Source organism: Gobius niger (assembly GCF_951799975.1).
Source record: "Gobius niger genome assembly, chromosome: 12".
Classification (NCBI taxonomy): Eukaryota; Metazoa; Chordata; class Actinopteri; order Gobiiformes; family Gobiidae; genus Gobius; species Gobius niger.
The window spans coordinates 1,000,051-1,136,489 of record NC_136863.1 but is presented as its reverse complement, the minus strand read 5'-3'; the positions used below and the strand labels follow the sequence as shown (position 1 = coordinate 1,136,489).

General features: G+C 42.7%; 1 protein-coding gene across 2 annotated transcripts; it reads left to right on the top strand.

The window, feature by feature from the left end:
- Positions 1-19,819: 19,819 nt before the first annotated feature.
- On the top strand, positions 19,820-76,802 carry ikzf1 (IKAROS family zinc finger 1 (Ikaros); the record flags this gene model as incomplete). Of its 2 annotated transcripts, XM_079567420.1 has the most annotated exons (8): positions 19,820-20,052; positions 32,467-32,520; positions 38,422-38,535; positions 58,523-58,780; positions 70,642-70,809; positions 72,583-72,708; positions 72,794-72,931; positions 76,141-76,802. In XM_079567420.1, exons 1-8 carry the CDS (start codon positions 19,902-19,904, stop codon positions 76,800-76,802), a joined length of 1,671 nt encoding a protein of 556 aa, XP_079423546.1. In that variant the 5' UTR covers positions 19,820-19,901. The 2 variants fall into 2 exon arrangements, with proteins under 2 accessions (XP_079423546.1, XP_079423547.1); XM_079567421.1 differs by lacking the exon at positions 58,523-58,780.
- Positions 76,803-136,439: the final 59,637 nt, after the last annotated feature.

Here is a 136,439-nt window from a genome sequence, read left to right as displayed (position 1 = left end):
GAGAGGAGGGAGGCCAGAGGGAGGCGAGAGGGAGGCGAGAGGGAGGAGAGGAGGGAGGCCAGAGGGAGGAGAGGAGGGAGGCCAGAGGGAGGCGAGAGAGAGGCCAGAGGGAGGAGAGGAGGGAGGCCAGAGGGAGGCGAGAGGGAGGCGAGAGGGAGGAGAGGAGGGAGGCCAGAGGGAGGCGAGAGGGAGGCGAGAGGGAGGAGAGGAGGGAGGCCAGAGGGAGGCGAGAGGGAGGCGAGAGGGAGGAGAGGAGGGAGGCCAGAGGGAGGAGAGGAGGGAGGCCAGAGGGAGGCGAGAGAGAGGCCAGAGGGAGGCGAGAGGGAGGCCAGAGAGAGGCCAGAGGGAGGCGAGAGAGAGGCCAGAGGGAGGCGAGAGAGGAGGCCAGAGGGAGGCGAGAGGGAGGCGAGAGAGAGGCCAGAGGGAGGCGAGAGGGAGGCGAGAGGGAGGCCAGAGGGAGGAGAGGAGGGAGGCCAGAGGGAGGCGAGAGAGAGGCCAGAGGGAGGCGAGAGGGAGGCGAGAGAGAGGCCAGAGGGAGGCCAGAGGAGGCGAGAGAGAGGCCAGAGGGAGGAGAGGAGGGAGGCCAGAGGGAGGCGAGAGGGAGGCGAGAGGGAGGAGAGGAGGGAGGCCAGAGGGAGGAGAGGAGGGAGGCCAGAGGGAGGCGAGAGAGAGGCCAGAGGGAGGCGAGAGGGAGGCCAGAGAGAGGCCAGAGGGAGGCGAGAGAGAGGCCAGAGGGAGGCGAGAGAGAGGCCAGAGGGAGGCGAGAGGGAGGCGAGAGAGAGGCCAGAGGGAGGCGAGAGGGAGGCGAGAGAGAGGCCAGAGGGAGGCGAGAGGGAGGCGAGAGAGAGGCCAGAGGGAGGCGAGAGGGAGGCCAGAGGGAGGCGAGAGGGAGGCCAGAGGGAGGAGAGGAGGGAGGCCAGAGGGAGGCGAGAGAGAGGCCAGAGGGAGGCGAGAGGGAGGCCAGAGAGAGGCCAGAGGGAGGCCAGAGGGAGGCCAGAGGGAGGCGAGAGGGAGGCGAGAGGGAGGCGAGAGAGAGGCCAGAGAGAGGCCAGAGGGAGGAGAGGAGGGAGGCCAGAGGGAGGCGAGAGAGAGGCCAGAGGGAGGCGAGAGAGAGGCGAGAGGGAGGCCAGAGGGAGGAGAGGAGGGAGGCCAGAGGGAGGCGAGAGAGAGGCCAGAGGGAGGAGAGAGAGAGGCGAGAGAGAGAGGCCAGAGAGAGGCCAGAGGGAGGCGAGAGAGAGGCCAGAGGGAGGCGAGAGAGAGGCCAGAGGGAGGCCAGAGGGAGGAGAGGAGGGAGGCCAGAGGGAGGCGAGAGAGAGGCCAGAGGGAGGCCAGAGGGAGGAGAGGAGGGAGGCCAGAGGGAGGCGAGAGGGAGGCCAGAGGGAGGCCAGAGGGAGGAGAGGAGGGAGGCCAGAGGGAGGCGAGAGGGAGGCGAGAGAGAGGCCAGAGAGAGGCCAGAGGGAGGCGAGAGGGAGGCGAGAGGGAGGAGAGGAGGGAGGCCAGAGAGAGGCGAGAGAGAGGCCAGAGAGAGGCCAGAGGGAGGCCAAAGAGAGGCCAGAGAGAGGCCAGAGGGAGGCCAGAGGGAGGAGAGGAGGGAGGCCAGAGGGAGGCGAGAGGGAGGCGAGAGGGAGGCCAGAGAGAGGCCAGAGGGAGGCCAGAGGGAGGCGAGAGAGAGGCCAGAGGGAGGTTTGTCCTGAGGGAGAGTGTGAGCGCTGTGCAGAGCCCTCTCCAGCACAGCGCTCACACGTTCGAGAGGTCGACCAGTGTGGGTTTTTCTAAGGTGATAATAAACAAATAAACTGACGAGGCGAGAGGTTCAGCTCAAGAAAAGGTTTGTCTTAAGGCGAGACACTTTTTCTGACTCGTTTCGATACATTTCGTCCTTATTTCAGGTCATTTTCTTTGCCAATGGGGAAAGAAACTTGGTCTTATCCAGAGCCGTGGGAAGATGTTTTAGTTTAGGGGGCGCAGAGGGACAACATTTACCCCCAAAATACTTTCTCTGTGCATAAATCATATATGTTAACCTCTTAACTCCCGCCTGAACCGAGAGCATTTTCTCCAGTTCAGCTTTACCCAAATCCAGTAGGCCAGTGTAACGCCTCATTTGAAAGACCTACAAAACTGAATGGATCTTTTCCCTCACGTCAGATTTTTTTTCATCACTTTTTTTGTCAAATTCTTATCACTTTTCCATCCTTTTTTTCCTCAGTTTTTCGTCAATTTTTTCTAAATTTTTCGTCAAAATTTTCTAAATTTTTCGTCAAAATTTTCTAAATTTTTCGTCAAAATTTTCTCACTTCTTAGTCAATTTTTTGTACATTTTTGTCATTTTTGTCTTTTTTTGTTGTCACTTTTTCATCAAGTTATTCAATTTTTTTTGTCAAATTCTTGTCACTTTTTCGTCAATTTTTTCCTCACTTTTTTGTCACATTTTCCGTCACTGTTTTCGCCTCAGTTTTGTTGCTATTTTCTCACCTTTTTTCCAGAAGCTTTTGGATTGGGGTAAAGCCAAACTGGAGAAAACGTGCTCAGTTCAGGTGGGAGTTAAGGGGTTGATATTGCCTGCAGTTCACAAACCATCCACCAGGGGGTGCTGCAGCGCCCTCAGCACCCTGGGTTCCCACGGCCTCGGTCTTATCTCATTGGCAATTTTACTTTCTTATTTCAAGCGAGATTTACCCGAGAACTGAAATGTCCTCAAACAAGCAAAGTAAACTCTGATCAGGAAAAGTGTCTGAATGAGGGAAAACCGACAAAAACAAGAAACATTTCCTCAATTCAAGTCATTTAGGACATATTTTAACCTCTTACCCCCCGCCTAAACCAAATGCCTTCTGTCCTCTTTGGCCATTATATAGGCCTGTGGAGCACCTCATTTGAAAGCTAAGACCCACAAAACTGACCTTTTTCCTCGCATTGTTGCTGTGTTGAGTCACCTTTGTATGTTTTTTTTCTTTTCTTTTTTGTTGAATTTTTGTCACTTTTTTGTTGAATTTTTGTCACATTTTTGTCACATTTTAGTTGAATTTTTGTCACATTTTTGTCACATTTTAGTTGAATTTTTGTCACATTTTTGTCACATTTTTGTTGAATTTTTGTTACATTTTTGTCACATTTTTGTTGAATTTTTGTCACATTTTTGTTGAATTTTTGTCACATTTTTGTTGAATTTTTGTTGAATTTTTGTCACATTTTTGTTGAATTTTTGTCACATTTTTGTTGAATTTTTGTTGAATTTTTGTCACATTTTTATTGAATTTTTGTCACATTTTTGTCACATTTTTGTTGAATTTTTGTCACATTTTTGTCACATTTTTGTCACATTTTTGTCACATTTTTGTTGAATTTTTGTCACATTTTTGTCACATCTTTGAATTTTTAACTATTTTTTCTATCATTTTTTGTTGTGTTTTTTGTCCGTGTTTTTCTCATGTTTTCATCCTCTTTTTCTCGCTATTTTGATGCTTTTCTTTTTAGCTTTTAGATTTGGGTAAAGCTCGGTTAAGGCGGGACCAGTGGCCCCTCTGTGCTCTTCCAGAATGAACATAAGGCCAGTCCAGCCCCTGAGTAATATAATATCAAGCATCGTCTTAAGTGACTTGAATTGAGGAAATGTTTCGGTTTTCACTCATTTCGACACTTTTCCTGATCAGAGTTTCCTTTGCTCGTTTGAGGACATTTCAGACCAGTTCTCGGGTAAATCTTGCTTGAAATAAGAAAGTAAAATTGCCAATGAGATAAGACCAAGGCCGTGGGAACCCAGGGTGCTGAGGGCGCTGCAGCACCCCCTAGTGGATAGTTTGTGAACTGCAGGCAATATTAACCCCTTAACTCCCACCTGAACCGAGCACATTCTCTCCAGCTTTACCCCAATCCAAAAGCTTCTGGAAAAAGGTGTGAAAATAGCAACAAAACTGAGATGAAAACATTGACGGAAATGTGACAAAAAAGGGACGAAAAATTTACAAAAAAGTGAGAAAAAATTGATGAAAAAGTGACAAAAAAATTTACAAAAACTTACAAAAATGGACAAAAAAGTGAGAACATTTTGACGAAAAATTGAGAAAAAAAGAACGAAAAAATGATAAGAATTTTACAAAAAAAATCGAATAATTGAGAAAAAAAAAAATGAGAAAAAATTACAAAAATTGGACGAAAAAATGAGAAAAAATGGACAACAAAATAAAAAAAAAAGTGACGAAAAAGTGACAAAAAAGTCATGAAAATTTGACAAAAATGAGTCGACTGCCCGACAAAAAAAGTGATGAAAAAAAATGTGACGTGAGGAAAAAGATCCATTTAGTTTTGTAGGTCTTTCAGATGAGGCGTTACACTGGCCTACAGGATTTGGGTAAAGCTGAACTGGAGAAAATGCTCTCTGTTCAGGCGGGAGTTAAGAGGTTAATAAATAGGATTTATGCACAGAAAAAGTTTTTTGGTGGTACATTTTGTCCCTCAGCGCCCCCTAACTAAAACATCTTCCCACGGCTCTGGGTCAGACCAAGTTTCTTTCCCCATTGACAAAGAAAATGACCTGAAATAAGAATGAAATGTATCGAAACGAGTCAGAAACGTCTCAGAACAAGTGAAATAATCCAGGACAAATGAACAAGAACTTCTTAGTCAAAACAACAAACATTAGGATTATTCTGCTCAAATTGATCTAGTTAAATACTTTTTGCAGTGTGGGGAGACGTATACTCTGGAAACACAGTATTTATGTAGTTTTATGTCAGAAACTCATTCCTAGCTTCCCTAATGCCTCTTAGTGTGTGCAGGCTGTGGGTGAGGCTGCAGCGTCACTGGGAGTGGGACAGTCCTATCTGTATCTGGGACACACTGGCTCTGCCTGATAACGACAAACCACCTCCATCCAACTGCTCCTCAACGTCCCGCGCCTCCCACGCCTCCCGCGCCTCCCGCGCCTCCTGCTCACAGTGACCGGGCCCGACAGGGATCACGTATGACACACGCGTGATGTAGAAGCGTCCACACACAGGGACTCACACGATCAGGCCAACGAGTCACAGTTTTAGTTTGTTCTTGGCCTGGATTCTGCAGAAAGATCAGAATATTATGTTTTCATTCATGACCAGGGGTTCCCAAAGTGCGGCCCGGGGGCCCAGTGCGGCCCTCAGACCCTTCGCCCTCAGGCTCTGACTGAACGGCCGCCCGGCTCATCAGTAACGAACATCAGATCAGCCTCTGAACTCAAAAACATGAAGAAAAAAAGAGATGAAACACGACAAAAACACTTCACTTTTTGTGCCTGAGCTTTCGAACGAGGCTCTGCAGTCCAGAAACCTTTAGATTTGGGTAAAGCCGAACTGGAGACAATGCACTGCAAAAAGTGGATTCTGAGCAAGTAAAAAACGTCTCACTTTAAGAAATAAGTTCTTATTTTTTTCCCTAAAAAGTAATAATGTTTCACTGAGCAAAGTTTTCTTTACTCTTCACTTCACTCTCTTGTTTTAGGAAATAAAATCCAGCCATTTCTTGTTCAGATAAATTTGCTAAAAACATGATCATTTTTCTTGTAACAAGAAAGAAAAACTTTTTGAATCTTCTTCAGTTTTAGACAAAGAATATTTTTTCTTCCTTAAGTGGAGACACTACAGGCAAAACTCAATTTTTTTCAGGTTTTGGGCCAAATCTGTCTCTGAACATATAAACTTTCACTCGGAAACAGAAAATATCCCTAATCTTCACAATAAATATTGCGCTGATTCAATGTTCCCCCATAGACTTATATGGGAGAACACAATTTCAAGGCCTTTTTCTCCAAACACATGTTTCTGTCATTGTGGCGACACTATGTCCACGTCAGTCGGACCTAAAGACTTCACATTTTCCAGCCTCGGACTGAACAAGATTTGGAAGATTTTTTCAGAGGGATTTTTTATTATTTAATCCCTTAAGCCCCATTTATTGAGTTTTGAATGTCAAAAAATAAGGCGAAAATTACATTTTTACAGATTTTTACACTGAAAAACAGCTTATTTTAAAACTAAACAAGAAATCCTGAATCCCCTCTGAGAAAGTCTTGGCAACTCATTCATCAATAACATAAAACCATAAGTTTGAATGTAGCTCTGTCCATTATTCAGATTTCGTCGCCGAAAAGATGGGAAATTTGGGGCATTTTTAGGCATAAAACACCTTGTTCTTATATGAAAAGATAAAATGACAGAAAACCAGTGATCGACAGCAACAGTTTCAAATTGAAATCTGTAAATATACGTTTTTTCCCCTGTTCACCTGCAGCGTCTGGCCTTATTAAAACAACTCTTAATGTAAGAACTGATTCTCACAGAGAGATAAAACATTCCATTCTTTAAAGTGGCGGCTCGGTGGCACAGCGGTTAGAGCCTCAGCTTCACAGCTCGAAGGTCCTGGGTTCGATTCCCACCAGGACGGGGCCTTTCTGTGTGGAGCATGTTCTCCCCGTGTCTACCACTAAAAACATGTACAATAGGTGAATCCTCCAGCAGGTGATTCTGACCATCAGCCTGGCTCCACATCATGGAGGCGGGTCTCCGGGCAATACTTTCCTTAAATATTAGTATTTATTAACAACATTTTGCTCAAAAATGTGAGTAATTTAGAACATTTTACTTAAATCAAGCAACATTTAAGTAAAATATCCACAATGTTTCACTAAATAAGAATGTTTTCTTTAAATTATTCCATTTTCTGAGGACATTTTGCTTAATTCTAGTTATTTATTTGCTTAAATTTAGTGTTTCTTTCTTGTTTTATGATGAGAAATATTCTAGAAAAATGAGCTGACCCCATTGGCAGAATTTTTTCCTTAAAACAAAACAAAACGTCTTATTTTAAGCTTTTCTTCCTTGTTTTTAGTCTTTCACGTTTTGCAGTGTGGCCGTGGTTCAGAGACAGAGCCGCCTTTAAGCCTCCAGGCCTTTTGTCTCCGTCTGCAGGACCTGCCACAACATCAGAGAACTCCTACTGTTCAATATTTACTGAAGATCTGACTGAAAACACTGGAGGAAGAACTTTCCCTTTGAATCTGACTCTGCCTTTACTCAAATCTAAAAGCTTCTTGTAAATAACGACAAAAACGAGCATGAAAGTTCAACAAAAACCCGACAAAGGCCATAAAAAAGCAACAAGAACCGGGTCTTAGCTTTCAAATGAGGCTCGAAACGTGTGGGTGAAACAGAGCTGGAGGAATGAGCTCAGGGGGTTTGAGTTCATGGGTTTATTTGTCGTTGTAATGTTTGTTTTACATCATTTTACTTCAGTTTGAGTCACGTTTGGTCAAATCTAAAGTGAATATTTATATATATATTTACATTTATACTGATGACTTTATCGGATTCCCCACAGTCCGTCCTGATCTGCTCTGCTGCCTTTTATTTCGGCCACATTAGTCCAGTGCTCTGGCCCTCGACATGATTCTGAGAAATTATTATTACGTTATTACATAAATCAGAGAGAACTTTTAATGTTATTAGAGCTAAATGTGAGAAAACAAGGTAGAAACACTGACAATGCACTAAGTTAGGTCATGTATTATGGACAACACTGACATTTGAAAGAACTGGAAAAAGAATAATCCTTTAAAGGAACAGGCCGGTGTTTTTCCACACTGAGATATGTTCTTACCTGAGCTGTGACGAGTTCTTTAGGACCTGTCTGATCTTCAGTCACGTAAACACAGCGCAGGCGTAATAATACCAGGAGTAGTTTGCAGATTTCGAACTTGTGTTTTTTGTCATTTTTTTGTCATTTTTTGTCATTTTTTTGTCATTTTTTAATCATTTTTTGTCATTTTTTTGTCGTTTTTTAGTCATTTTTGTCATTTTTTTGTCCATTTTTTTAGTCATTTTTTAGTCATTTTTTTGTCAAATTTTTGGTCAATTTCTTTAAAGAAACAGGCCAGTGTTTCTCCACACTGAGATATGTTCTTACCTGAGCTGTGACGAGTTCTTTAGGACCTGTCTGATCTTCAGTCACGTAAACACAGCGCAGACGGCGTTAGCATTTAGCCTCTCCCTCTCTCCTCTATAGCTCCAAAACAGGTCAAGATAGAAGCTACCAAGCTCTTCCACGTTTTCCCTATTTAAATATGGTTACGTGAAGTGTTCCACTACAAAGTATAATTACACACAATTAAACAATGTGGATTTTCTAAGCGGATAAAAGGGGGACTATATTGTAAGGCGTAATAATACCAGGAGTAGTTTGCGGATTTCGAACTTGTGTTTTTTGTCATTTTTTGTCATTTTTTGTCATTTTTTTTGTCAATTTTTTATCATTTTTTGTCGTTTTTTTGTCGTTTTTTTTGTCGTTTTTTGTCGTTTTTTTGTCATTTTTTGTCATTTTTTTGTCGTTTTTTTTGTCATTTTTTGTCATTTTTTGTCATTTTTTTGTCGTTTTTTTGTCGTTTTTTTTGTCATTTTTTGTCATTTTTTGTCATTTTTTGTCATTTTTTGTCATTTTTTGGTCATTTTTTTGTCAATTTTTTGTCATTTTTTGTCATTTTTTGTCCATTTTTTTGTCCATTTTTGTCAATTTTTATAATTTTTTGTCATTTTTTGTCATTTTTTTGTCCATTTTTGTCATTTTTTGTAAATTTTTTGTCATTTTTTAGTCATTTTTTTGTCATTTTTTTGTCATTTTTTTGTTAAATTTTTGGTCAATTTTTTTTATCATTTTTTGTCATTTTTTGTCATTTTTTTGTCATTTTTTTGTCAATTTTTGTCATTTTTTGTAATTTTTTGTCATTTTTTTGTCGTTTTTTTGTCATTTTTGTGTCATTTTTTGTCATTTTATGTCATTTTTTGTCATTTTTTGTCATTATTTGTCATTTTTTTTGTCAATTTTTTATCATTTTTTGTCATTTTTTTGTCATTTTTTTGTCATTTTTTTGTCATTTTTTGTCATTTTTTTGTCATTTTTTTGTCATTATTTGTCATTTTTTTGTCATTTTTTTATCATTTTTTGTCGTTTTTTTGTCATTTTTTGTCATTTTTTTGTCATTTTTTTGTCAATTTTTTATCATTTTTTGTCATTTTTTTGTCATTTTTTTGTCATTTTTTTGTCATTTTTTTGTCAATTTTTTATCATTTTTTGTCATTTTTTTGTCATTTTTTTGTCATTTTTTGTCATTTTTTTGTCATTTTTTTGTCAATTTTTGTCAATTTTTGAATCATTTTTTTAATCATTTTTTGTCATTTTTTTGTCGTTTTTTAGTCATTTTTGTCATTTTTTTGTCCATTTTTTTAGTCATTTTTTAGTCATTTTTTTGTCAAATTTTTTGTCAATTTCTTTAAAGAAACAGGCCAGTGTTTCTCCACACTGAGATATGTTCTTACCTGAGCTGTGACGAGTTCTTTAGGACCTGTCTGATCTCCAGTCACGTAAACACAGCGCAGACGGCGTTAGCATTTAGCCTCTCCCTCTCTCCTCTATAGCGTTAGCATTTAGCCTCTCCCCCTCTCCTCTATAGCTCCAAAACAGGTCAAGATAGAAGCTACCGAGCTCTTCCACGTTTCCCCTATTTAAATATGGTTACGTGAAGTGTTCCACTACAAAGTATAATTACACACAATTAAACAATGTGGATTTTCTAAGCGGATAAAAGGGGGACTATATTGTAAGGCGTAATAATACCAGGAGTAGTTTGCGGATTTCGAACTTGTGTTTTTTGTCATTTTTTGTCATTTTTTGTCATTTTTTTGTCGTTTTTTGTCATTTTTTTGTCATTTTTTGTCATTTTTTTGTCATTTTTTGTAATTTTTTGTCATTTTTTTGTTGTTTTTTTGTCATTTTTGTGTCATTTTTTGTCATTTTATGTCATTTTTTGTCATTTTTTGTCATTTTTTTGTCATTTTTTTTGTCAATTTTTTATCATTTTTTGTCATTTTTTTGTCATTTTTTTGTCATTTTTTGTCATTTTTTTGTCATTTTTTTGTCATTTTTTTATCATTTTTTGTCGTTTTTTGGTCATTTTTTGTCATTTTTTTGTCAATTTTTTGTCAATTTTTTATCATTTTTTGTCATTTTTTTGTCATTTTTTTGTCATTTTTTTGTCATTTTTTTGTCAATTTTTTATCATTTTTAGTCATTTTTTTGTCATTTTTTTGTCATTTTTTTGTCAATTTTTGTCAATTTTTTAATCATTTTTTTAATCATTTTTTGTCATTTTTTTGTCGTTTTTTAGTCATTTTTGTCATTTTTTTGTCCATTTTTTTAGTCATTTTTTAGTCATTTTTTTGTCAAATTTTTGGTCAATTTCTTTAAAGAAACAGGCCAGTGTTTCTCCACACTGAGATATGTTCTTACCTGAGCTGTGACGAGTTCTTTAGGACCTGTCTGATCTTCAGTCACGTAAACACAGCGCAGACGGCGTTAGCATTTAGCCTCTCCCTCTCTCCTCTATAGCTCCAAAACAGGTCAAGATAGAAGCTACCAAGCTCTTCCACGTTTTCCCTATTTAAATATGGTTACGTGAAGTGTTCCACTACAAAGTATAATTACACACAATTAAACAATGTGGATTTTCTAAGCGGATAAAAGGGGGACTATATTGTAAGGCGTAATAATACCAGGAGTAGTTTGCGGATTTCGAACTTGTGTTTTTTGTCATTTTTTGTCATTTTTTGTCATTTTTTGTCATTTTTTTGTCGTTTTTTGTCATTTTTTTGTCATTTTTTGTCATTTTTTGTCATTTTTTGTAATTTTTTGTCATTTTTGACATTTTTTTGTCATTTTTTGTCATTTTTTGTCATTTTTTTGTCATTTTTTGTCATTTTTTGTCATTTTTTTGTCATTTTTTGTCATTTTTTGTCATTTTTTGTCATTTTTTGTCATTTTTTGTCATTTTTTTGTCCATTTTTGTCAATTTTTTGTCATTTTTTGTCATTTTTTTGTCGTTTTTTAGTCATTTTTTTGTCATTTTTTTGTTAAATTTTTGGTCAATTTTTTATCATTTTTTGTCATTTTTTGTCATTTTTTTGTCATTTTTTGTCATTTTTTTGTCATTTTTTTTAATCATTTTTTGTCATTTTTTGTTAATTTTTTATCATTTTTTGTCATTTTTTTGTCATTTTTTTGTCTTTTTTTTATCATTTTTGTCATTTTTTGTCATTTTTTTGTCATTTTTTGTTAATTTTTTATCATTTTTTGTCATTTTTTAGTCATTTTTTTTTAATCATTTTTTATCATTTTTTGTCATTTTTTGTCCATTTTTTTAGTCATTTTTTTGTCAAATTTTTGGTCAATTTCTTTAAAGAAACAGGCCAGTGTTTCTCCACACTGAGATATGTTCTTACCTGAGCTGTGACGAGTTCTTTAGGACCTGTCTGATCTTCAGTCACGTAAACACAGCGCAGACGGCGTTAGCATTTAGCCTCTCCCTCTCTCCTCTATAGCTCCAAAACAGGTCAAGATAGAAGCTACCAAGCTCTTCCACGTTTTCCCTATTTAAATATGGTTACGTGAAGTGTTCCACTACAAAGTATAATTACACACAATTAAACAATGTGGATTTTCTAAGCGGATAAAAGGGGGAACTATATTGTAAGGCGTAATAATACCAGGAGTAGTTTGCGGATTTCGAACTTGTGTTTTTTGTCATTTTTTGTCATTTTTTGTCATTTTTTTTGTCAATTTTTTATCATTTTTTGTCGTTTTTTTGTCGTTTTTTTGTCGTTTTTTGTCATTTTTTTGTCATTTTTTGTCATTTTTTTGTCGTTTTTTTTGTCATTTTTTGTCATTTTTTGTCATTTTTTTGTCGTTTTTTTGTCGTTTTTTTTGTCATTTTTTGTCATTTTTTGTCATTTTTTGTCATTTTTTGGTAATTTTTTTGTCAATTTTTTGTCATTTTTTGTCCATTTTTTTGTCCATTTTTGTCAATTTTTTATAATTTTTTGTCATTTTTTGTCATTTTTTTGTCCATTTTTGTCATTTTTTGTAAATTTTTTGTCATTTTTTGTCATTTTTTTGTCATTTTTTAGTCATTTTTTTGTCATTTTTTTGTCATTTTTTTGTTAAATTTTTGGTCAATTTTTTTATCATTTTTTGTCATTTTTTTGTCATTTTTTTGTCAATTTTTGTCATTTTGTGTAATTTTTTGTCATTTTTTTGTCGTTTTTTTGTCATTTTTGTGTCATTTTTTGTCATTTTATGTCATTTTTTGTCATTTTTTGTCATTTTTTTGTCATTTTTTTTGTCAATTTTTTATCATTTTTTGTCATTTTTTTGTCATTTTTTTGTCATTTTTTTGTCAATTTTTTATCATTTTTTGTCATTTTTTTGTCATTTTTTGTCATTTTTTTGTCATTTTTTTGTCAATTTTTGTCAATTTTTTAATCATTTTTTTAATCATTTTTTGTCATTTTTTTGTCGTTTTTTAGTCATTTTTGTCATTTTTTTGTCCATTTTTTTAGTCATTTTTTAGTCATTTTTTTGTCAAATTTTTGGTCAATTTCTTTAAAGAAACAGGCCAGTGTTTCTCCACACTGAGATATGTTCTTACCTGAGCTGTGACGAGTTCTTTAGGACCTGTCTGATCTTCAGTCACGTAAACACAGCGCAGACGGCGTTAGCATTTAGCCTCTCCCTCTCTCCTCTATAGCTCCAAAACAGGTCAAGATAGAAGCTACCAAGCTCTTCCACGTTTCCCCTATTTAAATATGGTTACGTGAAGTGTTCCACTACAAAGTATAATTACACACAATTAAACAATGTGGATTTTCTAAGCGGATAAAAGGGGGAACTATATTGTAAGGCGTAATAATACCAGGAGTAGTTTGCGGATTTCGAACTTGTGTTTTTTGTCATTTTTTGTCATTTTTTGTCATTTTTTTGTCGTTTTTTGTCATTTTTTTGTCATTTTTTGTCATTTTTTTGTCATTTTTTGTAATTTTTTGTCATTTTTTTGTAGTTTTTTTGTCATTTTTGTGTCATTTTTTGTCATTTTATGTCATTTTTTGTCATTTTTTGTCATTTTTTGTCATTTTTTTGTCATTTTTTGTCATTTTTTGTCATTTTTTTGTCATTTTTTGTCATTTTTTGTCATTTTTTGTCATTTTTTGTCATTTTTTTGTCATTTTTTTTGTCAATTTTTTATCATTTTTTGTCATTTTTTTGTCATTTTTTTGTCATTTTTTGTCATTTTTTTGTCATTTTTTGTCATTTTTTGTCATTTTTTTGTCATTTTTTGTCATTTTTTGTCATTTTTTGTCATTTTTTGTCATTTTTTTGTCATTTTTTTTGTCAATTTTTTATCATTTTTTGTCATTTTTTTGTCATTTTTTTGTCATTTTTTTGTCATTTTTTTTGTCATTTTTTTATCATTTTTTGTCGTTTTTTGGTCATTTTTGGTCATTTTTTTGTCATTTTTTTGTCAATTTTTTATCATTTTTTGTCATTTTTTTGTCATTTTTTTGTCATTTTTTTGTCATTTTTTTGTCAATTTTTTATCATTTTTTGTCATTTTTTTGTCATTTTTTTGTCATTTTTTGTCATTTTTTTGTCATTTTTTTGTCAATTTTTGTCAATTTTTTAATCATTTTTTTAATCATTTTTTGTCATTTTTTTGTCGTTTTTTAGTCATTTTTGTCATTTTTTTGTCCATTTTTTTAGTCATTTTTTAGTCATTTTTTTGTCAAATTTTTGGTCAATTTCTTTAAAGAAACAGGCCAGTGTTTCTCCACACTGAGATATGTTCTTACCTGAGCTGTGACGAGTTCTTTAGGACCTGTCTGATCTTCAGTCACGTAAACACAGCGCAGACGGCGTTAGCATTTAGCCTCTCCCTCTCTCCTCTATAGCTCCAAAACAGGTCAAGATAGAAGCTACCAAGCTCTTCCACGTTTTCCCTATTTAAATATGGTTACGTGAAGTGTTCCACTACAAAGTATAATTACACACAATTAAACAATGTGGATTTTCTAAGCGGATAAAAGGGGGGACTATATTGTAAGGCGTAATAATACCAGGAGTAGTTTGCGGATTTCGAACTTGTGTTTTTTGTCATTTTTTGTCATTTTTTGTCATTTTTTGTCATTTTTTTGTCGTTTTTTGTCATTTTTTTGTCATTTTTTGTCATTTTTTGTCATTTTTTGTAATTTTTTGTCATTTTTGACATTTTTTTGTCATTTTTTGTCATTTTTTGTCATTTTTTGTCATTTTTTGTCATTTTTTGTCATTTTTTGTCATTTTTTTGTCCATTTTTGTCAATTTTTTGTCATTTTTTGTCATTTTTTTGTCGTTTTTTAGTCATTTTTTTGTCATTTTTTTGTTAAATTTTTGGTCAATTTTTTATCATTTTTTGTCATTTTTTGTCATTTTTTTGTCCATTTTTGTCAATTTTTTATCATTTTTTTGTCTTTTTTTGTCATTTTTTTGTCATTTTTTTTAATCATTTTTTGTCATTTTTTGTTAATTTTTTATCATTTTTTGTCATTTTTTTGTCATTTTTTTTTATCATTTTTTATCATTTTTTGTCATTTTTTGTCCATTTTTTTGTCCATTTTTTTAGTCATTTTTTTGTCAAATTTTTGGTCAATTTCTTTAAAGAAACAGGCCAGCGTTTTTGCATACTGAGATATGTTCTTACCTGAGCTGTGACGAGTTCTTTAGGACCTGTCTGATCTTCAGTCACGTAAACACAGCGCAGACGGCGTTAGCATTTAGCCTCTCCCTCTCTCCTCTATAGCTCCAAAACAGGTCAAGATAGAAGCTACCGAGCTCTTCCACGTTTTCCCTATTTAAATATGGTTACGTGAAGTGTTCCACTACAAAGTATAATTACACACAATTAAACAATGTGGATTTTCTAAGCGGATAAAAGGGGAACTATATTGTAAGGCGTAATAATACCAGGAGTAGTTTGCGGATTTCGAACTTGTGTTTTTTGTCATTTTTTGTCATTTTTTGTCATTTTTTGTCATTTTTTTGTCGTTTTTTGTCATTTTTTGTCATTTTTTGTCATTTTTTGTCATTTTTTGTCATTTTTTTGTCATTTTTTGTCATTTTTTGTCATTTTTTGTCATTTTTTGTCATTTTTGACATTTTTTTGTCATTTTTTGTCATTTTTTGTCATTTTTTTTGTCATTTTTTGTCATTTTTTGTCATTTTTTTGTCATTTTTTGTCATTTTTTGTCATTTTTTTGTCATTTTTTGTCATTTTTTGTCATTTTTTTGTCATTTTTTTGTCGGTTTTTTTGTCATTTTTTGTCATTTTTTTGTCATTTTTTTGTCATTTTTTTGTCATTTTTTGTCATTTTTTTGTCATTTTTTGTCATTTTTTGTCAATTTTTTGTCATTTTTTGTCATTTTTTGTCATTTTTTTGTCCATTTTTGTCAATTTTTTGTCATTTTTTGTCATTTTTTTGTCGTTTTTTAGTTAAATTTTTGGTCAATTTTTTATCATTTTTTGTCATTTTTTGTCATTTTTTTGTCATTTTTTGTCATTTTTTTGTCATTTTTTTTAATCATTTTTTGTCATTTTTTGTTAATTTTTTATCATTTTTGTCAATTTTTTATCATTTTTTTGTCTTTTTTTGTCTTTTTTTGTCATTTTTTGTCATTTTTTTGTCATTTTTTTAAATCATTTTTTGTCATTTTTTGTTAATTTTTAATCATTTTTTGTCATTTTTTTGTCATTTTTTTGTCTTTTTTTTATCATTTTTGTCATTTTTTTGTCATTTTTTGTTAATTTTTTATCATTTTTTGTCATTTTTTTGTCATTTTTTTTTTATCATTTTTTATCATTTTTTGTCATTTTTTGTCCATTTTTTTGTCCATTTTTTTAGTCATTTTTTTGTCAAATTTTTGGTCAATTTCTTTAAAGAAACAGGCCAGCGTTTTTGCACACTGAGATATGTTCTTACCTGAGCTGTGACGAGTTCTTTAGGACCTGTCTGATCTTCAGTCACGTAAACACAGCGCAGACGGCGTTAGCATTTAGCCTCTCCCTCTCTCCTCTATAGCTCCAAAACAGGTCAAGTTAGAAGCTACCAAGCTCTTCCACGTTTCCCCTATTTAAATATGGTTACGTGAAGTGTTCCACTACAAAGTATAATTACACACAATTAAACAATGTGGATTTTCTAAGCGGATAAAAGGGGGAACTATATTGTAAGGCGTAATAATACCAGGAGTAGTTTGCGGATTTCGAACTTGTGTTTTTTGTCATTTTTTGTCATTTTTTTGGTCAATTTTTTATCATTTTTTGTCATTTTTTGTCATTTTTTTGTCATTTTTTGTCATTTTTTGTCATTTTTTGTCATTTTTTGTCATTTTTTTGTCATTTTTTTGTCGTTTTTTTTGTCATTTTTTGTCATTTTTTTGTCATTTTTTTGTCATTTTTTTGTCATTTTTTGTCATTTTTTTGTCGTTTTTTGTCATTTTTTGTCAATTTTTTGTCATTTTTTGTCATTTTTTGTCATTTTTTTGTCGTTTTTTCGTCATTTTTTAGTCATTTTTTTGTTAAATTTTTGTTAAATTTTTTATCATTTTTTGTCATTTTTTGTCATTTTTTTGTCGTTTTTTAGTCATTTTTGTCATTTTTTTAGTCATTTTTTATCATTTTTTGTCATTTTTTGTCCATTTTTTTGTCAAATTTTTGGTCAATTTCTTTAAAGGAACAGGCCGGTGTTTTTCCATACTGAGATATGTTCTTACCTGAGCTGTGACGAGTTCTTTAGGACCTGTCTGATCTTCAGTCACGTAAACAGACGGCGTTAGCATTTAGCCTCTCCCTCTCTCCTCTATAGCTCCAAAACAGGTCAAGATAGAAGCTACCAAGCTCTTCCACGTTTTCCCTATTTAAATATGGTTACGTGAAGTGTTCCACTACAAAGTATAATTACACACAATTAAACAATGTGGATTTTCTAAGCGGATAAAAGGGGGAACTATATTGTAAGGCGGAATAATACCAGGAGGAGTTTGCGGATTTCGAACTTGTGTTTTTTGTCATTTTTTGTCATTTTTTATCATTTTTTTGGTCAATTTTTTATCATTTTTTATCATTTTTTGTCATTTTTTGTCATTTTTTGTCATTTTTAGTCATTTTTTGTCATTTTTGACATTTTTTTGTCATTTTTTGTCATTTTTTGTCTTTTTTGTCATTTTTTGTCATTTTTTTGTCATTTTTTTGTCGTTTTTTTGTCATTTTTTGTCATTTTTTTGTCATTTTTTTGTCATTTTTTTGTCATTTTTTGTCATTTTTTTGTCATTTTTTGTCATTTTTTTGTCATTTTTTTGTCAATTTTTTGTCATTTTTTGTCATTTTTTGTCATTTTTTAGTCCATTTTTGTCAATTTTTTGTCATTTTTTGTCATTTTTTTGTCGTTTTTTAGTCATTTTTTTGTCATTTTTTTGTTAAATTTTTGGTCAATTTTTTATCATTTTTTGTCATTTTTTGTCGTTTTTTTGTCATTTTTTGTCATTTTTTTTGTCGTTTTTTTTGTCATTTTTTTGTCATTTTTTGTCATTTTTTGTCATTTTTTTGTCAAATTTTTGGTCAATTTCTTTAAAGGAACAGGCCAGTGTTTTTCCACACTGAGATATGTTCTTACCTGAGCTGTGACGAGTTCTTTAGGACCTGTCTGATCTTCAGTCACGTAAACACAGCGCAGACGGCGTTAGCATTTAGCCTCTCCCTCTCTCCTCTATAGCTCCAAAACAGGTCAAGATAGAAGCTACCAAGCTCTTCCACGTTTTCCCTATTTAAATATGGTTACGTGAAGTGTTCCACTACAAAGTATAATTACACACAATTAAACAATGTGGATTTTCTAAGCGGATAAAAGGGGGGACTATATTGTAAGGCGTAATAATACCAGGAGTACAATACACTTGACCTTCACCTCTTATTTCCTTATTGTTATAGCTCCGCCCTTTAAGATTTGTGCAATAAGACTGTGAAGTAACATGTGCAATAATCTCTGTATCAGCTGCACTTTATTAACAGCACCAGCATCACTTACTGACATCCTTCACACCCCGATATGTTACTTATATGACCTGCTCTAGTTTTGATCCTATTTTTACAGTTGTTGCTCACCCAGGGCCGTAGCACCTAATTCTGGGCCCTGGGTGTAAACGATCTTGGTGGACCCAGATCATATTTGATGTTCTTTAACCACATAACAGTGACAATTTTACAGTGCAGTTCATTTAGTTTCTATTATAACATAATTATATATAGCCTAACTAGGTGAAAAAAATGGTTTTTATTCTTTTTTTCTTTGTCACATTTGGGTTGAGTTTTTTGTCACTTTTTGTTGAATTCTTGACATTTTTTTGTTGAATTTTTGTTGAATTTTTATCACATTTTTGTTGAATTTTTGTTGAATTTTTGTTGTATTTTTGTTGAATTTTTATTTATATTTTTGTCATTTTTTTGTTGAATTTTTGTTGAATTTTTGTTGAATTTTTGTTGAATTTTTGTCACATTTTTGTTGAATTTGTGAAAATGTGACAAAAAAAGTGAGAAAATATTGACAAAAAAGTGACGAAAAATTTATGAAAAATTGACGAAAAATTGACGAAAAATTGACGAAAAATGGACGAAAAATTGACGAAAAATTGACGAAAAAATGTAAAAAATTTGACAATTTGTGACAAAAAAATTACAAAAAATTGATTAAAAATTGACGAAAAAATGGACAAAAAAAGTGACAAAAAATGATTAAAAATTGACGAAAAAATGTAAAAAAATTTGACAATTTGTGACAAAAAAATGACAAAAATGTGACAAAAAAGTGACAAAAAATGGATTAAAAATGGACGAAAAAATGACAAAAATGTGACAAAAAAAGTGACAAAAAATTGACGAAAAATTGACGAAAAATTGACGAAAAATTGACGAAAAAATGTAAAAAATGTGACAATTTGTGACAAAAAAATTACAAAAATGTGACAAAAAAAGTGACAAAAAATTGATTAAAAATGGACAAAAAAATGGACGAAAAAATGACAAAAATGTGATAAAAAATTGCAAAAAAGTTACAAAAATGACACCCAACACCCAACAAGAAAATGTTAGAAAAAAAATCGACGTGAGGAAAAAGCTCCTCTCGGTTCAGGCGGGAGTTAAGAGGTTAAACCATTTCCCTGGCCCTAACCTTCATTTGTGTCACGATATCTCACGTTTTCACAGCAGAACATCCAGCACTGACCTTTCTCCTTTGTGAGATCAATAAACGATTCTCTTATTTCAAACACAGACACAGTTGGATTTACTTTGGAGGATGATGTTTTTAAAGATTTTGTTCAGGCTTAACTGTGTGAATAAACAGGTTTGAGTCTCATAGTCGTGCTCGTCCCTCAGGGGAAACTGGAACCTGGGCTCACAGTGGCCTCCAGGTTTCTAAGCTCTGTGTCTTTGTCCACGTGGAGCCTGTAGAGTCTGATGCAGCGACTGAAGGTCAGATGTTCTTTGTCCTGATCCTCACATATCGTTCCCGTCAAATGTAATTCAATGGAAACATCACCGTCTGCTTTTCAGTTTTTGAAAATTCCCTCAAAGTTCCCATGAATTGAAAGTTTCGGGGCATTTTGCGGCGCCTGTTCCGCCCTGTGCGCCCCTAATCACGAGCAGGTTGAGCTTCTTGGACCCCGGGGCCAAAGCCATGAATAAACAATGGGGTCCTGCACGCGCGCCTCGTCCCATCTCACGCGTTGACGCTTCTCTGCCTCAGCGCGGCGGCGGCGGCGGCGGCTTTGGCACGGCCCGGCTCGTGTGCGCGCGCGCTCGTGAGTGTGCGTGTGTGTGCGTGAGTGAGTGTGTGTGTGTGTGTGTGTGCGTGTGTGTGTGCGTCTCTGTCTCCATCCATGCGTCCAGCAGCGCGCGCCGCCGCAGGCCCCGCGGATAAAAAGCCGCGCCGGCCCCGCGCCGCGCCGCACACGGAGGAGCGATGCTGGGCTGGAACGAGGAAGTGCAGTGGAGAGGAGGAGGAGGAGGGGAGGGACCCAGGGCTCCGCTCCCAGGGGCCGCCTTCAGACCCGCGGCGTATGGAGCCGGGGACAGCTGGAAGAGCTTCATCCTCCAGACTCAGGGGATCGCAGGTAAAACTCACACAAACGCGGGGGAAAAACACGAGGCAAACACACGCGCAGGAAAAGTGAAAGACGTGGCCGGGACGCGGGGCCGAGGCGCGCGCGCGGGCAGAGTTTGGGAAGAGAGAGAGAAAAGAGAGACGCGTTTCCTTGACTTTCCGGAGCAGGTGCAGCGGCGTCAGCGCGTCAGCCTCCGCGGAAAGTTTCTCATCACAACTGTCTCCAACTTTAGCTCCGCGGGATTCGCAACTTCATCCAAACTACTTTTCCTTTTCCTTTTCCTTTCCTTTCCTCCACCTTGGAAACGTTTAAACCCCGCGTTCCTCTGAACCACCGCCTCTTCCTGATCTCACCCTCCGACCTAAACCCTGACGCGCTTTTAACGCAACACGAGTCTGTGATTGTTCGCGCGTTTTATTCGCTTTTATTCGGGGTTTGGGAACTTTTACGCAGCGCTTTGGCACCTGTTGCTGCCGCGGCGCGCGCGCTCTCCGCCCGCCCCAAAAGCCTCCGCCGCGTCAAAACTCTAAAGCAAAACCCGCTGAAACTAGAGTCACCTCCGGGGTTTCATCTGAAGTGGCCCCGAAGCGAGAGCGCGCGGAGGTGGAAGTGCCAGAGCCGCGCGTAAAGGCAGGAAGCGGCGCGCGCGCGGGGGGTTCGGGTTTTGGTTTGTTTGTTTTGCGCTTTGGTGAAACTGTTCCGTTATTTCCCGCGGACGCCGCTCGGGACCCGCGCGCAGAGAAACGGGCTGAGCTGGAGAGACTTTGACAGAGTGTGAAAGTTGTTAAACTACGCCCTGAAATAACGGCGCGCGCGGAGAGGAACTGCGCTGTAACCACTTCCTCTTCTGCATCTGCGGGAAGTCGAACCCAGACTCCGCCGCGCCGACGCACGACGCCAAAGAATAATAAGAATGATTATTATTATTATTATTATTCTAATGATGAGGATGATGATGATGAGGAGAAGTGTGGCTGATTCTAAAGGAGGAGTTTGTGCAGGAACCAGGAGAATCAAACAGGCCGTAACGTCTGTGATCCGGGATTTGTGACGTTTATGCAGAAATGACATGTTTTTTTAAAGCCTTTAAAACCTCTTAACCCCCGCCTGAACCGAGCACATTTACCGCAGTTTGACTTTACCTAAATCTAAAAGGTTCTTGGGGGGAAAAGCTTCAGAAAAGCGACAGAAACACGATTAAAAAGCAACAAAAAAACATGAATCTGATGAACTTTCTCTTAAACCAAACCGAAACTAATAAAGTAAAGAATTTATATTTTTATTATGGATTTTGAGTCTAAAGCTTTTATTGGAGACTTTTTAACACGACCGAGTTCAGACGGAAACATTTACTTTACTGAAGGACAAGAGTCACCGTTCAGACGTGTGTGTGTGTGTATATATGTATAATATATATATATGTAATATATGTGTATATATACATATATACATAATATACATATATATATATTATACATATACATATGTATATTATGTATATATGTATATATGTATGTATATGCATATATATATATATATATACATATACACTATGTATATATACACATATATACATATATATACATATATATATATATACACATTATGTATATATATATATATGTATATATATATGTATATATGTGTGTATATATGTGTGTATATAAACTCTTCTTATTTCAGTTTTCCCTCTTTGTTGTTTTATGAAAATGAAAATTAATACAAAATATTTTGGAAAAAAAAACGGTGAAAACAAGACGTGACTAAAGATGAAAAAGCAGCAAAAACAGAATTAAAAAGTGATTAAAAAAATGACAAAAAAGCGTCAAATAAAGCTTTAAAAATGAGATAAAAATGCGGCGACAAAAGCCATGATCAGAGCTGTCGGTCTTAGCTTTCAAATAAACTCCAGCCTGTTTATTACCAAACTGTTAATGTTAATGTTTCTGAACCTGTGATGAAGGAACCGAGTCTTCATATGTGTGTATATATATATATATGTATATATATATATATATATATATATATATATGTATATATATACTATATATATATATATATATATATATATATATGTGTATATAGTATATATATAGTATATAGTATATAGTATATATATATATATATATATATATGTATATATATATACATATATATATATATATATATACACATTTTTCACAAACATAAAAATAAATCATTTGATCCAAACTCTGAGTTTCTGAATTAAAGCCGCTCCGGTTTTTATTCCACAGGTTTAAAGTCGCTCTTTGTAATAAAAGCGTCGCCTCCTCCTCGTGTTTCCTCCTTTTTCTGTTTCCTCCTTTTTCACCTGCGGCGCCGACGCTGCAGCAAACGGAAACTTCAGCATGAATATAACGAACACCTTTATTCAGGAAAAACAAACTAAATATAACAGAAACTTCAGCATAAATATAACAAAAACCTTTATTCAGGAAAACAAACTAAACAAACTCTTTTCAGGACGATTTCCTTCACAAACAGCGCAGATCAGACGACACGGCTCACGTTTAAACTATGAGGATTTAACTTTAATAACCCGGGCAATAAATGTTCCTTTATTTTATGTTCCTGCACAATCTGAAACATTTACTGCAATTAAAGGGAATCCATTTGAAAGAGAAAGAGCAGAGGAGTGTATGTGTGTGTGTGTGTGTGTGTGTGTGTGTTATAGTGTGTGTGTTTGTGTGTGTGCGTGCATGCGTGCGTGCGTGCGTGCGTGTGTGTTAGACCTTTATTGCAAAACACTTTTTCAATAAAGTTAGATTCAAAGAGAACGAGGAGCTCATTTTGTAGCTCTTAAACACCGATACCGTGATCTCTGTGTTATCACCACAGAGTCACTTCTTTCATCACTTCCTGCACTTTGTCCGGTTTGTTTTCCTGTCATTTGAAAGCTAAGACCGACGAGCTGTTTTTGTCACTTGTTTGTCGCTTTATTGTCGTGTTTTCATCACACTTTTGTTGCTCTTTTATTGTGTTTTTGTCCCTTTTTTTGTTGCTTTTTCCAGGAAAAAGAAAAGTTTAAACAGATAAAAAAAAAGCTCAAACTTTAGGATTTTTTTTTCACTTTTGTCTCGACTCGTTTAAATGTAGAAACTTTGTGACCGACAGAAACATGAGGGAAACGTGTCTTAACCCTCGGCTTTACCCAAACCTAAAAGCTTCTCCACTGCAGTGACTGGATTTGAAAGCTAAGACCCACCTTTTCCCTCAGGTCGTCCTTTATTCCTCCTTTTCTTTTGCCGCTTTTGAATTGTTTCTCTGTCGAAGAGTTTACTCAGTTTTATCAGTTTATTAGTTTCAGGGCGACGTCTCATTTGAAAGCTAAGACCCACAAACCCATCTCTGTCCTCGTGTTATTGCCGGGTTGTTTTCACTTTTTTCAAGATTTTTTTTCCGTCAAATTTATTTCACATTTTTTGTAAATTTTGTTCATTTTTTTTTAAATTTTATTTTTACATTTTTCTCACATTTTTCTCACATTTTCTCACATTTTTCACACATTTTTGTAACATTTTCTCACATTTTTCTCACATTTTTCTCACTTTTTTGTCACATTTTTCTCACATTTTCTCACATTTTTCTCACATTTTTGTCTCTTTTTGTCACATTTTTGTCTCTTTTTCTCACATTTTTCTCACATTTTTGTCTCTTTTTCTCACATTTTTCTCACTTTTTTCTCACATTTTTCTCACTTTTTTCTCACATTTTTCTCACATTTTTGTCTCTTTTTGTCACATTTTTGTCTCTTTTTCTCACATTTTTCTCACTTTTTTGTCACATTTTTCTCACATTTTTGTCTCTTTTTGTCACATTTTTGTCTCTTTTTCTCACATTTTTCTCACTTTTTTGTCACATTTTTCTCACTTTTTTGTCTCTTTTTAGTCTCTTTGCTCTGGTCGACTGTCTGGCTCAGGGCTGAGACCAAAGAAAATCCCTCGTTTGTCACATTTTTGTCACTTATTTGTTGTTTTTGTCACTTTTTGCTGCGTTTTGATCCTGTTTTGCTGCTGTTTTAGATTTGGGTAAAGCCCTCGTGCTCGGCTCAGGAGCTTAAAACGACAAAAACGATCAAAACGAAAAGATTCTCAAAGGAAAAATCCCCGAGGTCTGAAACAAAATGGCGCCGCTGGACAGAGCTTTTTTTTAAAATTTAAAACAGGTTCAGAAAAACTTTATTGAAAACACAGAACGTTCACAGACACGTCCGAGTCAGGACACAATCACTTCTGCAGGTCTTAGCTTTCAAATGAGGCGCTCACTGTTGCTCTTCCAGAAGCTTTTAGATTTGGGTAAAGCTAAACTGGGGAAAACAGACGGGTTCGACCAATCAGAGCAAGGCTGGACGTGTCACAGGAACAAGAGGCGGGAAACAGAGGATCAGCTGCCGCCATCTTTAACCTCTGACCTCCGCCTGGACCTGGCTTTTAGGTTCAGCTTTACCCAAATCTAAACACCTCTCGACTGCAGTGAAAACTAAGACCTTCAAAACTGATCGTAACGTTTCTGTCATGTTTTTGTCGCTCTTTTGTGGCTTTTTGATTCTTTTTTTTAAGAAGCTTTTAGATTGAGGTAAAGCCAGACTGGAGAAAATGTGTGTGTGTGTGTGTGTGTGTTTTCCTGTACTTACGTCATTGTGAGGACCAGTTTGAGTTTTTTTACAGTGTGAAGACATGGGTGGTCCTCACTTATTTGGGTTAAGGTTAGAGTTCAGGGTCAGGGTTCAGGGTCAGGGTCTGGGTAATACATTATGTCTATGAGTGTCCTCACTAAGATAGAAGTACAAACGTGTGTGTGTGTGTTTGTGTGTTCTTGTACTTACGACATTGTGAGGACCAGTTTGAGTTTTTTACAGTGTGAAGACATGGGTGGTCCTCACTTATTTGAAGGACTGTGGTTTTAGGGTCAGAGGTCAGGGTTCAAGGTCAGGGTCTGAGTAATACACTATGTCTATGAGTGTCCTCACTAAGATAGCAGTACAAACGTGTGTGTGTGTGTTTGTGTGTTCTTGTACTTACGACATTGTGAGGACCAGTTTGAGTTTTTTACAGTGTGAGGACATGAGTGGTCCTCACTTATTTGAAGGACTGTGGTTTTAGGGTCAGGGGTCAGGGTCTGAGTAAAACACTATGTCTATGAGTGTCCTCACTAAGATAGCATTACAAACGTGCGTGTGTGTGTGCGTGTGCGTGTGCGTGTGTGTGTGTGTGTGTGTGTGTGTGCGTGTGTGTGTGCGTGTGTGTGTGTGTGTGTGTGTGTGTGTGTGTGTGTGTGCGTGCGTGTGAGCGGCTCAGGGCAGGTCCCGCGGTATCAGTAACGGCCTCGGCTCCGCCCTGAGGCTCCGCCCCCCCGGGGGCCGCTCACAGAATCACGAACCTCACACGATTATCGACGCCTCCACAGCCTCAGAAACAACAAACTGAACTCAGACGGGATAAAAACAGATTCACTAAACGTTTAACCCCTTAACTCCCGCCTGAACCCAGCACGTTCTCTCCAGTTTGGCTTTACCCCAATCCAAAAGCTTCTGGAAAAAAGGTGAGAAAATAGCAACAGAACTGAGACGAAAACAATGATGGAAATGTGACAAAAAAGTGAGAAAACATTGACAAAAAAATGACAAAAAATGACAAAAAAATGACAAAAAATGGACAAAAAATTAATCAAAAAAATTGATCCAAAAAATTGATCAAAAAAATGACAAAAAATGACAAAAAAATGACAAAAAATGACAAAAAAATTACTAAAAATGGCCAAAAAAAATGATCAAAAAAATGACAAAATTGTGACGAAAAAATTAGAAAAAAAAATGAATAAGAAATTACAAAAATGTGACAAACACTTGATAAAAAATTGACAAAAAAATGAAAAAAAAATGAAAAAAATGACAAAATTTGGACAAAAAAAAGACCAAAAAAGTTACACAAATGAGTTGAATACCCAACAAAAAAATGATGTAAAAAATGTGCTGACGTGAGGAAGAAGATCCTCTCGGTTCAGGCGGGAGTTAAGAGGTTAAACATGAATCTGACTCGATCCTGAAAACATTTGATTCTAATGAAACTTTCTTTAAAAACACCACGAGCTTCAGCCTGAATCTGTCTGAATATTTAATCTGAAGAGTTTTTTAGATCCGTCGAGTCAACATCGATGAATGGATTAATTAGTTTTTCATGTTTTTTATATAGTGATTTATCGTAGATTATTATAATTGTAATAATTTGAGTTTTCACCAGGGACTAAATCTGATACAAAACACCTGCTCTTTTAACGTCTTAACTCCCGCCTGAACCGAGAGGAGCTTTTCCCTCACGTCATCACATTTGTTTCCATCATTTTTTTGTGGGGATTCAACTCATTTTTGTAACTTTTCTGTCACTTTTTTTGCCTCTTTTTCATCAATTTTTCGTCACTTTTTTGTCACATTTCCATCATTGTTTTTGTCTCAGTTTTGTTGCTATTTTCACAGCTTTTTTCCAGAAGCTTTTGGATTGGGGTAAAGCCAAACTGGAGAGAATGTGCTCGGTTCAGGTGGGAGTTAAGGGGTTAAAGGTTTTGTACATTGTCTCTGTTTCAATAAACTATAAACTAAACTAAACTAAACTAAACTAAACCGTTCACAAATGTAATAAACTCGCTCACACCGGCCTCTCGTCACCAACAAAAGGAAATATATATATTTTTTTTTATTAATTGACATTAGATTTATTCTATATTTAAGACAAACTTTGTGGACTTTGCATTTATAATATTGATAATGATCATCTTTAATCAGTTTCTGCTTCATGTTTCGCTCGATAGAAGTTTGGATGATTTTCATTTTTATTTAGTCTGATTTTAGTCTAAAATATCTGGACATTTTACTCATAGTTTTTGTCTCATGAAAAACTTTTCGTTAAAGACGAGCTTTAACCTCTTTAACCCCTTAACTCCCGCCTGAACCGAGCACATTCTCTCCAGTTTGGCTTTACCCCAATCCAAAAGCTTCTGGAAAAAAGGTGAGAAAATAGTGACAAAACTGAGACGAAAACATTGACCAAAAAATGACCAAAAAAATGACAAAAATTTGACAAAAAAATGACAAAAAAATGACAAAAAAATGACAAAAAAATTACAAAAAAATGACCAAAAAAGACAAAAAAATTACAAAAATTTGACTAAAAAATGACAAAAAAATGACAAAAAAAAATGACTAAAAAATGACAAAAAAATGACAAAAAAATGACAAAAAAAATGACAAAAAAATGACAAAAAAATGACAAAAAAATGACAAAAACTGTGACCAAAAAAATGACAAAAATTTGACAAAAAATGACAAAAAAAAATGACTAAAAAAAGACCAAATTGTTCCAAAAATGAGTTGAATCCCCAACAAAGAAATGATGGGAAAAAAATGTGCTGACGTGAGGAAAAAGATCCTCTCGGTTCAGGTGGGGGTTAAGAGGTTAAACATGAATCTGATTTTCTCCAGTTCAGCTTTATCCAAATCTAAAAGTTGACAGTAGAAGCCAGACCTTATTTGAAAGCTAAGACCTGCTAAACCATCTACATTTAAACGGCTCATTTTCCTCGCGTTGTTGCTGCGTTTGTCTTTGTCATCAGTTCTGTGGGTTTTAGATTTGGGTAAAGCCGTAGACGCTGCTGTTAAAGCGGGGGCTCCTCATGTTGTAAAGAGAGTTTCCCGGTGAAAGTTTGCGCCTTGTCCTCAGACCTGTGAGCGACAGAGTTTCTCCGTGATTCCGTGCGCCTCCTTCGCCGCCGCCATCTGTCCGCGCTCGTCTCGGGGGCGCGCGGTTATTTCGGGGGCCGTCCCCCCCCCCGTCCCCCCCCCGCTCCCCCCTCGGACGGGCCGGGCCCCCGGGAGCCCCTGAAGAGGCTGTTTTTCGGGGCAGAGGAGCCGCTCCATCTGCTGGAGGCTCCGCTGGATCCATTATTAATGCGGCTCCAGAGGAACTGTGGCCTATTTCAGAGGCACTACAGTGATGTCACCCCCCCATTCACAAACGCCGCCCGCGCACGCCAAATATGGGCATTTCCACAATAAACAAAGCAACAAATACAATTAAACTGTTTGGAAAATTTGGGAAAATTGAGAAATTACTTTGAACAGTTTGGATTTTTTTCTTTTTAATTTGAGTTTGAATTTTACTTTAAAGGATCTGTATCTGCTATTTTAGCCATTCCAAAGTTAAGTATAGGCATGTATATGATATATTGTACCTCTACCATTATGGAGCCTCATTTTTGTGATAAATATAAGTGTTTTCTGGAGGTATTTTTCGAACCCGGAAGACACAACGCTTCGATTCAGTTAACTCCGCCCCCTCTCTCAGTTAACTCCGCCCCCTCTCTCCGCGCATACTTTACCGTAATATAAATAAACAGCAATAAGTGAAGATACTTCATGATGCAGTTATACGGAGTTGACATCTGCAACACAGCTTCATAAATGGCTAACACACAAGCTAATATGCTAACACACATGCTAATATGCTAACACACAAGCTAATATGCTAACACACGCTAATATGCTAACACACATGCTAACTCTGCTCCATCGCTGTTTACATTATGGGACTCGCGTTGGTTATAAAAGTTAATCCACTTTGGTTCTGGTGAAGGTTCACCAAACATCCATCAGAGACAGTCACAGAAAAACAATATTTTGGTGAAAGTCGCTGAATCCCGGAGAAAAAAAACAGCTTCTGACGGGAGTGGCCTCTTCTTTAGGAAGGTTGAATAAACTCCTCGTCCTCGTAGGCAAGCGCGCTTCTTTTTCTCTGTGACATGATCGTTAGTTAAGAATAAAGAACAGGTGTGTCCAGTTATAACGAGCTCCATCTTCAGCTGCAGCACAAACATGACTGATCTGTTCAGACGCTCAGGGTTTGTTTTGGCCTCAGCTGAGCTGGAAGCACCTCGGGCACATCCTTTTTTTTTTTTTTTTCCTTTTTTTTTTCTATTTGTTTCTCTCTTACGACAGAAATAATGAAAAAGCTGTTCTACAAATTAAAATCAGGCTGTAAGACATTGCTTTACAGACGTCGAGCACTTCCGTTCCGCTGTGACGACACAACTGAACACTCAGTCGTTCACCAGGAGAGGGAGGAGCCTCAGAGAGCAGGAGGGCGGAGCCTCAGAGAGCAGGAGGGCGGAGCCTCAGAGAGCAGGATTCAGGAGGATTACTGAGAGCTGCGTGAATGAAGCCACAAACCACTCTGGGGGTGTTTTTGATAAGGAAATAGCAGAACAACATGGCTAAAAGCAACAAAAAGTCGATTTTGCATGATATAGGACCTTTAAAAATATGCACAGATTTTGGAATGAGGAAATTAAAAAAAATACAAACTGTAATTTTCCAAACTTTTCCATTTCCCCCAAAATGTTACAATTTTTACCAATTTGTTTCCACATTAAAAAAAGATTAAAACAATTCACAACTTTCAATTTTGTTTTAAATTCCAAACTTAAAAATGAAACTCCAAAATTCTAAAATTCCCAAATTTAATTTTTAAGTTTGGAACTGAAAATTGAAAACGTGCATCTGCAGATGTGAAATGAAATTTTTTCCAAACTTTTCCATTTCCTCACAAAATATTGTATATATTGTGCACCTGTATGTGAAGCACTTTGGGCACTGAGTGTTGTTGTAAACGTGCTATACCAATAAAGTGGACATTGACAAAATGTTCAAATTTTTACCAATTTTTTTCCAAATAAAAAAAAAAGACTTAAAAAAATTCAGAACTTCCAATTTTAAAAAATAAACTCCAAATTTACAAAATTACAAACTTTCATTTTTAAGTTTGGAATTAAAAAAAAGAACAAAATTGGAAGTTCGGAATTTCTAAAAATCTTTTTTTCAATTTGGAAAAAAAAATTGTTAAAAATCAGAACATTTTGGGGGAAATGGAAAAGTTTGGAACATTTTGAAACAGTTTGAATTTTTGTATTTATTTATTTTTAAACAATTCGGAATTTAAAATATACATTTGGAAATTTTGTTTGTTTGTAAAATGTCCAACATTTCCCACGATTATTCATTCACAAACAGCGAGACCACATTTGGAAGATTTTTACACAAATATTTTTACAGATCTGAACCCAAACACTTTGTAACAATGCGTATCTAAAAGCGGACGACATATATTCTACTAAAGTAACGTCTGAGCCCATATTTATTTATTCATGAGCTCCGTGTGCGGCCATTTTGTTTATCCGGGCTCGTGGAGAAACAATCTTTCTCCAGCGTGTCCTGGGCCTCCTCCTGTAGGACAAGCCTGGAACATCTCCTCAGGGAGGCGACCAAGAGGCGACCAGGAGCCTCCTGAGCTCCAGCAGCAGTGGCATGTGTGCATCCTCACTAACCACTAAGCTGAAGGCTCCACACACACGTCTCTGCTTTGTGAAGGTTCTCCTGCCACAGAAGCTCACGGGCCACACGGGACTGAACCTCAGAACTTCACTCTTTAGTTTCTGTGTTTCCTGTTGAGCCCAGGACACGTTAACTGTGAAGCAGCTCAGAAACATCAGAGTGTTTTTATTCTGAGATCATGAAAACGGCCTAAAAATGCAAACTTATAAAGCACTTTATTAACTTCTGTAGGCCCAGACTCCTGCTTTAAACCCGGCTCCGTCAAAACTTCTGCTTTAAACCCGGCTCCGTCTGGTATTTAGATTTCTGAAACACTGACTGTTTTTACGTGTAATAAACTTAAAATGATAAACTGACAGAAACTCGCAGCACGTTTCCCTCATGTTTAGTCCGTGATCTGCAGCGGCGTTTCTCTCTGAGTCTCCAAGTTTCTCTCTCGTCGTCTGTAACTCCTCGCTCCTCTCGCCTCTCTCCTCTCTCTCCTCTCTCTCCTCTCTCTCTTCTCCCTCTCTTCTCCCCTCTCTCCCCTCTCTCTTTTCCTCTCTCTTTTCCCCTCTCTTCTCCCCTCTCTTCTCCCTCTCCTCGCGCTCCTCTCTCTCCTCTCTCTCCTCTCTCTCCTCTCTCTCCTCTCTCCTCTCTCTCCTCTCTCTCCTCGCGCTCCTCTCTCTCCTCTCTCTCCTCGCGCTCCTCTCGCTCCTCTCTCCTCTCTCTCCTCTCTCTCCTCTCTCTCCTCTCCTCTCTCGCCTCTCTCCTCTCCTCTCTCTCCTCTCTCTCCCCTCGCCTCTCGCGCTCCTCTCTCTCCTCTCCTCTCTCTCCTCTCCTCTCTCTCCTCTCTCTCCTCGCGCTCCTCTCGCTCCTCTCTCCTCTCTCTCCTCTCTCTCCTCTCCCTCCTCTCTCTCCTCTCTCTCCTCTCTCTCCTCTCTCTCCTCTCTCTCCTCTCTCTCCTCTCTCTCCTCTCTCCTCTCTCTCCTCTCTCACCTCTCTCTCCTCTCTCTCCTCGCGCTCCTCTCGCTCCTCTCTCCTCTCTCTCCTCTCTCTCCTCTCCCTCCTCTCTCTCCTCTCTCTCCTCTCTCCTCTCTCTCCTCTCTCTCCTCTCTCTCCTCTCTCTCCTCTCTCTCCTCTCTCCTCTCTCTCCTCTCTCACCTCTCTCTCCTCTCTCTCCTCTCTCTCCTCTCTCTCCTCTCTCCTCTCTCTCCTCTCTCTCCTCTCTCTCCTCTCTCTCCTCGCGCTCCTCTCGCTCCTCTCTCCTCTCTCTCCTCTCTCTCCTCTCCCTCCTCTCTCTCCTCTCTCTCCTCTCTCCTCTCTCTCCTCTCTCACCTCTCTCTCCTCTCTCTCCTCTCTCTCCTCTCTCCTCTCTCTCCTCTTGCCTCTCCCTCCTCTCCTCTCTCCTCTCTCTCCTCTCTCTCTCTCCCCTCTACTCTCTCTCCTCTCTCTCCTCTCTCTCCTCTCTCTCCCCTCTCTCCTCTCTCTCCTCTCTCCTCTCTCTCTCCCTCCTCTCCCTCCTCTCCCTCCTCTCTCCTCTTCCTCTCCCTCCTCTCTCCTCTCTCCTCTCTCTCCTCGCGCTCCTCTCACCTCTCGCTCCTCTCTCTCTCCTCTCTCTCCTCTCTCTCCTCGCGCTCCTCTCACCTCTCGCTCCTCTCTCTCTCCTCTCTCTCCTCGCGCTCCTCTCGCCTCTCGCTCCTCGCGCTCCTCTCTGGGACCCAGCCATGCATGCTCAGCAAATTAGTCCCAACACGGGCTCCAATCACGGGGCGGCCCCTCGGAGCCGCCTCGGCGCGACCTCCGGGGCCAGGCTTCATTTTCCACTTAATTTTGCCGCAGTCACTTTGCATTTTGGGATGATCAGGCGGCGCGGGGAAATTAACAATAAATAACAAATGTGGCGTCGGCGATCCCGGCGGTGTCAGGCCTGTAATGAAGTGTCTGCGGCGGCGGCGGCGGCGGCGGCGGATCCGCGCTGACACGGCCGGGGTCGCCGGGGCCGTGTTTCTCTAAGCCGTCATTAAACCCGTGTCTCGTTGCAGAATACTTGCACCGCATGGAGAGCGAGGAGGCGCCGGAGATGGCCCCGCTGCCAGGTGAGGCGCAGGCGCGATGTGAGGAGGTCACGTCCATCCTGTATTAACCTGAAGGTTCTTCACACTGTCACAGAGAAGATCACATCCATACTGTATTAACCTGAAGGTTCTTCACACTGTGGAGCTACAGCTTCACCTGTCACAGAGAAGATCACGTCCATCCTGTATTAACCTGAAGGTTCTTCACACTGTCACAGAGAAGATCACGTCCATACTGTATTAACCTGAAGGTTCTTCACACTGTGGAGCTACAGCTTCACCTGTCACAGAGAAGATCACGTCCATACTGTATTAACCTGAAGGTTCTTCACACTGTGGAGCTACAGCTTCACCTGTCACAGAGAAGATCACGCCCATACTGTATTAACCTGAAGGTTCTTCACACTGTCACAGAGAAGATCACGTCCATACTGTATTAACCTGAAGGTTCTTCACACTGTGGAGCTTCATCTGTCACAGAGAAGATCACGCCCATACTGTATTAACCTGAAGGTTCTTCACACTGTGGAGCTACAGCTTCACCTGTCACAGAGAAGATCACGCCCATACTGTATTAACCTGAAGGTTCTTCACACTGTCACAGAGAAGATCACGTCCATACTGTATTAACCTGAAGGTTCTTCACACTGTGGAGCTTCATCTGTCACAGAGAAGATCACGCCCATACTGTATTAACCTGAAGGTTCTTCCCACTGTGGAGCTACAGCTTCACCTGTCACAGAGAAGATCACGCCCATACTGTATTAACCTGAAGGTTCTTCCCACTGTGGAGCTACAGCTTCACCTGTCACAGAGAAGATCACATCCATACTGTATTAACCTGAAGGTTCTTCACTGGAGCCTGAACATTTCAGCCTCAGTTTATTTACAGAGAAATGTTGAAGCTCAACCAGTTATTTATTCAAACTTTCAAGAAACTCCAGATGATTCAAAGCTACAGTTGTGTGGAAATGTTCACAAACTGATGGGGTTTTTGGTCATTTCTCAAAGAACATGAATGAAAACACACACTTTCCCTTTAACATCAGAGAAGCTCTGAGTCTTTATGGAGAAGGTTCTGTTTATAATCTGATGGTAAAGCAGCTCATTCTTCTTAAAGCCTCTAGCTCCAAGTATCGTTAAAGTCCAGGTGTTGTTAAAGTCCTGTATCGTTAAAGTCCAGTATCGTTAAAGTCCTGGTATCGTTAAAGTCCAGGTGTCGTTAAAGTCCTGGTATCGTTAAAGTCCAGGTGTCGTTAAAGTCCAGGTGTTGTTAAAGTCCAGGTATCGTTAAAGTCCAGGTGTTGTTAAAGTCCAGGTGTCGTTAAAGTCCAGGTATCGTTAAAGTCCAGGTGTCGTTAAAGTCCAGTATCGTTAAAGTATCGTTAAAGTATCGTTAAAGTATCGTTAAAGTATCGTTAAAGTATCGTTAAAGTCCAGTATCGTTAAAGTCCAGTATCGTTAAAGTCCTGGTATCGTTAAAGTCCAGTATCGTTAAAGTCCAGTATCGTTAAAGTCCAGGTGTCGTTAAAGTCCAAGTATCGTTAAAGTATCGTTAAAGTATCGTTAAAGTCCAGTATCGTTAAAGTCCAGGTGTCGTTAAAGTCCAGTATCGTTAAAGTCCAGGTGTCGTTAAAGTCCAGGTATCGTTAAAGTCCAGTATCGTTAAAGTCCAAGTATCGTTAAAGTCCAGGTGTCGTTAAAGTCCAGGTATCGTTAAAGTCCTGTATCGTTAAAGTCCAGTATCGTTAAAGTCCTGGTATCGTTAAAGTCCAGGAATCGTTAAAGTCCAGTATCGTTAAAGTCCAGTATCGTTAAAGTCCAGGTGTTGTTAAAGTCCTGTATCGTTAAAGTCCAGTATCGTTAAAGTCCTGGTATCGTTAAAGTCCAGGAATCGTTAAAGTCCAGTATCGTTAAAGTCCAGTATCGTTAAAGTCCAGGAATCGTTAAAGTCCAGTATCGTTAAAGTCCAGGTATCGTTAAAGTCCAGGTGTTGTTAAAGTCCTGTATCGTTAAAGTCCAGGTGTTGTTAAAGTCCTGTATCGTTAAAGTCCAGTATCGTTAAAGTCCTGGTATCGTTAAAGTCCAGGAATCGTTAAAGTCCTGTATCGTTAAAGTCCAGTATCGTTAAAGTCCTGGTATCGTTAAAGTCCAGGAATCGTTAAAGTCCAGTATCGTTAAAGTCCAGGTATCGTTAAAGTCCAGGTGTTGTTAAAGTCCTGTATCGTTAAAGTCCAGTATCGTTAAAGTCCTGGTATCGTTAAAGTCCAGGAATCGTTAAAGTCCAGTATCGTTAAAGTCCAGTATCGTTAAAGTCCAGTATCGTTAAAGTCCAGGTGTCGTTAAAGTCCAAGTATCGTTAAAGTCCAGGTATCGTTAAAGTATCGTTAAAGTCCAGGTGTCGTTAAAGTCCAGGTATCGTTAAAGTCCAGAATCGTTAAAGTCCTGTATCGTTAAAGTCCAGGTGTCGTTAAAGTCCAGGTATCGTTAAAGTCCTGGTATCGTTAAAGTCCAGTATCATTAAAATCCAGGTATCGTTAAAGTCCAGGTGTCGTTAAAGTCCAGGAATCGTTAAAGTCCAGGTATCGTTAAAGTCCAGTATCGTTAAAGTCCAGTATCGTTAAAGTCCTGGTATCGTTAAAGTCCAGGTATCGTTAAAGTCCAGGTATCGTTAAAGTCCAGGTATCGTTAAAGTCCAGGTGTCGTTAAAGTCCAGGTATCGTTAAAGTCCAGGTATCGTTAAAGTCCAGTATCGTTAAAGTCCAGGTATCGTTAAAGTCAGGTATCGTTAAAGTCCTGGTATCGTTAAAGTCCAGGTATCGTTAAAGTCCAGGTATCGTTAAATTCCAGTATCGTTAAAGTCCAGGTATCGTTAAAGTCCAGGTATCGTTAAAGTCCTGGTATCGTTAAATTCCAGTATCATTAAAATCCAGGTATCGTTAAAGTCCAGGTGTCGTTAAAGTCCAGGAATCGTTAAAGTCCAGGTATCGTTAAAGTCCAGTATCGTTAAAGTCCTGGTATCGTTAAAGTCCAGTATCGTTAAAGTCCTGGTATCGTTAAAGTCCAGGTATCGTTAAAGTCCAGTATCGTTAAAGTCCAGGTATCGTTAAAGTCCAGGTATCGTTAAAGTCCAGGTATCGTTAAAGTCCTGGTGTCGTTAAAGTCCAGGTGTCGTTAAAGTCCAGGTATCGTTAAAGTCCAGTATCGTTAAAGTCCAGGTATCGTTAAAGTCCAGGTATCGTTAAAGTCCTGGTATCGTTAAAGTCCAGGTATCGTTAAAGTCCAGGTGTCGTTAAAGTCCAGGTGTCGTTAAAGTCCAGGTATCGTTAAAGTCCAGGTATCGTTAAAGTCCTGGTATCGTTAAAGTCCAGGTATCGTTAAAGTCCAGGTATCGTTAAAGTCCAGGTATCGTTAAAGTCCAGGTATCGTTAAAGTCCAGGTGTCGTTAAAGTCCAGGTATCGTTAAAGTCCAGGTATCGTTAAAGTCCAGGTATCGTTAAAGTCCAGGTGTCGTTAAAGTCCAGGTGTCGTTAAAGTCCAGGTATCGTTAAAGTCCAGTATCGTTAAAGTCCAGGTATCGTTAAAGTCCAGGTATCGTTAAAGTCCAGGAATCGTTAAAGTCCAGGTATCGTTAAAGTCCAGGTATCGTTAAAGTCCAGGTAACGTTAAAGTCCAGGTATCGTTAAAGTCCAGTATCGTTAAAGTCCAGGAATCGTTAAAGTCCAGTATCGTTAAAGTCCAGGTATCGTTAAAGTCCAGGTGTCGTTAAAGTCCAGTATCGTTAAAGTCCAGTATCGTTAAAGTCCAGTATCGTTAAAGTCCAGGTATCGTTAAAGTCCAGGTATCGTTAAAGTCCAGGTATCGTTAAAGTCCAGGTATCGTTAAAGTCCAGGAATCGTTAAAGTCCAGGTAACGTTAAAGTCCAGGTGTCGTTAAAGTCCAGGTGTCGTTAAAGTCCAGGTATCGTTAAAGTCCAGGTATCGTTAAAGTCCAGGTGTCGTTAAAGTCCAGGTATCGTTAAAGTCCAGGTGTCGTTAAAGTCCAGGTATCGTTAAAGTCCAGGTATCGTTAAAGTCCAGTATCGTTAAAGTCCAGTATCGTTAAAGTCCAGTATCGTTAAAGTCCAGTATCGTTAAAGTCCGGTATCGTTAAAGTCCTGGTATCGTTAAAGTCCTGTATCGTTAAAGTATCGTTAAAGTCCAGGTATCGTTAAAGTCCAGTATCGTTAAAGTCCAGTATCGTTAAAGTCCAGGTATCGTTAAAGTCCAGTATCGTTAAAGTCCAGGTATCGTTAAAGTCCAGTATCGTTAAAGTCCAGGTGTCGTTAAAGTATCGTTAAAGTCCAGGTATCATTAAAGTCCAGTATCGTTAAAGTCCAGTATCGTTAAAGTCCAGGTATCGTTAAAGTCCAGTATCGTTAAAGTCCAGGTGTCGTTAAAGTATCGTTAAAGTCCAGGTATCGTTAAAGTCCAGGTATCGTTAAAGTATCGTTAAAGTCCAGGTATCGTTAAAGTCCAGTATCGTTAAAGTCCAGGTATCGTTAAAGTATCGTTAAAGTCCAGGTATCGTTAAAGTCCTGGTATCGTTAAAGTCCAGGTGTCGTTAAAGTATCGTTAAAGTCCAGGTATCGTTAAAGTCCTGGTATCGTTAAAGTCCAGGTATCGTTAAAGTATCGTTAAAGTCCAGGTATCGTTAAAGTATCGTTAAAGTCCAGTATCGTTAAAGTCCTGGTATCGTTAAAGTCCAGGTGTCGTTAAAGTATCGTTAAAGTCCAGGTATCGTTAAAGTCCAGGTGTCGTTAAAGTATCGTTAAAGTCCAGGTATCGTTAAAGTCCAGGTGTCGTTAAAGTATCGTTAAAGTCCAGGTGTCGTTAAAGTATCGTTAAAGTCCAGGTATCGTTAAAGTCCAGTATCGTTAAAGTCCAGTATCGTTAAAGTCCAGTATCGTTAAAGTCCAGGTGTCGTTAAAGTATCGTTAAAGTCCAGGTATCGTTAAAGTCCAGTATCGTTAAAGTCCTGGTATCGTTAAAGTCCAGGTGTCGTTAAAGTATCGTTAAAGTCCTGGTATCGTTAAAGTCCAGGTGTCGTTAAAGTATCGTTAAAGTCCAGGTATCGTTAAAGTCCAGGTGTCGTTAAAGTATCGTTAAAGTCCTGGTATCGTTAAAGTCCAGGTGTCGTTAAAGTATCGTTAAAGTCCTGGTATCGTTAAAGTCCAGGTATCGTTAAAGTATCGTTAAAGTCCAGGAATCGTTAAAGTCCTGGTATCGTTAAAGTCCAGGTGTCGTTAAAGTCAAGTATCGTTAAAGTCCAGGAATCGTTAAAGTCCAGGTATCGTTAAAGTATCGTTAAAGTCCAGGAATCGTTAAAGTCCAGGTATCGTTAAAGTATCGTTAAAGTCCAGGAATCGTTAAAGTCCAGGTATCGTTAAAGTATCGTTAAAGTCCAGGAATCGTTAAAGTCCTGGTATCGTTAAAGTCCTGGTATCGTTAAAGTATCGTTAAAGTCCAGGAATCGTTAAAGTCCAGGTGTCGTTAAAGTCCAGTATCGTTAAAGTCCAGGTATCGTTAAAGTCCAGGTGTCGTTAAAGTCCAGTATCGTTAAAGTCCAGTATCGGTATCGTTAAAGTCCAGTATCGGTATCGTTAAAGTCCAGTATCGGTATCGTTAAAGTCCAGTATCGGTATCGGTAAATTCCTGGTATCGGTATCGTTAAAGTCCAGTATCGGTATCGTTAAAGTCCAGTATCGGTATCGCTAAAGTCCAGTATCGGTATCGTTAAAGTCCAGTATCGGTATCGTTAAAGTCCAGTATCGGTATCGTTAAAGTCCAGTATCGGTATCGTTAAAGTCCTGAAGTTGTTCCTCATGTTTGTGATGGTTTTAAACTTTGTCTGAACCTTTGACCTTTGACCTTTGACCTCCAGGCCGCGAGACTCCGCCCCCGAACGAAGCATCGGAGGATCAGGACGAGCCGATGGCGGTGCCCGAAGACCTGTCCTCAAGCTCCGCCCACCAGCAAAACGCCAGCAACGGCAAAGGTACGAACCAATCACAGCTCAGCGTTGCAGATGTGATCAGGAAGCAGCGAGAATCATTCGGAGGATTCCTTTCGGAAATGGAAACCGTTTCATTTCTTTTCGAAACCACTGCTTTAACGAGACTTGTTTCCGATACCGATACCTGAGCGATACTTTTCCCGATACCGACATTATAATATGTGTGCCTTATATTATATGAACCAGAGAACAGAATCTCAGCTTCATCTGCAACGACATGTGGGAAAATATGGACAATATTAATCATTTAAAAATGAGCACAAATGAGGAAAAAAGAACTGGGAAAACCACAAACATTAGAAAAAAATTGGGAAAAAAATCCTTAGTTAAAGTCAACAACCTTTGCAATAAAACAGTTTCCTTCACTTAACCTCTTAACTCCCGCCTGAACCGAGAGGATCTTTTACCTCACGTCAGCAGAGTTTTTTTCCATCATTTTTTGTTGGCTATTCAACTCATTTATGTAACTTTTTTGTCACATTTTTGTCTTTTTTTTGTCTTTTTTTTGTCTTTTTTTTGTCACATTTTTGACATTTTTTCGTCAATTTTGTATCAATTTTTTGTCACTATTTTGTCATTTTTTCGTCCATTTTTCATATTTTTTTTGTCATTTTTTTTGATCAATTTTTGATCAATTTTTTGTCACTATTTTGTCGGGTTTTTTGTCATTTTTTTGTCACATTTAAAAAAAAAATTCCATCACATTTTTGTCACTTTTTTGTCGTTTTTTGTCATATTTTTGTCATTTGTTCATCAATTTTTTGTCAATTTCTGGTGACATTTTTTCCACTTTTACCCCAGCTTTTGGATTGGGGTAAAGCCAAACTGGAGAAAATGTGCTCGGTTCAGGTGGGAGTTAAAGGGTGAAACAGCGCCCCCAATTCGACGCTATTAAATTAGAAAAAAAATTGAAAAAATTTGGGGAAAATGGGAAATAAAATACATACAAATTGGGCAAAAATGGGGAGAAAAAAGTCCTTTATTTGAGCTGAAACAAACTCGTCACTTCCTGTGATCCTGTCCCTGGACCAACAGCAGCAACAGCTGGACTGATGTTTCTCTCATTGTTCTGATCCGGGCTGGTGTTGTTTAACTCAGTGGTTCTCAACCTGGGGGTTGCGAAACAAATTTGAGGGGTCGCCAGATCATGTAGATAAAATAAACATACTTTTTTAACGTATATTATAATATTTTATTGTTGCATGTTGCACAATTTTACCAGAGTGCCATTATGTGTTCGTAATTTGATGAATTTTATTTTAGCCATTTGTTTTTTTCTTTGTTTTTTAAGAATTATGTCGGATAATGTTCCGATTTCTCCCGGTGTGACCAGAGCGGGGGGTCACGAACACCTTTACCTGTTATAATGGTTTAACTCACTGGCTCCTCATTGGCTAAAAGGTGATAAAGTGCTTTATATCATGAGACGTGTTCATCAGCTGCCCCCCGAGCAGGACCTCCTGTCGCTGAGGAGCCGCCTCTGATTGGCTCGGTCTGAGGAGGGGCGTGTTCTAATTCCCTCCAGCCGAGCCGTGATTGGCTGCTGTGTTTGTTTACGCAGATGAATTTATACAGAACTTTATCATAAAAAACTGCCTCATATTGAACATTTAGGAGGTTTTATTTCTGAACCGACTCATTATTTATATCAGACTTTATGTGAGGGGAGAGAGAGTGCGTTTACGGGCCTGTGAGGGGCGAGTGTCTGTGGATCGATCCCACTTCGCGCTGGAGTTTCTGGGTTTTTCCTCCGAGGCTCGAGGGTAAAAATACTCCCGCGGATCCAACGGGAGGCGCTGCTTTCAGGGACGCGGTGCTTTCAGGGACGCGGTGCTTTCAGGGACGCGGTGCATTCAGGTCACTGGCAGGAGTCCGTAAACCGTGTCGCTCTTAAGGAATAACTAATGCGACGCTTGATCTGCGGCTCCGGGGAAACGCTGAGAGGGACCAACATCTGTCGAGGAAACCGGAGACTTTACGTCCAAACTAAACGTGTTTCTGACGAGGAAAACGGGCCGGGATTAACACGCTTTAGCTGAACACAGAGTCAGAGTCAGAGTCTCAGAGTCTCAGAGTCTCAGAGTCTCAGAGTCACAGAGTCTCAGAGTCACAGAGTCTCAGAGTCAGAGAGTCACAGAGTCAGAGTCACAGAGTCTCAGAGTCACAGAGTCTCAGAGTCTCAGAGTCTCAGAGTCTCAGAGTCTCAGAGTCACAGAGTCTCAGAGTCACAGAGTCTCAGAGTCAGAGAGTCACAGAGTCAGAGTCACAGAGTCTCAGAGTCACAGAGTCTCAGAGTCTCAGAGTCTCAGAGTCTCAGAGTCTCAGAGTCACAGAGTCTCAGAGTCACAGAGTCTCAGAGTCACAGAGTCACAGAGTCACAGAGTCTCAGAGTCTCAGAGTCTCAGAGTCTCAGAGTCTCAGAGTCACAGAGTCTCAGAGTCACAGAGTCTCAGAGTCTCAGAGTCTCAGAGTCTCAGAGTCTCAGAGTCACAGAGTCTCAGAGTCACAGAGTCTCAGAGTCTCAGAGTCTCAGAGTCTCAGAGTCTCAGAGTCACAGAGTCTCAGAGTCACAGAGTCTCAGAGTCACAGAGTCTCAGAGTCTCAGAGTCTCAGAGTCACAGAGTCACAGAGTCACAGAGTCACAGAGTCACAGAGTCTCAGAGTCTCAGAGTCACAGAGTCTCAGAGTCACAGAGTCACAGAGTCTCAGAGTCACAGAGTCTCAGAGTCTCAGAGTCACAGAGTCTCAGAGTCTCAGAGTCACAGAGTCACAGAGTCTCAGAGTCTCAGAGTCTCAGAGTCTCAGAGTCTCAGAGTCACAGAGTCTCAGAGTCACAGAGTCTCAGAGTCTCAGAGTCTCAGAGTCACAGAGTCTCAGAGTCTCAGAGTCTCAGAGTCTCAGAGTCACAGAGTCTCAGAGTCACAGAGTCTCAGAGTCTCAGAGTCTCAGAGTCACAGAGTCACAGAGTCTCAGAGTCACAGAGTCTCAGAGTCACAGAGTCACAGAGTCTCAGAGTCACAGAGTCTCAGAGTCACAGAGTCTCAGAGTCTCAGAGTCACAGAGTCTCAGAGTCTCAGAGTCTCAGAGTCTCAGAGTCTCAGAGTCACAGAGTCTCAGAGTCTCAGAGTCACAGAGTCTCAGAGTCACAGAGTCACAGAGTCACAGAGTCACAGAGTCTCAGAGTCTCAGAGTCACAGAGTCTCAGAGTCACAGAGTCTCAGAGTCACAGAGTCACAGAGTCTCAGAGTCTCAGAGTCTCAGAGTCACAGAGTCTCAGAGTCTCAGAGTCACAGAGTCACAGAGTCTCAGAGTCTCAGAGTCTCAGAGTCACAGAGTCACAGAGTCACAGAGTCACAGAGTCACAGAGTCTCAGAGTCTCAGAGTCTCAGAGTCTCAGAGTCTCAGAGTCACAGAGTCTCAGAGTCACAGAGTCTCAGAGTCACAGAGTCTCAGAGTCACAGAGTCACAGAGTCTCAGAGTCTCAGAGTCTCAGAGTCACAGAGTCTCAGAGTCTCAGAGTCACAGAGTCACAGAGTCTCAGAGTCTCAGAGTCTCAGAGTCACAGAGTCACAGAGTCACAGAGTCACAGAGTCACAGAGTCTCAGAGTCTCAGAGTCTCAGAGTCTCAGAGTCTCAGAGTCTCAGAGTCACAGAGTCTCAGAGTCTCAGAGTCTCAGAGTCACAGAGTCTCAGAGTCTCAGAGTCTCAGAGTCTCAGAGTCTCAGAGTCACAGAGTCTCAGAGTCACAGAGTCTCAGAGTCTCAGAGTCTCAGAGTCACAGAGTCACAGAGTCTCAGAGTCACAGAGTCTCAGAGTCACAGAGTCTCAGAGTCTCAGAGTCACAGAGTCACAGAGTCTCAGAGTCACAGAGTCTCAGAGTCTCAGAGTCTCAGAGTCTCAGAGTCTCAGAGTCTCAGAGTCACAGAGTCTCAGAGTCTCAGAGTCTCAGAGTCTCAGAGTCTCAGAGTCACAGAGTCTCAGAGTCTCAGAGTCTCAGAGTCTCAGAGTCTCAGAGTCACAGAGTCACAGAGTCACAGAGTCTCAGAGTCTCAGAGTCACAGAGTCTCAGAGTCTCAGAGTCACAGAGTCTCAGAGTCTCAGAGTCTCAGAGTCTCAGAGTCACAGAGTCTCAGAGTCTCAGAGTCACAGAGTCACAGAGTCTCAGAGTCTCAGAGTCACAGAGTCAGAGTCACAGAGTCACAGAGTCACAGAGTCTCAGAGTCTCAGAGTCACAGAGTCACAGAGTCACAGAGTCAGAGTCACAGAGTCACAGAGTCACAGAGTCTCAGAGTCTCAGAGTCACAGAGTCACAGAGTCACAGAGTCAGAGTCACAGAGTCACAGAGTCACAGAGTCACAGAGTCACAGAGTCACAGAGTCACAGAGTCTCAGAGTCTCAGAGTCTCAGAGTCTCAGAGTCACAGAGTCTCAGAGTCACAGAGTCACAGAGTCACAGAGTCACAGAGTCACAGAGTCTCAGAGTCACAGAGTCTCAGAGTCACAGAGTCACAGAGTCACAGAGTCAGAGTCACAGAGTCACAGAGTCACAGAGTCACAGAGTCAGAGTCACAGAGTCACAGAGTCACAGAGTCACAGAGTCTCAGAGTCACAGAGTCACAGAGTCACAGAGTCAGAGTCACAGAGTCACAGAGTCACAGAGTCTCAGAGTCTCAGAGTCACAGAGTCACAGAGTCACAGAGTCAGAGTCACAGAGTCACAGAGTCTCAGAGTCTCAGAGTCTTTGTTTGTTAACTTTATTGTCCCCGTAGGGAAATTTGTTCTCTGCATTTAACCCATCCTTCGATGCCGCTGGGGCAACTCGTAAGGAGCAGTGGTCGACGGCAGTGCCGCGCCCGGGGACCCATCTCCATGTTGTGGAGCCAGGCTGATGGTCAGAATCACCTGGTTGGAGGATTCACCTATTGCACATGTTTTTAGTGGTAGGGGAACCGGAGTACCCGGAGGAAACCTACGCAGACACGGGGAGAACATGCAAACTCCACACAGAAAGGCCCCGTCCTTGGTGGGAGTCGAACCCGGAACCTTCTAGCTGTGAAGCAGAGGCGCTAACCGCTGCGCTACCGTGCCGCCTCACAGTCTCAGAGTCCATCCGCCCATCCCCCCCCCACCCTCTCTCACCCCCGCCCGAGACCTGGAGAGCTCGAGTCCGTCTGAACTGAAACATCTCCAGTGGAACACGTGTCTTTGCGCTGAGATAAAGAACCCCCTGAGCTGAGCCCGAGTGAAGAAAGTGAAGAAAGTGAAGAAAGTGAAGCAGGACGTGAGAGTTTCCTTCACGGTTCAGGAGATAAAAGTCGTGGAGCCTCGAGCACCGTTGGCACCTGCAGGAAACGGAGACGCCAACGCTTCCAACATCCTGCTTTTCACAGCTCACCGCAGCTTCTGTTTGGATCAGACTTTATTTCACTCTTTTCTAATCGCCAATCAGAGCAAGGCTGGATACGTCGCAGTAACAGCGACAGGAAGTCTTTCAAAAACGTCCTTTTGTAGGAGGAACTCTCCCAGCGCTGTTTCTGGCTCCACCTGGGTGTTTTGGACACGTGGTGGAGGTGGAGGTGGCGGGTGGTTCTGATCGGACCGATGTGGGTCAAAGTTCATGTTGTGCTGATTTAGATGCTGTTGGTCCAGGGACAGGATCACAGGAAGTCACTCATTCTGCTCAAATAAACTACTTTTTTTACCCAATTTTTTATCATTCTACCATTTTTTCCCGCTCATTTTTGTTACTAATATTTCCCCCCAATATTTGCCCCATTTTTCCCAATTCTTTTCCATTTTTTTTGCCCCTATTTCCCCCCATTTTCTCAATCCCCGCCCCTTATTTTTATTACTAATATTTTCCCATCTCCCCACATTTTTTTTCAGATTTTTTTTCCAATTCAATAAAAAAAAATCCCTACAATTTCTCCCATTTTTGCCCACTTTCTTCCCCATTCCCCCAGGATGACCCTGATGTTGTAAACCTGCAGATCTTCCTCACTTTATTCTGTTTTCTGGTTTTACACGACACTTATTTTCACACCGGCATCAGGAACACCCCCCCCACGTGCACACGCGTGTTCAGAGAAGTGGGAGGAGGGGGATTTAGGGGAAAAGCTGCTGTTGGAGGCGGTTCCTGTCACCGCGGCTGTGGTTTTCACACTCGCTCCGACGCTAAACTCGGAACAGGAACCAGCGCAGAGCAAAGCACGAGAGCTCAGTCAGAAACACAGACGAGGAGGTCGAGAGTCAGAAACACAGACGAGGAGGTCGAGAGTCAGAGACACAGACGAGGAGGTCGAGAGTCAGAGACACAGACGAGGAGGTCGAGAGTCAGAGACACAGACGAGGAGGTCGAGAGTCAGAGACACAGACGAGGAGGTCGAGAGTCAGAAAAACAGACGAGGAGGTCGAGAGTCAGAGACACAGACGAGGAGGTCGAGAGTCAGAGACACAGACGAGGAGGTCGAGAGTCAGAGACACAGACGAGGAGGTCGAGAGTCAGAAACACAGACGAGGAGGTCGAGAGTCAGAGACACAGACGAGGAGGTCGAGAGTCAGAGACACAGACGAGGAGGTCGAGAGCTCGTCCTCGTCACATCGTCACTCTGCAGGTCAAAGGCAGACACAGGATCGTTCATTTCACTCTAATTAAATATCATCAGTTTGAAAGAGTCAGTTCAGCATCGATCCCTTTTTTAACTCGTTCCTTTGTTAAAGTCAACGACCTTTGCAGTAAAAGAGTTTCCTTCACTTAACCTCTGAACTCCCGCCTGAACCGAGAGGAGCTTTTTCCTCACAATGTCAGATTTTTTCCCCATCATTTTTTTGTTGGGTTTTCAACTCACTTTAGTAACTTTACTGTCATTTTTTAGTCATTTTGTATAAATTTTTTTTGTCATTTTTTGTCGTTTTTTATTCACTTTTTTGTCATTTTTTTGTGTTTTTTTTGTCACTTTTTTGTCATTTTTTTGTGTTTTTTTGGTCATTTTTTGGTCGTATTTTTGTCATTTTTTTGTCGTTTTTTTGTCATTTTTTTGTCACATTTTTGTCATTTTTTTGTCGTTTTTTTGTCATTTTTTGTCACATTTTTGTCGTTTTTTTGTCATTTTTTTGTCACATTTTTGTCATTTTTTTGTGTTTTTTTGTCATTTTTTTTGTCATTTTTTTGTCGTTTTTTTGTCATTTTTTTGTCATTTTTTAAATCAATTTTTTGTCTTTTTTGGTCTTTTTTGTCATTTTGTGTCAATTTTTTGGTCAATTATTGTCACTTTTTTGTCACTTTTTTTGGTCATTTTTTTTTTATCATTTTTTTTGTCAATTTCTTGTGACATTTAAAAAAAAAAATCCGCTTTTTGTCACATTTTTGTCATTTTTTTAAATCATTTTTTTGTCTTTTTTTTGGGCATTTTTTGTCATTTTTTGTCAATTTCTTGTGGCATTTTTAACATTTTTCATCAATTTTTCGTCACGTTTTTGTCTCATTTCCATCCTTGTTTTCGTCTCAGTTTTGTTGCTATTTTCTCACCTTTTTTCCAGAAGCTTTTGGATTGGGGTAAAGCCAAACTGGAGAAAACATGCTCGGTTCAGGTGGGAGTCAAGGGGTTAAACAGCGCCCCCAGTTTGACGCTAGTGGCCAAAAAGTGTACTGCATCCACACTGTACGGGCCTTACCTTCCAGAATAAAAGGGAGAAGTGAAGTTGGCATTAACCACACCCTAAAGCAGGTCACCCTCTGGCCCCGCTTTGAGAACCCCTGCTGGTTTGTGATGTTTTAGTCTTTTTACACCTCGCCGTTTCGGTCGTAACCCGAGGCTTGTTCCCAAAAGCGAATCAGGATGTGATAAAGTGTGACAAAGCCGGCGCCCGGTTCCTTCTCCCGATTTAGTCTCAACTTCCCCAAATCCATGAGAAGTGCAGCTTCCCCTAAAACGCCGCTCTGAGCCACGGCTTTGCTACTTTCTTTTCATTCTAAAACTCTCTCTTTACCAGGTTTATTCTCTTTTATCCAGGAAGTGACTCTTTCCCATGTTTATTCATTCACTAACACTGACTTGTGTGAAGTTCTCCCCCCATAGTGTCTGATCTGCTTCAAAATGGTGTCGTTTGTGCTTCGTTTGTGCACTTTGTTTTTGAGGTATTGCTGGACTGTGAATCCTTCCCCAGGCAATCATTGGTTTTCATGTCGGGTCCAGCTTTCCAGGGTCCAAACTAGTGTTAGTTTTGTCGACTAAAAAATATTGAGTCTTAATTTTAGTCAAAGTGATTATAAAAATACCTTTAATTTGTAAAGCACTTTACATGGAAATCTCAAAGTGCTACAGCACAAGTAAAAACTGACAATAATAAAAGCACACACACAAAAAAGTGATATTTTTGCCGACTAAAATAGGACTAAAACTAAATTAAAACTTTATCAGTGTCTGCGCACATTGGTGTATGAATGAGAGCGTGAATGGGTGAGTGGATCCTTGCTGTAAAGTGCTTTGAGTGCCTAATGTAGGTGGAAAAGCGCTATATAAGTTGAGACCATTTACCATGAGACTAAAACTGTGACTAAAATGTCCAGATATTTTAGTCGACTAAAATCAGACTAAATAAAAATGAAAAGGAGAGACTAAAATCATCCAAACTTCTATTGACCAGCCTCAGATCATGTAAATTCTCTGCTAAATGAACAGGTTTTTGCTTTATTCATGTGGAGCTCCATTAAGTCGAGGACCTGGATTAAATATAATAATAATAGTAATTTATACTGTATTAATCTTTGTAGAGATATCGCTGTAGAGAAATGAGTTCTCTGCATTTGTCCCGTCCTCAGTATCCTCAGTATCCGTCCTGTAGGAGCCGTGAGCTCCAGCCTGGGCCGGCGCTCGGGAACCCACCTCCATGATGTGGAGCCAGGCTGGGGGTCAGAAACACCTGGCTGGAGGATTCACGTATTACACATGTTTTTTATAACCGACCACTAACCTACGCAGACACGGGGAGAACATGCAAACTCCACACAGAAAGGCCCCGCCCAGGTGGGAATCGAACTCGGGACCTTCGACTTTCGAGCTGTGAGGCACGAACACTAACCGCTGCGCCACCGTGCCCCAATATGAATATTATAAATGCAAAGTCGACTAAATTAGTCTTAATTTTAGTCGACTAAATCTCAAAAGACTAAGACTAAAACTAAAATAAAACATGTTGTCAAAATGAACAGTGGTCCAGACCAAGACCCGAACTGAGACTAGACAAAGACCAGTTCTTTTGTGCTACAAAAGAACTTCCCACTCAGAACACTGATGTGGCTTTATCACAGCGTTTATGGCAGATTTATGGGTAAACGACACTTATTATGAATCCTTTTTTTTATCAAGCAATTGTTTTTAGCTAAAGTATCTGACTTATGTGAAGTTACCCCCCCATAGTGTCCGATTTGCTTCAAAATGGTGTCATTCGTTTGTGCCAGACCAAGACTAGACCAGACCAAGACCTGAACAAAGATCAAGACCAAGACCTGAACAAAGATCAAGACCAAGACCTGAACAAAGATCAAGACCAAGACCTGAACAAAGATCAAGACCAAGACCTGAACAAAGATCAAGACCAAGACCTGAACAAAGATCAAGACCAAGACCTGAACAAAGATCAAGACCAAGACCTGAACAAAGATCAAGACCAAGACCTGAACAAAGATCAAGACCAAGACCTGAACAAAGATCAAGACCAAGACCTGAACAAAGATCAAGACCAAGACCTGAACAAAGATCAAGACCAAGACCTGAACAAAGATCAAGACCAAGACCTGAACAAAGATCAAGACCAAGACCTGAACAAAGATCAAGACCAAGACCTGAACAAAGATCAAGACCAAGACCTGAACAAAGATCAAGACCAAGACCTGAACAAAGATCAAGACCAAGACCTGAACAAAGATCAAGACCAAGACCTGAACAAAGATCAAGACCAAGACCTGAACAAAGATCAAGACCAAGACCTGAACAAAGATCAGACCAGGACCAAGACCCGAGCCAATTACCAATCACCGATCAACTAATACTGACATGTTTAGTATCCATGTGTAGCATGAAGGCCTGTCATCCAAATATGGTCATTTCCTTCGTGGGCGACGGCGGCGGCTAAACTTCGGTCGCTCCGTAAGACTCCACAGTCACCGGTTTATTCAGAATCTCAAACGTGGGCCTGCGTTAAACCACATCAGTCCAGATCGGAAAAAACAGTTTAGTTTCCACTGGAATCGACAAAAACGAAAGTGTCGAAGCAGGAACTGAAAACAATCCTCTCTCTGTGGCTCCAGGTGTTGGATTTACAGGAAGTCACTCGTTTCAGCTCAAACGCAGGATTTTAACCCCCAACATTTCCCACATTTATTTTCTTTTTTACTATTTTTTACATTTTTTTTCCACCAATTTACACATAATTTTGTTCCTATTTAAAAAAAATACACTCTCTTTCTTTCATTGTTTCTCTCATTTTTGCCCATTTCTTATTACTAAAATGTTCTACTTTTTTTTTTTTTTTTCAAATTTTCCCCCAAATTATTCCTATTTTTCCCATATTTCTTGGCATCAATACAAATGATGATACTAATAATGCAAAGACGCTCACAGTTGCTTTACATTTGCTTCATTCATTCACTCTAGACCTGGCCTATTGTACATGTTTTAGTGGTACAAACAGAACAGAACATGCAAACTCCACAGAAAGGCCCCGCCCAGGTGGGAATCGAACCCGGGACCTTCTAGCTGTGAAGCACGAGCGCAAACCGCTGCGCCACCGTGCCACGAGTCTCAAAGGTCGCCAGAGGAACGCCTCATTTGAAAGCTAAGGTCTTTTCCCTCGCGGTGTCTCCGTCGCTTTCATCACGTCTTCCACATTTTCATCACTTTGTTTTTGGACTTTTACTTCCTGGTTTTTGTCTCTGTCTCACGAAGCTTTTGGATTTGGGTAAAATGTGCTCGGGGGGTCAGAGGTCAAACTATATCGTCCTGGCTTTTGTCTTTATGTCGTTGTTTCATCCGGAGCCTGAGGGAAAGTCACAGTTCTGGAGTCTCTGAACTCCACAGACCTCCACAGTTCTCCTCTGGCCTCCTCTGGTTTGGATCAGAGCTGGTGTCTGTGGAGGACCTCGTGACTGCAGGATAAAGTCACAGTTCTCCTCCGGCCTCCACAGACCTCCTGGTGGTGTTTGTGGAGGACCTCGTGACTGCAGGATAAAGTCCGTTATGAAAGCGGCTCCTCGTCTTTCCCGAGCTTCCCTTTCTGCTTCCCTTTCTGTCACTTCTCCATAACTCTTTATTTCACTTCAGCTGCAGCCGCTTCCCCTTCTCCCTCGGCTGCTCCTCCAGCGCCTCAGAGCTTCCTCTTCTCCCTCTGCTGCTCCTGCAGAGGCTCAGAGCTTCCTCTTCTCCCTCTGCTGCTCCTCCAGCGCCTCAGAGCTTCCTCTTCTCCCTCGGCTGCTCCTGCAGAGGCTCAGAGCTTCCTCTTCTCCCTCTGCTGCTCCTCCTGCGCCTCAGAGCTTCCCCTTCTCCCTCGGCTCCTCCAGCGCCTCAGAGCTTCCTCTTCTCCCTCTGCTCCTCCTCAGAGCTTCCTCTTCTGCTCGGGCCAAACAAACGGAGGAACAGATCCTCAGCTTTCACAGGCTAAAGGAGAAGAGCGTCTCCACAGTAAAGACTCGGTTTGATCATGTGACCGTCCCAGTCGTCCACATGACCTGCTTTTATCTGTTATGGATTCGTCTGTAGTCGTTTACATGGACCAGCTCAGGTCACACATATGGAGTGGGCGGGGCCTGTCGAGCACCGGGACAATAAGCTGAATGCCCATCTCGGGTCGCCCGTTGCATTATGGGTAATGGAATTTGACTACCAAACAATATCGGTAGCTCGCGTAAAGCTACAAAGAAAGCTCAGATTTGGAGCGTTTCACTTTTTGATGATTTAAAGCCTTTTTGTCGTCGCCGTGGAGCTCGTTACGATATTAGCATAAAGTCTGTTTTTACACCAGGGCTGTGGACGGAGAGACAGAAACTAAAGAACTGAATGACCTATGAAGAGCTGCTTCAAAAGTGACGACCAGGCCAGGCCTTGTTCACATAGTTTGAAGAACTATGTGAGAAAAACGTTGGTGACCCTTGAAGGCGACTGTGGGACAAAGTGCAGGGTCTGGATGAGAAGTAAAAACATAGAATCCTTGTTTTGTTTTGTCAATAACGAGGTGGACAGTAAATGAAATCTTAGTTTTTAATCGTGACAGATCCACGCACACATACAGGCTCTGCCAAATGTACTTTATTTGTATATTATTTTACGATTGATCTGATGGGACAACATGGCTAATCCATCGCTAATGTGACAGACAGAAATGTACCCACGATATTTAACATCAACGCCGTTTTAAACTTTCCCCTGTGATTCCAAGACAAATTTAAATGACACGGGGCCCGACAGTCCCGCGGTTATTCGACGAAGAGCGAATCCTTTTACGTCAAAAACTGTTCCATTCAGGCCCCGCCCCCCTGTGTGAGAACTAACCACTAAGCCACTGTGGGACTATAGTCTGTTTCCCCTGCATGATTCTCTCTTTGGGAAGCGCTGATTTAAACTGGCCCCGCTCGTTTTAGACTCTGCTCATTCACAGAAACAGTTTATGATGTCGTGGACTCAGCGCAGACACGGCACGAAAGATTTACCAAAAACTGAAACAAAGGGAAACTTCTGAGACTGAGACTGTGAATCGGACGGGAAGCTCCAGCTTTCAGCGAAGCGGGAAACTCTGACCAAACTCAGGCCCAAAATAACGTGACTTCACCACAGACTCTGCTGCTGCGGGAAAAAGAGGGAACAAACGGCGCTGATCTGATCCAGCCAAGAGGAAGCTCCGAGTCTGTGTCACTAATGTGGCATTTGTTCATTACGAGAAGAGCTGCACCGATCCTGGAGGACTGAGGATCGGCCGATATCCTGGAGGACTGAGGATCGGCCGATATCCTGGAGGACTGAGGACCGGCCGATATCCTGGAGGACTGAGGATCGGCCGATATCCTGGAGGACTGAGGATTGGCCGATATCCTGGAGGACTGAGGATCGGCCGATATCCTGGAGGACTGAGGATTGGCCGATATCCTGGAGGACTGAGGATCGGCCGATATCCTGGAGGACTGAGGATCGGCCGATATCCTGGAGGACTGAGGATTGGCCGATATCCTGGAGGACTGAGGATCGGCCGATATCCTGGAGGACTGAGGATCGGCCGATATCCTGGAGGACTGAGGACCGGCCGATATCCTGGAGGACTGAGGATCGGCCGATATCCTGGAGGACTGAGGATTGGCCGATATCCTGGAGGACTGAGGATCGGCCGATATCCTGGAGGACTGAGGATTGGCCGATATCCTGGAGGACTGAGGATCGGCCGATATCCTGGAGGACTGAGGATCGGCCGATATCCTGGAGGACTGAGGATTGGCCGATATCCTGGAGGACTGAGGATCGGCCGATATCCTGGAGGACTGAGGATCGGCCGATATCCTGGAGGACTGAGGATCGGCCGATATCCTGGAGGACTGAGGATCGGCCGATATCCTGGAGGACTGAGGATTGGCCGATATCCTGGAGGACTGAGGATTGGCCGATATCCTGGAGGACTGAGGATTGGCCGATATCCTGGAGGACTGAGGATTGGCCGATATCCTGGAGGACTGAGGATTGGCCGATATCCTGGAGGACTGAGGATTGGCCGATATCCTGGAGGACTGAGGATTGGCCGATATCCTGGAGGACTGAGGATCGGCCGATATCCTGGAGGACTGAGGATCGGCCGATATCCTGGAGGACTGAGGATCGGCCGATGTCCTGCCCTCACTCGCCTGAGCCGCCGAGTCTCTGAGTCTCTCTGTCTCTGTCTCTGTCTCTGTCTCTGTCTCTGCCTGAGTTTAGTTTCTCTGCTCCTGGATCTGTATTGGTGGATCTTTACCTGACAGTAAACGCCCCTGATGTGAGGGCGTGACCTCTGACCCCTTCACCTTCTTCCGCCCCGCCCACTTTTGCCACTTTTTGCGTTGTCTCGGCGCCTCGTTGTCCAGACACGTCCGGTCGAGCGCGAAGCCCGTTCATTTAAACGGAGAACGAGGGGAAATATTCTCCGCTCAAATCTGATGTTTAGTCGACTGATTTGTGTAAAATGGCCGACATGTCGACGCTGCAGTTTCTCTGTCGGCCTGAAAACGGCTTTGTTTTCCTGTAGAGACTGATTTTATGTGGATTCTCCAGCCCCAGGTTAACACATAGGAGAAAAGGGGCGGGACCAATTCATGGCGACGCCCACGCGAGGCTCCGGAATAAGGAGAATATGATTCTATGGTCTGCGCTCACAGTAACAGGGGCCCTGGCTCCGCCCCCTGGCTCCGCTTCTGTTTTGTAGATCATACAACTATTTAAAATAATAATAATAATAATTTTCTTCTTCCCCAGAGTCTCTTTGGTTAAACTGATGTCAATGTAAAAGAAAAGTTTGATAATGGTGTAAAAAATATATAGTTTTAAGCAACTTTTGGGAAAATACTCACCCATTCACCCATACCAGGACGAGAGGCTACAGATACATCTATTATTATTCATTATTGTTATTTATAATGAATAAACTCATGGACAAACACATCAATCTCTGGACTTTTCGCCTGATTCTGCAAAAAAATTAAACGTTTTCAAACATTTTCAAAACTGACAAAATGTTCCTACAAAAAATTAAAAAAAACAAATCTAAACATTTCCAAACTCACTGTTACAAAACTGTTACAAATTTTCCCCAAATTTTCCAAACTGTCTCCCACAAAGGAAATGCCCATATTTGGATCACAGCCTTTCGTGCTACACGTGGATACCGAACGTGTCCGTGTTTGTGAATGAATGGGCGTCAGAAAGAGCTCGATGTCACTTCAGGATCTCAGAGAAAAAACATCGTGAAGAGAAACTTTTAGTCCAAAACTGCAGCTCCGGATCATCAGGTTTGTTCTTTACACAGGCCGTGAACTCCTCTTGGTCCAGGTTTAGTTTTGGTCCAGGTTTAGTCTTGGTTTGGTTTGGTTTTGGTCCAGGTTTAGTTTTGGTCCAGGGTTAGTTTTGGTCCAGGTTTAGTTTTGGTCCAGGTTTAGTTTTGGTCCAGGTTTAGTTTTGGTCCAGGTTTAGTTTTGGTCCAGGTTTAGTTTTGGTCCAGGTTTAGTTTTGGTCCAGGTTTAGTTTTGGTCCAGGTTTAGTTTTGGTTCAGGTTTAGTTTTGGTCCACGTTTAGTTTTGGTCCACGTTTAGTTTTGGTTTGGTTTTGGTCCAGGTTTAGTTTAGTCTCGGTTTGGTTTGGTTTTGGTTTGGTTTAGTTTTGGTCCAGGTTTAGTTTTGGTCCAGGTTTAGTTTTGGTCCAGGTTTAGTTTTGGTCCAGGTTTAGTTTTGGTCCAGGTTTAGTTTTGGTCCAGGTTTAGTTTTGGTCCAGGTTTAGTTTTGGTTTGGTTTAGTCTTGGTTTGGTTTAGTTTTGGTCCAGGTTTCGTCTTGGTTTGGTTTTGGTCCAGGTTTAGTTTTGGTCCAGGTTTAGTCTCGGTTTGGTTTAGTTTTGGTCCAGGTTTAGTTTTGGTTTGGTTTTGGTTTGGTTTCCTGAACGCGCTGTCGTTTCTCGGAGCCACTTCCTGTCGCTCACTTCCTGTTTGTCGACGTGTGATAAAGACACAGTGTTTCATCATCTCTTCACGGGGGGGGGGGCGGTGGTGCAGGGGGCGGAGCCGGTCATGGGTTCCAATCCCAGCTCACACACACTGTCGCCGTGTCCTTGAGCAAGACACTTTCCCTCCTGTTTATACAGCTCTCACTAAGATCAACCCACACTGTGTTTCATAAACATGAGGCCGCTTTAAAGGGCCGGGCCGATCCGATACACATCCCGATACTCAGGGGCCGATACGATACACATCCCGATACTCAGGGGCCGATACGATACACATCCCGATACTCAGGGGCCGATCCGATACACATCCCGATACTCAGGGGCCGATCTGATACACATCCCGATACTCAGGGGCCGATACGATACACATCCTGATACTCAGGGGCCGATACGATACACGTCCCGATACTCAGGGGCCGATACGATACACGTCCCGATACTCAGGGGCCGATACGATACACGTCCCGATACTCAGGGGCCGATACGATACACGTCCCGATACTCAGGGGCCGATCTGATACACATCCCGATACTCAGGGGCCAATCCGATACACATCCCGATACTCAGGGGCCGATCTGATACACATCCCGATACTCAGGGGCCGATCTGATACACATCCCGATACTCAGGGGCCAATCCGATACACATCCCGATACTCAGGGGCCGATCTGATACACATCCCGATACTCAGGGGCCGATACGATACACATCCCGATACTCAGGGGCCGATACGATACACATCCCGATACTCAGGGGCCAATCCGATACACATCCCGATACTCAGGGGCCGATCTGATACACATCCCGATACTCAGGGGCCAATCCGATACACATCCCGATACTCAGGGGCCGATACGATACACATCCCGATACTCAGGGGCCGATACGATACACATCCCGATACTCAGGGGCCGATCTGATACACATCCCGATACTCAGGGGCCAATCCGATACACATCCCGATACTCAGGGGCCGATACGATACACATCCTGATACTCAGGGGCCGATACGATACACGTCCCGATACTCAGGGGCCGATCTGATACACATCCCGATACTCAGGGGCCGATCCGATACACATCCCGATACTCAGGGGCCGATACGATACACGTCCCGATACTCAGGGGCCGATACGATACACATCCTGATACTCAGGGGCCGATACGATACACGTCCCGATACTCAGGGGCCGATACGATACACATCCCGATACTCAGGGGCCGATCTGATACACGTCCCGATACTCAGGGGCCGATCCGATACACATCCCGATACTCAGGGGCCGATACGATACGGCTGTGATACAGTAAGTAATTATACTTAAACTTATTTACTGTAAAATGTGTAGAACCGTTTCTAAACCAAACTCCGTCAGACTTTTAGTGTAAGATTAAAAGTAACACTGAATGTATCAAAGTGCTGGAAACAAAGGAGCGATGATAAAGTATTGAAAGTATTGCGATACTCGGTAAAGTATCGATACTCGGTAAAGTATCGATACTCGGTAAAGTATCGATACTCGGTTTTGCAGCAGAAAGGATTGTGTTCTTCCAGTCACAGTTTCTGACCCGGCCTTTATTAGCTGTCAGCATTAGCGTTGGCATTAGCATTAGCATTAGTGTTAGCATTAGCGTTAGCATTAGCGTTAGCATTAGCGTTAGCATTAGCGTTAGCATTAGCGTTAGCATGCTGTTGCTAGCCGCTGTCCGGAGGTTAAAACGAACTCAGCGACTGATTCTCCAGTTTTTAAAACAGTCAGAGCCAAAACTGGTATCGGTTCAGTATCGGATATTTGTAGCCGATATCCGATATTGTATGTTTTTTGAGTATCGGCTCCGATATCGGTGCGTCCCGACTTCTGCAGACTCCAAACTTTACAGACTCGGACTCAACATTTGTAAGGTTTTTCACACGAGGATTTTTACAGATTTATTGAGCTTTGAACCAAAAGCACTTTAGGGCCTTAAAGGGACTTTATCTACGGGGACAATAAAGTAAACAAACAAACTTTACCTACGGAACCTTTGTCCAAATGTGACATAATGAGTAAGGCAAGGCAAGAGCACAATTCATACACAAGGCAGTTCAAAGTGCTTCACAGCTTCATAAATACAAGAAAACAAATAGAATCAATAAAAACATCAACATAGAATTAATCAATAGGTAGCGTTCACGATTTAGAATGTGATGATGTCATAATGTCAGATAGAGGGCGGGGCCAATGCAACTCTATGGGAGAAATGCAGTTTTTGTTAGAAATCTCCAAAACAAAATTGACAAATGTTTTTCCTCGTCAGTGTCTGATCGTGATTGGATTCACAAACCTGTGATATTATTTTTTTGTCTGAAAGTCCTTTCTATTGGACAACATCATGGTCATGTTTTCGCATATTGTCACCACTTTTTGACATTTTTTAGAGATAATAATTGTACATTAGTTCATATGAGCCGACAGAGGAGACGATGAACTTTGTGACAGTTTGTGTTTCATGTGGATTCCTCCAGTAATGACTGAGACATGAGCCAGAAAACAAAGACAAAAATATGCATTTTGTCAGTTACCACCGTTACCATAGTTACCGTCAGTTGATCCACCTCAATGTTAAACTATGGCTCTTTAGAAAGTTGTGATGTCACGTGAACGCTGCCTATTACAGTAAAAGGCGAGAGTGCAGATAAAATACTTTCAGTTATATTCACGGGTAAAAAGAACTGTTTTCAGCCTGGATTTGAACATTGTCAGAGTCGAGGCCTGTCTCACATCCTCGTGAAGACTGTTCCAGATTTTAGCTTTAGCCTCAGTGTGTTTAGTCCTGACTCTGGAACCACCAGGAGGCCCCTCCCCTCCCTGAGATGGTTCATACGGCTCTAACATGTCAGAGATGGATTTTGTAAAGACTTGTAACGAGCAGAGCTGTTTTAAAGTCTATTCTCTGAGTGACAGGAAGCCAGTGCAGAGACCGGAGCACTGGACTAATATGGTCGTGTTTCCTGGTTCTTGTCAGGACTCGAGCAGCAGCGTTCTGGATGTTCTGTAGCTCTGACAGCTTGTTTAGAGAGGCCAGTGAGCAGCCGTTACAGTATCTAGCCTGCTGGAGACAAACACATGGATAAGTCTCTCTAAGTCTGGTTTTGACACTATTCCTCTGATCTTAGCAATGTTTTTCAGATGGTAAAAAGCTGCTGATGTTATTGCTTTGATGTGGCTGTTTAAGTTCAGGTCTGAGTCCATGATCACTCCTAGATTTCTAACCTGATTTTTTGGTTTTAGAGAGAGAGACTCAAGGTGACTGATAACACTTTGTCTTTGTGCCTGTGGGCCAAAAACAATGATCTCAGTTTTGTCTGAGTTTAGTTGGAGAAAGTTGTTTTGCATCCACAAACTGATCTGTTGGATGCAGTGACAGAGTGTATCTACAGGCCCATGTTCACCAGCCGCCAGATTCCCACCCAGTTTTCTAGCCTGTGAAGTAAGATCCCGTGGTCCACTGTGTCAAAGGCAGCGCTCAGGTCCAGCAGAACTAAAACTGAGACCTTACCTGCGTTGGTGTTCATACGGATATCATTTGTCACCTTGATCAGAGCTGTCTCAGTGCTGTGGTGGGGCCTAAACCCTGCCTGAAAGTATCAAACACATTGTTAGACAGGAGAAAGTAAGTGAGCTGCTGATATACTACTTTCTCTAGGACTTTTCCTAAGAATGGCAGGTTTAATATGGGCCGGTAGTTGTTCATCACCTTGGCATCAAGTCTTAATGACTGCAGTTTTCAAGGCCTTTGGAAATGCTCTGGAGTGAGATGTTAACTAACTGAGCAAGTTGTGGTAACAAGCTGGTCAGCACAGACTTCAGAAATCTAGTGGGTAATTCATCAAGGCAGCTTGTACATGAACTCAGACCGGAGATAACCTCTTCCATTGTTCTGTCAGTAACAGGTGTATTTCTCCTGACATGTCCTTCAGAGTCAGTGAGATAAAAACCCTTCAGTCTCAGAGACTCTGGTCAAACTTCAGGTTCTTTCACCAGTGACGTCTTTTACAAAACACTTTTGGGGCAAAAAGAATTTTACCCTCCACAAAGAAACAATGTTCAATGTTTCCGGTAGATTCGATGATTGCGTGTCCTGTTCTCCCGCAGCGCCTCAAACATGCTAAAACATGCTAAGAACATGCTAAAGCACGTGACACGTGTGTAGCTGGTGCATGCGTGACCCGTCTCCGCCGCTCACGCTCCTCTCTGGTGTTTTGCAGCCGGTGGCCTAAAGGTTGAGAATGGCACACATGCAGAGGGAGGAGCGCTGCAGGAGGACGAGGAGTGCGCCGAGGACTTGCGCGTGGTCGATCCGTCGTCGTCGCCGCCGTCGTCCAAACCCGCTCCGGCTCCGCCCCCCCAGGCCTTCACCGCGGCCGGAGGCATCAGGCTGCCCAACGGAAAACTCAAGTGCGATATCTGCGGGATAGTCTGTATCGGCCCCAATGTTCTGATGGTGCACAAGAGGAGCCACACGGGTAAGAGCCGCCATCGCTAACGCTAACGCTAACGGCGTCGCTAGCGCTAACGGCGTCGCCCAGAGCGCTCAGGATGGGACAGTCAGGGTTAGGAGAAAACGTTCCCCTCAGAAAAACCTGCGTGGTTCTCGGAGCCGTGACAGACGATACTGTTATATCGATGCGATACCGATACCGATCGTTTTGTCGATACCGATATCGGTCGTTTTGTCGATACCGATATCGGTCGTTTCATTTGGGTGAATGTGTTTCAGTCAAGATAGAGCTGATTATTTTACATATTATTAACATGTAAATGATTATTAATGAAACGGAACAATAAGCCCCGCCTCCTTTTGTTTTTCGGATAAATGTGATTCACGTTTGTCTCGATCTGATACGTCTGTGATGCAGTAACTTTATAATAACTTTATTTACCGTAGAATGTGTAAAAGTCACGTATCTCTGGAGTCGCCCATATATGGTCAAGTTTGAAAACAGTTTAGGGGGAAAACAATTTGGAGAAAAAATCTAAACTTTCTCTAATTATTCAAAAACGACTTTAAAGAGGGGGTGTTCTGCTTTAAAGAGGGGGTGTTCTGCTTTTGTCAGTCCCATAGCACCAGTCTATATCACACTACAATGATGACAAACCTTCTGTTGGTCTGTAAATGCAGTAAATTAGAATAACTGCCTTGTATAAAATGTCTCTCTCAAAATGGCTGTAGTGAATGTCTTGAAATAGGCCTCTGTCTCTTTAAGAACCTCTGAGCCTTTAGACACGCCCCCTCCACACGCTGTCTGTGGCATCAGTGGGGAGGGGGTTCTGCTGAGGAGCAGTGGTCGGTTACTCGGCTGGTGACCAAAGCTCGGAGGCGTCTCCAGGAGGTGGGGGCGTTCCTAGGAGGACTCAGGCAAACCTATCCCTAAAATGGCCGCCATCAGAGTTTTTACAGATTACTCAGAAATACGTGAATGTGCCAAGGCAACACTTCAGCCATGTTTTTAATGAGGGAGTGACAGAATAACATGATGGAAGCTTGGAAAAGTCCATTTTGTATAACACCCCCCTTTAACAAACGCTGAATTATGAATATAGTTTCTACTAAATAAAGATACAAAGACATGGGGAGGAGCAAAGTGGTTCAACAGCCCATAAATACATAAATAACGGAGCTAACGGTTAGCTAGCGCTAGCTATAACTGCAGTTTTTTCGCTTCTACTGAACAATCTGCTGTGAGAAAATGTCCACATGGGCCAGATTTACACTTGACTTTATTTATGTGATAAATAAGTTCATATTCCACCAGAAAACGGTTAAAAGCAGTGAAAAATTGTGTTCTATTTTCCCCCTCGGCAAAGCCACGCCCCCTTCTGTGACCGTCTGTATCTATGAACCAAAGTGCATTAACACTAAATAACAAATAACTGTTACTGAAACAAACGCAAGTACTGACAGTATTGCAATACTTCATGAAGTATCCATAAAGTATCAACTGCGATATTCTGTTCCAGCCCTACAGATTAATATCGATACTTTTTAAACCCAGTATCGATATTAAAGAGACTAGATGTAAGCTGGTCATTTTATACTCACTACCGGCACCTCGGGTCATACGTGTAACTGCAGCTTCTTATATTCTTCTTATATTAACCCCTTAACTCCCACCTGAACCGAGCACATTCTCTCCAGTTTGGCTTTACCCCAATCCAAAAGCTTTTGGAAAAAAGGTGTGAAAATAGCAACAAAACTGAGACGAAAACAAGGATGAAAATTTGACAAAAAAGTGAGAAAAATGTCACAAGAAATTGCCAAAAAATTGACGAAAAAACGGACAAAAATGTGACAAAAATGTGACAAAAATGACAAAAATGTGACAAAAAAATTGACAAAAAATTGACAAAAAATTGACAAAAAAATGACAAAAATGTGACAAAAATGTGACAAAAATTTGATTAAAAAATGACAAAAAATTACTAAAATGTGACAAAAAATTGATAAAAAAAGGACTAAAAATTACTAAAATGTGACAAAAAATTGACAAAAATGTGACAAAAATTTGATAAAAAAAATTGACAAAAATGTGACAAAAAAATGACAAAAATGTGACAACAATGTGACAAAAAAATGACCAAAAAGTTACAAAAATGAGTTGAATACCCAACAAAAAAAATGATGGAAAAAACTCTGACGACGTGAGGAAAAAGATCCTCTCGGTTCAGGCGGGAGTTCAGAGGTAAAGCTCGTGCTGACGGAGCTTCAGACCCGCAGTGACAGGCCTGAGCTCAAACACATGAGGACATGGAGGAAATTTGACAAAAAATGGACAAAAAATTGATTAAAAAATTTACAAAAAATTTACAAAAAAAAAAAAAAAGAAAAATAAATTGACAAAAATATGAAAAAAAAATTAACAAACAAATTTACAAAAAAATGATGAAAAAACGATGAAAAAATGATGAACATGTGACAAAAAGTGACAAAAAATTCACTATTTGACAAAAAAAATACAAAAATGAGTTGCCCAAAATAACGGCAATTTTGGCCATTTTAATGCTCAAAATGCCTTATTTTTATGTGAAAACATAAAATGACAGAAAAAATGCAACACATTTTTCCTTCATATTTATATCCGTGATGTTCAGCAAAAGTTTCAAATTGACATCCATCCATTTATCTTTTTCCCCTTATTCACCTGCAGAGTCTCGCCTTAACCTCAGCCACTTCCAGCTTTCTCTGATTGGTTCACGCACCTGTCAATCACAGACTTTGTGAAGAGACGCCCGGCCTCAGTTACTGACAGCTCTGACTCCACGTCAATCACCCCCCCTTCACCTGACACAGATCCTCCTCTTCATCACTTTAATGACCCCCCCCTCACCTGCCACAGATCCTCCTCTTCATCACTGTAACGCCGCCGCTCTCCTCCGCCGCGCGCGCGAAACCGCCTCGCGTTTTTTGTTTATCTCAAATTACCGGCGAAAGAACTCCCCGCAAATGAGTCTAAAAAAGAAACAGAAGAAGAAAAGTTTCTGTGGGGGGAGGGGGGGGGGGAGGGAGGAGGAGGAGGAGGAGGAGGAGGAGGAGGAGGAGGAGGAGGAGGAGGAGGAGGAGGACATATATCTCAAATTACCGGCGGATCTTTTCGCCACAATTACCCGTCCATTAAAAGTTTCTCTCGAATCAAAAATTGATATTCTTTTGTTGCCGGAGCCGCGAACCCAGTGGTGCTGAAAGAGGCACTTAACTGTCGGGCGGCGGAAACTAATGAAAAATCAAAACGGCAGAAAAGGATCGCGGGGACGTAAATGCCGGAGACACGACAATAAGAGATATAATGAAGTGCGGCGCGTTTTAAATAGAGGCAGAAGAAGAAGAGAAGATTCAGCCGCCCGATCTTCTCTCTCAACCACCCCCCCCGCCCCCCCCCCCCGTCCGCTCCCGAAATGCATTTTTAATGAATTTCCCCTTTCATATAGTTTTGCTGCTTCACTGGCGACCGTTACAGCGCGCACCGGAGGCGGCGGCGGAGGCGGCATTACGCGCGGCGGCATTACGCGCGGCGCGGGGGGAGAGAGAGCGGGGCCGGAGTTATGGGTTTATTCCACGGGCGCTGATCAGGAAGACTGCCTCTCAACAACTGCCTCCCCCCCCCCCCCGTCCACCCCCCCCCACCCCCCCCCCACCCCCCCCACCCCGCGCGCGCTCCGCTTTATTCAAATCAACCCCCCGCATTTGCATTGTGATGTGAGGCTCTTATTTTACACAGAAAGGGAGGAAGAGGAGGAGGAGGAGGAGGAGGGAAAAGATGAGATTCGCGAAACCAAATTGACCCAGGCAATGGTGCATTACGGAGCGGAGAGGGAGGGGGGGGCAGGGAGACTGGGGGGGGGGGGGGGCAGGGGGAGCTGTCAGACCGGGCGGAGATGTTCCGGGGATCGGGACGCTTGTTGGGGCCGCTGACCCCGTGTTGGAGGAGAAGGAGCCCATTTCCATACAATACATGACACGGATGTAATTAAAAAGACTTTAGGGGCGAGAGGCGGGGGAGGGAGGGGAGGGGGGGGGGAGAGAACACCCAATCCCCCCCCCTCTTTGGGTTCTTTATGTTTATACGATTTCCTCATTTACGACCTACACGTTCAGATACAGAGACAAAGGTTTGGAGGATCTTCTTCATCTTCTTTAATCCTGAACAGAGTCTGAGCCAAAGTGATGTTTCTGTGACTGAAACTACATTAAAAGTTTCTCAGGAGTTAAAGCTGTGAGTGAAATAGATATTTATATAGATATAGATATAGATATTTCCAGCGACTGAAATGAGACTAAATAAAAATGAAAAGAAAAAAACTAAAATCCTCCAAACCTCAGATCTTTTAAATCCTCAGATCAGCTCTGAGTTTTGTTCATGAAGACGAAGAGCTTCATGTTTACCTCATTATATTTACCTCATCATATTTACCTCATCATATTTACCTCATCATATTTACCTCATCATATTTACCTCATCATATTTACCTCATCATATTTACCTCATTATATTTACCTCATTATATTTACCTCATTATATTTACCTCATCATATTTACCTCATCATATTTACCTCATCATATTTACCTCATTATATTTACCTCATCATATTTACCTCATCATATTTACCTCATCATATTTACCTCATCATATTTACCTCATCATATTTACCTCATCATATTTACCTCATTATATTTACCTCATCATATTTACCTCGTCATATTTACCTCATTATATTTACCTCATCATATTTACCTCGTCATATTTACCTCATTATATTTACCTCATTATATTTACCTCATCATATTTACCTCATCATATTTATCATATTTATCATTATATTTATCATTTATCCTAAACAAAATGTCCAAAATCCCCTCTGAGAAAACCTTACTCACTAATATGTCAATAAAATAAAACCATTTAATCTGGATCAGTTCATTATTTTGATTTCGTCGCCCAAAATATCGGCAGTTTTGGCCATCAACATAAAATGACGGAAAAAATGCAACACATTTTTTCCTCATATTTATATCTGTGATGTTCAGCAGAAGCTTCAAATTGACGTCTCTACATTTATCTTTTTTCCCCTTATTCACCTGCAGAGTCTCGCCTTAACCTCAGCCACTTCCAGCCTTCCTCTGATTGGTTCACGCACCTGTCAATCACAGACTTTGTGAAGAAAAGCCCGGCCTCAGTTACTGACAGCTCTGACTCCATGATCGCCCAAAACATTATATTTATCACATTTATCATATTTATCAACATATTGATCAGTATATTTCCTCATCATATTTTCCTCATCATGGCGGTGCGGTGTTTTGCTCTCGTGCTTCACAGCGAGAAGGTCCCGGGTTCAATTCCCACCTGGACAGGGCCTCTCTGTGGAGTTTGTTCTCCCCGTGTCTGTGTACGTTTCCTCCGGGTACTCCGGTTCCTCCTGCCACTAAAAACATGTACAGGGTTAGATACTCAATGGTACTATGTAGGTTAGGTTAGGTTAGGTTAGGTTAGGTTAGGTTAGGTTAGGTTAGGTTAGGTTAGGTTAGGTTAGGTTAGGTTAGGTTAGGTTAGGTTAGGTTAGGTTAGGTTAGGTTAGGTTAGGTTAGGTTATTTGTACCCGTGGGTAAATTGGTAAATTCTAAGAACTAGTCTTTACATTAAAACACATTATACAAAGATAAAACATCACATATTTAAATATAAAACTTCTCCAGATACTAACAGGATGAGCCTTTGGTGCAGAAACAACTGAAGTTTAACCCCTTAACTCCCGCCTGAACCGAGCACTTTTTCTAAAGCTTTACCCCAATCCAAAAGCTTCTGGACAAAAGGTGTGAAAATAGCAACAAAACTGAGACGAAAACAAGGAGGAAAATGTGACAAAAAGTGCCAAAAAATTTACAAAAAATTTACAAAAAAATGACAAAAATGGACAAAAACTTGACAAAAAAAATGCAAATAATTTGACGAAAAAATTAACGAAAAATGTAGAAAAAATGGACAAAAAAGTGATAAGAAAAAATGTAGTAAACACAACTCTAAAGGTCTCCTGTTACATTATAAACCTACAAAGTACTAATACATGTTATTGTATCTAAGCCACAGGTGCGACGAGTCTTTACCCACAAAACGTCTTTGAAAACATGAAACACGTTGTTTTTCTTTAACAAAAGGACAGATCCGGCGCTCGGGCACAGACGAGGATCTAGACAAATGTAGAAAATGAAAGATTCAAACCGGTTAAATCTAAACGTTTTCCTTGGAGACGAGACAAAGACACTGGTTTATTTTTACCGCAGACGTTTGTCACAGAAACGATGATCAGATCCAGCTCCAGCTCGTCGTGTCCGATATCTTTGAATAGAAACATTTCCTCTTTTTCACTGAACTTTTACAAACCTTATTCAGTCAAACATGCAGAGATTTGTGGCATAAAAATACAGTTTTTACAGGAGTGAAAAGGAGGAACTAATACATGACTCATTACAGAGAGACACATGTTTAAGCTCGGTTTGTTTTGATGATTATGCCTCAGTTTGTAAAACCTCATATTAAAAATGTGAATATTTTAATCCAGAATCATCAGCTTTATAACAAAGGCTCGTGTCACTTTGTAATGAGTCTATATCACGTGTTAGTTTCACATTTTGAATTAAACTGGCATTAAAAGGCCTCACACTGAGTTGCTCTAATAAAGCTCTAATAATGAGGGAAACAGAAAAGTAGATATTTGTTATTCCCGGCAGAACATTAGGTCAGATTTTTTATTTATTTCTTTTTTATTTACAATTCCATGTACAAAACAAGGAGGGCACTATTAATGATCTGTTCAGATTACAATGTTCACAAGCAGTAAAGGAACAAAAGAACTAAATAATATAGTAATATAGTTAGAGGTGAATGTACTTCCGAGGGGTTCTGCAGTTGTGGGTGTTACTCAGTTCATAAACGGATCCATAAATATATTCGTTATTATCGGTGCTTTTATATTTGAGGGATTTTAAATAACTGTCAAAGTCCACAATGAATGAATGAAGTTTATTCGGTTACAAAACATAAAACAAAAAGTCTGTTCTGCAAATTCATCACAGACGAGGCGGGAAACGGAAAAGGTGGAGCTGAAGCCGTGGCTTATTTTTCCTGCACTATTTACAAAACAACAAAACAACATCTACCATCAAAGACGTTACAAAAAAATAAATGTATACAATATATTATATATATATACATTCACACATATACAGTACACATATTTTCTTCTTTACTAAAATAATAATATGGTAATTTCTTAAGCATTTCTTGTACATTTCTCAAAAATTAAGGTTTTAAACTGTTTTGAAATAATGAATGGAATTGCTCCTTTTAAGATCATGGTTGAGATCGTTCCACAAGTCGACCCTTTGACCGAAATGGTTCATTTTAAAGTTTGTTTGGACCATTTGTTTTTTAAACATGTTTTCTCTCAGGTTATATTTCTGGTCCCTGTTAGCAAACAGACAAAGTATTTTTTCAGTTTTTTCCTGTGGACTTTGTACATAAACACAGCGGTTCAGACTGACTCCATCACAGAATTTAAGTGCTTTAAATTTGCAGAATATTGCGTTTGTTGGTTCATTATGCGGTGAGTGAGTGACTTTCCTTATGGCTTTTTTTTGTAAAATAAAAATGGGTTTTGTGTTTGTAGCGTAGGCCCCATATTACAACACAATAGGTCATGTGTGGAACAATAAGAGCCATACAGAATATACAGAAAGGGTGTATTTAGAAAATATTTGGCTTTATGTAATAAAGCTGTTGTTTTGGACAGTTTGGATTGAACATGAGCGATGTGTGGTTTCCAGGATCACTTATGATCTAATAATATACCAAGAAACTTATTTTCATTCACCCTTTCTAGAACCACATCATCAATCTTTAGGCTCATGCTGGTTTTAATTTGTCGATTACTGAATATAATATATTTGGTTTTACTTAGATTAAAAGATAGTTTATTTTGATCAAACCATTGCTTGATTCTAGACAGTTCTCTGGTCACATCAGTAATTAGTTGGTGAAGATTGTCCCCACAAGAAACCGTGTAAAGTTTGGGGATGATTTAAGTATTTTTTGTTTATGTATAAAGACTTTTCCGAGACAGAGAAACTACATTATAAGACAGCTCATTGTTCCTGTTCTGAAGAAGAGTCCCAAAAGTGATGTTGTCTCTTGGGTTTGGGATTTCAGTTTGCCGTTGTGTCTGGTCCTGTATGTTCTTCCAAAACACTCGAGTCTTGGTACGTTAAAAAAAAAGATCCGTTGTCTCCACATTGTTCTCACAGAAAGTAAGTGTATTATCATCAATATCAAAACGCTTTTTTAGCAGTTCTTTCGAGGGATAAACAGCATTCATCCTTTTACAGTGTGTCTCTTTGGCTTTTGGTTGAAGAGGACGTTTAAAGCACAGTGTCCTTAGTTTATTAATGGATTTTTTATTATAAATTATGTTGTTTTTGTTGATTTTAGAAGAGTAGATTTTTGATAAAGTCTCTGTAAGTCATTGTCTGATGAATTGATCAGAGCATTTCTTCTCCGTGAGCGATACTGGTCCCAGCTGTGGATTCATAGGTCGGTTTTCCATTATGTTTCGGGTTTGAAATATAAATTCTTTTGGCGGCGCCTTCAGCAGCTTTGTAAATTCAGATTCAGGAGGATTGAACTTGTATTTGATACGTCTTCATAATTCAGTAATTTGTTTTCATCACGTGCATAACAGACCATATATTCCTATTTTCCTTATGTCTTTATTGAAGGATCCCCATCAGGCAGAGACGGCTCTTCCTGGGTCCGTTCTCATTATACATTATACAGTCAAAGGGTCATTTATACAACACACATCGACAACACAGAGTTCCTCATTCAAATAAGTAAGAAAAAAACAAAATAAGGTGTGTTACGAAACCCAAAGCAACATGAAGTCAGGTTATTTATTTGTATTTGACTGATGTTTCTTTAGATTTATTTGAAAAGAAAGATGATTTTTTAGTTAATTTCCTGAGGCAGCATGTTGCAGTGTGAGACGGCTCGGTTTATAAATGTACTTTTTAGTGCATTAGATTTTGGCCGAGGCAAAGTAAAGTCAGAGGCTCGTCTTGTGCTAAAGCCACGTCTGTTACAGGATTCAACCATATTCAACCATTCTTCATAAAACAGTGACTTATTTCTATGTCGTATGTACCTGTTATTCCACAGTATCATATAATGTGTTTATGTGCGTTTAGTTTCCACATCTTTAAACCTAAACAACTGTGAATTATTACTATGACGATGTAAAGCGAGGCCACAGATGTAACGTTATTTATTAATCACAGATAAAAGCTTGTTCCCCTTTTCATCATTTACTGCATTAATTTACTGCATTACAAACAGACACAATCACAGCGGTGACGGCGGGAAACAAACTGCAGATCAGGATGAATGAAGTGTATACGAAACACAAAACCAAAAGTCTGTTCTGCAAATTCATCACAGACGAGGCAGGAAACGGAAGAGGTGGAGCTGAAGCCGTGGCTTATTATGCCCTATTTACAAAACAACAAAACAACAACATCTACCATCAAAACAAAACACTAATATATAAAGTATATATACAGTGGGGAAAAAAAAGTATTTGGCCAAAATCCAATAGAATGTCTATGTGAAACTGACCAAATACTTTCCCCCCTCACTGTATATATACATACTTATACATACACACATATACAGTACACATATTTTGTCTTCTTTTCTAGAATAAAAACCTGGTAATTTGTAAATATCGTTAGCCACATAGCACAATTGCTCATTTTTGTTTTGATTTTGGAAAACATGTAAAAAGACGTTTTATAGGAAACGCATTGTTTTTCTCTTATTGCCATTTTAACAACACAAAATGACTTAGGCAGTTACGCTATGTGGCTAATGATACGCTTGTTTGTTTCTCTGTTCCAACAGTAATGCATGAGCTTAACTTAACCACATTTTCTTAAGCATTTTTTGTACATTTCTCAAGGATTAAGGTTTTAAACTGTTTTTTGAAATAATGAATGGAATTGCTCCTCTTAAGATCGTCGTTGAATTTGTTCCCTTTGACCGAAATAGTGTCATTTTAAAGTTTGTTTGGACCATTTGTTTCAGGTTGTATTTCTGCTCCCTGTTTACAAACAAAGTATATTTTCAGGCAGTATTTTCCTGTGGGCTTCGTACATAAACACAGCGGTTCAGACTGACTCCATCACAGAATTTAAGTGCTTTAAATCTGCAGAATCTTGCGTTTGTTGGTTCATTATGCGGTGAGTGAGTGACTTTCCTTATGGCTTTGTTTTGTTAAATAAAAATAGGGTTTGTGTTTGTAGCGTGGGTCCCCATATTTCAACACAACAGGTAATGTGTGGAACAATAAGAGCGATTCAGATCCGTCCCCCTCGTGTTCTCTCCGCGGGACGTGACCGGAGACGAATGAAACGTAAATGAAAGTAAAGACGAGCGAGTCTGAACTCAGAGGCTAAAGCGTTTTCGCAGAAAAGGCTCGACAGCTCCAGCCCACGGGTCAGGAGCTCCGTCTGGCTCCAGATTAAAAACCCGCTTTGGTCCAGACGAAAACCACAGCACATCAGACTCTCCCCCTGACGCCGTCACCGAGCCTGAGGGGGGGTTGAATCTGCATTTCCACATTCACCAGAGTCACCGTTACAGGAGTCTAGCCCTTCATTTAAATCCCTGTGAGCCGCACGGAGCGTCCCCAGGGGCGTCGGACAGGGGGGGGTAAAGGGTGCTGAGTACCCAGGGCCCAGTGCAGGGTGGGGGCCCCTCAAAAGTGCTGCAAAAAGCGTTCTATATTGTACTTTCTAAGTTTCCTCATAATGGATGCTATAAGAATCAAACACAGCCGGGCTGAAATACAACGGCTGCTACACAGACTTTTAAACAAACAATAATGATGGATGAAGTTTCGGGCCCTGACACAACTTTAACCCCTTAACTCCCACCTGAACGGATCCCATTTTCTCCAGTTTGGCTTTACCCTAATCAAAAAGCTGCTTGGGGAAAAAGCACCAAAACAGCCACAACAAATGAGAAGAAAACAAGGATGTAAACGCAACAAACATGACAAAAACTCACCAAAATGAGACAAAAATTCAACAAAAATGTGACAAAAATTCAACAAAAACTCAACAAAAAATGACGAGAATTCAACAAAATGTGACAAAAATTCAACCAAAATGTGACAAAAATGTGACAAAAATACAACAAAAATACAACAAAAATTCAACAAAAATTCAACAAAAATTCAACAAAAATGTGATAAAATTTCATCAAAAATTCAACAAAAAATGACCAAAATTCAACAAAAATTCAACAAAAAATGACAAGAATTCAACAAAATGTGACAAAAATGTGACAAAAATACAACAAAAATACAACAAAAATGTGATAAAATTTCAACAAAAATTCGGCAAAAATTTGACACAAATTTGACAAAAATTGACAAAAACTCAACCAAAATGTGACAAAAATTCAACAAAAATTCGGCAAAAAATTGACAAAAAGTGACAAAAAACTATTTTTTCACCCAGTTAGGCTTTATATAATTATGTTATAATAGAAATTAAATGAACTGCACTGTAAAATTGTCACTGTTATGTGGTTAAAGAACATAAAATATGAGCGGGGGTCCACCAAGATCGTTTACACCCAGGGCCCAGAATGAGGTGCTACGGCCCTGATCGTCCCTGAGACTGATTTATATCTTTATTGTCCTGTTTGAGCTTTATTCTGAAACGTGTGTGATGTTTGTTTCATTCTTTGTGTGTTTGTGTGTTTGTGTTTCCAGGGGAGCGTCCGTTCCAGTGCAGTCAGTGCGGAGCCTCGTTCACCCAGAAGGGAAACCTGCTCCGTCACATCAAGCTCCACTCGGGAGAGAAGCCCTTCAAGTGTCACCTGTGCAGCTACGCCTGCCGCCGCCGCGACGCGCTGTCGGGCCACCTGAGGACGCACTCAGGTAAAGCCCCGCCCTAAACGCGCTCAGGTAAACCCCTAACCCCGCCCTAAACACGGGCCACCTGAGGACGCACTCAGGTAACGACTAGCCCCGCGCTAAACACGGGTCACCTGAGGACGCACTCAGGTAAAGCCCCGCCCTAAACGCACTCAGGTAAAGCCCTAACCCCGCCCTAAACACGGGTCACCTGAGGACGCACTCAGGTAAAGCCCCGCCCTAAAGGCGCTCGGGTAAGGCCCCGCCCTAAAGGCACTCGGGTAAAGCCCCGCCCTAAAGGCACTCAGGTAAAGCCCCGCCCTAAACACGGGCCACCTGAGGACGCACTCAGGTAATGACTAGCCCCGCCCTAAAGGCGCTCAGGTAAAGCCCTAACCCCGCCCTAAACACGGGTCACCTGAGGACGCACTCAGGTAAAGCCCCGCCCTAAACACGGGTCACCTGAGGACGCACTCAGGTAAGGCCCCGCCCTAAACGCACTGAGGTAAAGCCCTAACCCCGCCCTAAACACGGGTCACCTGAGGACGCACTGAGGTAAGGCCCCGCCCTAAAGGCACTCAGGTAAAGCCCCGCCCTAAACGCACTCAGGTAAAGCCCCGCCCTAAACACGGGCCACCTGAGGACGCACTCAGGTAAAGCCCCGCCCTAAACGCACTGAGGTAAAGCCCTAACCCCGCCCTAAAGGCACTCAGGTAAAGCCCCGCCCTAAAGGCACTCAGGTAAAGCCCTAACCCCGCCCTAAACACGGGCCACCTGAGGACGCACTCAGGTAAAGCCCCGCCCTAAACGCACTCGGGTAAAGCCCCGCCCTAAAGGCACTCGGGTAAAGCCCCGCCCTAAAGGCACTCGGGTAAAGCCCCGCCCTAAACGCACTCGGGTAAAGCCCCGCCCTAAAGGCACTAGGGTAAAGCCCCGCCCTAAAGGCACTCGGGTAAAGCCCCGCCCTAAAGGCACTCGGGTAAAGCCCCGCCCTAAAGGCACTCAGGTAAAGCCCCGCCCTAAAGGCACTCGGGTAAAGCCCCGCCCTAAACACGGGTCACCTGAAGACGCACTCAGGTAAAGCCCCGCCCTAAAGGCACTCAGGTAAAGCCCCGCCCTAAAGGCACTCAGGTAAAGCCCTATTCCCGCCCCCTGTGTCTCATGTGTCTCACGTGTCTCACGTGTCTCTCGTCTCGTTGCAGTGGGGAAGCCTCACAAGTGTGCGTACTGTGGGCGGAGCTCTCGTCTCTTGTCTCTCTTTAGTCTCTTGTCTCTTGTGTCTCTTGTGTCTCTTTAGTCTTGTGTGTCTCACATGTCTCACGTGTCTCACGTGTCTCTTGTGTCTCTTGTGTCTCACGTGTCTCACGTGTCTCACGTGTCTCACGTGTCTCACGTGTCTCACGTGTCTCACGTGTCTCACGTGTCTCACGTGTCTCACGTGTCTCACGTGTCTCACGTCTCGTTGCAGTGGGGAAGCCTCACAAGTGTGCGTACTGTGGGCGGAGCTCTCGTCTCTTGTCTCTCTTTAGTCTCTTGTGTCTCTTTAGTCTTGTGTGTCTCACGTGTCTCACGTGTCTCACGTGTCTCACGTGTCTCACGTGTCTCTCGTGTCTCACGTGTCTCACGTGTCTCTCGTCTCTCTGCAGTGGGGAAGCCTCACAAGTGTGCGTACTGTGGGCGGAGCTCTCGTCTCTTGTCTCTCTTTAGTCTCTTGTGTCTCTTTAGTCTTGTGTGTCTCACGTGTCTCACGTGTCTCACGTGTCTCACGTGTCTCACGTGTCTCTCGTCTCTCTGCAGTGGGGAAGCCTCACAAGTGTGCGTACTGTGGGCGGAGCTACAAACAGCGCAGCTCTCTGGAGGAGCATAAGGAGCGCTGCCATAACTACCTTCAGTGCATGGGCCTCCAGAGCAACATCTACGCAGGTACGAGCCGCCGCCGCCGCCGCCGCCATCTTCTCCACTCACACGTGAGCGCGAGCTGACGGCGCCCCCTGTTTGTGTCTTGCAGTAGTGAAGGAGGAGAGCAGCCAGAGTGATGGGAGGGAGCAGGACTTGGGCCAGTCGGGAGGTGACAGAGCCTTGGTGCTAGACAGACTAGCCAATAATGTAGCTAAACGCAAGAGCACTATGCCTCAGAAGTTTGTGGGTAAGGGCCGCTTCCTCTTCCAAACTCTCAAACATCTGCACATCTGCACCACCTCTGCATCCTCCACCACCTCTGCATCCTCCACCACCTCTGCATCCTCCACCACCTCTGCATCCTCCACAACACTGCAGAACTCACTCCATACACGATTATACACACATCTCAGAGTTCTCTTTTAATGTTGATACAATAAACTAGGGCTGGGACAAAATATCAGATCGGAAAACTGTTCAATACTTTATCAAGTATCAAAACACTTCCAATACTTGTGTAGTTACACAGAACTCTGTTTTATTTAGTATTAAAGGGATTTTTCAGGATGTTTGACATGCAGTTCTTATATTTGAAGAGTCTAGTGGTGCTAGCCTAGTGCTAGCCTAGCAGCCTAGTGCGAGGCTAGTGTGAGACTAGTCCTAGGCTAGTCCTAGGCTAGTGCTAGGCTAGTGCTAGGCTAGTGCTAGGCTAGTGCTAGGCTAGTCCTAGGCTAGTGCGACACTAGTGCGAGACTAGTGCTAGGCTAGTGCGAGACTAGTCCTAGGCTAGTGCTAGGCTAGTGCTAGGCTAGTCCTAGGCTAGTGCTAGGCTAGTCCTAGGCTAGTGCGACACTAGTGCGAGACTAGTGCTAGGCTAGTGTGAGACTAGTCCTAGGCTAGTGCTAGGCTAGTGCTAGGCTAGTCCTAGGCTAGTGCGACACTAGTGCGAGACTAGTGCTAGGCTAGTGCGAGACTAGTGCTAGGCTAGTGTGAGACTAGTCCTAGGCTAGTGCTAGGCTAGTGCTAGGCTAGTCCTAGGCTAGTGCGACACTAGTGCGAGACTAGTGCTAGGCTAGTGCGAGACTAGTGCTAGGCTAGTGTGAGACTAGTCCTAGGCTAGTCCTAGGCTAGTGCTAGGCTAGCGCTAGGCTAGTGCGACACTAGTGCGAGACTAGTGCAAGACTCTCAGAATCTGGCAACCCCCAGTTTGAGAACCACTGCCCTAGAGTGTCTCTGATCCTGTACCAATGGGCTGGCGAACGTTAGCTTGATGCCCGTTAGCTTGATGCCCGTTAGCCGCCGCCCGTTAGCTTGATGCCCGTTAGCTTGACGTCCGTTAGCTTGGTGCCCGTTAGATGGCGCTCGTTAGATGGCGCTCGTTAGCTTGATGCCCGTTAGCTTGACGCCCGTTAGCTTGATGCCCGTTAGCTTGACGCCCGTTAGCTTGATGCCTGTTAGCTGGCGCCAGTTAGCTGGCGTCCATTAGATGGCACTCGTTAGCTTGATGCCCGTTAGCTTGACGCCCGTTAGCTTGACGCCCGTTAGCTTGACGCCCGTTAGCTTGACGCCCGTTAGCTCGACGCCCGTTAGCTCGATGCCCGTTAGCTAGTGCCCGTGTTAGCCGACGCCCGTTAGCTCGAAGCCCGTTAGCTCGACGCCCGTTAGCTCGACGCCCGTTACCTCGACGCCCGTTAGCTCGAAGCCCGTTAGCTCGACGCCCGTTAGCTTGACGCCCGTTACCTCGACGCCCGTTAGCTTGATGCCCGTTAGCTTGACGCCCGTTAGCTTGACGCCCGTTAGCTTGACGCCCGTTAGCTTGATGCCCGTTAGCTTGATGCCCGTTAGCTTGACGCCCGTTAGCTTGACGCCCGTTAGCTTGACGCCCGTTAGCTTGATGCCCGTTAGCTTGATGCCCGTTAGCTTGATGCCCGTTAGCTTGACGCCCGTTAGCTTGACGCCCGTTAGCCGCCGCCCGTTAGCTTGACGCCCGTTAGCTTGACGCCCGTTAGCTAGCGCCCGTTAGCTTGACGCCCGTTAGCTTGACGCCCGTTAGCTTGACGCCCGTTAGCTTGACGCCCGTTAGCTTGATGCCCGTTAGCTTGTTGCCCGTTAGCCGCCGCCCATTAGCTCGACGCCCGTTAGCTCGACGCCCGTTAGCTTGACCCCCGTTAGCTTGATGCCCGTTAGCTTGACGCCCGTTAGCTTGATGCCCGTTAGGTTGACGCCCGTTAGCTTGACGCCCGTTAGCTTGACGCCCGTTAGCTCGACGCCCGTTAGCTTGACCCCCGTTAGCTTGATGCCCGTTAGCTTGACGCCCGTTAGCTTGACGCCCGTTAGCTTGACGCCCGTTAGCTTGACGCCCGTTAGCTTGATGCCCGTTAGCTTGATGCCCGTTAGCTTGTTGCCCGTTAGCCGCCGCCCATTAGCTCGACGCCCGTTAGCTCGAAGCCCGTTAGCTTGACCCCCGTTAGCTTGATGCCCGTTAGCTTGACGCCCGTTAGCTTGATGCCCGTTAGCTTGATGCCCGTGAGCTTGACGCCCGTTAGCCGCCGCCCGTTAGCTTGACGCCCGTTAGCTCGACGCCCGTTAGCTCGATGCCCGTTAGCTTGATGCCCGTTAGCTTGATGGCCGTTAGCTTGATGCCCGTCAGCTTGATGCCCGTTAGCTTGACGCCCGTTAGCTAGCGCCCGTTAGCCGCCGCCCGTTAGCTTGATGCCCGTTACCTAGCGCCCGTTAGCTTGACGCCCGTTAGCTTGATGCCCGTTAGCTTGATGCCCGTTAGCTTGATGCCCGTTAGCTTGATGCCCGTTAGCTAGCGCCCGTTAGCTTGATGTCCGTTAGCCGCCGCCCGTTAGCTTGACGCCGTTAGCTTGACGCTCGTTAGCTTGATGCCCGTTAGCCACCGCCCGTTAGCTTGACGCTCGTTAGCTTGACGCCCGTTAGCTAGCGCCTGTTAGCCGCCGCCCGTTAGCTTGATGCCCGTTAGCCACCGCCCGCTAGCTTGATGCCCGTTAGTCGCCGCCCGTTAGCTTGACGCCCGTTAGCTTGATGTCCGTTAGCTTGATGCCCGTTAGCCGCCGCCCGTTAGCCGCCGCCCGTTAGCTAGCACCCGTTAGCTTGATACCCGTTAGCTAGCACCCATTAGCTTGATACCCGTTAGCTTGACGCCGTTAGCTTGATGCCCGTTAGCTTGACGCCCGTTAGCCGCCGCCCGTTAGCTTGACGCCGTTAGCTTGACGTCTGTTAGCTTGATTCCCGTTAGCTTGATACCCGTTAGCTTGACGCCCGTTAGCTTGACGTCTGTTAGCTTGATTCCCGTTAGCTTGATACCCGTTAGCTTGACGCCCGTTAGCTTGATGCCCGTTAGCTTGACACCCGTTAGCTAGCGCCCGTTAGCTAGCGCCCGTTAGCTTGACGCAGACCCTCAGGCCTCACACACTCTGTGTTTGTTTCCAGGAGACAAGCGTCTGTCCGACCTGTCCTTCGACGGCGCCGGCTCGGACCTGATGCAGCCGCACGTCATGGACCAGGCCATCAACAGCGCCATCAGCTACCTGGGCGCCGAGTCGCTGCGCCCGCTGGTGCAGACGTCCCCGGGCTCCTCCTCCGACATGTACCCGCTGCACAAAGCCGACGCCCCCCACAACCTGTCGGCCAAAGACAGCGCGGCCGAGAACCTGCTGCTGCTCTCCAAGTCCAAGTCGGCGAGCGAGAAGGACGCGTCGCCGAGCCACAGCGGCCATGACAGCACCGACGACACCGAGAGCAACGACACCGAGCGGCCCGCGGGGGGCGCCGCCGCCGGCCTCATCTACCTGACCAACCACATCACGGCGCGCAACGGCGTGCTGGTGAAGGAGGAGCAGCAGCGGCAGTACGAGGCCATGAGGGCGGGGCTGGACTGCGACGGCGTGAAGGTGGTGTCGGCGGACGGCGAGCAGGTGCGAGCGTATCGCTGCGAACACTGCCGCGTGCTCTTCCTCGACCACGTCATGTACACCATCCACATGGGCTGCCACGGCTTCCGGGACGCCTTCGAGTGCAACCTGTGCGGGCACCGGAGCCAGGACCGCTACGAGTTCTCCTCGCACATCACGCGTGGCGAGCACCGCTACTGACACGCCCACATCCTGCTATAAACCCCGCCCACATCCTGCTATAAACCCCGCCCCAACTACCGACCCGGAGCCAGGACCGCTACGAGTTCTCCTCGCACATCACGAGGGGCGAGCACCGCTACTGACACGCCCACATCCTGCTATAAACCCCGCCCACATCCTGCTATAAACCCCGCCCCAACCACCGACCCGGAGCCAGGACCGCTACGAGTTCTCCTCGCACATCACGCGTGGGGAGCACCGCTACTGACACGCTACCGACACGCTACTCACACGCTACTGACACAGCAACACGCCCACATCCTGCTATTAACCCCGCCCCATCACCGACCCGGAGCCAGGACGGCTACGAGTTCTCCTCGCACATCACGCGTGGCGAGCACCGCTACTGACACGCTACTGACACGCCCACATCCTGCTATAAACCCCGCCCACATCCTGCTATAAACCCCGCCCACATCCTGCTATAAACCCCGCCCCATCTACCGACCCGGAGCCAGGACCGCTACGAGTTCTCCTCGCACATCACGCGGGGGGAGCACCGCTACTGACACGCTACTGACACGCTACTGACACGCCCACATCCTGCTATAAACCCCGCCCACATCCTGCTATAAACCCCGCCCACATCCTGCTATAAACCCCGCCCCATCTACCGACCCGGAGCCAGGACCGCTACGAGTTCTCCTCGCACATCACGCGTGGCGAGCACCGCTACTGACACTGGACTGACACGCCCTCTTCCTGCTCTAAACCCCGCCCACATCCTGCTCCGCCCTCTTCCTGCTCTTAACCCCGCCCACATCCTGCTCCGCCCTCATCCTGCTCTTAACCCCGCCCACAGCGACTGGCCACGTCCCGAGAGGACACGTTTGAAGCGGTGAGAAGGTCCAGGACGCGTCTCCATCACGTCTGCGTCTCCCGCTCATTCCTTCACACTGACATGTTCGGTATCCACGTGTAGCACGAAAGGCTGTGACCGAGATGACGCTGTGATCCTAATATGGTCATTTCCTGTGTGGGACGTTTCTCGCCTTAAACCCAGAACACGGACGTTCAAATCAAGACGGACTTTCCTGAATCCAGAACCAGGAGCGAAGAGAGAAGCGGATAAAAAGCTCCGAGTCTGTGTGTCCGTCACGGCTCCCGAGCAAAGTCACGTGTGCAGAGAGAACACGCCTGTGTGGACACATGTTTTATAGCATGATATTATTGTACAAATGTAAACAGTAAGAATCTTTTTTATCACATGGCGGCGGCGATGACGTCATCGTGCAGCGTTTCTTGTACAAATGTGTTTGTTTTCCTGAAAAACACGGCTTTAGGACGAGGCGGAACCGTGAGGTTTTCAGAACACGGGAACAGAACACGGGAACATGAGAACACGGGAACATGAGAACACGGGAACATGGGAACACGGGAACATGGGAACACGGGAACATGAGAACACACTGAGGTTCAGAGCCGTGGGAAGATGTTTTAGTTAGGGGGCGCTGAGGGACAAAATTTACCCCCAAAATACTGTTTCTGAGCATAAATCCTGTTTATTAACCTCTTAACTCCCGCCTGAACCGAGAGCATTTTCTCCAGTTCAGCTTTACCCAAATCCTGTCGGCCAGTTCAACACCTCATTTGAAAGACCTACAAAACTAAACTGATGAAAAAAAATGTGATGTGAGGAAAAAGATCACTTTTTTTTGTTGGGCAGTCGTCTCGTAAATTTTTTGTCACTTTTTCGTCAAATTATTAGCATTTTTTTTGTCAAATTCTTATCACTTTTTCGTCCAAGTTTTCTCAATTTTTCGTCAATTTTTTCCTCACTTTTTTTCTCATTTTTTTGTCAATTTTTTGTCAATTTTTTCTCATTTTTTTGTCAATTTTTCGTCAATTTTTCGTCAATTTTTTCTCATTTTTTTGTCATTTTTTTGTCAATTTTTTGTCAATTTTTTGTCAAATTATTCGCATTTTTTTGTCAATTTTTTCTCACTTTTTGTCAATTTTTTGTCAATTTTTTGTCACTTTTGCGTCAAATTATTAGCATTTTTTTGTCTAATTTTTCGTCCATTTTTTGTCAATTTTTAGTCAATTTTTTGTCAATTTTTCGTCAATTTTTCGTCACATTTTTGTACATTTTTTGTCACTTTTTCGCCAATGTTTTCTCACTTTTGTCACATTTCCATCCTTGTTTCCGTCTCAGTTCTGTCGCTATTTTAACACCTTTTTCCCAGAAGCTTTTGGATTGGGGTAAAGCTGTTGAAAATGTGCTCGGTTCAGGTGGGAGTTAAGGGGTTAATATTACCTGCGGTTCCCAAACTATCCACCAGGGGGTCCTGCAGTGCCCTCTGCACCCTGGGTTCCCACGGCCTTGCTGAGGTTAAAGGTCAGGAAGTGATTCTGACTCAATGGCCGCTCTGGCTGCTCTGCTTTATGACCACGACACTGGGGGCCGCCATTGCTGTAGTACCTCCGTATCGCCACTAGGCCCCCATTGAAAAGCATTGGAGTTTAGACGCCTTAAAAACAACTGTAACGCCTGGTTTGTATGTTTCCAACACTAGAAATCTGGTTCTTAACGAGGGTCGGACTGTTAGCATTGGAGCAGCGCGAGCTACACGTCACGCAAGGGCGGAGTCTACGGTGAAGATCCCGCCCCTTATGCCCTTTTTAGGTCCACGGAAAGTGCTTGAAGACGTTTACAGCTGATTTTGAGCAGGTCTTGGAACAAACGTGAAGTCGCTGAAAATGAGACAAAAAAACAGAAAGTCAAAAGTGAGAAAAATCCTCCTCGTTTAAAGTCCCACATTTCCCGAGCTCGAGTTCCCGTCGAAAATCACTGGATCAGTTTTCGGTTTTTACCCCAAACTCTGGGTAAACTGGTGCTGGTGAAGGTTTCACAGGAAACGCCTCGTTCTGAAGCCACTTCCTGCCCATGAACTTATAAACACGTCTGTCCCTCTGTCCCTTTGCCCTTCTGTCCTTAAACCTCCCTCTGTCCTGTGAGCTGTGTATTTATTCCCGTGGTTGGCGTTTGTGGTAGAATAGTGTCTGAACCTTTTATTTTGACTGTATTAATGTGCTGGAGCTGGAGCTAAAGCTGGAGCTAAAGCTAAAGCTAAAGCTGGAGCTGGAGCTGGAGCTAAAGCTAAAGCTGGAGCTAAAGCTGGAGCTAAAGCTAAAGCTGGAGCTAAAGCTAAAGCTAAAGCTAAAGCTAAAGCTAAAGCTGGAGCTAAAGCTGGAGCTGGAGCTGGAGCTGGAGCTAAAGCTGGAGCTAAAGCTGGAGCTAAAGCTAAAGCTAAAGCTAAAGCTAAAGCTAAAGCTAAAGCTAAAGCTGGAGCTGGAGCTAAAGCTGGAGCTAAAGCTAAAGCTAAAGCTGAAGCTAAAGCTGGAGCTGGAGCTCAGAAGCAGAAACCTGAATAAAAGAGTATTTTACTATGCAGAAACTCTCCTGTCTGTCGTTCTTTGGGCTTTTTACTGTAGTTTCCTAATGTAATGTTTTAGGGGGGGGGGGGGGGGGGAGGTTTGTGTTGAGTCGGGACGATTTTCATCATCGCTGAAACACCGAGGGCCGAACCTCAACATCGTGGCCTAAAGTAAAGAACTTTTTCTGCAAATGCCAAAGTTTTACATCAGTGGTTTCCAAGTCGGGCCCCAACGTGACCCTCGGACGACCGGCCCGAAGAACCCACATAAAGCCTTCACCTGTCAAATATTCTACAAAACGTTGTGTTTTCCCACACACTTTTTGAACAGGCAGCAGATGTGCCTTTAAATCTGAAATCCCATGCAGTTTCAGTATTTTCTCACATTCTCCTCCTTGTTTTCGTCTCAGTTTCGTTGCTATTTTCTCACCTTTTTTCCAGAAGCTTTTGGATTGGGGTAAAGCTGGAGAAAATGTGCTCGGTTCAGGTGGGAGTTAAGGGGTTAATATTACCTGCAGTTCACAAACTATCCACCAGGGGGTTCTGCAGCGCCCTCAGCACCCTGGGTTCCCACGGCCTTGCTGAGGTTAAAGGTCAGGAAGTGATTCTGACTCAATGGCCGCTCTGGCTGCTCTGCTTTATGACCACGACACTGGGGGCCGCCATTGCTGTAGTACCTCCGTATCGCCACTAGGACCCCACTGAAAAGCATCGGAGTGAAACACCTTAAAAACAACTGTAACGCCTGGTTTCTATGTTTCCAACACTAGAAATCTGGTACTTAATGAGGGAATACATTTGTCATGTATTCTACAAAACATCTGCAGTTTCAGATGGAACACGTTGAAGAAAACTTTCCTAGACTCACGACCCACTGAAAAAGGTTCTGCGACCCACTTTTGGGCCCCGACCCACCAGTTGAGATTCACTGTTTTACTGCAGGAGCGAGTGGGAGGTTTTTTGAATCCTGACTCTGTTTCTTGCCTTTTTAGAGTCCTGTAAAAGGCATTTGATCTCTGATTTGCATAATAATGTTTCTCAAAACGAGGGCCAGAGGTTCGGTGCTGGAGGGCCAGATTTGGCCCGTGGGCCTGACGTTGCCTCCCCCTGTTTTAGGCGCATCAAGAACATCATTTTCCGTGTCAAACATTTAGAGTTTTTTGATTATGCACAAAACACATCCTGCACTTTCAGGAGACAGCTCGGTCGTAATTATTATAGCGTTGCTTTAGAGAGAACCTCGAGGAGTTGTTTTAATCTGCCCTCGGCCCCGCCCTCGGCCCCGCCCTTGGCTCTGACAGAGGCCTTACGAGTGGACCTGAGGCCGCTCTGGTTCCAACTGTATTTACTCCAAAGTCAGTTCAGCCGTGTCCACACTCGTCACACCATCAGCTGTTCATGAACCCATGGATGTGACTGTGGGCTCCGCCTCCTGGTCAACCTCAGTGAGGAGGAGGAGGAGGAGGAGGAGGAGGAGGAGGAGGAGGAGGAGCAGGAGCAGGAGGAGGAGGAGGAGGAGGGGGAGCAGGAGCAGGAGGAGGAGGAGGAGGGCCGGGACCAGAGTCTGTGTAAAAAACGCCTGTCCGTATTCATTTCCATTAAGATGAGCTCAGACCAGTGAGTTTCTGGTAGAAATATTTCCATAGAGACGTTTGTTTGTGAGGATCAGTGAGTTTGTCTTGAAGCTAAAGGCTAATTTAACCTCTTAACTCCCGCCTGAACCGAGAAGATCTTTTTTTCCGCACGTCATCACATTTTTTTTCCATCATTTTTTTGTTGGGTATTCAACTCATTTTAGTAACTTTTTTGTCACATTTGTTTTTATTTTTCGTCAATTTTTTATCCATTCTTTGTCTTTTTTTAAGTCACATTTTTGTCATTTTTTGTCACATTTTTGTCATTTTTTTGTCAAAATTTTGTCCTTTTCTGTCAATTTTTGTGTAATTTTTTTCGTCAATGTTTTATCGCTTTTTTGTCATTTTTTTTTGGTCACATTTTTGTCACATTTCCATCATTGTTTTCGTCTCAGTTTTGTCGCTATTTTCTCACCTTTTTCCCCAGAAGCTTTTGGATTGGGGTAAAGCCAAACTGGAGAAAATGTGCTCGGTTCAGGCGGGAGTTAATGCGTTACACAATTTGAAATAGTGCCTTTTTATGTATACTTTTTTATTTATATTATTATTCCAGGAAAAGAATATAGACAGGAAGTACAGGCGCTCACACCTTCAGGTCAGAGGAACTAGCGTAGCCACACCGTGCAACAAGCCAATTGATTTTAAAATGTTGTTGTTTGTTTTTAAAGCTCTGAATGGACTGGCCCCGCAGTACATCACAGACCTCATCCACATGTCCCGCCCCCCACGTGCTCTGAGGTCTGAGGCCCAGCTCCAGCTCGTGGTTCCTAAGACGAACCGTAGAACCAGAGGGGCAGGGCGTTCTAAGCTCTGCCCCTTCACGTCCGTACGGCCCCCACCCTGGAGTGTTTTAAATCTCGTCTTAAGACTCACTTTTATTCTCTGGCTTTTAGCACCGCGTAAGTTGTGTGGTCCTCTGTGTCTTTTTATTTATATTTATTCTTTTAAACTGTTTTATTCATATTTATTGTTTTACACTCATATAGAGCTCATTTGCATTGTTTTGGTTTTATTGATTTTGTTGCATGTGCAGCACTTTGGAAACGTTTTGTTGTTTAAATGTGCTGTAGAAATAAAGTGGATTGGATTGGAAGATATCGATATCGAACAGGAAAATATCAACGATAATATCATCAAATGTAGATTTTCATCAATAAAACTCTTTTGTGGTTTTGACCCATAGTTTTGTTGTGTTGTGTCGATATGGAGATCTCTGAATCAGCTCCGAGGGCAGAGGAAACAGGAGAGGCTCAGAGCGCCCCCTGCAGGACGACTGAGAGTCACACGGGCGGATGAGGGATTATCGTGAGGCCGATCTGAAGCGACGATGGAGAAGCTTCAGGATAACGACGGCGCTGCCAGTCACGCGGCGCCGGAGCCGAGCCTCGTCCGTCAGAGGCTAACGAGGCGAGACGAGGCGAGACGAGGATCTAAAGTCCACCTTTACTTTGCGTTTCTATTCGAACGATCGTCTGAGTGGATTCTGAAGAAATGTTTTCAATAAAAAGTCCCTCGCCCTGGACTGAACCTCTGACCTCCCACTTTAACCCATTTTCTCCAGCTTTGCCCAAATCTAAAAGCTTCCTGACTGGAGTTCACAGCCTGTAGGCCAGTGTGACGCCTCATGTGAAAGATCCACAAACCTGAGTGAACCCGTCACAAAGTCCTGAAGCTGAACCGCTCCTTCAGCCTCGGACTCTCCTCTCTGTCTCTCCCTCTCCTCTCTCTCTCTCCTCTCCCCCTCCCTCGTCTCTCCCCCCTCTCTCTCTCCCCCCTCTCTCCTCTCTCTCCCTTCTCTCCTCTCCCCCCTCCTCACTCTCTCACACAGCAGTACCATCTGTCGTGTCCTGAGCTCCAGCCGCTCCTGTGAGACGCTCCGGCCGCTGCCCGGGCTCGGAGCTGCATCGCTGGGCTCACGCTCCGCTGACTCCCCCCTCTCTCCTCCCTCTCCCCCCCTCTCCCCCCTCTCTCCCCCCCCTCTCCAGCGGCGCCCGTGTCACGCACATCCAGCACTGGGGTCCGCAGAGAGGCCGGCGACATCAGGCCAAACAAACCAGGCCCAGGACGGACTCTGAGAGGGTGAGGGGCCTCAGACTCATGTGGAGCTGGGGGGGGGCCAAAAATCCAAACCCAGTGTTGGTCAAAGCAACAGACAAAGCCTTTTATATTAACCCCTTAACGCCTATTGGCGTAAATCGGCAACATACCTCTTCTTGCCAGACTGTGGCTAAAATAACGCACGTTTTCCCTTGATACCTGTTTGCGCACATCCATGCCGTACCTAGGAACGTTTTGCAAGCACTAGTTTCTCGTAGGACCGGTCAGAGAAGGAACCACAAGCGGGTCATGGTAGCTATTTAGCGGAAATAGCATTTCTGCAAATCGAGGCAGCAACTTTGATGAAATCTTCAAATGTAAATTGAGTTGTGCTAAAATAAAATTATGCAGCAGCTCCTTGTTTCCATCTTTAGATTATTGATTGGAATGAACTTCGTGTGATGGATTTTTTTTTTGTTATTTGAAGATTTAGGTACGTTGCCGATCGGCAACATCAGGCCATAAAGGAAAACTGCAGTAGCTCCATCTGGTGGCCACAGTGACCGCATTTTAGTAGTATTTAGATGTATTACAGTGCTAAAACGTTTTTTAGAACATGCCATTTTAGTGAAATTCTATAATCATTGTAACAATAACATACAAAGATATAAAAAAAAAAGTTAGCCCTTTTTTTACACAGAACAAAATGAAACCGTTGGTGTTGTTTGCAAAGCGACCACAAGGTGGACCTACTGGACCACAAACAAGAGTTCCACGTCCGAAAATAATGTGCAATTATAATATAATTTGCAAATAAGTAATGGTACATAGAGGTATCTGATGTACAATGTATTATAAAACCTCAGGAAAGGGAGCAAAATCTGATAATTAGTCATAAAAATTGTAGATATTTTGTAGATAAATTGTCTGCACCTTTATAAAGTGCTTTTTTTCACCTCCCTACATCAGGTAATGAAAGCAGCAGCAGCAGGGAAGGCACTGATGACAGGAACAGCAGTAATGAAGATGTTACTGAACATCCTGATGCCCTTCCTGTTACCAGTGCTGCTGCTGCAGGACGGCATCAGCTGCTCAAAATCAACACTTTGCAAGAATTTAGTGAAAAGCGTTAGCTCTGTTTACTGTTCTAATATCCTAACCTGAATACACAAGTGTTCAGTGTATCTTACAGTGCATTTACATTTGTAATAATTGTGAATAAATACATTTTGTCATTTTCATACATTTACAACTTTTGCCTGTTGTTGCCGAATTACAACATACCCAAAATTGCACTTATGCCTGTTGTTGCCGATTGGCAACATACCTAAAACTATATCTATACTATGTGCGACATAAAAATTTACAATCTCCACTTAATTTAGCATCAGCTTGAAAGCAAAAACACTGATAATAAATTTTTTTATATAATGGGAAATTAGTTCAGGCGTTAAGGGGTTAAGTCAGTTATGATTTAGCAACTTTCTATTGTTTGCTATAATATGACTTGTACTTGTTGTGGGCTGGAGGAGGACACTTCAGAAACATGTGACGCTGGAGAAGGACCAGGTTCTTCAGGACAGTGACAGTAGACTGAACATGACCGATCTGCACATGTTTAAGCTTCCAGATGTTTCCAATCAGCCAAACATCTGCTGAGCTTCTACATTTGAAATCACAGACTTAGACAATGAGTTTTTTTGTGATTAATCCCATCTTGGTTCAGCATCAGTGATGTTTCAGGTCCAGTTTCTGTCTGTGAGACTGTTACAGAAATGACAACAAACATCATTTTAAGTTAATGCAGAAAAGCCCGAACAGGAGCTGGAGCTGATCATGAGCTCCAGCAAAACATCAGCTTCAAACTGGTTTTTACTGTGTTTATTCTCAATAACTCTGTCAGAAAATAAATACATCAGTGAATGAGTCGACTCGGACACGTGTCAGACTCTGAAGTGTCTGAGATCAGCTCAGATTCACCTCATGTAAGTCACTGACCTCTGACCTCAGGCCTGTTTGTGACCCACAGTTAGAACTGATGGGGTTTATATTTTTACTGTCAATGTTGCTGTGATTATTTGCAGTATTTTAATACATTTCCATATTCTGTATTTTTAATGTAACTTTGGCTCACGTGTCGCACATGTTCCTTAATAAAGATTAAATTATTGACCTGATGATGTGGCTCTGAGAGAAAAGGCTCCTCCCTTTACTGTTGTTTTAACACTAATACATGAGTTCACTTTAAGTCCTAAAGGTAAATATGTGAAGGTGCTTTTTGTCTTTCTGCTGCTGTAACTTTTCCAGCTCATGTTTATCTGAACATCTGAAGTTTCTCCTCATGTTCTGAGTCTCCTCCTGGTCCAGAAGCTCCTCCCTCTCAGGCGCTGCTTTAGTTTCTCTGTTGAATAAAGTTAAGTCGCCGCGTCTCCCTCCCCGTCTGATGTTGTGTTGGTGCTGCCGTGCGGTGCATCATGGGAAATGTAGTTCTAACGTGTTTAAGTAAGGGATCATGTATAGAACGCTGGTCATTATCGGGAAAATAAGCACCTTCAGGGCGAACCGGACCCCGATGCGAAGCAGAGGGACCTTGTTTCGCCCTGAAGGTGCTTATTTTCCCGAAAAATACCAGCGTTCTATACATGATCCCGCTGATTATTCGGCCATTTGCAACTGAACACACACAACACACACTTTTATGAAGGTCCAAAGGTTTATTTAATGACTTCCGCGACAAATAGTTCCCAAAAGTTTGCGCGTTTTGCTAGGCTAGAAGCAGCAAGGCTAGCAGTTAGCCTAGCTACTTAGCTGAAGGCGCAGGTGGAGGAGGTGGTGAATCTCTGGGTAAGTTGAAAGTCAGACTCACGATTCCCCGACTTCTCTCTCAGTGACGGGACAGATAGTGTCGCTGCTACGTACGTGTGGAGTGATATGAAAACACCAACTCAGAGGTGCTTTATGTAAGGATTAAACAACGAGGAGCCGTGCATTCGACGGTTATAATGCACGACGCGGAGTCAAGAACATGGTGTTACTCCGCGTTCTTGACTCCGCGTCGTGCATTATAACGTCTAACGCGGCTCCTCGTTGTTTAATCCGCTTATACCAGGGTCCCACAAACCTAACATTTATAATACATGTGTTTTTCATTGACTAAAGTCACTAAATCTGCCAGACTACGGGACTATTTTGTGTGGGTTATTAGCCGGTCACTGAAGGCTGGTCTCAGAGCGAGTCATTCTCCGCAGCTATTACGAGGATCTCAGTCAGGCTCAACGACACAACATCAGCACAGAATCACAACACAACAGCCATCGAGATCCGCTTTTTCAGCAAATAACATGATTTCATAAATTTTACTGTCGAATTAGGCCGTTTATTCTACATGTAATTAGTAAATGACGCAGCTGCTAAAACAATTTGCCTTTAAAAATCTGTCTGTTGAAGGTATTGGTACAAGTTTTAATTTCAGTAATCAGAAAGCATGACCGTTTAAATGTCATAAAAGTTGCTGAGGAAAGAGTGGTCTGCTCTTTAGTTACAGAATATTATGCAAGACAAAGTTTACCAGCTGTTATTATCCGGCTCTTCACAACATAAGTAGAAGCTCCGTTGATTTGAATGGGATTTCCCAACGTTCTCCCGGTCTTTATTTCCTGATAAAGCACCTCTGAGTTGGTGTTTTCATATCACTCCGCACGTACGTAGCAGCGACACTATCTGTCCCGTCACTGAGAGAGAAGTCGGGGAATCGTGAGTCTGACTTTCAACTTACCCAGAGATTCACCACCATCCCTCCAACTGCACTGCAGCTAGGCTAGCTGCTAGCCTAGCTGCTTCTAGCCTAGCAAAACATACGCAAACTTTTGGGAACTATTTGTCACGGAAGTCATTAAATAAACCTTTGACCTTCATAAAAGTGTACGAAGTTTATGTTGTGTGTTCAGTTGCAAATGGCCGAATAATAAGCGGGATAATGTATAGAACGCTGGTCATTATCGGGAAAATAAGCACCTTCAGGGCGAAACAAGACCGGTTTGCCCTGACGGTGCTTATTTTCCCGATAATGACCAGCGTTCTGTACATTATCCCTTACTTAATAACTCAAAGACAAAGACACGTGCACATGTGCGTTGATACTGTCAGTGCAGCTTGACAAAGAAGTGCATCTCGACGTTACACCGGCACTTTTCCCTGGAAGGAAACACCGATATGCGGCACTCGTGGGCAGGAGTTATTTACCTTTTACAAGGTTTAACCTGAAGCTAAAGCTAGCTAGCTCAACCAGCTCAACTGTTTATGGAAACAGCTGCGGTGGAGTCGCTCACACCTGGGCCCCCCCAACTCAAACCTTTATGTTTGACTTTACTAATCCAGACAAAGATGCTTCAAAGCAGGATCATTTTATGTACGCCTGAAAATGATGAATAGCCTTAACCGTTTCCAATAGAAATGTAAAGCTCATATGTTATTAACAGTAGCTAACCTAGCTGCTCACTCTCCTCTACAAACATTTAGCAAACACTAAATCCATCTCATACGTTCATACGTTCCTGTCAGTCACTAATTACGCCTTTATCTGGTTCAGCTGTGTCAGGCGTTGCTATGGCGACGCCACAGCGGAGTGACATCCCAGTGATTTAACTACCGGACTACGTGTGCGGTTACACCAAAATAATGCACCAGCCAATCAGAGTCCAGTATCACCCAGACCATGGTGTAACAGAAAATAATGACCGGGAGAACGTTGGGAAATCACATTCAAATCAACGGAGCTTCTACTTACGCTGTGAAGAGCTGGATAATAATGCAATTTACTGGCGGGCCGCATATAATATAAAGAAGTCATTATCTTGTGGGCCGAAAAAAAAAGTGACAAAAATCCAGCAGAAAAAAGAAGAGCAGCAAAAAAGTGCCAAAAACACATAAGGGAAGTTAAAGGGAAATAAAAAGTGACGACAACGGCAAAGAGGAGAGAATGGATTTGGTTTTGGCGGGTGGTAAGAGGTTAATAGAACAGCTGCTACAAAAACAGTACATTTTCAGTAACCGTTAAAGTCTTGTAAATGCTGCTGCCGGTCATTGAAGTTGATCATCTGGACCGTCCTGTGTGTCAGCATCATCTCCAGGCCTGATCCGCCGCTGTCCCGTCGTTACTTATTCATGCTCCTCTGAAGGTTTGGGTCTTGAGCGCCATATGGCCTCGGCCCGTCCTTCCGCCGCCGCCTCCTCTCTGGGCCGCGGCGTTCCCCGCCCCCATCGCCGCCCCCTCGCCGCCCCCTCGCCGCCCCGGGAACCCCGCGGCGCCTCCGGACACGGCCTCCTCTGCCGCCGCTGGCACACTCGGGCTCCGGCGGCTCCAGCGGCTCCTCGACACCTCAAATATTTATCACCGCTGGACAAAAAGATGAAAATGAATGAACGCTTCGCTTTCCAGGTTTTCAGAAACTGTGTCGAAGAGTTCGCTCACACTTTGCTCTGAAACAGGAACGACTCGGGCTGTGATGATGGTGATAATAATAATAATAATAATAATAATAACATAAAGTGTCAGGAGTTAAAGGAGAAAAACTAAACGTATTTAATAAAGGCTTTGTTTTGTCTTCAGGAGCATTTGTGATGAAAAACTCCTCTGTTGGGAATTCTGCTTGTTTGTTCCGGATCAGACTGGACTTTAACAACAGAACTATATTTTGTAAACACGTGTGTGACGATCGAGGCTCCCATTGGACGACAAAGACCACAACAAATGAAATAAAAATGTAAATTTGACGCTTACTGTGATAATAAAAGAAACGTGAGAGGCTAAACCACTGACCTTAAAGGAACAGGCCAGCGTTTCTCCACACTGAGATATGTTCTTACCTGAGCTGTGACGAGTTCTTTAGGACCTGTCTGATCTTCAGTCACGTAAACACAGCGCAGACGGCGTTAGCATTTAGCCTCTCCCTCTCTCCTCTATAGCTCCAAAACAGGTCAAGATAGAAGCTACCAAGCTCTTCCACGTTTAATAATACCAGGAGTAGTTCCAAATCCGCGCAGTAATCTTTACTTTACTGTGCGGATGCCAAACTACTCCTGGTATTATTACGCCTTACAATATAGTTCCCCCTTTTATCCGCTTAGAAAATCCACATTGTTTAATTGTGTGTAATTATACTTTGTAGTGGAACACTTCACGTAACCATATTTAAATAGGGAAAACGTGGAAGAGCTTGGTAGCTTCTATCTTGACCTGTTTTGGAGCTATAGAGGAGAGAGGGAGAGGCTAAATGCTAACGCCGTCTGCACTGTGTTTACGTGACTGAAGATCAGACAGGTCCTAAAGAACTCGTCACAGCTCAGGTAAGAACATATCTCAGTGTGGAAAAATGCTGGCCTGTTTCTTTAACCTCAGCTTCCCTGGAGCAGCTGAGGAAGAGGAGTTTTGTGAGGATGAAGGTTCGTCTGAGATGTTTGTTTCCATCATGTCCACGGGACAAACTGTTGGTCTCGATCCTCCTCTTCTTTAATGCGTCTCGTACTTTCATTTAAGTTTGGTGAAGTTTTTTCCACTTTGACGCCGCGTCTGTTCAGGAGACGCTCGAAGTCTCTGCTTCATTTTCTCACTAAACATGAACACAGTTGTGTTTGTGCATCTGCTCAAATCTCCAGGAGCTCCAGGTCTGTCCACGGCTCATTGTTTGTAGCCTCCATACGTGTTAGCGTTAGCAGCAACAGTGTTAATGTCGCCGACTAAAATATTTAGTCTTAATTTTAGTCAACGTGATATTTTTTGTGACTAAAATTGGACTAAAACTAAATGAAAAGTTTCTCATGAGACTAAAACTGTGACTAAAATGTCCAGATATTTGAGTCGACTAAAATCAGACTAAATAAAAATGAAAAGGAGAGACTAAAATCATCCAAACTTGTATTGAGCGTCTGAAAGAGCCTCAGATCATGTTTAAAGGATCAGCTCTGAGCTTTGTTCATGTGGAGCAGAAACATGAAGCAGAGGAACAACATTAAATATGATTAGAATCAATATTATCAATGCAAAGTCCACTACATTAGTCTGAAATTTAGTCGACTAAAACTAGACTAAAATTGAAACGTTTTTTTTTTGACTAAATCTTGACTAAAATTAAATTACATTTTAGTCAAAAGACTAAAACTAAAATAAAACATGTCAACACTGAGCTGCAGTGAACCTTTCCCACGGTGCTTTGCTACGGTGGCTTGTTAGGCCCAAAAGGCGCATGTTTCCTGCAGTTGTTTCGGATCAACAGTGGTTCATATTCACACCTGGAGTGAACTGGACCAGAGTCCGTTTGGAGCCGGACCGAGACCACCTGAAAAAGTGCGTCTCGGTTCTTTCATTCGTTTGTTTCACACCTGAAGAAAAAATCCGGATCAGCAAAACAAACCCTGATCCGTTTAGATTTTTGCTATTTTTTTGTCAAATTTTTATCCATTTTTTGTCACTTTTTTGTCATTTTTTCGTATTTTTTTTGGTCAATTTCTTGTGACATTTTGGCCACTTTTCATCAATTTTTTGTCACTTTTTTGTCACATTTCCATCATTGTTTTGTTGTTATTTTCACAGCTTTTGTCCAGAAGCTTTTGGACTGTAGCAGGGCCGGACTGGGACTGAAAACCAGCCCTGGACTCAAATTAGCGCAAATGTGACACTTCCACAAAGACACATGTGAACCTCTGACCCCGAGAGCATTTTCCCCAGTTCGGCTTTGCCCAAATCTAAAAGCTTCTTGACTGGAGAGCAACACTGTGACGCCTCATTTGAAAGCTAAGATCTAGAAAAGTCACGGCAACTTTTTGTCACGTTGTCGCTGCATTTTTGTCACGTTTTTGTTACTTTTTTCATCGCTTTGTCGTCACGTTTTCGTCACATTTTGTTTTTGTCGCTTTTTTGTTGCTTTTCCAGCACATTTTTGTTTTTGGATGCTTTTCTTTTAACCCCTTAACTCCCGCCTGAACCAAGAGCATTTTCTCCAGTTTGGCTTTACCCCAATCCAAAAGCTTCTGGAAAAAAGGTGGGAAAATAGCGACAAAACTGAGACGAAAACAAGGAAGGAAAAGTGGCAAAAATGTCACAGGAAATTGATGAAAAATGTGACAAAAAATGACCAAAAAATTGACAAAAATGTGATAAAAATTTGACAAAAAATTGACAAGAAATTGACCAAAACACGGCAAAAAAATTACAAAAATCGGATTAAAAAAAAGACAAAAAAGTTACAAAAATGAGTTGAATGCCCCCCAAAAAAATGATGGGAAAAAAATGTGATGACGTGAGGAAAAAGATCCTCTCGGTCGAGTTAAGAGGTTAAGCTTTTAGATTTGGGTAAAGCTCAGTTTCGCCCGGGGTTAAGGGTATAAGGTAAGGTGAGGTGCCCAGACCGGTGGCCCTTCTGTGCTCTTCCAGAACGGACACATAGCCAGTCCGCCCCTGGTTAAGGGGTTAAGGGCCTCATGGAAACCCTGAATAACCAGAACCTGAGCCTCTGTTTCTCCGTCATATCTGAGGAGTTTGAACCGGTCCTCACGTCAGCTCCTCGGGTTTGGAACCTCTGTCTCTCTTCTTCTGTCTCTCGTCTTCTGTCTCTCTCGTCTTCTGTCTCTCTTCTTCTGTCTCTCTTCTTCTGTCTCTCGTCTTCTGTCTCTCTTCTTCTGCCTCTCTTCTTCTGTCTCTCGCCTCTCGTCTTCTGTCTCTCTTCTTCTGTCTCTGACTGGCCCAAAGGCTGCAGGATTTTGTAACGGAGTTGGGAAAACTCTTGCCAAACGTCCGTGTGGAGCAACGTCCATTTCTGCAACTTCCCCTTCGCACAGACGGGGCGTTCAGGGAGCGCTGGGACGATCCGCTTCAGGAGAAAGGGGAACAGCCGGTGGCGCAACCCGGAGCCTGTGTTACAACCTTCAAAAGAAGAGACCATGGACAAACGGTTCGGCGAAGTCGACAGGAAACCGCCTCGGACTGGAAGAACTCGGCTCGATGCGGAGTTTATTCACAGAAGCAGAAACGTGGAAACGACCGCACAACGTTTCTGAGTTCTGTCAAACCACGAACACCAACAGACACGAACGAGTGTGGAAATCCCTTCAAACGGACGGGGTTTAACCTCTGAACTCCCGCCTTTTCTCCAGTTCAGCTTTGCCCAAATCCTGTAGGCCAGTGTAACGCCTCGTTTGAAAGCTAAGATCTACAAAACTCATCTGAATGGAGCTTTTTCCTCACGTCATCAGATTTTTCCATCTTTTGTTTTGTGATTCAACTCATTTTTTTCCTTCATTTTTAGTCTTTTTTTTGTCATTTTTTTGTCATTTTTTGTCATTTTTTTCTTCATTTATTGTCATTTTTTTCTTGATTTTTTTCTTGATTTTTTTCTTCATTTTTTGTAATTTTTAGTCATTTTTTTGTTGTTTTTGGTCATTTTTTTCTTCGTTTTTTGTCATTTTTTTCTTCATTTTTTTTCTTCATTTTTTGTCATTTTTTTCTTCATTTTTTTCTTCATTTTTTGTCATTTTTTTTCTTCATTTTTTGTCATTTTTTGGTCATTTTTTGGTCATTTTTTGGTCATTTTTTCTCCCTTTTTTGTCACATTTCCATCATTGTTTTCGTCTCAGTTCTGTCACTATTTTCTCACCTTTTTTCCAGAAGCTTTTGGATTGGGGTAAAGCCAAACTGGAGGAAAAGTGCTCGGTTCAGGCGGGAGTTAAGAGGTTAAACATGTTAAAATGAAGTATGTTCCTCCCCTACATGTTCCTCCGTGTCCTCGTGTAGTGAAATCCTGCACTGCACAGAGACTGCAATTTCACGTAAGACCTGAGGTGGCAGTGGCGAGTAAAGAAATGACGACTTCCATCTTTCACCTTTAACCCCTTAACTCCCACCTGAACCGAGCACGTTTTCTCCAGTTCAGCTTTACCCAAATCCTGTAGGCCAGTGTCACACCTCATTTGAAAGACCTACAAAACTAAATGGATCTTTTTCCTCATATCATCAGATTTTTCCATCTTTTTTGGGGGGATTCAACTCATTTTGTAACTTTTTTTAAAATTTCTTTTTCCCCATTTTTTTGTCATTTATTTGTCATTTTTTTTGTTTTTTGTTTTCATTTTATTTTTTTAATTCATTTTATTTTTACATTTTTAAATTTAAAAAAAAAAAGTTTTTTCTTTTTTTTTCATTATTTGTAATTTTTTGTCATTTTTTGGGTCAAAAAAATAAAAATAAAAAGATTTTTTTTTTCTTCACCCCCCAGTTTTTTTTGTCTGACGTCACTTTCAGGGCTCCGTACAAACAGACAGGAAACAGTTACATTGTAAAAAAACAGGTACCTCTTTTTTACTAATTAATGTACAATAAGTAAAATCAAAAACTCTTAAGGGGCAGAATCATAATAATAAGGAAACAAGAATAAATAAAAACAGAATAAAATGAGAGCAGATCATATAGAACATGGAGGTGTGAGGTTCAGTCCTGGTGCAGGTCGTCAGTGACGCTGATACAGACGTTATTGCAGTGACTTTACTGTTGTTCAGTCTGACAGTGCGGATGAAGGACCTGCCACTGAGAGAGCTGCTCAGCTCCTCTGCAGTCCCGCAGTGGGTGGGAGGTGTTGTCCATGATGGAGGTGAGCCTGGCTAACACCCTCCTGTCCTCCAGGGGGCGGGACGGAGCTCTGTGCGGCCCGGGGCCCAGCACACGGCAGCGCAGAGGAGACCAGAGGCCACAGAGTCATAAAGAGTCCGGACTCAGAAGGACCTCAGTCTAACAGAAGGACCTCATTCTGACAGAAGGACCTCATTCTGACAGAAGGACCTCAGTCTAACAGAAGGACCTCAGTCTGACAGAAGGACCTCAGTCTAACAGAAGGACCTCAGTCTGACAGAAGGACCTCAGTCTGACAGAAGGACCTCAGTCTGACAGAAGGACCTCAGTCTAACAGAAGGACCTCAGTCTGACAGAAGGACCTCAGTCTGACAGAAGGACCTCAGTCTGACAGAAGGACCTCAGTCTGACAGAAGGACCTCAGTCTAACAGAAGGATCTCAGTCTAACAGAAGGACCTCAGTCTGACAGAAGGACCTCAGTCTGACAGAAGGACCTCAGTCTGACAGAAGGACCTCAGTCTCACAGAAGGACCCTGTTGTGTCAAAAACCCACCGATGGAAACTCTGCGAGCCCGGCCTGTGGTGGGGAGTGGAACCTGTGACCTGCTTCTGCCGAGGCTGTTGGAGCCTGAGAGCGGCTGCAGTCTGTGGTCGGCCACTTCCTGCTGCTCGGAGCTGATACAGAGAAACACGGACAAATCTGAAGCAACTGAAGTGCGGCTCATCCCTGTTTCCTGTGAGAGGAGCTGCTGCGACCACAGACACTTCATCATCTACTCAATCCTTTAACATCATCTACTCAATCCTTTAACATCATCTACTCAATCCTTTAACATCATCTACTCAATCCTTTAAAAAACATCATCTACTCAATCCTTTAACATCATCTACTCAATCCTTTAACATCATCTACTCAATCCTTTAACATCATCTACTCAATCCTTTAACATCATCTACTCAATCCTTTAACATCATCTACTCAATCCTTTAACATCATCTACTCAATCCTTTAACATCATCTACTCAATCCTTTACAAAACATCATCTACTCAATCCTTTAACATCATCTACTCAATCCTTTAACATCATCCACTCAATCCTTTAACATCATCTACTCAACCCTTTAACCCCTTAACGCCTGAACTAATTTCCCATTATATAAAAAAATTTATTATCAGTGTTTTTGCTTTCAAGCTGATGCTAAATTAAGTGGAGATTGTAAATTTTTATGTCGCACATAGTATAGATATAGTTTTAGGTATGTTGCCAATCGGCAACAACAGGCATAAGTGCAATTTTGGGTATGTTGTAATTCGGCAACAACAGGCAAAAGTTGTAAATGTATGAAAATGACAAAATGTATTTATTCACAATTATTACAAATGTAAATGCACTGTAAGATACACTGAACACTTGTGTATTCAGGTTAGGATATTAGAACAGTAAACAGAGCTAACGCTTTTCACTAAATTCTTGCAAAGTGTTGATTTTGAGCAGCTGATGCCGTCCTGCAGCAGCAGCACTGGTAACAGGAAGGGCATCAGGATGTTCAGTAACATCTTCATTACTGCTGTTCCTGTCATCAGTGCCTTCCCTGCTGCTGCTGCTTTCATTACCTGATGTAGGGAGGTGAAAAAAAGCACTTTATAAAGGTGCAGACAATTTATCTACAAAATATCTACAATTTTTATGACTAATTATCAGATTTTGCTCCCTTTCCTGAGGTTTTATAATACATTGTACATCAGATACCTCTATTTACCATTACTTATTTGCAAATTATATTATAATTGCACATTATTTTCGGACGTGGAACTCTTGTTTGTGGTCCAGTAGGTCCACCTTGTGGTCGCTTTGCAAACAACACCAACGGTTTCATTTTGTTCTGTGTAAAAAAAGGGCTAACTTTTTTTTTTATATCTTTGTATGTTATTGTTACAATGATTATAGAATTTCACTAAAATGGCATGTTCTAAAAAACGTTTTAGCACTGTAATACATCTAAATACTACTAAAATGCGGTCACTGTGGCCACCAGATGGAGCTACTGCAGTTTTCCTTTATGGCCTGATGTTGCCGATTGACAACGTACCTAAATCTTCAAATAACAAAAAAAAAATCCATCACACGAAGTTCATTCCAATCAATAATCTAAAGATGGAAACAAGGAGCTGCTGCATAATTTTATTTTAGCACAACTCAATTTACATTTGAAGATTTCATCAAAGTTGCTGCCTCGATTTGCAGAAATGCTATTTCCGCTAAATAGCTACCATGACCCGCTTGTGGTTCCTTCTCTGACCGGTCCTACGAGAAACTAGTGCTTGCAAAACGTTCCTAGGTACGGCATGGATGTGCGCAAACAGGTATCAAGGGAAAACGTGCGTTATTTTAGCCACAGTCTGGCAAGAAGAGGTATGTTGCCGATTTACGCCAATAGGCGTTAAGGGGTTAACATCATCTACTCAATCCTTTAACATCATCTACTCAATCCTTTAACATCATCCACTCAATCCTTTAACATCATCTACTCAATCCTTTATCATCATCTACTCAATCCTTTAACATCATCTACTCAATCCTTTAACATCATCTACTCAATCCTTTAACATCATCTACTCAATCCTTTAACATCATCTACTCAATCCTTTAACATCATCTACTCAATCCTTTAACATCATCCACTCAATCCTTTAACATCATCTACTCAATCCTTTACAAAACATCATCTCCTCAATCCTTTACAAAACATCATCTACTCAATCCTTTAACATCATCTACTCGATCCTTTAACATCATCTACTCAATCCTTTACAAAACATCATCTACTCAATCCTTTAACATCATCTACTCAATCCTTTAACATCATCTACTCAATCCTTTAACATCATCTACTCAATCCTTTAACATCATCTACTCAATCCTTTAACATCATCCACTCAATCCTTTAACATCATCTACTCAATCCTTTAACATCATCTACTCAATCCTTTACAAAACATCATCTACTCAATCCTTTAACATCATCCACTCAATCCTTTAACATCATCTACTCAATCCTTTAACATCATCTACTCAATCCTTTACAAAACATCATCTCCTCAATCCTTTACAAAACATCATCTACTCAATCCTTTAACATCATCTACTCGATCCTTTAACATCATCTACTCAATCCTTTACAAAACATCATCTACTCAATCCTTTAACATCATCTACTCAATCCTTTAACATCATCCACTCAATCCTTTAACATCATCTACTCAATCCTTTAACATCATCTACTCAATCCTTTAACATCATCTACTCAATCCTTTAACATCATCCACTCAATCCTTTAACATCATCTACTCAATCCTTTACAAAACATCATCTACTCAATCCTTTAACATCATCTACTCAATCCTTTACAAAACATCATCTACTCAATCCTTTACAAAACATCATCTACTCAATCCTTTAACATCATCTACTCAATCCTTTAACATCATCCACTCAATCCTTTAACATCATCTACTCAATCCTTTAACATCATCTACTCAATCCTTTAACATCATCTACTCAATCCTTTAACATCATCCACTCAATCCTTTAACATCATCTACTCAATCCTTTACAAAACATCATCTACTCAATCCTTTAACATCATCTACTCAATCCTTTACAAAACATCATCTACTCAATCCTTTAACATCATCTACTCAATCCTTTAACATCATCTACTCAATCCTTTAAAAAACATCTACTCAATCCTTTAACATCATCTACTCAATCCTTTAACATCATCTACTCAATCCTTTAACATCATCTACTCAATCCTTTAACATCATCTACTCAATCCTTTAACATCATCCACTCAATCCTTTAACATCATCTACTCAATCCTTTAAAAAATGACAAAAATGTGACAAAAGACAGAAAATTGATAAAAATTGATGAAAAAAAAGAAGAAAAATGACAAAAAATGACAAGTGACAAAAATGTGATAAAAAAATGACAAAAATTGACAAAAAAGTGACAAAAAAGTGACAAAAAATTGACAAAAATGTGAAAAAAATGTGACAAAAAAAAGAAAAAAATGTGACAAAAAAAGACAGAAAATTGATAAAAATTGATGAAAAAATTGCCAAAAATGACAAAAAATTTATAAATAAATTGACGAACAAATTGAAGAAAAAATGACAAAAATGTGACAAAACATCATCCACTCAATCCTTTAAAAAAATGACAAATGTGACAAAAAAAGAGAGAAAATTGATGAAAAAATTACAAAAATGTCACGAAAAATTGACAAAAATGTGATAAAAAATGATAAAAAAAAAGATAAAAAATTGACGAAAAAATTACAAAAAAGTGACAAAAAATTTATTAAAAAATTGACGAACAAACTGACGAAAAATGACAAAAATGTGATAAAAAATTGATGAAAAAATGACAAAATGTGACAAAAAAATTATAAAATTTGATAAAAAATGGACAGAAATGTGATAAAAATCGGACAAAAAAAATGATAACAAATTGACGAAAAAATTTGACAAAAAATGATAAAATTTGATAAAAAATGGACAAAAAAATTATAAAAAATGGATAAAAAATTTACAAAAAAATACAAAAAAGTGACAAAAATGTGACAAAACATCATCCACTCAATCCTTTAATATATATATATATATATATATATATATATATATATATATGTGTAAAGTGCACTTTTCTGGAGCGAGATGTCTGATGCATTCCCTGGGCTCTGCTGGAGCTGCTCCTCCAGTTATATCTGACACCAGAGTGGTATCGGTGCATCTTCAGGAGCTCCACAGCTCATCGGTTTCCTCTCCGTCCTTTAGTTTGAATCGTTTCCTAAACCGTCCTCGCGGCTCCGGCGCCTTAAACGATTTAAAGTGAGCGGAACAAAGGCCCGGATTCTGCCTCGGCCTCAGACGCCCAGAGCGGAGTCAGTCAGTCAGAGCCTCGGCACAAAGAGGAACCACTCGACTAAATCACACTGATTATGATAATGCAGAGGCTCATTATGCAACAAACCTGCTATTCACACACACACAGAGCCACAGAGAGGAGCGAGACCAGGACCAGACCAGGACCAGACCAGGACCAGGACCAGGACCAGGACCAGAGACCAGGACCAGAGACCATGAGACCAGCACAAAGAGGAACCACTCGACTAAATCACACTGATTATGATAATGCAGAGGCTCATTATGCAACAAACCTGCTATTCACACACACACACAGACCCACACAGAGACCAGGACCAGACCAGGACCAGACCAGGACCAGAGACCAGAGACCAGAGACCAGAGACCAGAGACCAGAGACCAGCACAAAGAGGAACCACTCGACTAAATCACACTGATTATGATAATGCGGAGGCTCATTATGCAACAAACCTGCTATTCACACACACACAGACCCACACAGAGACCAGACCAGGACCAGAGACCAGACCAGGACCAGAGACCAGAGACCAGAGACCAGAGACCAGCACAAAGAGGAACCACTCGACTAAATCACACTGATTATGATAATGCAGAGGCTCATTATGCAACAAACCTGCTATTCACACACACACAGACCCACACACAGAGACCAGAGACCAGGACCAGACCAGGACCAGAGACCAGGACCAGAGACCAGGACCAGGACCAGAGACCAGAGACCAGAGACCAGAGACCAGAGACCAGAGACCAGAGACCAGGACCAGAGACCAGAGACCAGGACCAGAGACCAGCACAAAGAGGAACCACTCGACTAAATCACACTGATTATGATAATGCGGAGGCTCATTATGCAACAAACCTGCTATTCACACACACACCCACACACACAGAGACCAGAGACCAGGACCAGACCAGGACCAGACCAGAGACCAGAGACCAGAGACCAGAGACCAGCACAAAGAGGAACCACTCGACTAAATCACACTGATTATGATAATGCAGAGGCTCATTATGCAACAAACCTGCTATTCACACACACACAGACCCACAGAGAGACCAGGACCAGACCAGGACCAGACCAGGACCAGACCAGGACCAGGACCAGGACCAGACCAGGACCAGACCAGAGACCAGGACCAGACCAGGAGCAGAGACCAGAGACCAGAGACCAGAGACCAGAGACCAGAGACCAGCACAAAGAGGAACCACTCGACTAAATCACACTGATTATGATAATGCGGAGGCTCATTATGCAACAAACCTGCTATTCACACACACACACACACAGAGGAGCGAGACCAGGACCAGACCAGGACCAGACCAGAGACCAGAGACCAGGACCAGAGACCAGAGACCAGAGACCAGAGACCAGGACCAGAGACCAGAGACCAGGACCAGAGACCAGAGACCAGAGACCAGAGACCAGAGACCAGACCAGGACCAGGACCAGGACCAGAGACCAGAGACCAGGAGCAACTCTTACATTGACTCCATCATGTTCTTGTCCATGGATTGACCAAAAGGAACAGTTTGTTCTGCTTTTCTTTTTCTGATTCATGAACCTCTTAAAGAGTCACATTAATGATGAAAACCAGATTCGGTTTTGTAGGTCTTAGCTTTCAAATAAGCAAGAGCGAGCGCTGCCCTGGTCAGACGTTACTTCCAGGATGAAGATCATGATGAAAGGCTGATAAAGCAAACGTGTGAGGAGTCAGATAACCTTCATCAGGGTCTTCATCAGGGTCTTCATCAGGGTCTTCATCAGGGGGCAGGTGTGTGAGACGTAATGTCGGTGTAAACTCCAGTCCTGAAGCTTTCAGATTTGGGTAAAGCTGGGTGAAAGTGGGGGTTAAGAGGTTAAAGAGGCGCAGGTCCGGCTCAGGTCTCCAGGCCACGATGGGAGTTTATTTATTTATTTACAAAATGTGACAATTATAATATTTTGTCTTTCATTTTTGTCGATATTAGAGTTTTGTGAGGAGCGCGGACGAGAGGACCCGAGGACCCGAAGACCCGAGGACCCAAAGACTCGAGGACCCAAAGACCCGAAGACCTGAGGACCCGAAGACCCGAGGACCCAAAGACCCGAGGACACGAGGACCCAAAGACCCAAAGACTGAGGACCCAAAGACTGAGGACTCGAAGACCTGAGGACGCGAAGACCCGAAGACCCAAAGACCTAAAGACTGAGGACCCGGGGACCCGAAGACTCGAGGACCCAAAGACTCTAGGACCCGAAGACCCAAAGACTGAGGACCCAAAGACCCAAAGACTGAGGACCCAAAGACCCGAAGACCTGAGGACCCGAAGACCTGAGGACCCGAAGACCCGAGGACCCAAAGACCCGAAGACCTGAGGACCCGAGGACTGAGGACCCGGAGACTCGAGGACTCAAGGACTGAGGACCCGAAGACTCGAGGACCCAAAGACTCTAGGACCCGAAGACCCAAAGACTGAGGACCCAAAGACCCAAAGACTGAGGACCCAAAGACCCAAAGACCCAAAGACTGAGGACCCAAAGACCCAAAGACTGAGGACCCAAAGACCCAAAGACTGAGGACCCGAGGACTTGAGGCCGTGTTTCCTTCGTGGCCTGGTGTGGAGGAGCCGTCCTTGTGTCCTTTTAACTAAAGGTTCATTCTCGTTATGGAACATTTTCTTCGTCCTTTTTTCAGTAAAACTCAGACACTTGTATGAAACGCCTTTAATTATAAAGTCGTCTCGTCCTGTGAAGAATCACCACAAACATGTCCCAGAGTCAGGAATGAACCACAATCAGGACCTCTGACCTCTGAACCCTGGCCTGAACCCTCACCTGAACCAGCTCGTTTCCCCGTCTGGCTTTACCCAAATCAAAGCTTCAAAAGAGCCACGAAAACAAGAGGAAAAACAATCAGGTCTTAGCTTTCAAATGAGGAGACTGGAGAAGAGGAGCTCAGTAAAGAAGGTTTTAATTACATTATTTATGTTTATGAGGAGGTCACAGGTTCGACTCCGCTGACGACTGAGAGCCTGAGTCTGTGAGGAGGTCACAGGTTCGACTCCGCACAGTCTGTGAGGAGGTCACAGGTTCGACTCTACCGTTTCCTGCCCGGATCGGCGGCCATGTTGAAGGGGTTCCCGCGGCGCGAGGACGAGGTCACCGTCCCGGACAGGGGAGCACAGCGGCCCCAAGATGGCCGCCGCGGCCCCGAGCTGCGACACAAACGAGAACTTAGAGAAAAACACACAAAGACTAAACCGTCCCAGACAGAGAGACTCATTCAAACCTCCATCTAAACCGAGCGCGGCTTTACCCAAATCTAAGGTCACAGCCTCTGAAAGCTGAGACAAAACTGACCAGACCTTTGTCGCCGTGTTACGATTTATTGCATTTAAAAAATATATCTTTATTTTAAAATTGTAAAAACAGATGCACAGAATAAATAAACAAACAAAACAAGCTTTGTATAAAAATAAAAATAAAAAATAAATAAATAATAAAATAATAATAAAATAATAAAAATAAAAAAAATAAAAAAAATAAAAAAAAATAAAAAATAATAAAGCTCAGTTTTGTAAATCCTCAAACTCTGATAGTTTGTTATTGTTGGTTGTGATATTTTTTTCTAAATTATCCTGAAAACAAATCCTAAAATACTTCAAACATAAATCTATATTTGATTTAACCTCTTACCCCCCGCCTGAACCAACTGCCATTATACAGGCCTGTGTAGCACCTCATTTAAAAGCTAAGACCCACAAAACTGATCTTTTTCCTCGCGTTGTTGCTGTTTTGTTTTTTTTTCATTTTTTTTTTCATTTTTGTTGCATGTTTGTTTTGTTTTTTTCACTTTTTTGTCGCGTTTACATCCTTGTTTTCTTCTCATTTTTTGTGGCTGTTTTGGTGCTTTTTTTCCCAGAAGCTTTTTGATTCGGGTAAAGCCAAACTGGAGAAAATGGGATTTGTTCAGGTTAACAATAAACACCCAATAACATTCCTCCACATCTGCCGTTTATACAGAGATTAGTTTTTTTCGTTTTTCATTTATAAAAGATTCTGAGTTCTTGATAGGAGTCGATAGTTTTTGGTAAAAAGCTCCATAAAATCGGTTTGTTTTATTGATCTTCCCAAAACAAACTGAGGAAAAAGAGAGTTTGTTTAAATGACAATTATGTTTTATTTCATTTAATAATCGACGTCCGTTTATCATGTTTTACTTTCGAGACAAACCAATTCCTTTTCTCTCCACATCATCGTGTTTTCCACGTCTTTCTGTAAAATCCAAACAATAAGAATGTTTTAAAAAATGTTAAGAAATAAAATCTGCCCCTTCATCTCAAACAGGGGTCGGTTTTCTTCATCGTCAAAAGACCGAGGGCCGGACCCTCCGATTGAAGTAAAGCAGCACTTTCTATTCTGCCCGTGTTGTCCATCACACACACTGAGAAAATGTCCGTCTTAAATCAGATAAATGACTTAAAATCACTTGAATATATATATTTTTATGTTAAATTTGAGTCGGTTTGAACTAATGTAAGATCAGATAAAAACACAGAGGCCGATGGAACAAACAGAAAACCCACTGGAAATCAGACAAATTCACTTTTACTGTGAAAAATATTTATTTTTCACTTGAAATTATACAAAATAATCTGAATTAAGAAAAACTTGAGCTTGTTCCATCGGCAAGAACAGGTTTGATCTGCTTTAAGGTCAAACCAAATCTACTCAATCTTTAGATTTAATCTCTTAATTCTATAGATTTGAGTCATTTCTTAGTTTTCTTAGAGTTTTCTTTAGGATTATAGCCTGTAAAGCTGCTCTGTTAAGACATTATAAGGATTTGACAGTATTTTTCACATTTCTACAGTTCTTTCACAGACATTTGAGCTCATAATGTTTCTCCTCATCATCTCGAGGGCCAGAGTTTGATGATGGAGGGCCGGTTTTGGCCCCCGGGCCTGACGTTGCCGACCCCTGATCTAAAAGGTCATTAAACATTTACTGTGATGGTTTTCCTGCGAGTGACGTTTGAATCTAAAGCCTCTGTTTTTATCACATTCTTAGTTTTTTTTCCTTTTGTCACATTTTTGTCGCTTTTATGTTAATTTTTGTCACGTTTTTGTTGCATTTTCCTTCACAGCCTGTGGGCCTGAGCCTCATTTGAAAGCTAAGGCCTGTTTAAACCTGGCTCTGTCCGTTATATTCATGTGTTTTTTCTGCAGCAGGAGCAGGAGGAGGAACAAGCGCCCCCTCTGGTGGCGGACGCCGGGATTACAGCCTCTCCTGTTCCTGCTGTGGGACGGTTGGAGTCGTTAGGATGTGGTTTCTGCCGGAGAGAGAGAGAGACAGGAAACAGGAGGAGGAGGAGGAGGAGGAGGAGGAGGAGGAGGAACCGTCACTACAACTGAGGGAGGCCCCGAGGAGACTCAAGAGGAGAGAGAGACAGGAAACAGGAGGAGGAGGAGGAGGAGGAGGAGGAGGAGGAACCGTCACCACAGCTCCTGAGACAGAGGGGCCCCGAGGAGACCAGGAGAGAGAGAGACAGGAAACAGGAGGAGGAGGAGGAGGAGGAGGAGGAGGAGGAACCGTCACCACAGCTCCTGAGACAGAGAGGCCCCGAGGAGACTCAAGAGGAGACCAGGAGGAGAGAGAGGAGGACAGAGAGGAGGAGAGAGACAGGAAACAGGAGGAGGAGGAGGAGGAGGAGGAGGAGGAGGAGGAGGAGGAACCGTCACTACAGCTGAGGGAGGCCCCGAGGAGACCAGGAGGAGACTCAAGAGGAGAGAGAGACAGGAAACAGGAGGAGGAGGAGGAGGAGAGAGACAGGAAACAGGAGGAGGAGGAGGAGGAGAGAGACAGGAAACAGGAGGAGGAGGAGGAGGAGAGAGACAGGAAACAGGAGGAGGAGGAGGAACTGTCACTACAGCTCCTGAGAGAGAGGAGACTCATGAGGAAACCAGGAGGAGGAGGAGAGAAACCACAGCTCGAGCTCCTGAGAGAGAGAGAGAGGCCCCGAGGAGACTCAGGAGGAGACTCAAGAGAAGAGAAGATACTCAGGAGGACAGAGAGACAGGAAAACAGGAGGAGGAGGAGGAGGAGGAGGAACCGTCACTACAACTGAGGGAGGCCCCGAGGAGACCAGGAGGAGACTCAAGAGAAGAGAAGAGACTCATGAGGAGAGAGAGACAGGAAACAGGAGGAGGAGGAACCGTCACCACAGCTCCTGAGACAGAGGAGACTCATGAGGAAACCAGGAGGAGGAGGAGGAGAGAAACCACCGCTCGAGCTCCTGAGACAGAGAGAGGCCCCGAGGAGACCAAGAGGAGACAGAGGAAACAGGAGGAGGAGGAGAAACGGTCACTCCTGAGAGAGAGAGGCCCCAAGGAGACCAGGAGGAGACCAGGAGAGAGAGACAGGAAACAGGAGAAACGGTCACTACAGCTCCTGAGAGAGGGAGACCAGCAGGAGACGGTCCATCTGCAGGCTGTGTTGTGTAGGTTCCCCTCTGAACCTCCGCCTGAACCGAGCAGATTTACTCCCGTTCGGCTTTACCCAAATACAAAAACGTCTTAAAAAAAAAGCAACAAAAACACAACAAAAAACTGTCAAAATGAAGAAACAACAGAACTTCTGCAAAAGAAGCTGGGATCAGTTTTTAAGGCCTTAGCTTTCAAATGAGGCGTCACTGCTTTGCTTCGGGGTCAAGGGTCAAACTGGAGAAACTTTACCCCAATACAAAAACATCCGGAAAAAAAGCATCAAAAACAAGAAGAAAACAGTGTGGAGCAGCGCCCTCTGGTGGACGCTGACACAGGCCTCTCTCGGCTGTATGTAGTCGTCTGTACCGGGCTGTTTCACTCACCCAGAGCTCGGCGCCGGAGGAGGAGACACGTCGGCGTGACCACGGTAACCACGGTGACCACGGTAACCGGGGATCGTCGTCCGGCTGCGAAACACACGAGGATTAAACATGTTTTTATTCAAGAGTGAAATGTTTCCACCATTAAAGAGAATTTAAATCTTCCATCGGTTTGAGGGAATGTTTTTGAATCTGTTCCTCTCGGTTGTAGCTTTGATAAACCAGTATTCGGGCCCCAGACTCTGCTTCACAGGGCCGGGTTTAAGCACAACGAGCCCCGGGGGTTTTTCAGGGCCCCCAAAATCAAGCAATATTTATTAATATATTAAAATGTGAACGTGTAGAAGGAACGTCTTAAACGTAATAACAGTTTTAATGGTTCATTTTGGTGCATTTTAACAAACCAGGAGCTACATGTTTGTTCCCAGTGTCAACGCAACGAAATGACTCAGACCTGGTTTAGTCCTGGGTTAGTCCTGGTTTAGTCCTGGTTTAGTCCTGGTTTAGACCTGGTTTAGGCCTGGTTTAGTCCTGGTTTAGTCCTGGTTTAGTCCTGGTTTAGTCCTGGTTTAGTCCTGGTTTAGACCTGGTTTAGTCCTGGTTTAGTCCTGGTTTAGTCCTGGTTTAGTCCTGGTTTAGTCCTGGTTTAGTCCTGGTTTAGTCCCGGTTTAGTCCTGGTTTAGACCTGGTTTAGTCTTGGTTTAGACCTGGTTTAGTCCTGGTTTAGACCTGGTTTAGACCTGGTTTAGTCCTGGTTTAGTCCTGGTTTAGTCCTGGTTTAGACCTGGTTTAGTCCTGGTTTAGTCCCGGTTTAGTCCTGGTTTAGACCTGGTTTAGTCTTGGTTTAGACCTGGTTTAGTCCTGGTTTAGTCCTGGTTTAGTCCCGGTTTAGTCCTGGTTTAGACCTGGTTTAGTCTTGGTTTAGACCTGGTTTAGTCCTGGTTTAGACCTGGTTTAGACCTGGTTTAGTCCTGGTTTAGTCCTGGTTTAGTCCTGGTTTAGTCCTGGTTTAGTCCTGGTTTAGTCCCGGTTTAGTCCTGGTTTAGACCTGGTTTAGTCTTGGTTTAGACCTGGTTTAGACCTGGTTTAGACCTGGTTTAGTCCTGGTTTAGTCCTGGTTTAGTCCTGGTTTAGTCCTGGTTTAGTCCTGGTTTAGTCCTGGTTTAGTCTTGGTTTAGTCCTGGTTTAGTCCTGGTTTAGACCTGGTTTAGTCCTGGTTTAGTCCTGGTTTAGTCCTGGTTTAGTCCTGGTTTAGTCCTGGTTTAGTCCTGGTTTAGTCTTGGTTTAGTCCTGGTTTAGTCCTGGTTTAGTCTTGGTTTAGTCCTGGTTTAGTCCTGGTTTAGTCCTGGTTTAGTCCTGGTTTAGTCCTGGTTTAGTCTTGGTTTAGTCCTGGTTTAGTCCTGGTTTAGTCCTGGTTTAGTCCTGGTTTAATCTTGGTTTAATCTTGGTTTAATCTTGGTTTAGTCCTGGTTTAGTCCTGGTTTAGTCCTGGTTTAATCTTGGTTTAGTCCTGGTTTAATCTTGGTTTAATCTTGGTTTAGTCCTGGTTTAATCTTGGTTTAATCTTGGTTTAGTCCTGGTTTAATCTTGGTTTAGTCCTGGTTTAATCCTGGTTAAATCCAGTGTTGTTTTCGTCAACGAAGACGATAACGACATCTTTTCGTTGACGCCCCTTTTTTTAATGACGATAACGTAACGATGACGAGCTGAAACGAGCTCTTTGGGGACGAGAACCTGACGAGACGTTTACCAGTTTACGTCAATGAGACGAGACAAAAATGGGAGAACGTTTTTGGTCAGAGAACACGCGGTAAACGTGACCCGGAGCGGCGCCGTGCGGCTCATGATGACCCGGGCAGAGGCTCCTCATGATGACCCGGGCAGAGGCTCCTCATGATGACCCGGGCAGCGGCGCCTCTTCCTCTCTCTCTCCACGTGGCGTGCGGTCACTGCTCGTACATCCTCCTCGGAGCGTCTGACGTCCAGGTCACAGGGACTTTATTGTTTCTCAGGTCAGTTTTCACACTGTGGCGTCTGAACACAGAAGCACGCTGAGGTCGGCTCCGTATGTGCAGACAGTGATGATCAGAGGACGAGGAGAGCGGGCGCTTTGGGAAAAGTCCTGTTCACAGTCGGCCACTTCTGCCAGAGCCGATCGTGGTGTCATCTGTTATAGAAGCTTTTATTTATCACAATTTCCAAGACTTATCGAAATTAATTCTGACTTCTTATAATGAAACAGACGAAAACTTGGCAAAAACCTTTTTAATTTTCGTCTGACTAAACCGTGACTAAAACGATCACATTTTGAAATGACTAAAATGTGAGTAAACCTAAATGCATTTTCGTCCAAAAGACTAAAACTAAAAGGGCCAAAAACAACACTGGTTTAATCTTGGTTTAATCTTGGTTTAGCCCCGGTTTAGCCCCGGTTTAGCCCCGGTTTAGCCCCGGTTTAGCCCCGGTTTAGTCCCGGTTGAGTCCTCTGATAAAGCCTTACATGTGAGTTTGCAAAGAGAGGGAGCTAGTTTGACCGGCACTAAGCCCACATTTTTCTCCCAGCGGGGCCCCTGGGCCTGCGGGGCCCCTCAGCCCCTCAGCCTCAGCCTGCGGGGCCCCCCTGGGCGTGGCCCTTTTAGCCCCTGCATGAATCCGGCCTTGGAGCCTTGACCATCACTAACAGAGACCTGGTGTTTGGTTTTACAGCAGTGACTGCAGAGCACACGAGCCACCACCAGAGGGCAGCAGCGCAGCGTGAGGCTGGAGACACATGACACAGAACAGGAAAACAAAGGAAGAAACAAGACAAATAAAACTAAAAAATCAAATTAATTCAATATAAAATCATAATAAAAAAATAAAAAAAGGACATTTTAATCTAGAAAATAATAATTTATAATTTTTTTTAAAAAATAAACACAAGACAACCATTAAATGAAAAAATGTATGAAATAACAAATAAAACATGTATAGTAGGGACCACATGTGTAAAACATGTATAGTAGGGACCGTGCGGTGTAAAACATGTATAATAGGGACCGTGTTAAACATGTATAATAGGGACTGTGTGTGTTAAACATGTATTTTTGCTTCCTGCTTTGAGAGGGTGCAGTCGTGTCTCTGCTTGCTTATGCTGCTTGCCTCTTTATTCGCTTTTTTAATCACTCTTTTTTGGCACATGTCACACGGATATGATTTTATTCTCTTCTTCTAAGTGAGCCAAGACTTTTTAAATCATTTTTAATCATTTTATGCCTTTTATTTTTTACAACTCATCTGGACCAGCGACGACAGTCTTATCAACATGGCTGCGGGAGTAACGCAAACATCTTCTTGTGAAAGCTGTCGGATTTATCAACAAGAAATTCTTTTGCTGCGGGACAAAATTCTCGCCTTTGAGATGGATAAAGGACTTAATGACACGCTCCCTATGGAACACGGTAAGAAGACTGGAAAAACTGATACTTGCAACCTAAAGCTAGACGATACCGTAACGTTCCCGAAACTAAACAGACAACTTGGCGCCAGGCCAAAGCAAAGAAAACGTGCTAGCAAAAATAAACCTGGAATAAAGTTAACAAACAGATTTTCACCTCTCTCAGAAGATGAGTATAACAAACGGAGAAAATCAGAGAGAGACAGAGAAAAAGAAGTCAAAACAAAGCTCGAGAGGAAAAGTGTGGCAAGTGTCAAGGCCAGAGATATCCTGGTGCTTGGAGACGGAGCCATATCTAATATAAACAATGACAGGATTACTACAAGCAGTTATCCCAGCGCCACAGTTTCTGACATCATAGATGTTCTAAACAAGGAAATCACAAATAACCCTGGGATTGACAAACTTATCATACATGTTGGTGCTGTGGACATAAGAAACGAAGAGTCTGAAGCCCTGAAAGAAAAGTTCAAAACACTTTTTGAGAGACTTGATTGTCTGGATAAAGAGGCAATACAAATGTTCATCAGTGGACCCATCCCAAACATCGACGGAAGAATAAACAAATTCTCCCGGCTGTTTCAGTTGAATACATGGCTGTCCAATGTCTGTGAGTCGAGAGGATTGTATTTCATAGAGAACTTTAATCTGTTCTGGCAACGTGATGACCTGTTTAGAGGAAATGGGCCTCACTTGAGCAGAGGTGGAGTGAGACGACTGACGGAAAATCTCCTCCACGCTCTGCAAAATCAGTGGAGGCCTGAGCTACAAGGGGGAGCCGAAAGGAGCATGAGAAGAGCTCCTGGCTCAGCAGCAAAGGGCTCAACTGCACCACCAATAAATGATACAGTCGCACCTGCGTCATCTGCACCTGCAGTAAAGGACTCAGCTGCAGTAATGGTTTCAGCCATAGCAGCACCACCTGCACCTACGGACTTAGCCACAGTTAAGGATTCAGCCACAGCAGCACCATCTGCACCTATGGAATCAGCCACAGTTAAGGATTCAGCCACAGCAGCACCATCTGCACCGGTGGACTCCGCTGCAGTTAAGGATTTAGCTGCACCAGCACCACCCGCATCTCCAGAAAGCGTTTCAACAATAGCAGTATCACCACCTGCATCTCCGGGGAAAAGCTCAGCTTCAGCACCACCTGCACCTTTATTAAATTTATTAAATGATTCAGCCGAAGGAGCACTTTCACCTACTCCACCACAGGCCTTGAGCCCGACTACTACATCTACACCCTCCAGAGACTTTTCTGAATTGTTCCCATCCTCAGAGTCACCTATGGGATTTTCCAACCATCTTGAAAACTTGACGTCAAGACCAAGGCTTTCATGCCCAAAGAAGCATCCACAAACCAAGGTCTCCCCAGCTCGGCCCCCACCACCGGCGCCCACAGCTGTTATCTCCAGCAGCTTCACTGCTGCTGTCTAGGACATTAGGGGCCTCTGCGTTGCTACCATACATAGCAAACTCAAAACCAACCAGAGGTCCATAGAGGGAGTGTGTTCTTACAAGACAATTAGTACTGTCAAACAACATAGATTAGATAAGAGAGGGACAGTCAGACCGTCCAATCAAAGAAATCTAATCCATATCCCCTGCAAAAAGATTCCATCCACTCAAACACAGATAAATCTCAAACATGCTGTACTCAATGTCAGATCGCTAAAAAACAAGTCCTTTTTAATAAATAGTTTTATTTCCTCTTATAATCTAGATTTTATGTTTTTAACTGAAACATGGCTAGACAAAAACACTGGTAATGCAGTTTTGATTGAGTGTAGTCCATCTCACTTCAATTTTGTGTCTGAAACACGCCAAAACCAGAGGGGTGGGGGTGTTTGTGCCATATTCAGGGACAATTTACTCCTGCAAAAATTGTCATTTGGGGTTTTTCCAACGTTTGAGTATGTGTCATTCAAAATGGAGATAAAACAATCTCCCATACTTTATATGACTATTTACAAACCACCACAGAACTGTTTTATTGAAGATTTTACTCAATTACTGTCATTTATATGCATTGATTTCGATTGTTTAGTAATTTCAGGTGATTTTAATGTGCATGTGGATGTGACCAACGACAGGCATGCAATAGAACTCGGTGCTGTCCTTGAAATGTTTGGTTTAACTCAGCACGTGAGTGAGGCAACTCACAACAAAGGCCACACTCTAGATCTAGTTATTACAAAAGGTGTTAATATATCAAATGTGAATGTTGTTGATGTTGCTTTGTCTGATCATTTTTGTGTCTTCTTTGACCTGTGTGTTACACCGAAACCAGTGGTCGGGCCTGGAGTTATTCAAGGAAGACACATAAATGATACAACAGGGACACAGTTTATGGAGATGATCAGATTTGAAAATGCCCCATGTTCTAATGTTGATAATCTGTTGGACTCCTACACATCAAGGGTCTTAAATGTTTTGGATACTATTGCTCCTGTCAAGGTTAAAATGGTTAACAATAGGCAAAAGGCACCTTGGAGAAGTGAAGATTCGGTCAGGGCACAGAAAAGGGAGTGCCGAAAAGCCGAACGGAAATGGCGCAAGTCAAAGCTCCAGGTTCATTTTGAGGTTTACAAAGAAGTACTTTGTGTGTTCAACCATATTTTGCGTGGAGCAAGGGAGAAGTACTTCTCTAAAATCATCTCAAACTGCAGAAACAATTCTCGCGTTCTGTTTTCCACAGTAAACAGATTAACTAACCCTCCAGTTTCACTGCCCCTAGAACTAATCTCTACATCTAAGTGTAATGAGTTTGCAATATTTTTCTATGACAAAGTCCAAAGCATTAAAAATGCCATAATCTCCACAACACAAATAGAAACTCTGCCACCAGATAAACACCTTGAGCTGACACATTTCACACCTGTTACTGACAAAACAATCGAAGAGGTTATCTCTGGTCTGAGTTCATGTACATGCTGCCTTGATGAATTACCCACTAAATTTCTGAAGTCTGTGCTGACCAGCTTGTTACCACAACTTGCTCAGTTAGTTAACATCTCACTCGAGACTGGAGCATTTCCAAAGGCCTTGAAAACTGCAGTCATCAAGCCTCTTCTAAAGAAGAGCAGCCTTGATGCCAAGGTAATGAACAACTACCGGCCCATATCAAACCTGCCATTCTTAGGAAAAGTCCTAGAGAAAGTAGTATATCAGCAGCTCACTTACTTTCTCCTGTCTAACAATGTGTTTGATACTTTCCAGTCAGGCTTTAGGCCCCACCACAGCACTGAGACAGCTCTGATCAAGGTGACAAATGATATCCGTATGAACACCAACGCAGGTAAGGTCTCAGTTTTAGTTCTGCTGGACCTGAGCGCTGCCTTTGACACAGTGGACCACGGGATCTTACTTCACAGGTTAGAAAACTGGGTGGGAATCTCTGGTAATGCTCTAAACTGGTTTAAGTCCTATCTCGAGGACAGGACGTACTTTGTTGAAATTGGCAACTGTGTCTCAGACAAAATTGCCATGACCTGTGGAGTCCCCCAGGGGTCAATCTTGGGACCTCTCTTATTCAACATGTACATGCTTCCATTGGGTCAGCTAATAAACAGCAACAACGTGTCGTACCACAACTATGCAGATGACACTCAAATCTACGTATCACTGACGGCTGGTGAACATGGGCCTGTAGATACACTCTGTCACTGCATCCAACAGATCAGTTTGTGGATGCAAAACAACTTTCTCCAACTAAACTCAGACAAAACTGAGATCATTGTTTTTGGCCCACAGGCACAAAGACAAAGTGTTGTCAGTCACCTTGAGTCTCTCTCTCTAAAACCAAAAAATCAGGTTAGAAATCTAGGAGTAATCATGGACTCAGACCTGAACTTAAACAGCCACATCAAAGCAATAACATCAGCAGCTTTTTACCATCTGAAAAACATTGCTAAGATCAGAGGAATAGTGTCAAAACCAGACTTAGAGAGACTTATCCATGCATTTGTCTCCAGCAGATTAGACTACTGTAACGGCCTACTCACTGGCCTCTCTAAACGAGCTATCAGACAGCTACAGTACATCCAGAACGCTGCTGCTCGAGTCCTGACAAGAACCAGGAAATACGACCATATTAGTCCAGTGCTCCAGTCTCTGCACTGGCTTCCTGTCACTCAGAGAATAGACTTTAAAACAGCTCTGCTTGTGTACAAGTCATTTCATGGTTTAGCTCCAAAGTACATCTCTGACATGTTAGAGCCGTATGAACCATCTCGGGCCCTGAGAACCTCAGGGAGGGGCCTCCTGGTGGTTCCCAGAGTCAATAATAAACACGGTGAGGCTGCGTTTCAGTTTCATGCAGCTAAAATCTGGAACAGTCTTCACGAGGATGTGAGACAGGCCTCAACTCTGACAATGTTCAAATCCAGGCTGAAAACAGTTCTGTTTGCCCGTGTATATAACTGAAAGTATTTTATCTGCACTCTCGTCTTTTACTGTAATTGATTAATTTTATATTGATGTCCAGAGGAGAAGGAGCGACAAAAACAGAGGTTAGGTAACTTACTTTTGAACGAGCAAGAAAAATAGTGCTCAAGACAGAGCGAAATAGTGCTCAAGACAGAGCGAAATAGTGCTCAAGACAGAGCGAAATAGTGCTCAAGACAGAGCGAGTCAAAACAAGACTTAAAAATGGTGCTCAAGACAGAGCGAGTCACAACAAGAATTAAAAATAGAGCTCAAGACAGAGCGAAATAGTGCTCAAGACAGAGCGAGTCCAAACACGACTTAAAAATAGTGCTCAAGACAGAGCGAAATAGTGCTCAAGACAGAGCAAGTCAAAACAAGACTTAAAAATAGTGCTCAAGACAGAGCGAAATAGTGCTCAAGACAGAGCAAGTCAAAACAAGACTTAAAAATAGTGCTCAAGACAGAGCGAAATAGTGCTCAAGACAGAGCGAGTCAAAACAAGACTTAAAAATAGTGCTCAAGACAGAGCGAATCAAAACAAGACTTAAAAATGCATATAACTGAAAGTATTTTATCTACACTCTTGCCTCTTACTGTAATTGATTAATTCTATGTTGATGTTTTATTGATTGTATTTTGTTTTCTTATATTTATGCAACTGTGAAGCACTTTGAATTGCCTTGTGTATGAATTGTGCTCTACAAATAAACTTGCCTTGCCTATAATAGGGACCGTGTGTGTTAAACATGTATAATAGGGACCGTGTTAAACATGTATAATAGGGACTGTGTGTGTAAAACATGTATAATAGGGACCGTGTGTGTTAAACATGTATAATAGGGACCGTGTGTGTTAAACATGTATAATAGGGACCGTGTGTGTTAAACATGTATAATAGGGACTGTGTGTGTAAAACATGTATAGTAGGGACCACATGTGTAAAACATGTATAGTAGGGACCGTGTGTGTAAAACATGTATAGTAGGGACCGTGCGGTGGGCGTGGCCGGCGGCTGTTGGCTCCTCCTCCTCGTGATGGGGCTGAACTCTCGGTCCGGGTCGTCCATGTCCTGCTTGTTCCTCGAGCCGATCGTTCCTCTGAGTTCAAAACGAAAGGTCAAAGTTCAGCTTCAGCCGAGAGAAAATGGCGGAAACTCACGTGTACGAAGGAATCTGCCCCGAGCGACGACACGGACTGCAGCTGCTCCGGGAACACGCCAAGAGGAACACGCCAAGAAGAACACGCCGAGGAGAACACACGGGGTTAAAGAAGAACACACGAGATGTTAGTGAAGAGGGAAGAAAAGCCTCTGTCTGCAGTTACACGTATGACCTGAGGTGGCAGTAGTGAGCATAACATGGCCATTTGCATCTAGTATCTTTAACCCCTTAACTCCCGCCTGAACCGAGCACGTTTCTCCAGTTTGGCTTTACCCCAATCCAAAAGCTTCTGGAAAAAAGGTGAGAAAAAGCAACAAAACTGAGACGAAAACAATGATGGAAATGTGACAAAAAATTGAAGAAAATTGATGAAAAAGTGGCAAAAATATGAAAAAACTTTTATAAAATTACTACAAAAATGTGACAAAAAAATGAAAAATGTGACAAAAAAATGTGACAAAAAATTGACCAAAAAATGACAAAAATGTGACAAAAAAGTGTCAAAAATATGAAAAAAAAATGACGAAAATGTGACAAAACTGAAGAAAAAGTGGCAAAAATATGAAAAAACCTTTATAAAATTGCAACAAAAATGTGACAAAAAAAAGACAAAAATGTGACAAAAAAATGATAAAAATGTGACAAAAAAATGAGAAAAATGTGACAAAAATGTGACAAAAATTTGATAAAAAAATGACAAAAATTTGACAAAAAAGTTACAAAAAAGAGTTGAATACCCAACAAAAAATGATGTTAAAAAAATGTGCTGACGTGATGAAACAGATCCTCTGGGTTCAGGCGGGAGTGAAGAGGTAAAGTAAGTAAATAAATGTATCGTACAAAGAGATGGGTTTCCTCACGTCCTCCTGAACGCGGAGCTGCCGTCGGTTCCACTCGGCTCCAAGAGACTGAAAACAAGACACAAGTCTGATAGAGCACTTTGTGGACCGCAGGGGGCGCTGAATACTTTCTATGGACAGCAGGGGGCGCTGAGTACTTTCTATGGACAGCAGGGGGCGCTGAGTACTTTCTATGGACAGCAGGGGGCGCTGAGCACTTTCTATGGACAGCAGGGAGCGCTGAGCACTTTCTATGGACAGCAGGGGGCGCTGAGCACTTTCTATGGACAGCAGGGGGCGCTGAGTACTTTCTATGGACAGCAGGAGGCGCTGAGCACTTTCTATGGACAGCAGGAGGCGCTGTGCCTATGTGCTGTCAATGCAGCGGACTCACAACATCTACTATTCTGAGTACTTTCTTTAGAAGATACTTGAGTACTTTCTTTAGCAGATACTTCAGTACTTTCTTCAGCAGATACTTGAGTACTTAGAAGATACTTGAGTACTTTCTATAGCAGATACTTGAGTACTGTCTTAAGCAGATACTTGAGTACTTTCTTCAGCAGATACTTGAGTACTTAGAAGATACTTGAGTACTTTCTATAGCAGATACTTGAGTACTGTCTTCAGCAGATACTTGAGTACTTAGCAGATACTTGAGTACTTTCTTTAGCAGATACTTGAGTACTTAGCAGATACTTGAGTACTTTCTTTAGCAGATACTTGAGTACTTAGCAGATACTTGAGTACTTTCGTTAGCAGATACTTGAGTACTTTCGTTAGCAGATACTTGAGTACTTTCTTCAGCAGATACTTGAGTACTTTCGTTAGCAGATACTTGAGTACTGTCTTAAGCAGATACTTGAGTACTTTCTTCAGCAGATACTCGAGTACTTTCTTTAGCAGATACTTGAGTACTTTCGTTAGCAGATACTTGAGTACTGTCTTAAGCAGATACTTGAGTACTTTCTTCAGCAGATACTCGAGTACTTTCGTTAGCAGATACTTGAGTACTTTCGTTAGCAGATACTTGAGTACTTTCTTCAGCAGATACTTGAGTACTTTCTTTAGCAGATACTTGAGTACTCAGCAGATACTCGAGTACTTAGCAGATACTTGAGTACTTTCTTTAGCAGATACTTGAGTACTTTCTTTAGCAGATACTTGAGTACTTTCTTTAGCAGATACTTGAGTACTCAGCAGATACTCGAGTACTTAGCAGATACTTGAGTACTTTCTTTAGCAGATACTTGAGTACTTTCTTCAGCAGATACTTGAGTACTTTCTTCAGCAGATACTTGAGTACTTTCTTAAGCAGATACTCGAGTACTTTCTTTAGCAGATACTTGAGTACTTTCTTAATCAGATACTTGAGTACTTTCTTCAGCAGATACTTGAGTACTTTCTTAATCAGATACTTGAGTACTTTCTTTAGCAGATACTCGAGTACTGTCTTAATCAGATACTCGAGTACTTAGCAGATACTTGAGTACTTAGCAGATACTTGAGTACTTAGCAGATACTTGAGTACTTAGCAGATACTTGAGTACTTAGCAGATACTTGAGTACTTAGCAGATACTCGAGTACTTAGCAGATACTCGAGTACTTAGCAGATACTCGAGTACTTAGCAGATACTTGAGTACTTAGCAGATACTCGAGTACTTAGCAGATACTCGAGTACTTAGCAGATACTCGAGTACTTAGCAGATACTCGAGTACTTAGCAGATACTTGAGTACTTAGCAGATACTCGAGTACTTAGCAGATACTCGAGTACTTAGCAGATACTCGAGTACTTAGCAGATACTCGAGTACTCTGACCTGCCACAGCTGTGGTCGGTCGTGGTATCTTCTGGTCGAAGGCTGATCTCTCGCAGCGTCGGCCATTTTCTCCAAAGTGGAAACTGGAGGCTTCAGTCGCCGCGGCAACTTCCCGTCCCAGTTCAGCTCCTCGTACGCCCTGCAGGAGGCGGAGAAACGTGAAACATCTCGTTCCTCACGGACGATCCCGGCTCAAGCACAGGAACAGCGGAAACCAAACTCACAGAGACTCGTCTGATTATAACGTGATTACAACGTGATTATAACGTGATTATAACGTGATTACAACGTGATTATAATGTGATTTCAATGTGATTATGACGTGAATATGATGTGAATATGATGTGAATATGACGTGATTACAACATGATTATAACGTGATTGCAACGTGATTATGTGATTATAATGTGATTACGACATGATTTCGACGTGATTTCGACGTGATTTCGACGTGATTATAACGTGACTATGACGTAATTATAACGTGGAAGCGTTTTTATGAGATATGTTGTTGACTGAGAAAAGATGCTAGACTTACAGAGTGGTGCTGAATCCTTCTCGAGCGTCACGTCTAAACCCTTCTGTCCAGGACTAAACCCTTCTGTCCAGGACTAAACCCTCCTGTCAGGACTAAACCCTTCTGTCCAGGACTAAACCCTCCTGTCCAGGACTAAACCCTCTTGTCCAGGACTAAACCCTCCTGTCCAGGACTAAACCCTCCTGTCAGGACTAAACCCTCCTGTCAGGACTAAACCCTCCTGTCCAGGACTAAACCCTTCTGTCCAGGACTAAACCCTCCTGTCAGGACTAAACCCTTCTGTCCAGGACTAAACCCTCCTGTCCAGGACTAAACCCTTCTGTCCAGGACTAAACCCTCCTGTCCAGGACTAAACCCTCCTGTCCAGGACTAAACCCTCCTGTCAGGACTAAACCCTCCTGTCCAGGACTAAACCCTCCTGTCAGGACTAAACCCTTCTGTCCAGGACTAAACCCTCCTGTCAGGACTAAACCCTCCTGTCCAGGACTAAACCCTCCTGTCCAGGACTAAACCCTCCTGTCCAGGACTAAACCCTCCTGTCCAGGACTAAACCCTCCTGTCAGGACTAAACCCTCCTGTCCAGGACTAAACCCTTCTGTCCAGGACTAAACCCTCCTGTCCAGGACAAAACCCTCCTGTCCAGGACTAAACCCTCCTGTCCAGGACTAAACCCTCCTGTCCAGGACTAAACCCTCCTGTCCAGGACTAAACCCTCCTGTCAGGACTAAACCCTCCTGTCCAGGACTAAACCCTCCTGTCAGGACTAAACCCTCCTGTCAGGACTAAACCCTTCTGTCCAGGACTAAACCCTCCTGTCCAGGACTAAACCCTCCTGTCCAGGACTAAACCCTTCTGTCCAGGACTAAACCCTCCTGTCAGGACTAAACCCTCCTGTCCAGGACTAAACCCTCCTGTCCAGGACTAAACCCTTCTGTCCAGGACTAAACCCTCCTGTCCAGGACTAAACCCTCCTGTCCAGGACTAAACCCTTCTGTCCAGGACTAAACCCTCCTGTCCAGGACTAAACCCTCCTGTCAGGACTAAACCCTCCTGTCCAGGACTAAACCCTCCTGTCCAGGACTAAACCCTCCTGTCCAGGACTAAACCCTCCTGTCAGGACTAAACCCTCCTGTCCAGGACTAAACCCTTCTGTCCAGGACTAAACCCTTCTGTCCAGGACTAAACCCTCCTGTCCAGGACTAAACCCTCCTGTCCAGGACTAAACCCTCCTGTCCAGGACTAAACCCTCCTGTCAGGACTAAACCCTCCTGTCCAGGACTAAACCCTCCTGTCAGGACTAAACCCTTCTGTCCGGGACTAAACCCTCCTGTCAGGACTAAACCCTCCTGTCCAGGACTAAACCCTCCTGTCCAGGACTAAACCCTCCTGTCAGGACTAAACCCTCCTGTCCAGGACTAAACCCTCCTGTCAGGACTAAACCCTTCTGTCCAGGACTAAACCCTCCTGTCCAGGACTAAACCCTCCTGTCCAGGACTAAACCCTCCTGTCCAGGACTAAACCCTTCTGTCCGGGACTAAACCCTTCTGTCCAGGACTAAACCCTTCTGTCAGGACTAAACCCTCCTGTCCAGGACTAAACCCTCCTGTCCAGGACTAAACCCTTCTGTCCGGGACTAAACCCTTCTGTCCAGGACTAAACCCTCCTGTCAGGACTAAACCCTTCTGTCCAGGTCTAAACCCTCCTGTCAGGACTAAACCCTTCTGTCCAGGACTAAACCCTCCTGTCAGGACTAAACCCTCCTGTCCAGGACTAAACCCTTCTGTCCAGGACTAAACCCTCCTGTCCAGGACTAAACCCTTCTGTCCAGGACTAAACCCTCCTGTCCAGGACTAAACCCTTCTGTCCAGGACTAAACCCTTCTGTCCAGGACTAAACCCTCCTGTCCAGGACTAAACCCTCCTGTCAGGACTAAACCCTCCTGTCAGGACTAAACCCTCCTGTCAGGACTAAACCCTTCTGTCCAGGACTAAACCCTCCTGTCCAGGACTAAACCCTCCTGTCCAGGACTAAACCCTTCTGTCAGGACTAAACCCTCCTGTCCAGGACTAAACCCTTCTATCCAGGACTAAACCCTTCTGTCAGGACTAAACCCTCCTGTCAGGACTAAACCCTCCTGTCCAGGACTAAACCCTCCTGTCAGGACTAAACCCTCCTGTCCAGGACTAAACCCTCCTGTCCAGGACTAAACCCTCCTGTCAGGACTAAACCCTTCTGTCAGGACTAAACCCTCCTGTCCAGGACTAAACCCTCCTGTCCAGGACTAAACCCTTCTGTCAGGACTAAACCCTCCTGTCCAGGACTAAACCCTTCTGTCAGGACTAAACCCTCCTGTCCAGGACTAAACCCTCCTGTCCAGGACTAAACCCTTCTGTCAGGACTAAACCCTCCTGTCCAGGACTAAACCCTCCTGTCCAGGACTAAACCCTCCTGTCCAGGACTAAACCCTCCTATCCAGGACTAAACCCTTCTGTCCAGGACTAAACCCTCCTGTCCAGGACTAAACCCTCCTGTCCAGGACTAAACCCTCCTATCCAGGACTAAACCCTTCTGTCCAGGACTAAACCCTCCTGTCCAGGACTAAACCCTCCTATCCAGGACTAAACCCTCCTGTCCAGGACTAAACCCTCCTGTCAGGACTAAACCCTCCTGTCAGGACTAAACCCTTCTGTCAGGACTAAACCCTCCTGTCCAGGACTAAACCCTCCTATCCAGGACTAAACCCTTCTGTCCAGGACTAAACCCTTCTGTCCAGGACTAAACCCTCCTGTCCAGGACTAAACCCTCCTGTCCAGGACTAAACCCTCCTGTCCAGGACTAAACCCTCCTATCCAGGACTAAACCCTCCTGTCCAGGACTAAACCCTCCTGTCAGGACTAAACCCTCCTGTCAGGACTAAACCCTTCTGTCAGGACTAAACCCTCCTGTCCAGGACTAAACCCTCCTATCCAGGACTAAACCCTCCTGTCCAGGACTAAACCCTTCTGTCCAGGACTAAACCCTCCTGTCCAGGACTAAACCCTCCTGTCCAGGACTAAACCCTCCTATCCAGGACTAAACCCTTCTGTCCAGGACTAAACCCTCCTGTCCAGGACTAAACCCTCCTATCCAGGACTAAACCCTCCTGTCCAGGACTAAACCCTCCTGTCCAGGACTAAACCCTCCTATCCAGGACTAAACCCTTCTGTCCAGGACTAAACCCTCCTGTCCAGGACTAAACCCTCCTATCCAGGACTAAACCCTCCTATCCAGGACTAAACCCTCCTGTCAGGACTAAACCCTCTTGTCCAGGACTAAACCCTCCTGTCCAGGACTAAACCCTCTTGTCCAGGACTAAACCCTCCTGTCAGGACTAAACCCTTCTGTCCAGGACTAAACCCTCTTGTCCAGGACTAAACCCTCTTGTCCAGGACTAAACCCTTCTGTCCAGGACTAAACCCTCCTGTCCAGGACTAAACCCTCTTGTCCAGGACTAAACCCTCTTGTCCAGGACTAAACCCTCTTGTCCAGGACTAAACCCTCCTGTCAGGACTAAACCCTCCTGTCAGGACTAAACCCTTCTATCCAGGACTAAACCCTCTTGTCCAGGACTAAACCCTTCTATCCAGGACTAAACCCTTCTATCCAGGACTAAACCCTCTTGTCCAGGACTAAACCCTCTTGTCAGGACTAAACCCTTCTGTCCAGGACTAAACCCTCTTGTCCAGGACTAAACCCTCTTGTCCAGGACTAAACCCTCTTGTCAGGACTAAACCCTTCTATCCAGGACTAAACCCTCCTGTCCAGGACTAAACCCTCCTGTCAGGACTAAACCCTCCTGTCAGGACTAAACCCTCCTGTCAGGACTAAACCCTTCTGTCCAGGACTAAACCCTCTTGTCCAGGACTAAACCCTCCTGTCAGGACTAAACCCTTCTATCCAGGACTAAACCCTTCTGTCCGGGACTAAACCCTCCTGTCCAGGACTAAACCCTTCTGTCAGGACTAAACCCTCCTGTCAGGACTAAACCCTTCTGTCAGGACTAAACCCTTCTGTCCAGGACTAAACCCTCTTGTCCAGGACTAAACCCTCCTGTCCAGGACTAAACCCTTCTGTCCAGGACTAAACCCTCCTGTCAGGACTAAACCCTTCTGTCCAGGACTAAACCCTTCTGTCCAGGACTAAACCCTTCTGTCCAGGACTAAACCCTTCTATCCAGGACTAAACCCTTCTGTCCAGGACTAAACCCTTCTGTCCAGGACTAAACCCTTCTGTCCAGGACTAAACCCTCCTGTCAGGACTAAACCCTTCTGTCCAGGACTAAACCCTTCTGTCCAGGACTAAACCCTTCTGTCCAGGACTAAACCCTTCTGTCCAGGACTAAACCCTTCTGTCCAGGACTAAACCCTTCTATCCAGGACTAAACCCTTCTGTCCAGGACTAAACCCTTCTGTCCAGGACTAAACCCTCCTGTCCAGGACTAAACCCTCCTGTCAGGACTAAACCCTTCTGTCCAGGACTAAACCCTTCTGTCCAGGACTAAACCCTTCTGTCCAGGACTAAACCCTTCTGTCCAGGACTAAACCCTCTTGTCCAGGACTAAACCCTCTTGTCCAGGACTAAACCCTCCTGTCAGGACTAAACCCTTCTGTCCAGGACTAAACCCTCTTGTCCAGGACTAAACCCTCTTGTCCAGGACTAAACCCTCCTGTCAGGACTAAACCCTTCTATCCAAGACTAAACCCTTCTGTCCAGGACTAAACCCTCCTGTCAGGACTAAACCCTTCTGTCCAGGACTAAACCCTCCTGTCAGGACTAAACCCTTCTGTCCAGGACTAAACCCTCCTGTCCAGGACTAAACCCTTCTCCTGTCCAGGACTAAACCCTCCTGTCCAGGACTAAACCCTTCTGTCCAGGACTAAACCCTTCTGTCCAGGACTAAACCCTTCTGTCCAGGACTAAACCCTTCTGTCCAGGACTAAACCCTTCTGTCCGGGACTAAACCCTTCTGTCCAGGACTAAACCCTTCTCCTGTCCAGGACTAAACCCTTCTGTCAGGACTAAACCCTTCTGTCCAGGACTAAACCCTTCTGTCCAGGACTAAACCCTTCTGTCCGGGACTAAACCCTTCTGTCCAGGACTAAACCCTTCTCCTGTCCAGGACTAAACCCTTCTGTCCAGGACTAAACCCTTCTGTCCAGGACTAAACCCTTCTGTCCAGGACTAAACCCTCCTGTCCAGGACTAAACCCTTCAGACTCACCTCTGCGTGGCTGAAGTGTAGGTGAAATGTCGAACGGCCTCAGCGACCCAGGCTTCAGGAGAGAGCGCCTCCTGCAGGACGGGAGGAGCGTTACAGCGACAGTATTACAGTCATTAAAGGAACAGGCCAGTGTTTTTCCACACTGAGATATGTTCTTATCTGAGCTGTGACGAGTTCTTTAGGACCTGTCTGATCTTCAGTCACGTAAACAATGTGGATTTTCTAAGCGGATAAAAGGGGGAACTATATTGTAAGGCGTAATAATACCAGGAGTAGTTCCAAATCCGCGCAGTAATCTTCACTTTACTGTGCGGATGCCAAATTACTCCTGGTATTATTACGCCTTACAATATAGTTCCCCCTTTTATCCGCTTAGAAAATCCACATTGTTTATTGTGTGTAATTATACTTTGTAGTGGAACACTTCACGTAACCATATTTAAATAGGGAAAACGTGGAAGAGCTTGGTAGCTTCTATCTTGACCTGTTTTGGAGCTATAGAGGAGAGAGGGAGAGGCTAAATGCTAACGCCGTCTGTGTTTACGTGACTGAAGATCAGACAGGTCCTAAAGAACTCGTCACAGCTCAGGTAAGAACATATCTCAGTGTGGAAAAAACGCTGGCCTGTTGCTTTAAAGAAATTGACCAAAAATTTGACAAAAAAATGACAAAAAAATGACTAAAAAACGACAAAAAAATGACAAAAAATGATAAAAAATTGACAAAAATTGACAAAAATTGACAAAAATTGACAAAAAAATGACAAAAAATGACAAAAAATGACAAAAAATGACAAAAAAAATGACAAAAAAATGACAAAAAATGACAAAAAAAATGACAAAAAAAACGACAAAAAAAATGACAAAAAATGACAAAAAAACGACAAAAAATGACAAAAAATGACAAAAAACCGACAAAAAAATGACAAAAAATGACAAAAAACCGACAAAAAAATGACAAAAAATGACAAAAAAACGACAAAAAAATGACAAAAAATGACAAAAAATGACCAAAAAAACAACAAAAAAATTACAAAAAATGACAAAAAATGACAAAAAAATTACAAAAAATGACAAAAAATGACAAAAAACACAAGTTCGAAATCCGCAAACTACTCCTGGTATTATTACGCCTTACAATATAGTCCCCCCTTTTATCCGCTTAGAAAATCCACATAGTTTAATTGTGTGTAATTATACTTTGTAGTGGAACACTTCACGTAACCATATTTAAATAGGGGAAACGTGGAAGAGCTTGGTAGCTTCTATCTTGACCTGTTTTGGAGCTATAGAGGAGAGAGGGAGAGGCTAAATGCTAACGCCGTCTGTGCTGTGTTTACGTGACTGAAGATCAGACAGGTCCTAAAGAACTCGTCACAGCTCAGGTAAGAACATATCTCAGTGTGGAAAAACACTGGCCTGTTCCTTTAAACTGAGCGTGGGCGTTACCTGTGGATGCGCCCAGTCTTTGGGGACGGCGCTCACGGCCGCGGTCATGTGACGGGGCGGGGCGGTCATGTGACGGGGCGGGGCGGCGTCGGGATCGGCTGGAAAAGTTACAACAGTGGAATCTGCACATTTACAATATCAGGTTTATCACAGTGTTAGTTTCGTCGACTAAAATATTTAGTCTTAATTTTAGTCAAAGTGATATTTTTGTGACTAAAATTGGATTAAAACTAAATTTAAAGTTTCTCATGAGACTAAAACTGTGACTAAAATGTCCAGATATTTGAGTCGACTAAAATCAGACTAAATAAAAATGAAAAGGAGAGACTAAAATCATCCAAACTTGTATTGAGCGTCTGAAAGAGCCTCAGATCATGTTTAAAGGATCAGCTCTGAGCTTTGTTCATGTGGAGCAGAAACATGAAGCAGAGGAACAACATTAAACATGATTAGAATCAATGTTATCAATGCAAAGTCCACTACATTAGTCTGAAATTTAGTCGACTAAAACTAGACTACAATTTAAAAGATTTTTTTGACTAAATCTCGACTAAAATTAAATTAAATTTTAGTCAAAACACTAAAACTAAAATAAAATATGTCGTCAAAATTAACACAGGTTCATCAATGACGAGAAATGTGTGAAACAAGAGGAAGAGTTTGGGTGAAAAAATATGATAAATAAAAAAATATAAAAAATATTGGAAAAACATTGGGCTTTTTTAATGGGAAAAATAGGGGGAAAAAACTTTAAAAGGAAGAAAAAAAATCATTTATTTGAGCTGAAACGATCAAGTCACTTCCTGTAATCCTGTCCCTGGACCAACAGCAGCAACACTTGGATCTAAAGAGAGATTTTTTTTAGTCCTGGACAGAAGGGTTTAGTCCCGGACAGGAGAAGGGTTTAGACCTGGACAGGAGAAGGGTTTAGACCTGGACAGGAGAAGGGTTTAGACATGGACAGGAGAAGGGTTTAGACCTGGGCAGGAGAAGGGTTTAGACCTGGACAAGAGAAGGGTTTAGACCTGGACAAGAGAAGGGTTTAGACCTGGACAAGAGAAGGGTTTAGACCTGGACAGGAGAAGGGTTTAGACCTGGACAGGAGAAGGGTTTAGACCTGGACAGGAGAAGGGTTTAGTCCCGGACAGGAGAAGGGTTTAGACATGGACAGGAGAAGGGTTTAGACCTGGGCAGGAGAAGGGTTTAGTCCCGGACAGGAGAAGGGTTTAGACATGGACAGGAGAAGGGTTTAGACATGGACAGGAGAAGGGTTTAGACATGGACAGGAGAAGGGTTTAGACCTGGACAGGAGAAGGGTTTAGACCTGGACAGGAGAAGGGTTTAGACCTGGACAGGAGAAGGGTTTAGACCTGGACAGGAGAAGGGTTTAGACCTGGACAGGAGAAGGGTTTAGACCTGGACAGGAGAAGGGTTTAGACCTGGACAGGAGAAGGGTTTAGACCTGGACAGGAGAAGGGTTTAGACCTGGACAGGAGAAGGGTTCCATTTTTCCGATACCAGTAGAACCTAAACTGTCCCCTCCCCCCCCCCTCACCGTGAGCCCGGGCCCGGAGCGCGGGGCCGCTGACCCTCCGGGAGTTCCAGTCCTTCTCGGGGCCGGTGTCCAGGCTGAGGCTCACCGTCCTGGGGCCGGCGCTGCAGGCCGGGCCCCTGAGGTCTGAGGGGAGTCGGGGCGAGTGGATGAACGGGCCCAGCGAGGCCCCGGAGCCCGCGCTCAGGAGCCCACTGCAGGGGTCCAACAGCGGGACGTCCCGGCGCCCAGGGGCCCGGGCGGGGGCGGAGCCGGCGCCGCGCTCCAGAGGAGGAGGAGGAGGAGGCCTGAGGGAAGTCATGGAGTCACGTTTATGCTCCTGGTTCCTGATCTGTTCTCCTGACGTTACTATGACAACAGGACTCTGGGTTCAGATGAAAATGATATATACGTATATAAATATATGTATATAAATATATTTGGCACCTGGGCGGAGCCTGCAGAGCGAGGTGTCTGAGGAGGCTCAGGTCTGAGGAGAAGGTTCTGCCGGAGTCACACACCGACCACATCGTCCTCCTGTCGCCCCGGGAGACCGTCTGTTTGGGTCACGGAGATCACATGACCCGCGGCACGGAGATCACATGACCCGCGGCACGGAGATCACATGACCCGCGGCCGAGGGAGGGAGTAGAGTTACAGTCATTACGACCGTGGAGACGAGGCGCTGCAGGAGGAACAGGAGAAACGTGAGACTCGAATCTCACAGAGGCCGCTCAGGGGGAGGAGCTTATACGGGGCGTCTGTGGGGAGGAGCTTATACGGGGCGTCTGTGGGGAGGAGCTTATACGGGCGTCTGTGGGGAGGAGCTTATACGGGGCGTCTGTGGGGAGGAGCTTATACGGGCGTCTGTGGGGAGGAGCTTATACGGGCGTCTGTGGGGAGGAGCTTATACGGGCGTCTGTGGGGAGGAGCTTATACGGGCGTCTGTGGGGAGGAGCTTATACGGGGCGTCTGTGGGGAGGAGCTTATACGGGCGTCTGTGGGGAGGAGCTTATACGGGCGTCTGTGGGGAGGAGCTTATACGGGCGTCTGTGGGGAGGAGCTTATACGGGCGTCTGTGGGGAGGAGCTTATACGGGCGTCTGTGGGGAGGAGCTTATACGGGGCGTCTGTGGGGAGGTGCTGGGGGTGTTGGTGTTTGTGAGTTGGGGGTGGTTGTCCGTGGTGGGGGAGTTGTCAGCAGGGCCGGACTGGGACTGAGAAACAGCCCTGGACTCAGACCAGCCTGGCCCAAAACAGCGTAACTGTGACACTTCCACAAATACATGTTTTAACCTCTGACCCCCCGCCTTAACCAAATGCATTCTGTCCTCTTTTGGCTGTAATATAGGCCTGTGGAACACCTCGTTTTAAACCTTTTTGCTCGCGTTGTTGCCGTGTTGTGTCTCCTTTTGTATGTTTTTTTTTTTCTTTCTTTTTTTTAACTTTTTTATTGAATTTTTGTCACATTTTTGTTGAATTTTTGAATCCTTTGGATTCGGGTAAAGCCAGTCATTTGAAAGCTTCAATCTAGAAAAGTGACGGTAACTTTTTGTCACGTTGTCGCTGCATTTTTGTCATGTTTTTGTTACTTTTTTGTTGTGTTTTCGTCTCTTGTTTTTCATCGTTTTTTTCAGCGCTTTGTCATCACGTTTTTGTCACTTTTTTGTTGCTTTTCCTGCACATTTTTGTTTCTGGAGGCTTTTCTTTTAACCTCTTAACTCCCGCCTGAACCGAGAGCGTTTTCTCCAGTTCAGCTTTACCCAAATCCTGTAGGCCAGTGTAACGCCTCATTTGAAAGCTAAGATCACTTTTTTTGTTGGGCAGTCATCTAATTTTTGTCACTTTTTTGTCAAATTATTCACATGTTTTTGTCAAATTTTTATCACTTTTTCGTCCATTTTTTCTACATTTTTCGTTACATTTTTCTCTCAGTTTTGTTACTATTTTCCAGAAGCTTTTGGATTGGGGTAAAGCTGGAGAAAATGTGCTCGGTTCAGGTGGGAGTTAAGGGGTTAAGCTTTTAGATTTGGGTAAAGCTCGGTTTCGCCCGGGGGTAAGGTAAAGTGAGAGGCCAGACCAGTGGCCCTACTGTGCTCTTCCAGAATGGACACATGACCAGTCCGCCCCTGATGTCATGTAATGGGTCACAGAGATTTTTAGAAAGAGAAAAAACTCTTCGGAGCCAGACTTTGAATCCGTTATTGAGACGTTTGAAGTCTCATTAGAATCAACGCTCCCAAGTGTCTCTCGGAGTCGCCCCGGCCACCAGGGGGCGGCATTACACCTTTTTTCCTAGGATGGGACCAGTGTTAATTTCGTCGACTAAAACATTTAGTCTTAATTTTAGTCAAAGTGATATTTTTGTGACTAAAATTGGACTAAAACTAAATGAAAAGTTTCTCATGAGACTAAAACTGTGACTAAAATGTCCAGATATTTGAGTCGACTAAAATCAGACTAAATAAAAATGAAAAGGAGAGACTAAAATCATCCAAACTTGTATTGAGCGTCTGAAAGAGCCTCAGATCATGTTTAAAGGATCAGCTCTGAGCTTTGTTCATGTGGAGCAGAAACATGAAGCAGAGGAACAACATTAAATATGATTAGAATCAATATTATCAATGCAAAGTCCACTCAATTAGTCTTAAATTTAGTCGACTAAAACTAGACTAAAATCGAATTACATTTTTGTCAAAAGACTAAAACCAAATTAAAATATGTTGTCAAAATTAACACTGGGTGGGAAAAAGGGCATACACGGTGTTGGGAAATGTGGGGGGTCATGGGGGGGTCATGGGGGGTCATGGGGGGGTCATGGGGGGGTTCGAGGTTCGTCCCATGTTCCTTCAGCTCCAGTTTAAACGTGTCTCCTTCAGGTTTCCTTCTCTCCTTCTCTTGGTTTCTCTTTTACAGCCCAATTATTGCAGAGTTTTGTGTTTTTATGACCAGATAAAAGCGCCTCCCATGTCCCAGAGTAAAAGGTTCCAAACACCTCCCCCCCCCCCCTCGTGCTCGTCCCCCCCCCCCTCGTGCTCGTCCCCCCCCCCTCGGGCTCGTGTTTATTGTGGATAATAAATGTGAGTCTGTGTAATGAGGACAATAACGTGTTTGTAAAACGCCTCCGGGAAAAACCGTTACCTCGTCATTTCTCTCAGACGGAAATGTTCGAAATGTCCTCAGTGTGAGGCGGCCCGGGGCCACAGACGCTTTGAGGAGAACCAGGAGAGACAGAGGAGGCAGAGGAGACAGAGGAGGAAACAGGAGGAAACAGGAGGAGGCAGGAGGAGAAAGAGGAGGCAGAGGAGGCAGAGGAGGAAACAGAGGAGGAGACAGGAGGAAACAGGAGGAAACAGAGGAGGAAACAGGAGGAGGAAACAGGAGGAGACAGAGGAGACAGAGGAGACTGGAGGAGGCAGAGGAGACACACGAGGAGACAGAGTAGGAAACAGGAGGAGGAATCAGGAGGAAACAGGAGGAGACAGAGGAGACTGGAGGAAACAGGACAAGGCCATTTGGGGAATTGTGGACGATCGAGTGGAGGGACGAGTCAGACAGATTCAGTTCCACAGTTCGAGTCCGGCTCCTTCACCTTAAAGACCTGATTCACTATTAGTGGAAAACTGTGCATCTAAATATAGCATTGATGGCGCTTACGCATGTGTGTTAATTATGTCTCTGGGCTCAGGCTGATTTATTCCAGTTCCTGATGTGGATTATTATATTATTATATTATATTATGACGTCCTCTCTCAGAGCTTCACACTCATCACACTCACACACTTCAGCTCAAAGACCGAGGCCGCTGTGAGTGAACGCCGGAGACCAGCACGAATGCAGTCACTCAAATACATACGTTTGTCATAATGAGAGCGAGGAGGAAGAGCAGGGCTGTGCGGAGAGTTATAGAGATATAGAGCTATAGGGCTATAGAGCTATAGAGCTATAGAGCTATAGAGCTATAGGGCTATAGGGCTATAGAGCTATAGAGCTATAGAGCTATAGGGCTATAGGGCTATAGGGCTATAGAGCTATAGAGCTATAGAGCTATAGGGCTATAGAGCTATAGAGCTATAGGGCTATAGGGCTATAGGGCTATAGGGCTATAGAGCTATAGAGCTATAGAGCTATAGGGCTATAGAGCTATAGAGCTATAGAGCTATAGAGCTATAGGGCTATAGGGCTATAGGGCTATAGGGCTATAGAGCTATAGAGCTATAGAGCTATAGAGCTATAGGGCTATAGGGCTATAGGGCTATAGAGCTATAGGGCTATAGAGCTATAGAGCTATAGAGCTATAGGGCTATAGGGCTATAGAGCTATAGAGCTATAGAGCTATAGGGCTATAGGGCTATAGGGCTATAGAGCTATAGGGCTATAGAGCTATAGAGCTATAGAGCTATAGAGCTATAGAGCTATAGAGCTATAGGGCTATAGAGCTATAGAGCTATAGAGCTATAGAGCTATAGAGCTATAGAGCTATAGAGCTATAGGGCTATAGAGCTATAGAGCTATAGAGCTATAGGGCTATAGAGCTATAGAGCTATAGGGCTATAGGGCTATAGGGCTATAGAGCTATAGGGCTATAGGGCTATAGAGCTATAGAGCTATAGGGCTATAGAGCTATAGAGCTATAGAGCTATAGAGCTATAGGGCTATAGGGCTATAGGGCTATAGAGCTATAGGGCTATAGAGCTATAGAGCTATAGAGCTATAGAGCTATAGGGCTATAGGGCTATAGAGCTATAGAGCTATAGGGCTATAGAGCTATAGAGCTATAGAGCTATAGGGCTATAGGGCTATAGAGCTATAGGGCTATAGGGCTATAGAGCTATAGAGCTATAGGGCTATAGGGCTATAGGGCTATAGAGCTATAGGGCTATAGAGCTATAGAGCTATAGAGCTATAGAGCTATAGGGCTATAGGGCTATAGAGCTATAGAGCTATAGAGCTATAGGGCTATAGGGCTATAGAGCTATAGAGCTATAGAGCTATAGAGCTATAGGGCTATAGGGCTATAGAGCTATAGAGCTATAGAGCTATAGAGCTATAGAGCTATAGAGCTATAGGGCTATAGAGCTATAGAGCTATAGAGCTATAGGGCTATAGGGCTATAGAGCTATAGAGCTATAGAGCTATAGAGCTATAGAGCTATAGGGCTATAGAGCTATAGGGCTATAGGGCTATAGAGCTATAGGGCTATAGGGCTATAGAGCTATAGAGCTATAGGGCTATAGGGCTATAGGGCTATAGGGCTATAGGGCTATAGGGCTATAGGGCTATAGGGCTATAGAGCTATAGAGCTATAGGGCTATAGAGCTATAGGGCTATAGGGCTATAGGGCTATAGGGCTATAGGGCTATAGGGCTATAGAGCTATAGGGCTATAGAGCTATAGAGCTATAGAGCTATAGAGCTATAGAGCTATAGGGCTATAGAGCTATAGAGCTATAGAGCTATAGAGCTATAGAGCTATAGAGCTATAGAGCTATAGGGCTATAGAGCTATAGAGCTATAGAGCTATAGGGCTATAGAGCTATAGAGCTATAGAGCTATAGAGCTATAGAGCTATAGAGCTATAGAGCTATAGAGCTATAGAGCTATAGAGCTATAGGGCTATAGAGCTATAGGGCTATAGGGCTATAGAGCTATAGGGCTATAGAGCTATAGAGCTATAGAGCTATAGAGCTATAGAGCTATAGAGCTATAGAGCTATAGAGCTATAGAGCTATAGAGCTATAGAGCTATAGGGCTATAGAGCTATAGAGCTATAGGGCTATAGAGCTATAGAGCTATAGAGCTATAGAGCTATAGAGCTATAGAGCTATAGGGCTATAGGGCTATAGAGCTATAGAGATATAGGGCTATAGGGCTATAGAGCTATAGGGCTATAGGGCTATAGGGCTATAGAGCTATAGAGCTATAGAGCTCTAGGGCTATAGGGCTATAGAGCTATAGGGCTATAGGGCTATAGGGCTATAGGGCTATAGGGCTATAGAGCTATAGAGATATAGAGCTATAGGGCTATAGGGCTATAGAGCTATAGGGCTATAGGGCTATAGAGCTATAGAGCTATAGAGCTATAGGGCTATAGAGCTATAGGGCTATAGGGCTATAGAGCTATAGGGCTATAGGGCTATAGAGCTATAGGGCTATAGGGCTATAGGGCTATAGGGCTATAGGGCTATAGAGCTATAGGGCTATAGGGCTATAGGGCTATAGGGCTATAGGGCTATAGAGCTATAGGGCTATAGGGCTATAGAGCTATAGAGCTATAGGGCTATAGGGCTATAGGGCTATAGAGCTATAGGGCTATAGGGCTATAGAGCTATAGGGCTATAGGGCTATAGGGCTATAGGGCTATAGAGCTATAGAGCTATAGGGCTATAGAGCTATAGGGCTATAGGGCTATAGAGCTATAGGGCTATAGGGCTATAGGGCTATAGGGCTATAGAGCTATAGGGCTATAGGGCTATAGAGCTATAGAGCTATAGGGCTATAGAGCTATAGGGCTATAGAGCTATAGGGCTATAGAGCTATAGGGCTATAGGGCTATAGGGCTATAGGGCTATAGGGCTATAGGGCTATAGGGCTATAGGGCAATCATCATCAGCAAAAAGAGCGGGAAAGGCGGTCGTAGAAACAGAAGCAAAATCATTCATATAAATAATAAAGGTGCAAAAATTGAACCTTGTGGTGCACCAGACTCCACGGAATTCCTTTTAGATTCATGTTTTTTTATACTGGGCTTTACCCAAATCTAAAAGCTTCTCGACTGCAGATCAACAATGCAACGCCTCATTTGAAAGCTAAGACCTACAAAAGTGATGGAGACTTTTCGTCACGTCGCCACATTTGTCAAATTTTTGTTGTTTTATTAATGATTTTTTTCTATCATTTTTTGTTGTGTTTTTCTCATGTTTTGGTTGACTTTTCATCCTCTTTTTGTCGCTATTTTGATGCTTTTCGTTTTAGCTTTTAGATTTGGGTAAAGCTCTGTTGAGGCGGGACCGGTGGCCCTTCTGTGCTCTTCCAGAACGGACACATGGCCCGTCCGCCCCTGGTGTTCAGTGTGGATAATACAGTGGAGATGGAGAAAGACACAGGGTTCATGATAGAACATTAGTCTTGTGACACCAGAACCAGGTGAACCGACCAGTGACTCACATTCTGTTTCCTGGAGAAGATACGGAGGAGCATCACAGCCGGACCAGGACAGGACCAGGACACCAGAAGCATCTGAGTGGGCCACATCTGTCCCACAACGGGCCACGCCTCTCCCACAGCAGGCCCTGTAAAAGTAGGTGTTGGGCTTGATCAGACTCACCTTTAGTCGTACAGTAGATGTTGGGCTTGATCAGACTCACCTTTAGTCGTACAGTAGATGTTGGGCTTGATCAGACTCACCTTTAGTCGTGCAGTAGATGTTGGGCTTGATCAGACTCACCTTTAGTCGTGCAGTAGATGTTGGGTTTGATCAGACTCACCTTTAGTCGTGCAGTAGATGTTGGGCTCGATCAGACTCACCTTTAGTCGTGCAGTAGATGTTGGGCTTGATCAGACTCACCTTTAGTCGTGCAGTAGATGTTGGGCTTGATCAGACTCACCTTTAGTCGTGCAGTAGATGTTGGGCTTGATCAGACTCACCTTTAGTCGTACAGTAGATGTTGGGCTTGATCAGACTCACCTTTAGTCGTACAGTAGGTGTTGAATTTTTGTCACTTTTTTTTTTTTTTTTACATTTTTGTCGATTTTTTGTCAAATTTTTGTCGAATTTTTGCCACATTTTTGTTGAATTTTTGCCACATTTTTGTTGAATTTTTGCCACATTTTTGTCACATTTTTGTCACATTTTTGCCACATTTTTGTCACATTTTTGTTGAATTTTTGCCACATTTTTGTCACATTTTTGCCACATTTTTGTCACATTTTTGTCACATTTTTGTTGAATTTTTACCACATTTTTGTCACATTTTTGCCACATTTTTGTCACATTTTTGTCACATTTTTGTTGAATTTTTGTCACATTTTAGTCACATTTTAGTCGAATTTTTGCCACATTTTTGTCACATTTTTGTTGAATTTTTGCCACATTTTTGTCACATTTTTGCCACATTTTTGTCACATTTTTGCCACATTTTTGTCACATTTTAGTCGAATTTTTGCCACATTTTTGTTAAATTTTTGCCACATTTTTGTTGAATTTTTGCCACATTTTTGTCACATTTTTGTCACATTTTTGCCACATTTTTGTCGAATTTTTGCCACATTTTTGTCGAATTTTTGCCACATTTTTGTCACATTTTTGCCACATTTTTGTCACATTTTTGCCACATTTTTGTTGAATTTTGATCAGACTCACCTTTAGTCGTGCAGTAGATGTTGAATTTTTGTCACTTTTTTTTTTTTTTTTACATTTTTGTCGAATTTTTGCCACATTATTGTTGAATTTTTGCCACATTTTTGTTGAATTTTTGCCACATTTTTGTCACATTTTTGTCACATTTTTGCCACATTTTTGTCACATTTTTGTTGAATTTTTGCCACATTTTTGTCACATTTTTGCCACATTTTTGCCACATTTTTGTCACATTTTAGTCGAATTTTTGCCACATTTTTGTTGAATTTTTGCCACATTTTTGTTGAATTTTTGCCACATTTTTGTCACATTTTTGTCACATTTTTGCCACATTTTTGTCACATTTTTGCCACATTTTTGTCACATTTTTGCCACATTTTTGTCACATTTTAGTCGAATTTTTGCCACATTTTTGTCGAATTTTTGCCACATTTTTGTCGAATTTTTATCACATTTTTGTCGAATTTTTGTCACATTTTTGTCGAATTTTTGTCACATTTTTGTTGAATTTCTGTCACATTTTTGTCGAATTTTTGTCACATTTTTGTCGAATTTTTGTCTAATTTTTGTCTAATTTTTGCCACATTTTTGTTGAATTTTTGCCACATTTTTGTTGAATTTTTGCCACATTTTTGTTGAATTTTTGCCACATTTTTGTTGAATTTTTGTCACATTTTTGTTGAATTTTTATCACATTTTTGTTGAATTTTTGCCACATTTTTGTTGAATTTTTGTCACATTTTTGTTGAATTTTTGCCACATTTTTGTTGAATTTTTGCCACATTTTTGTCACATTTTTGTCGAATTTTTGCCACATTTTTGTCACATTTTTGTCGAATTTTGAACAGACTCACCTTTAGTCGTGCAGTAGGTGTTGGGCTTGATCAGACTCACCTTTAGTCGTGCAGTAGATGTTGGGTTTGATCAGACTCACCTTTAGTCGTGCAGTAGATGTTGGGCTTGATCAGACTCACCTTTAGTCGTGCAGTAGATGTTGGGTTTGATCAGACTCACCTTTAGTCGTGCAGTAGATGTTGGGCTCGATCAGACTCACCTTTAGTCGTGCAGTAGATGTTGGGCTTGATCAGACTCACCTTTAGTCGTGCAGTAGATGTTGGGCTTGATCAGACTCACCTTTAGTCGTGCAGTAGATGTTGGGCTTGATCAGACTCACCTTTAGTCGTACAGTAGATGTTGGGCTTGATCAGACTCACCTTTAGTCGTACAGTAGGTGTTGAATTTTTGTCACTTTTTTTTTTTTTTTTACATTTTTGTCGATTTTTTGTCAAATTTTTGTCGAATTTTTGCCA